The 125,536-nt window shown below is 44.1% G+C and overlaps 4 protein-coding genes, 2 long non-coding RNA genes and 1 pseudogene across 11 annotated transcripts; 5 read left to right on the top strand and 2 right to left on the bottom strand.

Moving 5' to 3' along the window:
- The first annotated feature begins 8,121 nt into the window (after positions 1-8,121).
- On the top strand, positions 8,122-9,200 carry LOC144715708 (uncharacterized). Its single transcript, XR_013584719.1, has 3 exons — positions 8,122-8,345; positions 8,457-8,583; positions 8,708-9,200. It is a non-coding gene; the product is annotated as an uncharacterized LOC144715708 (long non-coding RNA).
- An 11,551-nt stretch (positions 9,201-20,751) lies between these two features.
- LOC144700264 (protein LIGHT-DEPENDENT SHORT HYPOCOTYLS 4 pseudogene) lies at positions 20,752-22,304 on the top strand (annotated as a pseudogene).
- Positions 22,305-25,235: 2,931 nt separating this feature from the next.
- Positions 25,236-32,460, top strand: LOC144700263 (uncharacterized). Of its 3 annotated transcripts, none has more exons than XR_013580695.1 (3): positions 25,236-29,295; positions 29,475-29,962; positions 32,104-32,460. XR_013580695.1 is itself a non-coding variant. In XM_078571735.1 (2 exons), exons 1-2 carry the CDS (start codon positions 28,420-28,422, stop codon positions 29,607-29,609), a joined length of 1,011 nt encoding a protein of 336 aa, XP_078427861.1. In that variant the 5' UTR covers positions 25,236-28,419; the 3' UTR covers positions 29,610-30,271. The 3 variants fall into 3 exon arrangements, 1 of the variants encoding a protein (XP_078427861.1); XR_013580696.1 differs by lacking the exon at positions 32,104-32,460 and adding an exon at positions 30,037-30,271; XM_078571735.1 differs by lacking the exon at positions 32,104-32,460 and having other exon boundaries at positions 29,475-30,271.
- Positions 32,461-40,159: 7,699 nt separating this feature from the next.
- On the bottom strand, positions 40,160-80,362 carry MOS14 (ARM repeat superfamily protein). Of its 2 annotated transcripts, XM_078571732.1 has the most exons (26): positions 80,039-80,362; positions 79,347-79,424; positions 79,194-79,256; positions 78,296-78,343; positions 78,068-78,214; positions 76,500-76,631; positions 74,688-74,728; positions 74,261-74,352; positions 65,411-65,535; positions 64,811-64,886; positions 64,611-64,731; positions 64,438-64,537; positions 64,199-64,280; positions 60,879-60,961; positions 57,473-57,589; positions 51,937-51,988; positions 51,670-51,816; positions 51,419-51,542; positions 42,533-42,614; positions 42,365-42,453; positions 42,209-42,283; positions 42,050-42,104; positions 41,310-41,429; positions 41,126-41,218; positions 40,698-41,021; positions 40,160-40,624 (listed from the first exon to the last, which is right to left on the bottom strand). In XM_078571732.1, exons 1-26 carry the CDS (start codon positions 80,159-80,161, stop codon positions 40,367-40,369), a joined length of 2,847 nt encoding a protein of 948 aa, XP_078427858.1. In that variant the 5' UTR covers positions 80,162-80,362; the 3' UTR covers positions 40,160-40,366. The 2 variants fall into 2 exon arrangements, with proteins under 2 accessions (XP_078427858.1, XP_078427860.1); XM_078571734.1 differs by lacking the exon at positions 80,039-80,362 and having other exon boundaries at positions 79,352-79,412.
- A 14,821-nt stretch (positions 80,363-95,183) lies between these two features.
- LOC144700261 (pre-mRNA-splicing factor SLU7-like) lies at positions 95,184-98,606 on the bottom strand. Its single transcript, XM_078571731.1, has 10 exons — positions 98,448-98,606; positions 98,023-98,186; positions 97,827-97,939; positions 97,135-97,560; positions 96,877-97,012; positions 96,481-96,780; positions 96,099-96,315; positions 95,631-95,734; positions 95,489-95,557; positions 95,184-95,422 (listed from the first exon to the last, which is right to left on the bottom strand). The coding sequence occupies exons 1-10, from the start codon at positions 98,461-98,463 to the stop codon at positions 95,345-95,347; spliced, it is 1,623 nt and encodes a 540-aa protein (XP_078427857.1). The 5' UTR covers positions 98,464-98,606; the 3' UTR covers positions 95,184-95,344.
- Positions 98,607-99,156: 550 nt separating this feature from the next.
- LOC144700259 (protein RMD5 homolog) lies at positions 99,157-102,880 on the top strand. 3 transcript variants are annotated; one of them, XM_078571728.1, is made up of 3 exons: positions 99,157-99,291; positions 101,255-101,374; positions 101,592-102,880. In XM_078571728.1, exon 3 carries the CDS (start codon positions 101,653-101,655, stop codon positions 102,814-102,816), a length of 1,164 nt encoding a protein of 387 aa, XP_078427854.1. In that variant the 5' UTR covers positions 99,157-99,291; positions 101,255-101,374; positions 101,592-101,652; the 3' UTR covers positions 102,817-102,880. The 3 variants fall into 3 exon arrangements, with proteins under 3 accessions (XP_078427854.1, XP_078427855.1, XP_078427856.1); XM_078571729.1 differs by having other exon boundaries at positions 99,186-99,291; positions 101,234-101,374; XM_078571730.1 differs by lacking the exon at positions 99,157-99,291 and adding an exon at positions 99,298-99,411.
- Positions 102,881-108,435: 5,555 nt separating this feature from the next.
- LOC144715703 (uncharacterized) lies at positions 108,436-110,709 on the top strand. The gene is made up of 2 exons (XR_013584712.1): positions 108,436-108,574; positions 110,431-110,709. It is a non-coding gene; the product is annotated as an uncharacterized LOC144715703 (long non-coding RNA).
- The last annotated feature ends 14,827 nt before the right edge of the window (positions 110,710-125,536 follow it).

The following is a 125,536-nucleotide window of genomic DNA, read 5'->3' as shown; positions in this document are numbered from 1 at the left end:
GTCTGTCTCTCTCTTTTCTCTCTATGTCTCCCTCTCCCTCTTTCCTCTATGTCCCTCTCTCTTTCTCTCTCTCTCCCTCTTTCCTCTCTATGTCTCTCTCCCTATTTTCCTCTGTGTGTGTCTCTCTCTCCCTCTTTTCGTTCTGTGTGTGTTTCTCTCTCCCTCTTTCCGCTCTATGTATCTCTCTCCCTCGTCTTCTCTTCATGTCTCTCTCTCCCTCTTTTTTCTCTTTATGTATCTCTCTCCCTCTTCTTCTATTCATGTCTCTCTCTCCCTCTTTTTCTATTTATGTCTCTCTCTCCCGATTTTTTCTCCTTATGTGTCTCTCTCCCTCTTCTTCTCTTCATGTCTCTCTCTCCCTCTTCTTCTTTTCATGTCTCTCTCTCCCTCTTCTTCTCTTTATGTATCTTTCTTCCTCTTTTTTATGTCTCTCCCTTTACCCCGCCCACTCTCTTGCTCTCTTTCTCCCTCTCTCTCCCTCTTTTCTGTCTCTTTCTCCATCTTTTCCTCTCTGTCCCTCTTCCTCTCCCAATCTCTGTCTCTCTCTCCCTCTGCCTCCGTCCTCCCTTTTTCTGTATCTATCTATCTATCTATCTCTCAAGGCAGCATCTCTGCAATCCCAGGCGAGACTGTTTGTCGCTATCCCGGAATCCCATCCCGCTTCGACAACCTCTCTCTCTCTCTCTCTCTCTCTCTCTCTCTCTCTCTCTCTCTCTCTCTCTCTCTCTCTCTCTCTCTCTCTCTCTCTCTCTCTCTCTCTCTCTCTATATATATATATATATATATATATATATATATATATACATATACATATATATATATATATATATATATATTCTTCCATCCGCCCGTTATATGATTATCTCTCTTACATCAACGTATCAGTGTCATCGTATCTCTATACCTTATAATAACTATGTCTCTGCGCACGCAGACGGAGTGTTAAGCATTGGACCAGTTAGGCTCCCCCGAGTCCGCATCATCGTTAATTTTCGCAGTTTATGAGAAAAATCATAACACTATAATCATACATGCGGATTAGAGCACGATAACTTATTAAGAGAGTATTAATCATAAATTTTCACATCTCTCCGGCGGCTTGCGAGAATTCTCGTCTTCCGACAAATGTCACCCTGATTTCCGTCGGATTTTTGAACGTTGGAGTTTTTACTGAGCCCACAAAAAGGAAATCAAATGCCCGCAACAATGTTTCCCGTTGATCATTAATTGCTCAGGATGTGAGGATGATACACGAGAAAGGGTAAATAGTTTGAGTTTTTCCTAAGTAATATTAGACATCTTACTTAGTGGTAGATTTGACATCTTTTCTCTCCTAAGTAAGATTATTTTAACTGAAATATTTTTTTATACTTGCTAGCATTATTGCTAACCTTGTTGCAGGTATAGGAAATACTTAAATTTCAGGTGAATTTTATTTTCTAATTTCTAATTTTCATATATTTTTGTGTTCTTTACATTTCTATTTTCAATGATTTTATATTATACCCTTTGAAAGAGATATCATATATAATCTCTATGTACCTACCCTCTCATGATTAATCATGGAGGGAAACTTTGGTTGGAACCATGCTCATTCAGAGTATGAATACCAATCGTCCCTTGGGGTAGGTATGATTTAGCAAATGATTATCGGATATTGTACTCACCCTACACATAATCCGATATTGGACAACATGACTCCTCAATATCCAACAACACTATGGCCCGGAATTATCAAATCCAGGGCAGAGTAGGCCCTGAAGAACATCCTAGGTCAACACCTCTTAAGCATGACACTAGGAATCATGCATCCTTTGATAGAGGCACAATCTTTAGGGTGGAGCCTTATATGATTAATCTCCTACCAGTTTATCATGGATATCCAATGGAAAAACCTTATGAGTATCTTGCAGATTTCCTCTATGCATGCGATAGTGACCACTTTTGTCACATTCCACTCGAGACGGTAAGAATGAGATTATTTCCCTTCTCCATGACGGGTCAAGCTAAAGATTGGTTTAGGGAGATATCTATGGATTTGTATACATGGGATGAGGCGGAGTATGAATTTATGAGGAAATATGGAGGTAATCAAAGAGCAGGATTTCATAGCTCATACCCTGAGGACGACTGTAAGAGGAGTTCTCTCATGATAGACAGGGTACAGAAATGCAAGATCAAGGGCAGTGCAATCACCTCCATCCACTAGAGCAAAGTCAACATGACACTTGTGGGTACCATGAGCCACAACGTGGATATAAATTTTCTTCCTTTGAACAAGAGAGAAGTCATGAACAATATCACTCTCTCCCTAGGGATGATGACTCATATGCCATGGATGAGCCCCATTCATCCCCCATTGAGCAATCTATGAAGGATATGATGATGAAGATGATGGAGAAACTAGAACTAATAAGCAATAGAAATGAAGATTTGATGAAAATATTAGATAAATTAGAATCTCATCATATTGGTGAATCTCATCATATTTTTGGGAATGAACCAGAACACATCCCTAATCATAGTTTGGAAGATCTCCTAGGGGACAATGTAAGTGTAGATAGGGTGATGGAGCATCCACTCTTTGAGGATAATGATGTTGACCCCACAATCATCATAGATGAAAGTAAAGGTACATATGAATTAAATGATCCTACATATAGAGGAGATAACACATTTTCAGATTCCTCTAGTGTTTCATTAGGAAAAGTACTCAGTGATAATGTGGGAGTTGACGTAGTGATTGAGCCTCTATTTTATGAGGTTGTGGACAAAGCCCCCACGATAACTATAAATGAAAGGGAAGGTACATTTGAGGATCATAAATGTACCCTCACGATAATTTCAATAAACACATGTTTAGACTCTCCGTATTTTGAGGGTGATGAGAAGCCAAATTTAGAGGAACCACTTGAGGATCACAATTCTAAATATTGGCTTGAATTTTTAAAGTACATTGAAAATAATTTTAAAAGGGAGGCTTCTGAGTTTATTGAAAATCATTCAAAGGACAAAAGGCACCTTGACTTCCCGCCGACATTGAAATCACACTTGTTAGAAATCAAGGGATTTTTAAATACAAGTATATTCACATGGGGATAGAATTTCTTTTATGAAATTCTATAAAGTCTGACTAAAGACTATAAAATCAGTGTTTTCTGGGAGACAAATGAGTCCACTATCCTAGTTTCAATGTTTATATTTATATTTGATTTTATAGTTAGAATTTTACTTTCTTCTAATAAAATGGCCGAGGAGTTGAACCCTTAGGATACATCACGTCTTGTCAACCAAGCCGACCATGAAGAGGCCAAACTGCTGGAAGCCAAGGAGCAGATTTATTTGGTTTTTTTATACCCCTTCTACTTGTGTTTTTCATGCACATCATTGATAAGCATAATTTATCAATGGGGGTTGCGAATTTTATTCTTACAACGTGCTGCATTACATGCTCCTTCAAGTGCATATACACATAACCCACTTAAACATCCAAGCTGGTGACTTCTTAGATGAAGAATGAACAAGGGATCTAGCATCTCTTGAATAGTGTGGTGAACCACCTGAGGAAAAGAGGTGAAACTAGGAATCTATCACCATGATCATGATCGACAGTCCTTGGCGTCTCTTCACTCAAGACTAGACAATGAGTCAATGTGCGATTCCCTGTACTATCCAGTGAATGAACATGACCAATCTGAACTTCTGAGCCTATTCTTTAGTCATTGATTCCCACCTTATAGCCTTGAGACGTGCTGTAAATCTCTTGTCTCAAGCCTAAGCTCCTAAATGTAAATCTTCATCCTGAAACTGATAAAAGCTCAAACACCTACAAAAGGGTGAAAGCTATGAGAAAGAAGAACAAGAAGCAGGATATGGAGCAAGGGCCAGAGAAATGTGTGATCTATATGTGATATCAGATGTCGTATGTGACGTCGTCTGATGGATAAATCCCTAAGGGATATGTAACTATGTGATGACGTAACCTAGGTGCTAGTACATGCAGGTCTCGACTTGTGGGGATTCGCCGATTTCCAAGCTCTAGATGGGTGACCAGTGATGGTGAAAGTGACCTTCTGAACGTAGTTGGAGCGACAACGGTGACCACAATGCTGATTGGAATAATTCTGTTGGTGCTCCCACGTAACGGACGGGCTCGACCCGTACCCTAAGAAATCACTCGAATCGTAGTTTTCTCAATTTATTCTCTCACCTAAACTATCCCCAGCACGGTGACCTGCAGCCAAAAATATACTGAAGAAAGTAATGTAACTGACAAGAGAGAGGAACGACATACCTCGTCCACTCTATCGATCATTGTCGGAGTCTTCGTCGGTGCAAGGGTCGGTGCGGGCAAGTGCGATGGGATCATACAAGAAGGGAAGCACGGAGTGACTCATCAAGCGACAATGGCATGGCACTAGAGCATGTAGCAGGAGATAGTCAAGGATGAGGAGTGTTAGACGAATGAGGGCAAGAGAAGGAGTGACACGAAGACGAGGCATAATGAGCGATTGACCGAGGCTCAACGGACGCGACAGTATCGGCGGATTGGCATGGCCGGAGAAGATTGGTCGACGTTCATCGTTGCCGGAATGATCGTCGTGCTAGACTAGATGTGGGCAGCAATCACAATGAAAGCGGCCGCAACACTAGAGCGGGCGGCCCTAAGTCCGGGTGCAATGTCGTGGCGCGCACGCATGAGTGACGTAGGACATGCTGGAGGGACTCTGCGGGCAGAGACCGTTCAACTTGGTGAAAAGGGCGGCGGATCGTGGCTCTTCCGGTATCTTTGAAGTGAGTTTCCACAGCAGTGGTGTCGTCGTCGTTACGTTGCAAGGTCGTGCTCGTGGCTCGTCATAGGACTAGGGTGCGGGTTGTAGAATGTCGGGCTCGTGTGCGCAATGTGCCTTTGACATCAGATGAGTTGTGGCATGGCCGACTGAGGAGTTGGGCATCTCAGGTAACCAAGGCGTGGCATTCCAGGTTGCAACAATGCACTCCATGCGGTCGCATTGACCACAGAAAATCCAGCCACGTCGAGAGATAGCACACTTCTTGCGCGCGGGATTTTGTTGTTGTCACATGCGGGTTCGTGGCAACAACAATCTTTCTAGGAGGCAACGTGGTGGCTCAATCAGAAGCTTTGAAAATCCTAACGTCGACGGTTCAGGTGATCGGGTCGACGGGGGAGCGAGCGATCGGGAGGACCATTCTAATGCGCGGAAATCAGCTACACATCGTACGGTGGAGCGACAGTGGCTTCCCACCCCAATATGTTGCAGGACGTCAAACGATAAGCATCATCTTGCGGCAGTGAGACGAGAATGATGAGAAAACTGATGATGCAGACTCCACGGGACAATCGAGGTGCAACCCTGATTCATGTTCACTCTTCCTCTTCTTCCTCTTCTCCTCTCCTCTTCTCTTCCCCTTCCTCCTCCTTTCTTCATCCTGGTGAGATCTGAAATGAATTTAACTTCCACAATAACACAAAACAAATCTAAAACTTTTTGGTGCCCATCATGGCCTTATATAGGGCCATGATGGGCCCTTACAAGAGGGTCCATTATGGGACCCTTATGATATGGGGTCCCATTTTACAAAAAAATAAATTAAGAAAACAATTGACACATGAAAACGAACAAAAACTAAGTCGAAAATGACACGATCACGAGCGTGAAATACGAACACAAACACAAATATGTATATGATAAAAATGGCTGTCGTACTGAACACGTGTGGACGTGTTCTACCCGGGGTATTTGAACCCGGGTTTCTTCACTTGCGCCTTGGCTTGCCAATCGGGTTGGACGCGAACCGGTGGAACTGTCGATGATGATGACGGTGTCTCTGGAGGCGTCACCAGTGGAGCGGGCTGGTGCGCTTGATGCAGGACAACGTCAGGGCCGAGATCCTGCCATCACCGAGGTGATGAGATTCAGTGTCGAGAATGACGAAGTTGGACGTCGTCCCGTGGGAAGTCGTCTGACCAAGGGGGGTCCCTACGTGGGCGACCTATGATGCAATGCTCGGCAAGGGTATCTAGTACGTGCGGCTGCCGACAAGCAAATGGGATGCTGACCGTTGAGACAACGATGGGGTCGCCGGAGACAGTGGTAGACCTCCTGATCCTCGTCCGGGCGGACGAGCAAGTTACGGCGCAGAACAGGAAAGATCCCGCCGAGGAGTGCTCGCATGGGGGGGCGAACCCGACTCGTACCAAACGGGGAAAGACGCTCGAGTAGCGATACGTTTTCACTCAACCTTTCACGCTCACCTATGTCTAACTCGAGCGTGGTGGAGGCAACCGAAAATGCACTGCAAGAAATAAGAGACAGGTCGCTTGATTCGGTTCGAACCGGTCGATTGGTTCGACCGGTCGATTGCGTCGGACCCAACTGATCGGGTCGGACCGGTCGTCCGGGTCGGACCGGTCGATCGGGTCGGGTCGGTCATTTGACCGGTCGACCTGGACACCGAAGAGTCTTCGGCGCTTTCGGTCGCGTGACAGGGGCCGATTCGCGGCGGTCGTTCCGCGGCGTACCGGAGTGCGAGCGCGGCGGGCAGCGGAAGTGGACGACGGCGAACAACCAATGACGGCGGTGCTCCGGCTTGAGGACGGAGGAGGACGCGATGGTTCTGAGACGGAGGCGGCGGCCGCCGCGCGTGGAAAACACGGACGGCGTCGACGACGGGCTGGAGGCGGCGGCGTGCGTGTGCGCTCGCGGTCTGTGCGGACGAGCGGTGGCAAGCCTGTGGCAGCGGTGGCGAGCGTGCGCGGGCAATCAGCGTGGCCGGACGACGGCGGCGGCGGGCGCGTACGCGCGCGATCTGCGCGGATGAGCGGCGGCAGGCCTAAGGCGGTGGCAGCGTGCGTGCGCGGACAGTCTACGCGGCGGCGGCGGCGGCAGGCCTAACTCTTCTTCTCCTTCTCTTCCTTTCCCTTCTCCTTTCTTCCTCTCCTTCTTTTCCTCTCCTTTCTCTACGATAGGCGACCCTTCTCTCTTTTCAAAATAACTTCTTCAAAGCAAAAGGGAGCTTCGTTTGGTCATCCACGATCCCTTCTTATAGGAGAACGTGGATGACCCCCCCCATGCACTTGAGTCCATAAACACAAAAAAAAAAGAAAATGAAAGGGGAAAGACACGACATAGAGGGGAGAATGGATCTTCCCTCTTTACACATGAGCGTAACTGAATGTAAAACAACAGATGGTGAACGACGAACCAAAACACGAATGAAAACGACGAACGGATATTGAAGATAAGGTGCCACTACCCGGAGTACTTGAATCCGGGCGTTCGTACCGTCGCCTTGGCTTGCCAGGTGGGCTGAATGCGTACCGGTGACGATGTCGATGGCGACGGTGACGTCTACGAAGGCGTCTTTGGGGGCTCGGGCGGTGCTGCGCCATCAGCGCTCCATCAATATGCCTCATATTTTCAATCCCGCAAGGCAACAGCCAAAGAAAAACTTCAAAGGGGAAATATCAATTGTATACAAAATAATGATAGGCATCAAGCTTATTTATCCATATATTCTCAAATAGAGTGGACGACAGTATGCGTGCTCAGCTAGATGGTGAGTTCAATGGATGTTGGATAGTACCAAAAGAAAGAGGGGGATTAAAATTTTACTAAGTGTACAGAGAAGCTCGTAAAGGACTCAACTCATAAGTAGCGTAAGTAATCGAGAGGTTGATATGTGATGAGAAACTTCCCTAGTATAATCCTCACCTTCAAAGGTAGCTAACCCACTTGAAAGAGAACTAGCCTCTAAAGTCAACCATCATCATAAGAAAATCTTTATGCTTGGTTATACATCATTGCTAAGGGACTAGCAATGTTTAAGTAGGGGGTTATATGATAAACCCATAGTGTGGCATGTAAGCATAAACATTTTAAAGTCATTTTGGGATCATTTCATGTGCATTGTCTTCAATTTTATAAGAATATTGCATTTCATGCACTAAATAGAGCAAGTGATAAAAAATTGCATTTTAGTGTCACTTTTATATATGTTTAACATATTCAAGAATGTCTTAGTAAAATATATTTAAGACATTGTGAATTTCTAATGTTCTATTTAGTATGTTTTCTATATTTCAGGTAAGAGAGAAAATAAAATAAAGAATATATGAAACAATTTGGATTTATGGGTCAGCTAGGGCCGAGCAGGCGCATCAACGCTCGAGCCAACCACAGGTAGGCGAGCGTAGGGCACCCAAGCCCGCAGGCCACCGGCAAGGAGCAACGCCTGGTAGGCAAGCCCAACTGGCGACACTAGGAACACACAAAGGCCCAATCAAGGCCAGGGAAGAACCCTGTCCACGGTACAAAGCACAGGTGTGGCGTTTTAATTCAATAGAGAAGACTTGTAAACATTTATATAGTATCACAATTTTTATACATATCCAATATGGTATTTAGATCCCACGATCTATTTCAAATTATCAGGGGGCTGGGCCACTGAGTAACCAAGCGATCGTGGCCCAACAGGGCACAATCTAAAGAAAATAAGAAGTCAATTGAGACTGGGCTTCGAGCCAACCCAGCCCGACATCTGTGTCTTTTCGGGCTTATTGTAAGAGGCGCATATGATCTCATACGTCTGATCTTTTTAAAGAATATTGGACGCTGAGATCTATCTCGTTTTATTTTAATATATTTTCTTTATTTGTCGGGGATCCTATTGGCTGGCGCGGTAGGCGTGGACTGGAGAACCCCTCGACGGACAAATCACAAGGCGGATAGGTGATGGGGCAGTTGACATGCCATGCTGAAGGGGCAAGAGAGGGGTACACCAAACTCATCCAGGTAAACATCTGTGATTTAATTGCAGCCATTGGATCCAGATGATGGGGATCAGATGGCCAGGGGCATTTCTGTCCACCTCGCCACGGGTTGTCGATGCTGCCGGCCGGTGGACCCCAAAGATCGTCCCCCTACATCGAATGAATAGGCAGGTTCGTTCCAAGCTGTTAAAGGGGGCCTAAAGGCCCCCCAAATTCCCTATCTTCTGACTGAGATCCAAGAGCGGGGGGAGACCTGTCCAGCGGCAGTGAGAGCAGCAAGAGGGTCGTGACAACCTCCTGCCTGCTCAAGAAGCTCTAGGCGACACTGGGAGAAGTCAGAGCGCCCTTGGATTCGCAACAGAATGTAGGAGAAGAACGAGGGAACTCCTAAACTGAAGCTTTGTGATGGAGATTGGTGCCACCAGTGTCAAGGCTTTTCAAGTATTCTTATGTGTCTCTACGGTTGAATTAGACACTCTTGATATATTAGTTTTAGTTAAATGTAGATAGAAATCAATTTTTTCCAAAATTTGGTACCGTGGATTCTATGTGGCATTTCATCGAACACCTCATGTGTTCGATGAACATATTTCAATTTTCATAAGCTTGATTTTATCAATATTATAAAATTTTAAAAACATATATTCATCCCCCTACTTCTATTGGTCATTCTGTAGAACACCTCATGGGCGTTCGACAGAAATACTCCCTTACCTTCAATTTTCTCTATAAAATCTATATAAAGTTACTATTAATTAAGTAACGCACATCTTCCTCACATTTCGACCCTCTTTCGGAATTTGGTTGAACATCTCTAAGGTGTTTGACTGAATCAACCCATTAATTCATTAAATCGACCATAAAAACATATAATATATATAAAATATAAAAACATATAAGGTATCTATTTTAATCCTACAATAAATATTTCACCTATATTAGTAGTATACTATAAGTACAGGTATTTTATTATTGTTACTCCTTCACTCCTTTTTATTATTGCTTATCTAACCACTTAGTTATATTATATTTAGATAATTACTTACTTCTCTACCTATATATCTCCTTAATATATATAAATACTTCTCTAGCTTACTTAATTACCCTGAATTAAATATATGTATACCTATATTTCTAGCTTATGTTCATTCTTCTTCTCTCTATTCTTATATAAGTAATTACTAATATTAAGTAGCCATTTACTTATTCTTCCCACCTATTAAGTACTCTATACTTTTTACTAATTATATTACTATCATCTTTAAATATCATAGCTAAAATCTTACTTCCTTATTATTCTTAATATCTATAAAATATATAAACATATAATATCTGATATTCTCTCTTCTCTACTTATCTTATCAAACTAATATTCCCTCTACGTACTAATTACTTATTTTCTTCTTTTACTTATTATGTTTAGTATTATTACTATATCTTATTAGTTAACAACTCAATTATTAAAAACATCTCTAAATACCAGTCCCTCTAGAGACGACTTTACTCACACTATAAATTTGTAAGTTTATACACTTCATCAAATTTATTTGATTGTAGGCAAATTAAAAATACAGCAAAAATTAAAATTAACATGCAATTTGCCTCCCATCATTAGCCCAAGAAGGAGATTCTTCTAGAGCTGACAGGATCTGTAGAAAATTCCCTAGAGCCTCTCAAAATCCTTTGATATATTTTCTCTGACAGGATCCTCGAACAGATTTTCTATGACACGATTCACTTACAGATTTTCTATGACATGATTCACTAACAGATTTGCTATGACATGATTCACTAAAAGATTTTATATGACATGATTCACTAACAGATTTATATCTTACAGAATCCTCTAACATGTCTTCTACCAGGATCTGTAGAGTATTTCTGCTCTAACTTGTTAGAGCTTCATATGTTATATTTTGTCCCATCAGGATCTTTTTTATTCACACAAATATCTCCTAACTGCTTCTACAGGCCCCAAAATCCTAAAAGTATCTCTCATGAGGCCTCTCATGCTGCTTATCCTCTGTTTTAGCTTGTTAGAATTATTTTTCTTAATGTATTGAGCTGTCCTTTCATGGGTACAATCATTATGGACGACTCTGCACTTGTTGTGGCTATGAAAGACCCCCATGTACTATTCAAGGAGGATCATCGAAGTTTATTGTTTTGTTAAAACTCTTGTTTCTCCCCTCTTAGTGTTCTGTTTGCTAGAGAGTTCTTCATTGCTTGTGGATTCAAGCACAACCCCATGTGGACTGAAGGGTTGGAGGCTATTTTTGTGGATTCAGGGCTCAGCTGCTTCAAGTTGAGCAAGGCTTGTGGATTCAAGTCATGTTTCTACACTCTTCATGTACTAAGGCTGCGTTAGAAACCCCTTATGGATGGGCGATCGTCGCCTATGTTATGGCTGCCTTTGTTTCTGGCATTGGCATCTAACACTGTGGTTGATGCTCACCATTGTGGGTGGGACTACAAAGTGCCTTAAAAAGCATTCAAAATTAAAATTTATTTTTTATTCTTTGGCCGCTGCTGGAGCTAGAAAGGGCCTTAAATGACATCCAAACTTCAAAATTAAAAGGAAACAATAGCTATTAACTTGATTCTTATATCATTTTTGGATTATGGGGCTATGGTTTCGAGCTTCAAGATACAATTTCCACACATCAGAAACTAAAGATCAATTGAAATTGATCTCAAAAACAAACTTATCTTTACATACCTTGTGGGGAATTTTTCCACCCTTGACTTTCTCTGTGGGAGAGTTTCTTGAAACTGTTCACTTGCTTGGTCTTCAAAAGTATCCAAGCAATTTGATGACTGTGGTATATCCTCCCTTTTTTCTCCAGCTCTACTTGAAATATGATTAAAAAATACATTTCTTCCAAAAATTAGTATCTATCATGAGATAGAATATTTTCTAAAACTTACGAACTTTTTAAAGATGTTCGTTATTTATTGCTAATGTTCTTTAAATGATATGGCGACATTAATAAATATAAAATATTAGAAATTAAAAATATAAAAATGGACATTTTATTTTCTAAACACCAACCAATGAGTAATGAAGATTCGGGACATGAGTACTTTGAAGAATATTTGTTTGAATTGATCTCCTCACCATCACGAAGTACTTGTGGAATGAGTAGAAAAATAAGAGAAAAAGATAGGGGCATCGAGATTTTGTTGGTGTGAGCTATGTATCAATCTAGTTAATAACTTTAAAGGATAAATAAGATTTATTAACAAACCTTGTTAAACTAACTCTATCAAAAAATAGATTAATTAATGAAGTATAGATTTAACCCTACTGATAAATTAAGTTTTTAGCTCGTGGGGTGTCAAGCTACATGTAGTGCTCTAGAGGAGATAGATTAGTGTCTTAACTCAATCATGAAATTTTTACCATCATTGATTACCACATACATCTAATCATTCATCTGCGCAAGACCCCCAAATGAATTGGAGTATAATTACTCGTCAAAAACTGATCATAATTTAGTTAGTACTGATGCAAACTGGGAATCATTGGAGAAATACCAGTCCCTACTACCTTGGCCATAGATTTGATTCAGTTTATTCCTGGAGTCAATCTCCACTTAAACAGAGGGTGGGCAATTATGTCTTGAATTCTCAATCTCCTTTGTGTATCTTTTACTATGCCTAAGCTAAGGCATGTTCAATTTACATGGTTAGGGACTTGTGTATCTCGGTCAAAACATGGTTCTTCTTGTAAAAGATGTCCTCAGTTTCTCAAGCAAAAAGAACACTTTCACAAGTATGACATGAATCAACCTTATTGATGCTCAGGAATAATAGCATCAAGGGATTCATACAGATCGCTTTAGTGAACTCTTGCTCAAAAAAACACCCACCATTTGTCCTTAATGTCTACACACTAATGGCCACAGGATCAACGATACTTGTCATATAAGTTGAACCAATAGTGTTATTCTATCTAGATATTTTGATGTATGTCACAACTATCCAATAAATAGGAAATTTTAAAATAGACACTTAAGGACTAATAATCAATGTATTATGATATAATTACAATTCACTAAATCATTGCATATATTCAGGGAAGTTTGTTATAAACACGACACTAGAATAAAAATGAATACTATTTTTCCTATGAAGACAGAAGTGTGATTGGCTCCAAATCTCATTGTTGTCCCCAATCTTGTCCCCAAATCTCCTAAAACAATGTATTTTCACGCTCATATCAATGAAAATTAAAGTTAAAAAAAAAAGAAGTGTGATTGGCTTGGCGGTGACATAATATCACTCATAAATGCATGCATATTTTATGAATTTAAACATCATAATATTAACTTTAGCTTGTTATTATTTACAATATTTGAAATACTTTATCTTGGCATTTTTTTAAACATTGTGCCTGACTTCTATGTAAAGAAGCTATATTACTAATCATTATTTTCAAGTCTTGTATATGTGGAAATTTACAATAATAAAATTGGATAATGTCGACCAGAGTCAGGCACTAAATATGATTTATAGAGCTATTTCCTTAAGCTATTGGGATAATTTGGGCTTTAAGGTAGTAATTAGAGGGGTGAGTGTCATCTTGGATCCCTCCACAATTCCATCTAGATATTCTTTTGTCAAACACACAAAATTCTAAATAAGGATATTAATAAATTCATATTCAACAAAAGAGAAAAGATGAAAGAATGGCAAGGAGAGAAAATAGGAAAAAAATCATGCCCCTATATTCATACTATCTTCCTTTCTCTCTCTCTACTTAATTTTATACTTTCACTATTGGGGCTATCCATCATGACAAGATTATCCAGGATCCTGGTTCTTCAACTTGGTTGAAGAAAGTTTTTTGATGTGTTCATCTTTTACTCATTATTTAGTTACAGAGAAAAATACTCTATCATTGCGAGACATAATGATAAAAGTCTAGGCACATGTATTGGGGGCTCTAGACATGAGCATGAACACATGAGGAACCTAGATCTAAAGTTTCTCCATCATCCCCATTCATTTACGGTATTTTTCATTCATTTTACAGCATTTTCTCTCCTTCTCTCACTAAATTCCTACTTTCTATCGCTTGATGTCTATAGAATACGTATTTTTCTCTCAATAAACTTCACATCCTATTTTTAGTTTTGACACCTAATTTCATCAAAATATTTATCCATCTATCCTTTGTAATTTACAAGCAATTTCTTCTACATTCAAATGATCTTCAAATCTTGTTAAAATTTGAAATATATGTTTGTGGCATCCCATTGATAACATGCATTTCTAGTACCTTATATGATCATAATTACATGTTTATCTGCATTAAATTACTCATATATGCATATTATCAAGCTTAAAATTATTTAATCTATTTTAAGAATGAATTTCTAAATTTTCTGCATTTTGGGATTTTTCTAACAATAAATTCCAAAAGAGTATAATTTTTGAGATAGAATGTGATTTTTCTGGAATTTTTTGACATTAATTTTGAAAGATATGATTTTCCTGAGTCAAAATATATATTTATATGTATTTTTTGGGATTTTAATTTATTTAATATGAATTTTTAGGTATTTTGGTTTTTTTTTGGCGCAGGGTAATGTGGCATGCTCATGTCCACTCATATCGAACAAAGAAAAGAGAAGAAAAAAGAGGGTGTCGTGGTGCGCTGATGCGTCACCACGTCACCCTTTAGAAAGAGGGGTTTTTTTATGTTTTATTTCTTTGTTTTTTTTATCTTTTTTTAGGTACAAGTGGCACGGAATACGAAGGACACCCACAAATAGTACGAAAAGAACATAGTACCAAGTGCTTTGACTTCTTAACGGGCATGGAAACTGAGGACATTGACGATGAGAGAGAAGGAAATCACAGGTTAGGATTGCTTCAACTTCAAAAGGCCACAACTTTTTATCTACAACTCCGATTGCGCTGAAATTTTCAGCGTTGCTTTGTCTTCTGCTCTTTGTATCCATACCCTCTGATCTATAAATAGAGGCCTGGATCATTGTAAAATTCATCTTGAACTTTCTTCCTACTTTTGTGGGCTGATTGAAAGATATTGAGTTTGAGATCCATCAAGAGTGTTCTTGGTGTTCTGAGTGTCTCAGGATAAGCTTAACGACACTAGTAAATCATTGTGATCCTGGCGAAATGTAAGGATCTAAGGTAAGTATCTTCGCCTTACATTGTCTTTGTCCCGCTACCATAGTTAACATAATTAGGGTTTATCATCATTCTTGCACTCTCATTTAACTCTCTTTTCTCATCTCTTCCTCCTCACCACCATAATATTCCAATCCCAATTACTATCGTCGTTCATACCATCGTCCATCATCATGTCCTGCACTGCACTTTTTAATTTAAGTTAAATTAAGCTATAACTTACGTATTTTTAATCGATATCACTAGCTCATGTCCTCGAATATTGTATTCGTTGATCCTCTCGTTCATCATCATCTAGTATAAGAAAGTCATTTCTTAATCATCGTTCCCTACGGAGAGGGTCCGTACTCATCATTAACTACATAAAAACATATATTTTAAGTACTGTTAAACATATATTTTTATTAAATAATCTCAATCACTAACGACGCATTTTAACCCTAAAATTAAGATTATCACCCATAAAGATTCATTATCCAAACATGGCCAAATTGTGTTTAAGTCCACTTAATTAATTATGCCTTTGACCTTGCGCCCACTCTTGAGGGCTTACAACCCTTGTTGGAGCCAATATCCAGCCTGAAACGCCTCATTTTAACTAAATAATAATTTATTTCTATTTGTTTCAGTCTTCAAATAAATTCTAGAAAAATATTTAAAACTATTACTTATCATTTTTAGTTATTTTATGTGAAAATTTAATTCTAGAAAATATTTCAAAATTTGAAAGATATACATCTCCTTTCTATTATTTTAAAAAAGTTAGGGTAAATTATATTCAATCATTTGCTTACCTTTCCAGTTGAACTTAAATTCTTTAAAGTTTTAAAATATCCTAAAATACTATTTTTACTTGTGAACATTTATTTTATTTTCTAAATCAGAAAATTACCAAAATTTATTGACTGCCTTCCAATCATTGGAGAAGATACTGAACCTATATTACTCATAGAGAATTTAGAAGAAAATGTATCAAAAATATTGGTGTTCCAGTCTAAATTAGAAAAAATGATAAAACTGTTAAATAGTGGCTTACCGTAGAGTTGTTGGGGTTTGGGAACAACATTCACTGTCTCACTTGCATATGCATCGAACCATACACAACAAAAAGGAAAAAGTGTTGTTTCTTTTCCAGTTAGGTGCATATAGGGACCTAGTATTCTAACCAACATATTAACTAACATAGTATACATAAGTCAACACTACTAACAAGAGGATGAATTCATTTACCTCCATTGGACATGTTGTGTAGTGTCATGCAGTCAAATCCCAAGCTATGTCAATCACTCGAATCTAGCGCATGGCGGCCTCTGTGCTTCGAGCAGAACACTAAGCAACCTTGATCTCTTCCAGCAGAAGTCTTTTGCAATAGCTTAAGTTTGCATAGAAGGGGTTGAGGAAAGGGAGGGGATACAGCCCCGTCGAGGACTAGGGTCATTGCATTGACATCATAAGAGATTACATCGTAGTCGTGATCATTACATGGAGGAAGAATAGGGATGATGCCAAAGTAACAAGACAAGGTGCCTTGTGAAAAGGTAGTGTCATCCCTGTGCCTCGAGGCCCACCGCTCTGCGCGCACGCCCTCCAGCCCTACAGCTACACATGTCCCCCGGGTGTGGCGATCACACACACCACCCCTGCCTTGACAGTTGCACACGCCACCAGCACTCACACTGACACCTATCGCGCGTAGACTGTGCGACACCGTCGCATTCGGCACCTCAAGCAGGGCGCAACGTGCCTGGCACTACTCGTAGGGGCGCCACACCCCCATGCCGCCTCAGCGCTCACTTCGCGCCACTGCCTTAGTCTCCTGGCAAGATGTCTCCCACCCCGCACCCCGCAATGGCAATGCCCCCAAGGTCTGCACGGCCATTGCCCGCTTCCCGTGCAACTCCGCGTGCTTCCCTACAGACTGTCGCACGGCTTGCACGTCAAAAAGTATTGTGCGTGGCACTTGGCACAAAGCATTGGCGCCCGCGCGTGGCACTTGGCGCTGGTGCGCAGCGCAAGACGCCCGCGCACTCGCACCTGTCAGCCCACATGCCCTGCACGCGCGGACTTCACCTGATCCGTCCCGCCTAAGCGCGAACGGGCACGCGCACCATCCGCAGTGTATCACCACTATGGGGGAGATGGCCTGAAAGATCAGATTAGGCGTCACCACCCTTAGTGCGTCGTAGCACTAAATAGGACTCAGTCATTACAGATCGTGAGTCTCCCGCTAACACGCCCTCCCAATAAGCACTCAGGCCTCTGGGTAGGGAATGTCGCCTAGTTAGGGGCCTAACAGGTAGGCATAGAGCCATCAGGCGAGAGAGAGCTAGAAGCTTGAGCTACATATTCGTTCGAACTCATATCTGATCCTTCAAAAGCTCAGATTCTAAGTCACAAATTTGGATCTTTGCTTAGAGGATGGAAAAAGGTGGAGGAAAGAACCCTATGAAGAAAATTAGATGCGCCAATTTTGATTTCGGGTTAAACTATTTATACAATGAGATATTGAGCTAAAATTTATGCAGAGCCCAAGGCATCTTTCTACCAGCCAGTCCTATGGCTAGTACATCAAGTTGTATGCCGTTGACCTAGCCCGTCACAAGTCGTCATCCATTAATTGAAATAAAATATTAGTTCGTGAGGGAGCACTCGTTCCTTAGAGATCAATATTCTTATGAACCGAAGAATAGAGTTCTACGAATCATACTGAATAAGCACAAAAGGGAGGAAGAAACAGCCCTACGCCTTTTCATTGAGATCCGAAGAAATACATCTTAGAAGTGATAACGGATACCACTTATAGAGCTAAACTATAGTTTTCCCCTGCACAAATGCAAATTAAACTGCCAAAATTTTGGAAAAATTGAGATGCTTGAAGCAGGCTCCATATCTGTCAAATAATAGCCATCCGAAACCCTGCTTTCTTTTAGCAATATCAAGAGATCATACAACTCAACACTCCAATATTGGATCAGCCCTTATCTTGAAATCTTCCCGTACTTTTGTTAGTATTGCTATAATGATGGCAACATTTAAGTTCGTATTTATTACATACGGATGAACACGAACGATCCTTCCACAAAACTCATAATTTCTTTAAATTTTCATCCACAGATTAATACTTAGTTCATCTGGATGAAATTTAAATCCCTTTTCATTATCCTACGTTCTTGATCCTGCTGAACACTCGCAGTTCATCCATTTTTTTTCAAACTCATCACAGATCAATCAGCGTAATATCAGCCGCACGGTTTCGTTGCACGACGTGAACCAGGGTTTCTCTCTGCTGTCCTGTCCAAATATGGATACATCAACGACCATAAAAATTTAAAAGAGAAGATAAACAGTTTGTAATACTGCCTTATGGCTGTAATGACTCCGCCCCCTTACGCCTGATCGAGAATAGAAGAGTATGATATTTTCTATGTCGGTTAGAAACTTATCCTGAAAAGAATAAGTAGCCACCGTTTTCTTGTATCATGTGGTCAATCTCGAAGACAGGTCATGAGATGCTTCCAAGCCCCAACACAAACACACTCGGAAATTAAAGCAGAATGATTGGAATCTGCACCTATGGCGTCAGTTATAGCAAGAATTCTCCGATATGACGTTGGTCTGCACGCCCTTCGTACATGGCCCTCTTGGAAATTAATGAGAGCTCAGGGCGATGATGAGATGTCAGCGGGGAGGGACTGTTCTCTACCTGGATTGTCCGATGCAGAGATCAGTTCTATAGACATTAAGCTTCCGTCTTTCGCCTACAATATTTTGAAATAAATACGAGAGTCAAAGTGGATGAGAACGATTTAGAGAGTAGGGAGAGATAGACGAAGGAACAAAGAAGAGATTTAGATAAGATGAGAAGAAGACAAGCTTCTGAATTTGAGTCTCTTGTATCCAAATAGGCTAGAAAAACGAAAAAGAGAGCATGAATGTGAGAGAGAGAGAGATAGAGAGAGAGACAGAGAGACAGAGAGAGAGACAGAGAGACAGAGAGAGAGAGAGAGAGAGAGAGAGAGAGAGAGAGAGAGAGAGAGAGAGAGAGAGAGAGAGAGAGAGAGAGACGAGGGGGAGGGGTACCCCGGGTTGTGAGGGAAGCCAGCTACAGGGCGACTTTTCCCCCATTCTGAGGGTCCGCCGGCCGCGTTTCTCGGTCGTGAGAATCGGCCCCACGGTTGGTACCCATCCCTAAGTGTGTGTGTGCCACAGCGAGAAAGACTGTATGTGTGCGAGAGAGAATGAGAGAATGAGAGAGAGAGAGAGAGAGAGAGAGAGAGAGAGGGATATGTGGGAGGACTCTATGAGTGACTGTATGGGTGTGCAGGAGCGAGAGAGAGAGAGGAGTATATGTGGGGGGGACTCTTATGTGTGACAATATACGTGTACAGGAGCGAGAGAGAGAGAGAGAGAGAGAGAGGAGTATATGTGTGTGCTGGTAAATGAGAGACTCTTGTGTATATGTGTATGTCTTTGAAAGAGACTGTGTATAATTGTGTATGACTGTATGGGTATGTGAGGGCAAGAGAGAGAGAGAGAGAGAGAGAGTATATATATGAGTGTGGGGACTCTGTATATGTGTGACAGTATGAGAGTGCAGGAGCGGGAGAGCGAGAGACTGAGAGACACAGAAACAGAGAGAGAGACTTTGTATATGTGTGTGCTGGTAAATGAGAGACTCTGTGTATGTCTTTGGGAGAGACTCTGAGTATAAATGTATGAGATAGAGACTCTGTGCATTTGTGTATGCGACGGCAAGAGAGAGAAAGAAAGAGAGGGAAAGAGAGAGAGATACTGTGTTTACGTGTATGTATGACTGTACGTGTGTGGGAGCGAGAGAGGTAGATAGAGAGATAGAGCGAAAGAGGGAGAGAGAGAGACTGTGTATGTGTGTGAGAGAGAACGAGATAAACTCAGGGTATGTGTATGTGTATGATTGTACGCGTGTGCCAGAGCGAGAGCAAGTGAGAGAGAGAGAGAGAGAGACTCGGAGCATATGCGTGTATAAGAGGGAGAGAGAAAGACTCGGAGCATATGCGTGTATACGAGGGAGAGAGAAAGAAAGAGAGAGGGAAACTTTGGATATGTGTGTGTGTATGTAAGTGCGCGAGGGGGAGAAAGTGAGAGAGAGAGAGAGACACTCTGTGTGTGCGAGCAAAAGCGAGAGATAGAGAGACAGAGAGGAGAGAGAGTGAGAGAGAGAGAGAAACTGTGTAAATGTGTGAGTTTGAGGGAGAGAGAGAGACTGTGTATGTGCGTGCGAGAGAGCGGGAGAGAGAGGACTGTGCGTAAGTGTGTGCGTGCAGGAGAGAGAGAGAAAGAGACACTTTGTATTTGTGTTTGAGCTAGAGAATTTGTATACTTGTGCGTATTTGTGTGCGAGAGAGAGGAGAGGGAGAGAGTCTGTGTACACACATATATTTGTGTATGTGCGTTTATACGAGATAGAGAGATCAAGACTGTTTTTGTGTGTGCTTGAGAGAGAGAGGGGGAGAGAGCTAGAGAGACCGTCTATCTGTGTGTTTGAGAGAGAGTGAGAGAGAGAGCGGGAGAGACTTAGAGAGACTGTGTTTAAGTGTGTTTGGGGGGGGGGGCGGGCAGTTAGACAGACTGTGTTTATGTGTGTTTAAGAGAGCGGGAGAGTTAGAGAGACTGCTTATGTGTGTCCATCCGAGACTGCGTGTATATCTGTTAGTGATGGAGAGAGAGAGAGAGACGATCAAATCAGTCTACTCTCGCGTTGAAATTTTCGCGACTCTGGATGAAAGACGTCCGATCATGATTTTTAAGTGGGTTCACTGTCGTAACTCGTAAGTTCTTGAGGAAGCGTACGAGATCGCCACTGAAGGGCTTGAAGTACAAGAGGACAAGGCTATGAGAAAGAGAGAGAAACAGAGAGAGGGGAAGGGCCGATAGGGCAACCTGGTGAGGGAAAGTTGGCTGCATTGATTGCCGAAGAAAGGCTTATTCTCGCGGGTTATGTCCCAACTCTTTCACCTGTCCATCGCCCTCAAAAGCCGTCAATTCCGCCCTCTACGCACTCAGACCAGCTTCTTCTTTTCGTGTAACCCTACTGATGCACCGTCTTCACTTCTCATCTCCTCCGATCTATCACTCGGCTTGATGGACTCAGCGGCAAGTCCAGCTTCGGATTCGAACCCTAACGCAACGGCGTGGGCGGGGACGCTTGCCTCGTCGTCGTCCTCGTCCTCGTCTTCTGCCATGTCGTCATCCGCGGCGCCGTCGCTGAGCCGCTACGAGTCGCAGAAGAGGCGAGACTGGAACACGTTCGGGCAGTATCTGAGGAATCACCGGCCGCCATTGTCTCTCCCGAGGTGCAGCGGCGCGCACGTTCTGGAATTCCTCCGCTATCTCGACCAGTTTGGGAAGACGAAGGTGCATACACAGATGTGCCCTTTCTATGGCCATCCAAGCCCTCCTGCGCCTTGCCCTTGTCCTCTGAAACAAGCTTGGGGCAGCCTTGATGCGCTTATCGGCCGTTTAAGGGCTGCTTATGAGGAGAATGGAGGGAAGCCAGAGGCCAATCCCTTTGGGGCGCGCGCCGTGAGGCTTTATCTTAGGGAAGTGAGGGAGATGCAGGCTAAGGCGAGGGGCATCAGCTACGAGAAGAAGAAGAGGAAGAAGCCCTCTCAGCCCTCTCAGTCCTCGGCCCAGCCGCAAAATCAGCCTCATCCGCCGCCGCCTCCGCCGCCCGCTGCCGTTGGCCCGCCGCCGCCCCGATCCATGCTATCGTGATCCTATCTCTCAATTGCTCGCTGTTTTTCTCTCTCTCAACTTCTGTTTCTCCCTCAAATTATCTCTCGATCTCCGTCTCATGATCGCTCACAACATCTCTATCTATCTTTCTATCGCTCATTTTATCTGAACCTCTCTCCATCTTTCTCTCATATTAAATCTCCTAATCTGTCTCTCCCTCACACTATCCCTAAGTCTCTGTCTCTTTCTCTCTCTTTATTTCTTCACTCTCCCTCTCTCTCTTTCAATCGCACTCGTGATCTCTACCTCTTCCTCAAACTAAATCTATCGCACTTTCTCCCTCAGTATCTCTAAATCTCTCACTATTTCTCCAATATCTGTCAATCCAGCAAACTATCTCTACATCTCCCTCTCTATTGCTCAATATTTCTTCAATCTCCCGCTCTCTCTAAATCTCTTTTAACATCTCTCTCTCACTCAAACAATCTCTCATTATCTCTCCCCCTCTCCCTCTTTCTCTCTCAGCTTCTCTCTCAATCTTTCTGTTTCTACATCTAAACCAACCTCTTTTAGCTTGTGTTCTTTGTCGTGTGCGGGCTGAATCTACGATAAGTATTTTCTTCTTTTTTTCTTCTCATGTTCCCATGGAATTCACCGCTGCGGATAATCTTCCTGCAGTCAAACTCGCAGGGGGGAGGTAGCTCCCGTGACGAATGCAAACAGTCCTATACCGCTAGCACGAATATAAAGTAGCCCCTATTCACCTACGGTAGACAGTCAGCTTTAGCTGATTGGAGATGATAATGGCGATAGTGTCGGAAGTCACTGCCAAGGTAAAAAAGGTAGCTTTTAGTTAAGTCAGATGCAATGAGACGCGTTAATCATCCCTCCCGGCCTTGCGGTATTGAAAATGATTGATTTTTATGTCTGAGATTTTTGCTAATGTGTAAGGTCTTCCAAATTCACCCTCACAAAAGGTGAGATGAATGCGATTATCATGCGTTACATCACTTATTCCTTAGCCATACATCGGAAAGGGGGAGATACGTATATATAACTCTTAATGACATGCAATGTAAGCAGTTAATCATCCCCTCTGCCGGCCCGTTATTCATCTATAATTGATTTTTGTATCTAAAATATTTGTTAATACGTTAGATCCTACTTAATCACCCTCACATACATCAGTCTCGTTTTATGTGTAATCACTCATCTCCTGGTTTATTTGCGCATTAAGGTTGATTACGTTATGAATATTTATTCGATTTCCTTTTATAGAGGATATCTATTCCTGTTGAATGGACATGAAAAACAATTAGGAAATCCCCAACACGGAAATCCAGGCTTCTAACTGTAATATTCTCTTGTCTGCGTGATAGCATGCGAGCCTCAAATACCCATCTTAAGCTAATAAAACGTTTGGAAACAGATGCCGGGGAATGAAGATTTTATTATGCGTTCTCTTTGTTCGAAGCCGTTGCTCAAAATTTATGCAAAAGAAGCTTGATTTAACATGCGCTTGAGCAGAAAACCTTCTTTCAACTGATGACAGATGAGTATCACCGATTAATAAGTTTGCATTAAAGATCAAGCCTGACTTGACTTACGAATATTTTTTGTGAATTCTGTAAATTGCAAGGGATCTATGCTGTCTTCTGCTATATTCATTAGTTTTGCAAAATATTCTTTCCAAGAAACATGTGGAATCTTACGGATAATTTCTCGTAAGTTGCCGAAGGCAAGGAAAAAGGTGGGAGAGAAAAAACCTTCTCTCTCGCGTTCCCTCCTCATTTCCTAACTATGTCTTATTTTATAATTTCAATATTATATTACTCAAAAAGCTGTCCAAAAACACGGCATCCTATGCACAAAGTGCCGCGAAAAAATTATCGTCTGAACGAGTCTCTTCTCCGTGCAGTCCAAAACTTCAAGTGCGAAATAGAATAATGGCAAAATTACCAGAGCTTCAACTATAAAAAATTGTTTATCAATGGATATACCCTCTCTACTACTCTTCTCTCGCGCAATATTTGCTCTCTATTTTCTACTGTTCGTGTCAACGCCATGTTTGTGTAGCAGGGAAATTTGGGCGTTGCTCTCTCTCTTCTAAACTTCTCCACCGAGCAGGGGTCAAACGACTTCATATCTCTCTGTGGCTTGGTCAGCCCTGTTTCTATCTGATATATTCCTCTGGCGCTCTGCCAGATATGGTTAAGAGAATGAATGCCTACCAGATAATTCCAGCCATACGTCCCTGACAAGGAGTTCCCCGAAACCTTCTGCAACCCACTGGAAACCTAATATCATTCCAAGAACCGCATGAAATGGGAAGGAGAGAGAGGGAGATGCTTGTCGTTTTGGGGGTAACGCGGAGAGATGGGTCATCGCCAGACAGCATTCAAATGGTAAATTCTCGTTTGAATCGCCAGCGCCCGTGCAGCCGTCGTTTATCGGAATTTAGGGTTGTTCGCTGCGATTGCAAATCTGCCAACGTGTGGTAATTCTGCGTTCTTCGCATCGTTCTTCTGCTCCAATGACGATGAAAAAGACGAGAACGTCTTTACAGTCTTGGCTTTTAAGAAGCTCCGACAGCAATTCCTGCCATCTACATGCTACAAATCCGGCTGTTTTCTCTCTGTTATCTGGAAAATAGACGGAGAAAAATCGGACCTAGAGAGAAAGAGAGAGAAAGAAAGAAAAGAGAGTGTGTGCGAGAAGAGAGAGAGTGAAAGAATGAGAAAGAGATGAGAGAGTGTGTGCAAGAGGAAAGAGAGAGGGAGTTCGATAGTGAGAAAGAGAGAGAAAGTGAAAGAAAAGAGAGAGAGTTCAGTAAAGAGAAGAGAGAAGGGGGGAATGAAGAGTGAGAAAGACAAGATAGCGGGAATGAAGAGTGAGAAACAGAAAGAGAGCGACAGAGGAGAATGAATGCGAGAGATTGAGATCAGCAGAGAAAGATAAGATAAGTTAGCAGAGATATATTAAAGAGAAAGGATAGAGAGAGGAGAGAGAAGACAGAGGTAAGAGAGAAAGGATGGAGGATGGAGAGAGAAGAGAGGGACAGAGAGGCGTGGGAATTGAGATAAGTTAACGAGAGAGAGAGAGAAAACACGAGTGTGAAAGAGAATGAGAGATAAATTGCGTCTGCATATGAGGGGAACAGGGGGGAATTATTATCCTGTTTTCTCTCTTATTTTTCAGTCCGCGTCGCGTAGCAAGAAGAACAGTGGGGAATTATTATCCTGTTTTCTCTCTCCTACGGTGCAGATGCCTTCTATTCTCTCTCTCCCCCCTCTCTTCACCTCTCTTTCGACTTTTCTCTTAATCTCACTCTCTTATCTCCCTTCTACTCTCTCTCTGTTATCTCTTTATCTCCATCTATCCTCTCTTAATCTCACTCTCTAATCTCCCGTCTACTCTCTCTCTGTTATCTCTTTAATCTCTATTTATCCTCTCCTTATCCTCTTTCTATCCTCTCTCTCCTCTCTCTGGTTTCTTTCAGTCCGTGTACTCCTCTCTCCAACGCGCAGTCACCAAACGTCAGTTCATATTCCCTACACAAACCCTAAGAACAAAGCAATCTCTCTCCCCGCGGTCTCTCTCTTATTCTTCTTATCCTCTCTTTCTCTCTCTAACCAAAGTCTCCCCTCTCACACAGACTACCCCTCAGTCTCTCTCTCCCCGCTTCCTCTCTCTTCTTCTTTTCCTTCCTCTCTCTAACCAGAGTCTCGCCTTTCACACAGATAGACTATCTCTCAGTCTGTGTCTCTTCCCGCTTTCTCTCTCTTGTTCTTCTTTTCCTCTCCCTCTCTCTAACCAAAGTCTCGCCTTTCACACAGATAGACTATCTCTCAGTCTGTGTCTCTTCCCGCTTTCTCTCTCTTGTTCTTCTTTTCCTCTCCCTCTCTCTAACCAAAGTCTCGCCTTTCACACAGATAGACTATCTCTAAGTCTGTCTCTCTCCCCGCTTCCTCTCTCTTCTTCTTCTTTTCCTCTCTACTTCTTGCCAGATTCTCGCCTTTCACTCACAGAGACTATCTCTCACTCTGTCTCTCTGCCCGCTTCCTCTGATCCTCTCTCTTGTTCTTCTTTTCCTCTCCCTCTCTCTAACCGAAGTCTCGCCTTTCACTCAGAGAGACTATCTCTCACTTTGTCTCTCTCCCCGCTTCCTCTCTCTTGCTCTTCTTTCCCTCTATCTCTATTTCTTGCCAGAGTCTCGCCTTTCACTCAGAGAGACTATTTCTCGCTCTGTCTCTCTGCCCGCTTTCTCTCTCTTCTTCTTCCTCTTATCCTCTCTCTCTCTCTCTACCCAAAGTCTCGCCTTTCAATCAGAGAAACTACCTCTCAGTCCGTCTCTCTCCCCGCTTTATCGCTATTGTTCCCCTTTCTTTTCCCATCTCTCCCTCTCTCTCTGGATCTGATCTCCTGCGAAAGCGCAAAGGGATAGACTGTGAACAGAGGAAAGCAGGGTAAGAACGCCGCCCGTGCAATCCCACGTGGAGCCCTGTCCCTCGTGTCGGTGATTGACGTCAGCGGCTGTCCACGTGGCGGCGCGAGGAGACGTGTCGGCGGGCCGCATACAATCGCGAGACAACCCGCGAGGGCCGCTCTCTCTCCATCTTTCTCTCTCTACTCTAGCTTTATCTCTCTACTTCTGATCAGGAGGCCAAGCCTGTTCGTGGCCGTGGGGCGTCTGGAACAAGCGTTTGACTCGTCCGTACGGTCTTCTCTTGGGCCCTGGGCTCTGTCTAGAGAAGGCCCACCAGCCATAGTCCTCTCTCTCTCTCTATCTCTCTATCTCTCTCTCTATCTCTATCTCTCTCTCTATCTCTATCTCTTTATCTCTCTATCTCTCTATCTCTCTCTATCTCTATCTCTATCTCTCTATCTCTCTCTATCTCTCTATCTCTATATCTATCTATCTATCTATCTATCTCTATATCTATCTATCTCTCTCTCTCTCTCTCTAACTTAGTCTGTTTTTTCCTCTCTTCTTCTGTCCATCACAATTCGTAAAGGTGGAGGACGCACAGTCGGCAGACCCTTTCTTTCCGCCGCCCAAACTTGGGGAGGATCTCCTAATTTCTTTCCTCCCTTCAGTGCATAGTGCAGCAGGATATCTCTCTTTCTCTCTCTCTCAATCTGCATCTTTCTTAACCTCTGTCTCTCTCAATCTCCATCTTTTTTAACCTATCTCTCTCCCTCAATCTTCATCTTTCTTAACCTCTGTCTCTCTAATCTCCATCTTTTTTAACCTATCTCTCTCTCTCAATCTGCATCTTTCTTAACCTCTGTCTCTCTCAATCTCCATCTTTTTTAACCTATCTCTCTCCCTCAATCTGCATCTTTCTTAACCTCTGTCTCTCTCAATCTCCATCTTTTTTAACCTACCTCTCTCTCTCAATCTGCATCTTTCTTAACCTCTGTCTCTCTAATCTCCATCTTTTTTAACCTACCTCTCTCTCAATCTGCATCTTTCCTAACCTATCTCTCTCTCTCAATCAGCATCTTTCTTAACCTATCTCTCTCTCAATATGCATCTTTCTTAACCTATCTCTCTCTCAATATGCATATTTCTTAACCTATCTCTCTCTCTCGATCTGCATCTTTCTTAACCTATCTCTCTCTCAATATGCATCTTTCTTAATCTATCTCTCTCTCTAAATCTGAATCTTTCTTAACCTATCTCTCTCTCAATCTGCATATTTCTTAATCTCTCTCTCTCTCTCTCTCTCTCTCTCTCTCTCTCTCTCTCTCTCTCTCTCTCTCTCTCTCTCTCTCTCTCTCTCTCTCTCTCTCTCTCTCTCTCTCTCTCTCTCTCTCTCTTCTCTCTCTCTTTCACAATCTGCATCTTTCTTATCCTCCCTCTTCTCTCAATCTGCATCTTTCTTAACCTCTCTCAGTCTGCATCTTTCTTAACCTTAACCTCTCTCCCTCTCAAAATCTTCATATTTTTTAACCTCTCTCTCAATCTGTATCTTTCTCAACCTCTCTCTCCCTCTCTCAAAACCTGCATCTTGTTAAAGCAGTAAATGCACTATCGTTCTGTCATCATTTCAAAGAAGGTTCATGCCCATCCATAGTAGTGTGCCACCCTGAACGACAGTGTGACAGCGTACGAGTGCCTCTCAAAGTTTCTTCTTCAGTCTGTCACAGTCCTCAAGAACGATGGGCTACGTCGCCTCCTCTCGACATTCGGAGCGCCGTCGTTTTGCCTCACCGTACGTACGCCGCCATCCTTGTGTCCTCAGCACTGCGAGCCTGCAGAGCTGAATGCACCACGCTGCCCCATAGGCACCATCACCGTTGGTCATGATGGCGCTCAGGCGCTGGCGTGTTCTATTAATTACAGAGATCCGCTTAGATCTCCGGAGCCTTTGGGATTATCTCCTCCTATCCCTATCTCTTCTTCCTCTGCTTTTCTCCTCTCTGCACAGACTATGTCTTCTATCATGCTATCGGAGCTTCAAGAGGCCGCCAGCGCTTCCACTGAAGGAATGCCCGCTGAAGTCCAAATCAGTCGTGCTCAGTTGCCTCCTTGAGCATCCACTGTGTCTACAACGCCGACGATGTCAATCAAGCTAAGCAAAACCAACTACCATATGTGGAAGATCCAGATAGTTCCCATTATAAAAGTTCAAGGCCTTGGGAGACACCTCGTGCACCCTCCACCGCATGAGGAAGAGGATATGGATGATGAGACCACCCCTTGAGAACGAAATGACCAATAGGTATTATCTATTCTCATTTCGTCCATGACAGTTGAGCTTCTCCCTCTCGTCTCAAGCTGCCTTACATCACGAGAAGCTTGGGAGAAGCTTGCTACTGAGTTGTCCTCTACATCTGAATCTCGTATTATAGAGTTCACCTCCCGTTTTCACTCCCTCAAGAAAGGGGCTGAATCCCTAGATGACTATATTTCTGAATTCCGTGAATTTTTAGCTGAACTCACCAACGCAGATGAACAAGTTGCTGAACGCATAGTTAACTTCATGTTTTTTCGAGGTTTTGGGTCCAAGTTTTGCTCTTTCCGTACAGGTGTCACAACCTGGAATGAGAATCTTTTGTTTGATGATCTGTTAGCTGCTCTTCGGTACGAGGTTTCTTTAGATAACTTTGGAAGTGATGATCAAGTCATGGATGCACATGTTGCGCCGATGGCGAATCGAGTCCAAGCTTGCTATCGAACCAGGCCTCGTATAATGCCCAACAACACAACTCTCATCGAGAACGTGGTGGCCCCTATGGCAATAGTGGTGGGGAGAGCCAAGGACGTGGGGGGGCGCAACGGTCGTTTCCGTCCACATTGCCAACTTTGCTTAAAACAAGGGCACCGAGCTCCAAAATGTCGGTCTGCATCCTACCAACATATGCACTCTCTTAACCCTCTCTCAACACCTATGAACCGACCACCGATGCCATCATTTGGAGGACCTTCCCATGCCTATGCATCAACCTTTGCTGGATCGGTAGATCCATCTTTCTTCCCATTGTCAGCTCCATGCGTTCATCCTTCACACCATCAAGCGTGGTATCCAGATAGTGGTGCCACGTTACCTCTGATGCTCAAAGCATGTATGGAGCCATACCCTTCGAAGGATTGGAGCAACTTTATATTGGTGATGGCACAGGTTTGTCCATTCAATCTTTTGGATCATCCCAGATACCATCTTAAAATTTTAATTGTCCTCTCAGTTTACAAAATGTCTTACATGTTCCCCAAATCTCGAAAAATATTCTTTATATTAATAAGTTAACATCTGATAACAATGTCTTTGTTGAATTTTACCCAAATGCTTGTTATGTAAAGGACTGCATGACGAGGGAGCTGCTCCTCACAGGAAATTCATTTTTACTACATCAAACCTTCGCAAGCAAATTCATTTTTGGGGGAACGACAGTCGTCAGACGTTTGGCTCCTTCGACTCAAACATCCAGATTTTAATGTTTTAAAACAAATTAGCTCCTGTTTTGGACTTCCCATATCTCAAGCTTTATCTCCTTCTGTTTGTTCTGCATGTTGCCTTGCTAAATCTCGAAAACTGCCTTTTAACTGTTCTCCTCGTGCCTCATTGGTACCTATCCAAGTGATTCACTCAGACCTGTGGGGACCAGCACTGCTGCAATCCTACTTAAGCTACTCTTACCACGTAACATTTATTGATGAATTCAGCAGGTACACTAGGCTCTATCCGCTGAAGGCCAAAAGTGATGTGCTCTCGACATTCATTCGCTTTCAACAGCAAGTGGAAAACCAATTTGCCACCAAGATCAAGACGTTTCAATCTGATTGGGGAGGTGAGTTCCAAGCACTTCATAAATATCTTCTGACTTCTGGCATCAAACATCGGGTTTCATTCCCCACACACCAGAATAGAATGGAATAGCTGAATGAAAGCATCGACACATCATCGAGACTGCACTCAGCATGCTCCATCAAGAGTCTCTTCCAACCAAGTTCTGGGATGAAGCTGTGGCAATGGCAGCATACTTAATCAATAGGATAATCTCTCCAATACTAGTTAACAAATCTCCATTTGAATTATTGCACGCTAAAATACCTGACTATAAATTTTATAAAGTCTTTGGTTGCCTAATCTTTCTCCATATAATATAAATAAACTCTCACCAAAATCCAAGCAATGTGTCTTTCTTGGTTACAGTTCTTTAGATAAAGGATATCGCTGCCTCTCATTGACCACCTCTCGTCTCTATATTTCTCGTGATGTTATTTTTAATGAAAACATATTTCCTTACTCACCTTGTTTTCAGCAGCATCGAAAGTCGGACAGTTTGCTCGTATCTGCCCTTGCTGGTAGCTCTAATATAAATATTATTTCTACTATCGAAGATACTTCTTTACCATCGACGAACATTGTCCCTAATGTTTCTTCTTCTCTGACTCCAAATTTGACTATGTCTCCCCTAGGTTCACTTGTACCGCCAACTGATAAAAAACAGCTTCTTTCACTCCACCTCTCCGCACGCATCATATATACAATTCACTTGACCTACCAAATTCATCTCAAGAACATGCTCGTTAGTTATTCTCCTCTAAAGCTCTCCACACTGAGGTATGCTCACACCCCTGTCCTTCTACTTTTGAACCCATTAGCGTCTCACAAGCCTTAAGTGAACCAATATGGAGAAATGCTATTGAGGTGGAACTCTGGCCCTTAGTCAGAACAAAACCTGGGTGCTAGTAAAACCTCCTTATGGTGCTAATATAGTTGGATCCAAGTATATTTTCAAACGAAAACTAAACCATGATGGAACGTTAGATCACAGCAAGGCTCGACTTGTTGCACAAGGGTTCAGTCAGGCCCCTGGAACTGACTATCAGGATACGTTTAATCCTGTCATAAATATGACAACAACAGGAATTTTATTATCGGTTGCACTCTGTAATAATTGGGAAATTAAACAACTTGATATCTCCAAGCATTTTTACTCAAAGATCTTCATGAAACCATATATATGAAGCAAAATCCTGGCTTTACGACTTGATCTTACCCACATCATGTTTCCTTACTTAAGAAGTCTCTTATGGTCTTGAACAAGCTCCCCACATGTGGCATAAGAAACTATCTGATTTTCTGTATCAACTCGGATTCCACAGCTCTAAAACTGACACTTCTCTTTTCTTCAAAACAAATTAAATTCTAAGTTATGTTGATGATATCTTAGTTATCAGCTCTAACACTAAAGATGTTGCAAGAACTATTTCTTCGCTTCAAAATGCATTTCCTTTTCATAACCTAGGTACTGCAAAATATTTCCTTGGGGATTAAATTAATTCCTACAAAGCAAAGTATTGCTCTCTCTCAATCAAACTATTTGGCGCAGATTCTTTAGACTGCTAAAATGGGTGACTGTAAACCGACTAATACCCCATGCAGTCTCTTTCATCTGCACCCTCTAAACTTCTTGATCAACCTGATCCAACTCTCTACCAAAAAATAGTCGGTAGCTTAACATATCTTACACTTACTCAGCCAGATATAGCCTATGTTGCTAATCGGGCATGCCAGACTATGCATGATCCCAAAAATATATATTGGGCTGCTGTAAAACATTTACTACAATACCTAAAGGGGACCGCTGACTACTCTCTATCATTTTCTCAATCTTCCCCGATGACTCTTAACGTTTTCAGTGACTCCGACACGGCGGGGGACTTCACTTATCGCGGATCTACACAAGGATATCTTGTGTTCCTTGGGCAGAAATTAATAAGTTGGCCATCCTAAAATCAGTCCACTGTATCACTCTCCAGCACCGAAGCCGAGTATAAATCAATCGCCCACGCAATGATAGAAATTATCTGAATTGAACCTCTGCTCCATGAACTAAACCTTCATCCAACTATGCCTCCTACCCTATGGTGTGATAATCTAGGCGTCACACATTTAATTAAGAATCCTGCTTTTCATTCTCAGACAAAACACATTGAAATTGGTGGCAACGACGTCAATGCACCACCTTCGGATGCGCCGCCACCATCTTTCGAGACATCCAGCATCATGACTCATCGCCAACATCAAATGCAAAACCACTCTGATAACGACCAAGTCAACGCAGCAGCATCAGCCGTGTCTCCACCTACACACGACATGTCACGCATCATGACACGTCGTCAACGCCAGATCCATAACTGCCCTTTGACGTGACACGATAACACTTCATCTATTTTATCTTATTTCTCGTATTTTCTCTTTCCTCCCAGGCCTATATGTAGGCCAATGTTGCACGATACACTTGGTGAATCTATTTTCAAGAATTGAAGTTTTATTCTTCTTGGAAGATTTGTCCTAACTCTCCCCCCCTCTCGGGTCGCTGCTGGCGCCGCTCGTCGTTGCCACTATCGCCCCTCTTCACGCAGACCGTCACCCGCGCAGACCACCGCCCGCGCAGACCACCTGTCCACGCAGGCAAGCTGCCCGCACGGATCGCCACCCATGCAGGCCGGCAGTGCGCGCAGACAAGCCGCCCACGCAGGATGCTAGTCCGCGCATGCAAGCCGCTCGCGCGAACTGCCGCCCACGTAGGCAGCCACCCACGCAGGCCTGCCCGTGCGCCAACCGCTGCACACGCGGGCATCCGCCCGCGCAGACCCGCCCACGCGCAGGCCACCGCCCACGCTAGATGGGCGACAGCGCATAGGCCACCGCCCGTGCGCCGACCACTGCCAAGGCCGGCCGGCCGCCCTGCACCCGGCCGTCGGCGCTAGCTGCATGTACCGCGCGCTAGGCTGCCCGCGCCACGCACCCAGCCGCCTGCGCTAGCCGCGGCCCAGCCGTCTATGCCCGTCACGTCCCCAGCCGCCCGCGCGCGCCCGCCATGCCCCCGGCCGCCCTCGCAGCCACTTGCCGCCGCGCATATCATTTAGGTTTCGGGGCGCTTCCCCGAACCCCGCAAGGGGATGACTCCCCCTTGACCCCCCGTCAACTGACAGCGCAGTTGGATCCGCGATACCCTGTCGAAGCCCACGTCAATCGCCAGCGCCAACAATGCGTCAAGAATCTCTCGCAACATCGTCGCGCACTAGTCTAGCGCTAAGTTACTTCTACACTCTTTGGTGTCCCGCGTTCTTCATCTAGTGTTCCTCGAGAGTTCATCCACCGCCGTCAGGTTTGCTTTGGATTTTGAATTTTCAAGTGACTAGTTGAATAGATTTTTTAATCTTAAAGCGGACGATCGTTCAAATTCATTGATTTTGGTGCTTGGCATCACCACAGTGGTTGAAGACAGTACTCCCGCCTTAAACGAGGAAAGGGGCTGCACCATCACTATGTCATCTTTTTGAATTCTTCGGAATCGATCGTGTGATTTGTGGTCTGGTTTTATCCTACCCATTCCTTAGTCGGCCAATATCCTACACCCGTTGTCATCCCGTCCCGTCTCCTCTAGTCATCCTGCATCAGAAATTGCCTTCCATTTTGTACCCGAGCGAGTTTCCACTGGTCTCCTTCATGTTTCCTTCCTATCTACTAACGATCAACTTGCAGATTTACTCACTAAACCGTTACCAAAACAACGGTTTCATTGGCTACGGTCAAAAATCAATGTGATGCCCCACCTTGGTTTTGTGGGGGCATGTTAAAGCAGTAAATGCACTGTCATTCTGTCATCATTCCAAACAAGGTTCACTCCCATCGATAGTAGTGTGTCACCCCCTGAACGATGGCATGACAATGTACAAATGCATCTTGAAGCTTCTTCTTCAGTCAGTCACAGTCCTCAAGAACGACGGGTTGCACTGCCTCCTCACGATGTTCAAACCGCCTCCTCTAAACTTCAGCGTCATTTCGGCCCAAGCTGTGATGGGCCGTCCTTGTCGCTCGGCGGCGTCACGCTCGTTCTCCCAAAAGATCTTGGCCTGTCCGCCAAGTTTCGTCTCCGCATATTCGACGCACAAGTCATCATCCATGCGGTATCACCGGAAGTAGGAGTTCATGCTCGACTCCCAGTCAATGAACTCCTTGGGTTTTCTCGACCCCTCGAAGACGCTAATGTCGGAACACATGCTCTTCTAAATCCAAGAGCGGTGCTCCTCTCATCGACGTTCATCGTTGTCTAGGCACCGTGCGCGCACCGGGTGATCCTCGTGATGCGGGTTGACGCATCGTCCAGGTGAGGTTGGGTCGCAGTTGTGGTCATCCCAGTGTTGGGGATGACTGTCGTGTGGGGCGCGGATGTCGGGCATCAGGTTCGTCGTACCGGCGGAGATGGGGCCGAACGTAGTCGTCACGGCGGGCCGGTGGATCAGCATTGTGTCTATGATCGTGGGGCCGGACGTGGTCGTCATGGCAGGCCGATAGGTTGGCGTCGTACTCACGATCATAGCGCGGGACGTATTTGTCCCGGAGGGCCGGTCGGTCGGCCTCGTATCTGATGGATATATATGTGGCCGGCAAGCCAATCACACGTTCCACATCTCGTTCCATATTCATTAATAGAACATATTCATTATAACGCATGTGTGATGCATATAATGAAGTCCATGAATACATGATCGGATTTAGTGAATTACGATGAGATCGTAATACGGAGATCACTAGTCTCTAAGCATGTATTCTAAACATTCCTATTCAAAGGATACGCGAGAAGGACATCAAAGTATCCGGATAGAATAGCACTATCTAGCCTCACTCATATGATGAGTATGGCCGGTCCCGTAGCCATTAGTGTGGCGACACTAAGGATAGATAGTGGGTGCTCTTTAGTGGAAAGAGTTCACTGAATTGATCCGTACGAATTCCTGAATGGTATTATATCAAACTGTCAATCAGGTTGATTCACGTCACGGTTGTGTAAGTGGTCCTTAGACTTGAGACACCAAAGACATCTTGTGGACGGGCGGTTGCACTTTCGCTATGGCCAACGAGTCTCTAATCATGGGATTCTAAACGGTCTTAGTTAGAGTGCATCAAGAAGTACACGAAGGCAATTGAGTGGTCAAGATGGGATCGTCCACCTTCGGTATAAGAGGCGACAACTCAAGGAATACGATGCAATGAAGTCCTTGGCCAAGGCAGTGAAATATCAGAGAAGAGTTCTCCGATGATTTCCAAATGCATCAGTACTAACTCGGATGACCGATTAGGGTTTAACAGTTGACCATACCCTAAGTCGTCCAAAGGAGCGTCTAGTGGATGAGGGATTATACATACACGGTAACCGATGACGAACAGGTTCCATGAGTGAGTCGATACACACTCCTTTATATCTTATAGGACACGAGGTGTAGCTTGGCACCCCACGTGTCGGAGTCTCGACCTATCGATTGGGTTAAATCATTCCGACATTAATTAATCTATATGATGATATAGTTAATTAATTTGGAAGGCTAATAAAGGTTATTGGGCCGCTGGAGTCGTTAACTAGACTGATACATGGGCCTAGAGGGTCACACGCAAATAGTCTTTGGACGTTGGAAGATATACTTAAGTTTTGGGGGGTTTTATGAAAAATACCCACTTAGTATAAATAGGGGAAGGCCCTGAACGAAATTCACCCAGGCCAGAATTGTTCAGGGGCCTTTCCCCTTCTTCTCCACTCTCCCCACCCCCTCTCCATCCCTGATGTGATCGGGACGACGTAACAACGCCGACGGAGAAAGAACGGGGCTCGTCAACGAGAAGGAGAAGATCCGACACGTCGAGGACCGCGTAGATACGTCTAGAGGCTGCACACTTGAGCAGCTAGACTCGTCTCGCTCCAGGATCGAAGAAATCACGAATGAGATTCATGCAAGGTACATCATTTTAATGGTTTTTGTTGATGCCATTCGATTCGCAAAAGTCTTTCGCCGCGCATCGTTTTTGATTTGTTCATCCATCTCAAGGCCTCTAGAACCCAACAGTATCCTCGGCCGTGGCGCCGGACGTGTTCATCTTGGCGAGCTGGTGGGTCGGCCGCGTAACCATGGTCAATGTGCCAGACGTAGTCGTCTTGGCGGGCTGGTAGGTCGGCCTCGTGTTCACAATCATGGGGCCGTACGAGTTTGTCACGGCGGGCCGGTAGGTCGACTGGGTAACCACGATTGTCGCGCCAGATGTAGTCGTCTCGGCGGGTCGGTATGTCGGCCTCGTACACTCAATCATGGTGCCGGACATGTTCGCCTCGGCGGGCCGGTCGGTCGGCGACGTAACCATGATCGTCGTGACATACGTAGTTGTCTCGGCGGGTCGGTAGGTCAGCCTCGGGTCTTCAGTCAAATGGTCGGACGTATTCGTCTCGACGGACCGGTAAGTCGAACTTGTGCCCACAGTCGGAGTCGTCATGTGGGTATTGTCTATCCTGAGCACGGACGTCTGATGGGTCGCGTGCAGGGTGTCGGGAGGGGCGCCGATCTCGAAGCTCCTCGTCTGGCCTCCGGTCGTGCTCCTCGTACTCGTCGTCGTCGTAAGGACTCCTCGGACAATCCGGGTGTCACGCGACCCGAGGTGGGTCGCGGGCTCACTCTAGAGCCATGAGCGCTGGTACGGCGTCGGGTACTAGAGGTAGTGGGCATGCGAGCAACTGCTCGACGTGCTCGGTGAAGGCGGCCATGGTGCGGAGATACACCCCTTGCTCCTCGAACGGGTCCTCCCGGGGTTAGTGCTGTCGGCGCGGTCTTCCTCGTTCGCGTCTAGTCCTCGACTGCGTGCAGCAGCGGCCTAGGGTGAAGCCTCGTCAATGGGAGCTTTCCCAAGTGGGCAACGACTCGTCGTCGCCCTATCCTCGTTGTCACTTGATGACGAGACACCTAGTGACCTCGGGGAACTACGTGGGGACCGTCGGTGTCCACGGCAAGCACAAGTGCGCTCACGAGGACCGGACGGTCTGGGGGCACTCGCCTCGGCGAGTGCGATCCGTGCGGGCTATGTAGGTGGTTGTGATGGACCGCCTATGGGCGTCGTAGGACGGTGTTTCGAGAGGGCCATATGATGGCCTCTCTCGTCGGGCGATGATATGATGCGTCGCGGGAAGGTCGAACCTCCGGGTTGCACCTTCCTGCTCGATCGCGTCTCGATGGCCATGTCCCTAGGGTACCTAGATGGTGATCAAAAAGTCGATGCGATGCAGAAATTACGGCTAAGCAGAGTCGGAGATGTGCTGTGAGCGTCCACAGCCGGGCTCTGATACCAAAATGATGTTGGACGTTGTCTAGGATGTCGTCCGGTCGACACCGAGTATGATGACTCGGTGTTAATAAGTGATGATGGTATCGAACGTCGTCGGTGTCGTCGTCCGACGGATGCAACCCTAATGGGTTATGTAACTACAACGTGATGAATGGGTGTCCTGCGTGTTGTACGTGCAGGCTCCGACTCGAGGGAGGCGCCGAGCTCCAAGCTAGGACGGGATCGTCGGTTGATGGCGACGGTGGCCTCTCAAACCTCATCGAAGCAATGAAGGTGTCTACGGCCGAATGGATTCAATCCGTAGGGCTTGCACGGAATGGGCGTACTCGTCTGTAGCAGTAAGACACTCACTGAGTTGTAGTTTTCTCTCAATATGCCTCTCTCACCTACCTAACCCGAGCGCGGTGGATTCGAGACGAACATATACTACAAATGGTAATTAAACGAGCGTCGAGAGAGGGTAGCATACCTCGTCGGCGTGGCTCGCAGTGGAGAAGTTTGTTGACATCGGTGGCGATTCGGAGCGGGCGGAACGGAGAGACGCCGGAGAGGGGACAGCGGCTCGACAAACGGCAATGATGATTCAGGAGCGATGGTAAAGGGCGGAGGAGAGGAGCGCTATGGCGAAGCCTAGGGCAGCACGGTTCAAGTGCCAACTACGCCCAGCAGCACATCCATTCCATGGCTCATATATTCGAGTGCGAGCAGCTGAGGCAGACTGGTGGCTTGCCAGCAGTATGGTGCCACACAAGCGATCAGAGTAGCCAAGCGCAGGGGAATCCCACCCAAACAGTGAGGAAGTGGGCAGAAGCCCAGTCGACCGTGCCGGGTAGGGGGAAGGGCATGCAGCGCCCAGGCAGCAGCGTGCGCGGGGATGGTAGTCCATCACCGGCGTCAGAACGCCTTCTGTCGGTGTCTTGCCGGGATTCAGCGTTTGGCGAAGTGCCGATTGCAAATGCCCGCTGTCTTGGGGGTTCGTTGTAGAATCCACGTCGTGGCTCGATGGAATACCGACAGACGGAAGGAACGATGTCTTTCCCCCCCTTGATTTGGCGAGTTGTGGGGTGAAGAAAACTTGGAGAGAGTCTAGCAATTCGACGCTGTAGTCGATTCCTGCGGCGGTCATCGAGGTTCCACCTTGCAGAATCGCCCCCAATTAATGGCACGGGAGAAGAAATCAGATATCTCCTGAGGCGTCTGGAGAATTCTCGTTCAACGCCCGCTTGCCTGGCGCAGTCAGAATTGATAAATGGGAGAGTTATGCGGCAGCGCTTTCACTTGTCACGGCGACCAGATCAATCAGCGGAAGAAATGGCACACGATCTCGACAGTGCACGAGGGGCCTCAACGGCATTCTCAACGGCGAGGAATCTCACGGGGAGTTCTAAATGACGAGGGGACCATTTGTCGCTTCTATAATTCTTCACGGTGCGCTGGAAATCTCAATGGCGATATCAACGGCGAGGTATTCCACCAGGGAGACCTCACGGCAAGGGAGAATTGCAGTTTATTCAGTTGCCACGATCTCAACGATGTGTGGAGAATTTTTAATGGCAAGTGGGAGTGGTCGCTGACGAGGACCGGTGGATTTCTGGAAGAAACCAGTCCATGTGCTCCTTGGCGATCTGCTTAGGCCCTTCTTCACCGTCTCATCTCCTTCCTCCTTCCCTTTGTTCTTCTTCTCAAGGTTGAGACCTGGACGAATAGTAACTGCCCAAAACAAAAAAAATCCAGATCTAAACAAGACGTGGGGCCATCATGGCCTTATATAGGGCCATGATGGGCCCCTTACAATGGGTCCAACAAGGATAGAATAGGGTCCATTAAGGGCCCCTTATATAATGGGCCCCATTACACATGAAGGGAAATTTAAAAGAGAAAGGGGATAGGACTAGAAACCCCCTTCCCACGACGATGAAAACCTCGAATATGGGACGTGTCGCAGTGCGACAAAAACCGGACGACGAATGCGGAAAACACAAAACACGACAAAACAAACGACGAAAATGAAGATTTGATACTCGAGCATCTTCACCCGGCTTTCTCAACTTCTCTCTCTGTCTGCATCTTTCTCAACCTCTCTCTCTGTCTGCATCTTTCTCAACCTCTCTCTCTCAATCTGCATCTTGCTTAACCTCTCTCTCTCTCTCAATCTGCACTTTTCTTAATCTCTCTATCTCTCCCTCTCTTTCTCATAACCCTGCATCTCTCTTAATCTATATGTATATATATATATATATATATATATATATATATATATATATATATATATATTCTGTCCCTCTAGAGACAGAGAGGTCAATCTGCATCTCTCTTAATATATATATATATATATTCCCACTCTCTGTCTTTTTTTCTTATCCTCTCTATTTCGCTCTCTATCCTTCCCTCCCTCTCTATCTATCTATCTATCTCTCCTTTCTCTCAATCTGTTCTTCTCTTAACTTCTCTATCTCTCTCTCCCTCTCTCTCTTAATCTGCATCTCGCTTCATCTCTTTATATGTATATCTCGGTATCTCAGTCCCTCTCTCTCTCTCCGTCTCTCTATCAATCTATTTTTTTATTAACCTCTCTCTATCTCTCTCACCCTACCTTTCTCTCTCTGAATCTGTATATTTCTTAGTCTCTCCCTCTTGCCTCTTTATATACATCTCAGTCCCTCTCTATTTATCTGTCTCTCTCCCCGTTCACTCTCAATATGTATTCCTCTATCTCATTCCTCTCTCTCTATATATATATATACATCCCTCTCCTTTTTCACACCATACGCGGAACAAATGAAATTTGAGAGAGAAGCTAAGGGAGAATGAGAAAGAGAGTTTGGCATAGGAATGTCAAATTTAGGAGCATTTACCGAACAAAATATGCCAAAAGAAAAAACAGAGATATTCTATGGAATTCTGGGCCGCTGCCTGAAATGGGCCATGTAATGTTCGTGAATAAGCATCTGTGGTGAACAATAATTTATAATGGAATTGGGAAATATTTGCAAAAAGGGTAAACAAAACTGAAAAATACAAATGAATGCAGGCCTTCAAGAAGAAACGTGGACTGAGAGGGAGTTGACACTTGTCAGGAAATGGTGAGGTCATGGGGCCTCAGGGCCCCTTGGATCATCTCCATCACCATCCTATTGCGCCGGCAGACCTCAGAAATCTCATCCAGACTCTCCGTTGTGTTGACCTTGTTGCCGCCCGTCAAAGCCTCCAACAACCTCTGTCGCTCCGCCTCAGTCAATGCGGCTGCCGGAATCAACGACACAGCCTCAGCAGACCACACCTGCACCTCTGCTCCGTACGCCCTGGTCAACGCCACCAGCACGTAGCTCACCTGGGCCACATCATCAAGCCTTAGTCAACGACGTTGAGTTCCTTCAAGAGATGGGGTTGACTTTGGAGAATACCTCATCTAGACGGGATGCAGGAAGTGCCCCCGCCAAGCAAGCAACTAGAATCCTGGTCAACATGGCGCCACGGCTGCGCACCACATTGTCAATCACCGCACGGTGCGTCCTACCCGAGGATGAGTTGGCGAGGTCAAACACATCCGATAAGAAGGTCAGGATTGACTTGCATGCGTCCCTGTGCTGTACTGTGGCCCCCACCATTGCGCAGTCAATTAACGACGCAAAGATGGCGGAGGGCACAAAAAGGTCCGGGCAGTAACGAATGCATCTTGATGCCAATAGGTAGCAGTCGTCGGCCAAGTCCGGTCTCCCCGTAAATTCCTGCACCGTGGAGGGGGGGAAAAAAGTTAAATCAATACATAAATAGGCAAATTTTAAGGACCCTTCAAATTTTCAGGTACAATATCACTTTTAAAATTATATACCTGGATTGATGAGAGGATCTTGGTGGTATGGCCAAAGAGCGCCTCTATCAAGCTCCGGAGATAGGTTGTGCAAGAAGGGTCTGACCCAAATATCTGCCCTCAAGTGGATGGTAGACTTTGCTGAGAGCCTAATAAATTTGCATTTGTAAAATTTTAAAAAATGAAGAAAAGATAGAGAATGAACCTTGATGACTTCGCTGGAGAGATAAAGAAAGCAAGGCTGGTTATGCTGGGGATATAGAAACTGAACTTTCTCGAGCATGGCCCCGATGGTGACCCCCATGAACCTTCCGGAGGTTCTCACCTACAAGAAACAAAAGCAAAATCGTCAAGATCTCGAGAACTGTCAGCTGCATCAAATCTAATTGGTCCGACGCATCAACAATTGTGGAGTCATTTGTGGTGACAAATCATGGAGTAAGAGCAGATGGATCTCCTTTCCAGTCTATACAATTTATTATTACAATCCAAAATTAGGTCAATATGCAACTTACGATTGACGCTCGGAACAAATCGAATCTGATCAAAAGATTCAATCGACTACAAGGGTTGATCCATTGATCCAGATGGCTACCGGATCCAAGATTTGATCCAGATGACAACAAGGGCTGGATCCTGATCCCTCAATGTGGCCCACTGATTAACTATCTGACATGATTGCTCCTCGATCTACAATGTCTATCAATCCATTGGGCCCAATCGACAAAGACAATCTATCGACTGGGTTTGCTTATGGATACGGTCCAAACTGGATCAGACTGATCAAGGAACAGATCATCGATCTGCTTGATCATTTGAACATTTTTTTTGGAGGAAGAATCATTTAAACATTTTGATTGAACCTCTGATACCTAATAAGTATGCTACATCAGAAGCACGTCAGAAGATAGTTTTGTGGAACTGAAACATATTGTGACTACTTACAGCATATTTGCAAGCACGGCATAGAGATTCCATTGTCCTCATGTCCCAAGCGCGGCTGAAGTTTTAAACAACATTGTAAAGTAAGAGAGATAGATAGAGCTAAAGACACCAAAAATAGAAGAGCTGTCACAAGTGAAAGTCATGAGATAAGGATATTACCGATCAAATATAATCTGGAAAATGGGCCAAATACGGTGAACAGCTTCCGCAACGACTTCCGGGTAGTTGACGTTCCTGATGAATGGATTTTTATTGATTGTGAGATGCCACGTGCATTCTTCAGGGAATATTCTGATTTAATTATCAATTGTCCACCTAAAAATACACCCGAGCCTGTCAATGTGAACAGTGAGATGCCGAGCCAGCATTTGTTCAAATGATGGCCCTGGTTCTTGGGTTATTTTCTGCTTGAGCAAGAACAAAAGGTGTGATCAGAAGACTAAGTTACTCTCTGCAAAAGAAGTTAGGGTTCTCAGACTAAACCTCCAAAGTGGCAAACGCAGGAAGACACAATAATTCCACAGCTTTTTTTGCGTGCTCGACGGGGAGCACTGAGATGACCGCACTAGAAAAACAAGAGTAAGAAAATTATTTAGGATGAAACAAGTTCTAAAATATGAATGAGAATATAGTTATTCTAGCATGATGAGAAAAATGTTTAATCTAGGAAAAGGCTTCATCAAAACCTAAGCTCCACGTTCTTTTTCTCTGATAAGAACCTTATTCAATCATGTAGTGCCTTTTACATACTCGGTTCAGGGCCCACTTCCTCTCTCTTTTCTCTTCCCCTCTGATATGTTCTTTTCAAGAAAATATAAAAGGAGGCGAGCTAATAAAAGAACCAGGTCCACGTCAGCTCAAGAGGAATGAGGGGGCTAAAGACCTGTAAATATAGACAGGGAAAGACTGACAGGTATCGATTTCAAGAAGTTGTTGGGTGTTACGAACCTAGTTGGTTCGTATCGGGAGAAGACGGGAAGAGAGGAAGAAGGCGCCGGGATGGTCGTCGGCGTGCCGGGATGGACTACGGCAAGTAGGGGCAGGCGGAGTGGGCGTCACCTACATGAGGGGTCCAGCGGAATGGACGTCGCCGGAGGGAGCCAGACTCATTCTTGATGATACTTCTTGGCTGCCCTCCTCAAGGGAGGGCTGTTCTATTTAAAGAGATTACAAAAGGTCCAAATGACCTAAATGCCCCTACTGGGCTAAAGGATGAAAAGAGCCTAGATACGTCGGGGTCGTATCAATACTCCCCCCTCAAAACACAGCTTGTCCTCAAGCTGGTGCTGAACTTGCGGTGTGTCCACCAGCGGCTTGTGGTGGGTCCATGGTGACTCACAGGTTGGCACGCGGCAGGTCTAGGTTGGTGGTGTGTTCGTGGGATTCGCACGGCGGCGGCTTGCGGCAGGTCCACGGGGCGCCTGGTTGGATTGGGCCCAAGGGAATCCAGGGTGGCCTTTAGTGGGGTACATCCTCTCTATTGGGCCCGTTTTCAGGGTCGCCCACCCAACGGGGCCTGCCTGATAGGGTGCGGCCGTCCGGGTTGGAAAACTCAAGTCTAGCCCATTTCCCCGTTGAGCAAGACCGCTAGCTTTCAGCTGGTGGGCCTTCTCGCAACGGAACGGTCCGTGAATGCCCTCCTCCACGGCTCGCTTCGCCATAGGGCGGATGCCCTGGTTGAGGGATCCCCTGGCCGAGCCTTCAACGGCGGCCGTCGAGTCGGCGGCGGTGCCGCGGCATCCTCCACGGCGACGGCGCTCACTGCTTCCCCCCGGTCGAAGGATACTCTGAGCAACCCAAGGCGATGACCCTCAGGGCGGCGGCCCTCAGGCTCGCGTCCGTCGGGCACACAGCCGTCGGAACGGCGGCTTGTGGGGCGGCGGCTGTCGAGGTGGCCGTCGGGGCCGGCGGTGGCCGGCTGTAGGGACGCGTTGGACCTGTGGCGGAAGCACGGTCTGGTCGCAGTCAACCCATGGCAGAAGTGCTGTCTGGCCGCGGTTGACCCACGGCGGAAGCGCAGCCGGACCGCAGGCCACCCGTGGTGGCTGTGCGGTTGGGCCGCGGTCGGGCCACGGTTGATAGCCTTCGGGCAGCAATAGACCCACCATGGAGGGCATTCGGGCCGCGATCGATCCACAATGGGTGGCAGCTTCGGGGCGGAAGTCTGTGCTGCCCTGCTTGGGTTGGGTGGTCGCCGGCGCCAGAAACGCTTCGCCAGTTCATGCGGTGCTGCGCCCTTGATCGTGCTGGGAAGACTGGGCCTGATCAGGCCCAGAGGGAACCATTCCTGTGCTTCTTTAGGACTGAAGTTGGAGTGTAGGAGAGCCCAGGGCGGGCCCGCTTTGGGGAGAATCCCGGTATTGGGCCGTTTTCTGAGTCGCCCACCCCTACTGGCTCGTTTGAAGGAGGGTTGGGCTGGCCGGTGAAGGGAAACCCGTGTCCTGCCCATTTTTCCCTGGATCAGGCCCGCTAGCTCACGCTGGCGGGCCTTCTTGAGGTGGGCCGGGCCCGACTGGCCCACCCTCGGGGCCCGACTCGCCCTAGGGCAAACGCCCTGGTCGAGGGGCACCCAGGGCGAGCCTGGGGTGGCGGCCACGGCGGCGGCGGCTCCGCCCGCATTGGCCGCAGAGGTGGCGCCTCTGCCCTCGCCGGCCACAATGGCGGTGCCTCCGCTCGCGTCGGCCACGGCGGCAGCAGCTCCGCCCCCATCGGCCGCTGTGGCAGCCGTTCCGCCCTCGACGCCTGTGGTGGCCGCTGTTGCCGCCCCCCCCCTCGGTCAAAGGGTCCTGTTAGTGAGATAGTCAGCCTTATGGGCTAATGGGCCCTATTCTATAAGCCCATTAGCCCTCTTATCATTCTCTCCCTCCTAGGGTATATGTATACCCAGCCATGTACTCTATTGAGTTATGTCATTATCTTCTTCCTTCCTCTCTTGACATGGTATCAGAGCTCCAGAGCTCTTCCATCTAGGGTTTGACATCACCCTCTCGCTGTCTAGCGAACCCGGAGCGTGACTGACAGATTAGCCACAGCGCGAGCTGTAGCCAGCCCGCGGAGCTTCCGGAGAACCAGCCGCAGCCGCAGCCCTAGCCGGAACCGCAGCCGCAGCCGAGTGCCAGCCACAGCCGCGCGCCAGCCACAGCCGCGCACAGCCGCAGCCGCAACCGCGCACAGCCGCAGCCGCGCACAGCCGCAGCCGCAGCCGCGCTCAGCCGCAGCCGCTCGCCAGCTGCAGCCGCGCAGAGCCGCAGCCGCAGCCGCGCGCCAGCCACAGCCGCGCACAGCCGCAGCCAGCTGCCTCAGCCGCCGTCGAAGCAGCAGCAGAAGCCGCAGCAGCCGCCGAAGCAGCCGCCGCCGCCGCAGCCGCAGCACCGGCCGCAACCTAAGTCACAACAGCCGTCTCCGTAGAGACCACGGCTCTGATGTCGGAGGAACTTTACTCCACGGGCCAGACGCGTCAACCGGCCGTCCCAGATGATGGCTTCACCGATGCAGACTTTCAACGAGAACCCTTGTCACACAAGGTTACTCATTCTCTGCCGGTGGTTCCCGACACGACGTGTCTCCAGGGCCCGAATTTGTTACAGTGGCGTCACTTTGTCGAGACTACTCTCAAGGCTCGCCAACTGTTCAAGCATTGCACATAAGCCCCGCTTCCATCGACCCATCCACACTATGCGGCGTGGGAAGCCGAGGAACACTTCGTCCTTGGATGGCTCTACACGACCTCCCTGGCACCCTCGTTCCGTGAAAGGTTCCCTCGCTGCGCCACCGTGAAGGGTTTTTGGGACCAGGCCAACAAATTTTGCGGCCGCAAAGGGGACAACTGGCGCCTCTTTATGCTCGTTGCTAAAGCCAGCAACTTTCGCCAAGGCGCACTGTCCATCTCGGACTATGCGCTGGAACACAAGAAGCTGTGGGACGAGGTGGACTACTACTTGCCGACGGATGATCCGACGTGCAAGTCATTCCAGAGCACTCTTCGCCTACGCCTCTTGGGGTTTCTTTATGGCCTAAACAAGGAGTATGACGACACTCGGCGCCGTGCCCTCCATCGCAAGGAAGGCCTTCCTTCCATTGATGACTTGGTGAAGGAACTCCAGGAAGAGGAGAGTCATTTTCATGTCATTGGCACTCTCTCCTCGGAGGCAGCTCGTGACTCGACTGCCCTCCTCGCCCAGCCTCCCTCGCCCGCTCCTGCTCCCCCCGCGGAGGCGGCCCCCTCCGGGCTGATTTGCTCCTACTGCAACAAGCCTGGACATCTCCGCAAGTGGTGCAAGAAGCGTCAGTACGACAACCGGAAAAAGGAGGCTACCGAAGGGAAAGCTATGGATGCCTCCTCCTCTACCTCTTCTACCAGCCCGGCGACTATTGAGCAGCTCCAAACCGACTTGGCCCGTCTCCGTGACCAAGTGGCTACTATGCAGACTCAGACTCAGTCGGCGGCACATTTTGGTGGATTTGGTGCGTTCTCTCTCCCTCAGTCTGAACAGTGGTATTGTGGTACGGCTTCTTACTCGCCTCTCGTATTGGATACGAGCTGGGTTCTTGATTCGGGGGCAACCGAACACATGACCCCGTTCAATGACCGGTTTGTATCCTACGAAAGGCATAGTGGGGACCGTACAGTTCTTACAGCCGGTGGTGGACGGTTGCGTGTTGCTGGAATTGGGGCAGTGTTTGTAGACGGCCTCGGAGTGGTCAGCAATGTTCTTCATGTCCCCGCCCTGCGAGCTATACTTATGTCTCCTCAGCGTTTGGTTGACAGTTTGTCCTGTTCTTTTCACCTCCAGCCTGACGGGATGTTTCTATCTGACAAGGTGGGTCGGACTACACCGATTAGGCGGGAGAACGGGTTGCTGTTGTTGGACGATGGGGGGCGCTCTCGGTGCTTCCTGCTTAACCGCCAACTCCGACCGGCTGATGTGCAGCGTATGGGACGTCTCCAGTTGGCTCACCAACGGCTGGGTCACCCGCCATTTTCAGTTTTACAGCGTCTCTTTCCTTCGATGTGTACTGGATTGGACCTTCAGACTATCGTGTGTGATGCCTGTCAACTGGCGAAGCACCGTCGTTCATCTTTCTCTCCGTCCACCTCGCACTCCTCCACTCCATTATTTCGCATCCATAGTGATGTTTGGGGACCCGCCCCGCAGGCTAGCCTAAAGGGCCACCGATACTTTCAGATCTTTGTTGACGAGGCCACCCGCTACACATGGGTCTACTTGTTGACCGCCAAATCTGAGGTTGCTCCGACGGTCCGTCACTTCTGCACCATGGTTCGTACTCAGTTTGGCCGAGGTATTCAGCGCTTCCACTCCGATAACGCCCGGGACTTCGTCAACACCGAGCTGGCCACGTACTTTGCTGACCATGGGATTCTCCACGAGTCCTCTTGTGTGGCCACCCAGGAACAGAACGGTATGGCAGAACGCCGGATCGGGTATGTCACGTCGACCGCCCGTACCCTTCTACTGAACTATTCTGTTCCGTGGGCGTATTGGGGCGAGGCGGTCTTAACGAGTACCCATCTCGTAAACCGTCTCCCCTCCCAGCCCCTCGGGTTTGTCAGCCCACTGGATCGTCTCTCCACGGCGTTCCCCCATCTCTCACTGCGGACTGGACTCCTCCCTCGCATCTTCGGGTGCACGGCGTACGTCCACGATACGGCTCCCACTCGCACGAAGCTCGATGCTCGAGCTCTCCGGTGCGTCTTCGTCGGGTACGCTTCTCTCCAGAAAGGTTACCGTTGCTACCACCCTCCGTCTCGGAGATTTTTCATCTCGGCAAACGTCACCTTTGCCGAGCATGAGTCTTACTTCGGTGATTCTACCTCGCCACGCCTTCCGCTGGTTGAGGCGTCTTCGACTCCTTCCTTGGAACCCTTTCCATTTGTGGGACCCATTCCTCCACCGTCGCCGTCCCCAGCCACCTTCTCTCCCTTGCCTCCTACCGTCTCACCTCCCGGTGCACCGTATCCTCCCCCTAGTGCACCTCCTAACCCCGGGAAGTCCATCTCTCACCCCGGGGAGCTACCTCCTACTCTTGGTGCACCGTATCCTTCTCCTAGTGCACCACCTTCCCCCGGGGAGCCTCCCCCTACCCCCGGGGAGCTATCTTCTTCTCCCTCCTTTGCTTCCGCTCCTCCGTCGGACGATGCGTCACCCTCGTCTACTGATGATGATGCTCAGTTGGGATGGCCTATCGCCCTTCGGAAAGGGGTTCGTCAGTGCGCTCGCACACCTCTCTACCCCTTATCTCACTATCTCTCTTTTGATCGGCTAAGCCCTTCCTACCGGTCCTTTCTTTCTCACATCGAGTCGCATCCCCTCCCTCGTCGCCTATCCGATGCTCTTGCTTCTCCTCATTGGAAAGCAGCGATGGATGAGGAGATGCAGTCCTTGCTCAAGAACCACACTTGGGAAGTCGTCCCACATCCTCCTGGCAAGAGGGCGGTGGATTGCAAGTGGATTCATGCCAAGAAGCATCATGCTGATGGTACTCTCGAGCGCCTCAAGTCTCGACTTGTGGCTCGGGGGTTTACTCAGTCGTATGGCGTGGACTACTTCGAGACCTTCTCTCCTGTGGCGAAGATGGAAACAGTCCGTCTCCTCTTGGCGCTTGCGGCTCATTCCGACTGGCCGATACGACAGTTCGATGTGAAGAATGCTTTTCTCCACGGTGACTTGACGGAGGAGGTGTACATGCAGCCACCTCCCGGGTATACCCTTGGCGCCCCGGGCACCGTTTGCCGGCTGCGGAAGTCTCTCTATGGACTGAAACAGTCCCCGCGGATGTGGTTCGGTCGGTTCTCTTCGGTCATGAAGACCGAGGGCTATTCTTCCGTCACAGTTCCACGGATGTCTCCATCTTGGCCGTGTACGTCGATGACATCCTCATCACGGGGTCCGATTCTGCAGAGGCCGGCCGCCTCAGCTCTGTGTTGGCCAAGGAGTTAGAAATCAAGGTCCTCGGGCTTCTTCGCTACTTCCTCTGCCTTGAGGTGGCCTACTCCCCCCGGGGGATCTTTGTGTCACAGCAGAAGTATGCCGTTGACCTACTGGCCTTGACCGGAATGACTGAGTGTGCACCGGTTACTACTCCCATCGACCCTAACGTCAAGTTGGGTAAGGGGGAGGACTCAGCACCGGTGAACGCATATCAGTACCAGCAGGTGGTGGGGAAACTCCTGTACTTGACCCACACCCGCCCCGACATCAGTTTCGCCGTCAACCTCCTCAGAAAGTTCATGCACTCTCCGCGGGAGATCCATCGTCAGGCGGCCAACCGGGTACTTGCGTACCTAAAGGGCTGCCCCGGGAAGGGCTTGTTCTTTCCTCGGAGTATGGAGCGGACCGTGAAGGTGTACACTGATGCGGACTTTGCCGGCTCAGTTGTGGACTGTCGTTCCACCACAGGGTACTGCACTTTTGTCTTCGACAGTCTTGTCAGTTGGAAGAGCAGCAAGCATGACAAAGTGTCCCGCTCAAGTGCTGAAGCCGAATACCGGGCACTTGCCGATGGGGCCTCTGAAGGCCAGTGGATATACGGAATTCTCCATGACCTTCGTGTGGAGTATTCCAGCCCGATCCACTTCTACTGCGACAACAAGTCGGCCATCGCCTTGGCAAAGAACCCTGGCCAACAGGGACGGATCAAGCATATGGAACTCCACCGCTACTTCTTCAAGGAGCGCGTGGACGAGGGCATCTTTGACTTGGAATTTGTTCCATCCGCTGATCAAGCTGCTGATGTCCTTACCAAAGGACTATCTCGACCTCTCCTACAACGTGCAGTGTCCAAGCTCGGCATGGATGACATCCATACTTCGCTTGTGGGGGGGGGGGGGTTAGTGAGATAGTAAGCCTTATGGGCTAATGGGCCCTATTCTATAAGCCCATTAGCCCTCTTATCATTCTCTCCCTCCTAGGGTATATGTATACCCAGCCATGTACTCTATTGAGTTATGTCATTATCTTCTTCCTTCCTCTCTTGACAGGTCCCAAAGGCGGGAGTTGGTCGGTGAGCCTTGGGCGGCGGTGGTCAGGGCGGCACTCATCGGGGCTGCGGCTGTCAGGGTCGCAGCCATCGAGGCAGCCGTCGGGCGGCCTCCTTTGGGGCCGCAGCAGTTAGGGCAGCGGCCGTCGGGGTCGCAGCCCTCGGGGTCTCAGCCGTCGTGGCGGCCGTCGGGGCTGCGGCCTTCAGAACGGCCTCCTTTGGGACTGCAGCAGTTGGGGCGGCGGCCTGTGGGGCAGCGGCATTCAGGGTCGCAGCCGTCCAGGTTGCGGCCTTTGGTGCGGCTGCCGTCGTCACAGGCGGTGGCTGGTCAGACGGTGGAGGAGGCACCGCTGGAGGTGGCTCCAGCGGGAGCGGCGGTGGCGGATCGGAAGGTGGTGGAGGTGGTACAGGCGGCGGCTCGCGTGGCGAGGGGGCTGCTTGCTCCTGCACCTGGGTTGGGAGTGGAGATCCTGATTTGGACGACTTCGGCTCCTGCCTTGGTGTACGTTGGTCCAGTCGCTGCTCGAGCACAAGGAGCAGTTGATTGAACCGTTCTTCCAAGCGCTGGATGCGAGCCTCCATCATCTCCAGGGAACGGCTCTGATACCAATGTTACGAACCTGCTAGTTCGTATCGGTGAGAAGACGGGAAGAGAGGAAGAAGGCGCCGGGATGGTCGTCGGCGTGCCGGGATGGACTACGGCAAGTAGGGGCAGGCGGAGTGGGCGTCACCTACATGAGGGGTCCAGCGGAATGGACGTCGCCGGAGGGAGCCAGACTCATTCTTGATGATACTTCTTGGCTGCCCTCCTCAAGGGAGAGCTGTTCTATTTAAAGAGATTACAAAAGGTCCAAATGACCTAAATGCCCCTACTGGGCTAAAGGATGAAAAGAGCCTAGATACGTCGGGGTCGTATCATTGGGGTCCCATCTAGGAGCACGGGGAGAGGCTGGAGAGCAGGAGAAGCCTGCATTAAGAAGAAAGGATCGATTGATCCTGATTCCCGGTATCTTGCATTCAGTTCCGTAAGCCTACATTGTACAAACCTCGTATATCTCTCTCGTTTTGCTCACGCATTCTATTGAATTGATAAGAGCTTTTCTTTCAAGAAGACACAAGAAAATCACATTTTCATTTCTATTTTCTTGTTGTTATCACCCTCCTCGCTTTTTATTGCATTCCACGGCATGAATCAGATTCGACTTTTAAATATGAAATATTTTTATTAGTAGGAGAAACGATTTTTTTCTAGGAATTCATTGATATCTAAATTACCTTTATGATAAAAAAATAAAAAATGTAAACATGCGGTTGTCTTTGACACTACAAATGTTTTATGAATTTAAAAGAGAATAATTTTGGAATAAATACCTCAAGGCCATCACCAACTGCATGGCATCATCACTGGCTAAGGTGAAACCCCCATCACCACTGATCGCAATATGGTAAATGCGGAAGAGACCGTCCAGTGATCCGCTAAGCTGACCACGACAGTCTTCATCAAATAGAAAAAGTTTATCAATTCAGTTGAACCATCTAAAGCGTATATGTCGTTATGGATTTATAAGCAATTAAAAAAGGATAAAGAACAAAGGAACAAAACGGCAGATAAAGGGTATCACCTTCACATATGTACTTGAAGGCTACTGACGCCGCAGCTGCAGACTCAGGAGATGAACTCATGCCTCTTGTGAGGATATCCACGAGAGAAGGCAGGACAGATGGCAGGACATTGAGGGACTTCGAGTATGCTCCAATAGTTGAGCAAACTGAAGAAAAAAAGCAAAGAACGTAAAAAGGAATCCTAGATCACAGAAGAGTTATAAATTTATAAATTATAGAGCAGAATGAGTAATGCAGGATGAGCTGAACGACGAGAAAGAAGTTACCTGTATGAAGTAGCTCAGGTTGATGGGGAAGCTCCGGTAAAATTGAAAATACCTATACAGACATGCCAGAGATAATTGTTAGTGAGAGGACTCTCCTATTGGGTCATGTTCTATAAACCCACTAGGCTCCCTCACTTATCACTAACTCATATTCTCTCCTCTCTCTCTCCTAGGGTATATATACCCCTCCTCATGTACATTCTAGTTAAGGATTTCATTTCCTCTCCTTCCTCCAAGCCCTAGCATGGAGTTCAACATGGTATCAGAGCCAAGCTCTTGATCCCCATCTCTAGCCCTAAGCCTGTGTGCGGGCTTCCTCTTCTTCTTCTTCTTCTTCTTCTTCACCATCACCCTCTCAATCTTCTCATTGCTCGCACGCAAGAAGCGCCGCCGCCCGCAAGCAGCCGCCCGCAAGCAGCCGCCCGCGAGCACAGCCGCCCGCAAGCCGCCGCCCGCGAGCAGCGCCCGCACGGAGCGCCCGCCCGCAAGCCGCCGCCCGCAAGCAGCCGCCCGCGAGCAGCCGCCCGCAAGCAGCCGCCCGCGAGCAGCGCCCGCGAGCAGCGCCCGCACGGACCGCTCGCCCGCGAGCAGCGCCCGCGAGCAGCGCCCGCACGGAGCGCCCGCCCGCAAGCCGCCGTCTTCGGACCGTGTTCGGTTCTTCGTTCGCTGCCGCTGCTGCTGTTTGCCGTCATGTCGACTACCTCCAGCATGGGCAGTGATCCGTCTGCATCCACCGCCCCGACGTCAACCCAAGCAGATTTCACCGCGGCTGACTTTGCCCGGGAACTCCCGTCGCCGAAAATCGGTGCTCCTCTCCCTCCGGCTCCGGATAACTGCCGTCTCAGTGCTCCGAACTTGATGTCGTGGCTGAAGTTCGTCGAGTACACTCTGCGCGGCCGTCTGCTCCAGAAACATCTCACCTGCCAGCCCCTCCCCGTCACGGACCCGCATTTCCCGGCCTGGAGTGCCGAGCAGTACTTCGTCCACTCCTGGCTCTTGACTCACACTCTCTCTCGGGAGGTCTATGACAAGTTCCTCCACCTGACGACTCCGCGGGAGATCTGGGAGCACGCTCGTCGCTACTGCGGGCATGATGCTGATGACTGGAAGATCTTTACTTTGGCCGAGCGGGCGAGTGTACTCCGACATGGCACCATGTCCATTATGGACTATAGCCTTGCCCACCAAGCCCTGTGGCGCGAGGTGGACTATTACATGCCGGTGGGGGATCCGAATTGCGTCGACCGCCGCCATGCTCTCAAGCTCCGCTACATGTCATTTCTCGACAAGCTGAATCCGGAATATGCGGATGTCAGGCGTCGGGCTCTTCACTCCCAGACTCCTCTTCCGGACTTCGATGGTCTGGTTAAGGAGTTGACGGAGGTTGAAAGCAGCCTTCGTCGTCAACGTCCGCTGCTGGACCTGCCTGCCGAGTCCCCCGGCGAGAGTGCTGCCCTCCTGTCCCGTCCTACGGAGCAACCTCCCTTGCTGCCCAAGCCTTCTTCGGGCTCTCGGGCACCGGTGGTTTGCTCCTACTGCGGCAAGCCGAATCATCTTGAGGCCCGGTGCATCAAGAAATTTTTGGACAGTACCCGGGATCCGGAGGTCGCCTCGTCGTCATCAGCTCCTGCCTCGTCGTCTCGCCGGTCCCGCAAAGCCAGAGCCCATCTTGCCCAGGCACCGGCCCCGTCGCCCTCTAGCTCCAGCCATCCAGCCATGACTAATGACCAGCTGACTGCCGAACTTGTCCGTCTCAGCTCCCAGCTGGCTGCCCTGCAGACCGGGTCTTCTTCGCAGCCTACCGTGGCTCACTTCAGTGATTTCGGTGCGTTCTTCCTTCCCAAGTCAGATCAGTGGTATTGTGGACACTCGGCCCTCCAAGCTCCCTTCGTTTCGGATACCACCTGGGTGCTTGATACTGGGGCCATAGAGCATATGACCCCGTTCAACCACCGGTTTCTGTCCTACGAGCGGCACCTTGGTGGTCGAGCTGTCCACACGGCGGGTGGGGGACGACTTCGCGTGACTGGTATCGGGTCGATCCATGTGGATGGCCTTGGTATCATTCACAACGCGTCCTTAATGTTCCGTCCCTTCAGACCTTACTTATGTCACCGCAGCGACTCGTCGATGCGGTCCATTGCTCGTTCCACATTCAGTCTGATGGGATCTTTTTGACTGACAAGGTGGGGAAGACTTTGCGAATTAGGCGCTCGGATGGCCTACTGCTGTTGGACGAGAGGGGGCGGTCGGGGAACCCGGTGCAGCGGTGCTTGTTGACGGTCGAGGACCAGCGCCGGCAGCGGCTTCTACTCACTCACCAGCGGCTCGGGCATCCGTCTTTCCATGTTTTGAAAAGACTTTTTCCGACATTGTGTACTGGCTTGGACCTCTCTTCTGTTGTTTGTGATGCATGCAAACTGGCGAAGCATCGCCAGGCCTCCTTCCCTCCGTCGACTTCTCACAGTGATGTTCCCTTATATCGCATTCATAGCGATGTATGGGGTCCGTCGCGACAGGCCAGCCTGAAGGGACACCGGTGGTTCTTGATCTTTGTTGATGAGGCCACCCGTTACACGTGGACCTACTTGTTGCCGTCCAAGAGCGCCGTCTCCTCGACTGTTCAAGCCTTCTGCACCATGCTTCAGATTCAGTTTGGCCGGACTATTCAGCGGTTCCGGTCCGACAATGCGCGGGACTACGTCAACCAGGAATTGACCTCGTATTTCACCGCCCATGGGATTCTCCACGAGACGTCTTGCGTGGCGACGCCCGAGCAGAATGGCCTTGCCGAGCGGCGTATTGGGTATGTCACGTCGACTGCCCGCACTCTCCTGCTGGACTACCACGTCCCGTGGACTTATTGGGGGGAAGCCGTTCTGACGAGTACTCATCTCATCAACCGGCTGCCCACCCTGACCCTCCAGTTCAGCCCTCCGCTTGACCGGTTGTCGGCTGCCTTTCCCGCCGCGCAGCTCCGCACTCACCTTCTTCCCCGCGTCTTTGGCTGCACGGCATATGTTCATGACACGACGCCCTCCTGTCGGCTGGATGCCCGGGCGCTCAAATGCGTCTTTGTTGGCTACTCTTCGCTTCAGAAAGGGTATAAATGCTTTCATCCCTCTTCTCGTCGGTTTTTCGTCTCCGCCAATGTCACCTTCTCTGAATTTCAACCCTTCTTCTCTCCCACATCTCCTCCGGCCCCTCCCTTGGAGCCGGATCTGGTTCTCGAGCCCGCTGCTCCCTTTCCTCCCACCGTCGTCTCTCCTCCCACAGTCGTTCCATCCTCCTCTTCTTCTCCTCCACCGGTCGGCCTTCCTTCCTCACCCATTGCGCCTACTCCATTATCTTCCTCCCGAATCCTCGCCTCCTGCTTCCGCTCCTCCCGCCTGCTGAGTCCTCGCCTTCCTCTCTTCCGCCAGCCATTTCCGAGTCGTCTTCTTCTCCTGCTGACGATGACTCCCCTGACTTGCCTATCGCTTTGCGTAAAGGGGTCCGCCAGTGCACCCGCACTCCCCTTTACCCCCTCTCTCACTATCGCTCCTTCGCCAGGTTGAGTACTCCTACCGCCTGTTTTTGACCCGCATCGACTCTGTCTTCGTTCCACGCCGCTTAACCGATGCTATCGCTTGTCCTCATTGGAAAGCGGCGATGGATGAGGAGATGCGCGCCTTGCTCAAAAACCACACGTGGGATGTGGTTCCTCTCCCACCCGGGAAGACGGCCGTCTCTTGCAAGTGGGTTCACACCCCCAAGCACAACGCCGATGGCTCCTGGAACGCCGCAAATCGCGGCTCGTGGCTCGTGGCTTCACTCAGTCCCACGGCGTCGACTACTGCGAGACGTTTTCTCCGGTCGCGAAGATGGACACCGTCCGCCTCCTCCTGGCGCTGGCCGCTCATCATGAGTGGTTGATTCGCCAGTTCGACGTTAAGAACGCCTTCCTTCATGGCGATCTTACGAGAGGTCTACATGCATCATCCTCCGGGCTACCCTCTCGGGCCTCCGGGGACCGTCTGCCGACTGCGGAAGTCCTTGTATGGACTGAAGCAGTCACCGCGGATGTGGTTCGGCCGCTTCAGCTCCGTCATGCGCGCCGAAGGGTACACCCAGAGCAATGGTGAAGCCACTCTCTTCTTCCGTCACGGCCCGGCCGGGGTCGCTATCCTGGTCGTTTATGTGGACGACATCCTGATCACCGGGTCGGACACTGCCGAAGCTTCACGCCTCAGCCGCTCCCTTGCCCGCGAGTTCGAGATCAAGGCCCTTGGTCAGCTCCGGTACTTCTTGGGGCTCGAGGTGGCCTACTCGGCTCGTGGTATCTTCATCAGCCAGCAGAAATATACGGTGGACCTGCTGACTTTGACGGGTATGACCGACTGTGCTCCTGTGAAGACCCCCATCGACCCCAACGTCAAGTTGGGCGCCGGGGGTGACTCTCCGCCGGTCAGCACCCATCAATATCAGCAGTTGGTGGGGAAACTTCTCTATCTGACCCACACGCGTCCCGACATCAGCTATGCAGTTAGCCTTCTCAGTCAGTTCATGCATGCTCCGCATGAGATTCATCGTCAGGCCGCTCACCGGGTGCTCGCGTACCTGAAGGGCTGTCCCGGGAAGGGTTTACTCTTCCCCCGGAGCTCAGAGCCGACTGTAAAGGTATATACAGACGCTGACTATGCAGGCTCGACTGTGGACTACCGGTCTACCACCGGTCTTTGCATCTTTGCCTTCGGGGGCCTTGTGAGCTGGAAAAGCAGCAAGCAGGATCGTGTCTCCCGTTCGAGTGCAGAGGCGGAATACCGGGCACTTGCGGATGGGGCCTCTGAGGCTCAGTGGATTCACGGGGTGCTCCGCGAACTTCGCGTCGAGTACACCCGTCCGATCCACTTTTATTGTGACAACAAATCGGCTATTGCCTTGGCTCAAAATCCGGGCCAGACGGGTCGCATCAAGCACATGGAGATCAACCGCTACTTCTTCAAGGAGCGGATGGACGAGGGCTTGTTCGACTTGTCTTTCGTGCCGTCATCCGACCAGGCGGCCGATGTTCTCACGAAGGGATTATCAAATCCTCTCCTTGTTCGTGCTACCTCCAAGCTTGGCATGGATGACATCCATACCTCGCTTGCGGGGGGCTGTTAGTGAGAGGACTCTCCTATTGGGTCATGTTCTATAAACCCACTAGGCTCCCTCACTTATCACTAACTCATATTCTCTCCTCTCTCTCTCCTAGGGTATATATACCCCTCCTCATGTACATTCTAGTTAAGGATTTCATTTCCTCTCCTTCCTCCAAGCCCTAGCATGGAGTTCAACAATAATCATTGGAATACGCAAAAGCAAAGAATGTAATAAGAAAAAGCTGTAAGAACCAAAAAATAAGAACGAATGGAGTAAATCAGATATGTCCACCGGATGAAGCAGCCAACCCACTTAAAAGATGATAAGCAAAATTAATACATCAGTACACTTTTGACTCGGACATAAATAATTGAGTAAATTTTTAGGGTCATCCTGGAGACGACCATCGTACCTTTGGCATCATTTCACCTTCCTGGACTGGAACAGACTTGGCCACAGGCTGCATGCAGAAGAGTGCAGCTTCCACAGGTCGCCAGCCAGACCCATCTTTGCTACAACCCGGCACCGCCTGATGTGGCAAGTAAAGTTATGCAAACATCAAAATGCGTATGGTTCAGGAGGTGGAACCAGATAAATTACAAGATAGGACAGACATGAATGCATACTAGAGAATGGGTGAGCACCAAAATTTGTGGGGCTGACCGTAATCTTCAGTGTTATTAATAGATGCAGCATACTGTGGGTAGATGACAAAGGTCAAGTTCCTAGTCCATACAATTTTCTTATACTGCACATCACATCCTCTAATGTCAACATTTAGAGGATTCTTCGTACTTCGTTTCATTAGCAAGATGGTTTCATCCAATAACATGTAAATGATGAAAGTCTAAGATGCTACCAGAAGCCGGTGGGAGTCACTTGGGGCAAAAATTTAGCCAACACTCAAATTTCAGAGAATCCCAGTTGTCAATGGGGGATGACCTAGCATGTCCTCCGTCACGTGCACACAGTTTTAGGCAACTGACGGTGGTTAATAGCCATTGTCATATATATTGGGTCTTGAAGTGTATAAGCCCAATTAGTTTATACATATATCCCTAAAATCTAATGGAAGTGTTCCAGGCTTTTCTCTCTTACGGGATTCCTCTTCTCCTTCTCTTCGATACTTCTTCTACTTGACACAAGAATTTTCAAAAGAAATATTCCACAGCAGTAGATTTATTACAGAGTTCACACAGGAGGAAAGAGGGGCCGTCCATAGAAGGACAGATATAGAAGAAAGAGAACTAGAAAGTGGAGCTCAGTCAGATTGGCACCGCCCGCTGGCCTGGAGAATCTCCAATCAGCAACCACTCTGACCGAATTCATTAGATTTTAATTGACCTGTTGATCTTGTGAGTAGAGGGTCGTTTTATCTATTCCCACCATTGCCAATCCATGAGTCCTGTCATGCCGGCATACGCTTCAATCCTAGCTCACTTCTTGTGTCTAGGGAAGTTTGTATCACAGGACTCAAAAAGGGACTTTAAACTCCAATTGGAGCAGATGAGTCACAAAGTTTTGCACATAAAGATAGACATCCCAGTCAAGTACAGCTCATACATCAGCTTTGAGAATATGATTGTAACTTTTAATATACAGTGTACTCATACACTCCCAACTGTTTGAAAACTGGATTTGTTACCCAGATAGCCTATTACGGCCCATCAACAGGAGTTTTTAATGAAATGTGCTTGAGTTTGTCAGCCGGGATATTCCTCTTTCTTTACTTTTTCTATTTTTGTTATTTCCTATTTTTCTCTCTTTCCTTCTTTTCAGTTATTTCTACTTTCAGACTAATGGACCTAGTTATTGGCCCAATTCGTGTACCCATGACCTGGTATTGAAACCAGGATTGTTAATGAGAATGAGGGTGTCGCTATTGTTCAATACCAGTCTCACCTACCTTTCTTAGGGTTTCTGTCACAGTTGTCTGGGGAAATCTATCTCCGTTGGAAAACAGAGTTCATGGTTTTCTCCAGACAGTATGCCCGTACTTTATGCATCAAGGCAAAGACAGGCTGTGAGATGTGCCATTAGAAACCGCTACCACTGTGTTCTTGAATGAAGAAAATCATGAACTCATTCAGATAACTCTCTTAAGATGTGTTTATCAGCTCCCTTTTTGCCACTACGATAGTCCGCCAGCCAAACAAAATGAAGAATTCTGCAGTGGATCACGAGATTGCTGTCTCTGAATACTAATTTCAATCAAGAGTCCTTACTCACTGCCCGCCTTGGAGCCCTTTATTTGGGCGCAGGATGGAGGATGTGGCGTTTCGCATCAGAAATGTCATAAGCAGACGGGATTTTCAAAATTTTATGTACTGTTGTGGAATTAAGTAAAAAATGCAGCTTAGTCCAAACTTACACAAAAAGTGCATTAGTGTATTATGTCAACATTTAAGAGATTGCAGGGAGATAGGAAAGAAGATAGGCCAGCAACAGGGAGACACCAGTTGCCCTAGAACACAATTGTGCGCTTTAAATCCCATACATTTCATTTCATTCTATCCGCCGGAAGTAGTTGTATTCACATAGTTGATTGGGCTCATTAAAGTCCATTCTCAGGGTATATATGTGAACCCTTCAGTTGAAGATGAAACTTTTGGCATTTTGATACGATCTAGGGCCCTATTTACGAGCGCCGGTGGCACCACAAAACCGAAGCAGCCCACTAGCCCACTTGAAGCCAAGCAATCCCTATGTGATTAAATCTTTTTCCTTCCCTAGCGACTTTCCTCCTCTCCTCTTGGCCGGTTCTCACAACTCTCATCGTGCAGACATTCTTCCTGCAGAGGTGGCGGCTTCTCACACCACTGGAGCGATGACCTTCCCGATTCTCTTTTAATCCTCTTTCTTCTCTTCCCTCCCTTCCTAGACTGAGATTCTATTGACTTCTTTCCCTGAATATCAGACGTTTGTCTCATCTCAAAGGCATCAACAAAGCCCTAGAGACGAGGACCTTCGTCTAGTTATTTGATAATAGTAGCGGGTTCTTATCACATTTGGAAGTACCAACTCATAGATATCACTTCACACATTGCTCCTTGGTCTCTTCTTCTCTCCTGTCACTTCCCCCCTATCTCGTTTCCCTTTATCCCTGGTAGGGCTTCTTCCTTCCCCTTCTCTGTTGCTCTGTCTCCTTATTTCGGCTTCCCCACACGACCTTACTCCTTTCTTATAACCTGATTCGAACCACGTTTGTATCTGATTTTCACAAAAAGTCAGGAACTTAGAATTGATCAGTAAAACTTTTTAAAATTAACAGTCTCATGGTCACTAAGCATGCGTAAGATTATAGTTGGATAAGTAATTTTTTAACTTTTTAAAAATTACCAGTCTCATGAAGCAGGAAAAAGAGAACATGGACAATTGATCGACCAAAGGCATGTCCAATCGTGAAAACTGAGAAATCTAACAAGTACGCAGAACACACACTTCTGCCAAGTCGGTATTTAAGTTATGTGTCGTAATCTGCATTAGTGTCTTTTTCCAAACAAAATAAACAAGGGAAACAATATTCAGCAACCATACGGATGTAAATTTTAAATATTTACAACCACGTTTTAATCGAAGGATTGAAAAGCTCATTTCAAAGACAAAAGAAAATTGATGCATATAAAAGATGAACACCCAATCATGGTATTTTGTCTCAAATATGGAGTCCTGCGCATCATTTTTAAGCTATTTCTGCTATTAAACAGCGGTCAGTAAAACGGCTGAAGTGAATGAATATAAACCTCAAACAGAAGCACATACCACAATGCGTAGGAGTGAGACAAAAAAATTTCATCAGCAGTATAGGTTACAATCACCTGAATGAATTTTAAAAAGACAATCTTCAACAACTCTTCAGCTCCTAAAACGGCTGATGCATCAATCAATACATCACTTGCAACTGGCATTCCCGCAACACATCCGCAACAAAAATTCAGGTGTCAGAGATCAGTAAGGCAAAACTATATGAATACAAAGAAGCTAAGTTTCATCGACTTAACTAATGAAAGTTATTTGCGAAGATAACCTAGAAGCTATGAAAATTACACGTATGTACTTTTGCCCACTTTTGTGACCCGTAAATGTGTCTCACTAAGGGCTAGTGGGCCCAACTACACTGCATAAACTTTAAGCCCTTTAGGAGCTTATCCTAAAGGGCTTAAAGTTAAGTGCTTATCCTCCTCTTGGGCCCTATTCTATAAGCCCTTTAGGAGCTCTTATTTCCTCTCTCTCATAGGGTATAAATACCCTAATGTAAGCCACTTACTTTCTCATGTCAATCTATTCTCTCATTTCTCAACCTCCATCGACCCTTCTTCTCCTCCAAACTCTCTAGGGTTTGTCATGTATCAATCAATACATCACTTGCAACTGGCATTCCCGCAACACATCCGCAACAAAAATTCAGGTGTCAGAGATCAGTAAGGCAAAACTATATGAATACAAAGAAGCTAAGTTTCATCGACTTAACTAATGAAAGTTATTTGCGAAGATAACCTAGAAGCTATGAAAATTACACGTATGTACTTTTGCCCACTTTTGTGACCCGTAAATGTGTCTCACTAAGGGCTAGTGGGCCCAACTACACTGCATAAACTTTGGGGATTTTGCCCATGGAACAAATATATTGTTCTTAAAAAAAATACATATTGCTTTTCGCCCTGCTCTACCATGTGATTGTCTCGAAGTATCTCATGAGGTCTAATCTCTTGCCAGTCCAATTGCAACGTCAAGGTTTGCCCTGTGTCTATGATCATCTATTCTAGCTGAAGTTACACATTCCTTCAAAAGTGTTGTGTAGTCATAAAAGTGGAGAATATAAATAAATGTATAACGAAATATGCATAAAAAGAATCCTCCATTAAACCCATGTATTTCCTCTGTTCTGTTCTTTCTTACTCCTTTGATATCCTAATGTTTCAATTCTTCTCATTTTTAAAAACTTGTTTTCGTTGTTCCCACTTAGTCTTGAGGCACTGCCCATGAGCTCCACCAGTCATCATTAGCCTTCAGTGATCTGACCGAGTTTTGGCCAGATCAAGGATAGATCTACAGCGGCAATGAAAAAAAAATGGTATTGATTGATGATTGGATCAGTTGAGTTGATAGCTTGACTCGGCTGGATCAAGGTCGGACAGCCAATCTGATCAACTGGATCGTCCAATTTGATCAGATCAGCCTGTTAAATGCCGTAAAATAAGCTCATTAATAATTCTGTGCAATTCTGATTAGTTCTGATCGACAATGGATCAGATTCTGATAGATTAATGGAGAACTGAAGGAAGAAGAGAAACCAGTCCGCAACAAAAGGGGACCAGAGATGAGGAGACGGATGAGTCAGTTTTGCCAAGTAGCCTTCAGTGGTTCAGGTAATGACTGCAGAGGTATCAGAGGTAGCCAGAGACACATTTAATCTTCTCAACCCTCAGCTTCTACGTCGACGACAAAGAATATGAAGGCAAAGACACTGATACCTGCGCTCAGGATCACCTAATCAACAATAAAAGATCACTCAGCTCTCTGTGCCTAAAATTCCTGGGGGAAGTAATCATTATCTCTAGTATGGACATTTCCTGCTGTTTCTCAAACAGCCAGGACAGCTACAGAAACTTGATGAATCCTGATTGTCAGCACTTGAGTGCCGCGACTGTACACAAACACAGAGAGAGAGGTGAGGGAAGATTTTTCTCTCCATTTTTATATTTGATACAACTTTTTTTAAAATTTTATTGTTATCAGTTAAACATTTGATCCATCAGATGATAGGGCTCCAATACAGGATGAATGATAGAACGTATTCCCACGGGAGAAATGCTAGATCAAGCAAGTCTCTGATCACAAAATCAATGTACTTACTGATAGAATTCTGAGGTCTCTTCTTCAGAGAAACAAGAGGTAGAATCGATAGAAGAAATGTAGAGAAGAACTGTTGGAAAACAGAAAGAAAGATAAGAGGAAAACTGGCCGCATCGGTTGTGGCTCCTTCCCCTTTTTTCGAGCTGGACGATCTCCACTCTCGTCACAGCAACAATGTTTGGAATCTTCTTCGTATCCCCCACGGATTGGCTACCGCTTTATTTAAAGAAACCCTACAGAAGAGTTAGTGTGGCGTCACACGTGCAGCTTCCACGGCATGTGTGGCGTTACTAAGTAAACGGTTTCTCTTCATCCTTTGATAGGGTCTGCGTAGGGACCCTATCATCAGATCGTTCATCATTCATTAAGATCATGATTGATCCTACATTGATTTAAAAAAATTATTGGCTGCTTTGGTTCAATCGACAGTCCATTGATCATTTCAACCAATCGGAAATTAATCAATTGAGATCGGATTAGTTCATTTATCTGATTGAGTCATTCTTTCTATCACAATCAAATTGATCCCTAATCAGCACTTTTCTCCGGGAATCATCCTCAACCACTAGCTATTCCCTATTATGCCATCAATATATGAGCTTCAATGTTTCAGCACATCTCACACTTAGGCCCAAACATGGCCGCTGTTGTTTACTCTTCTTCTCCAGATCGCAATACCTTCACACACCGTAACAGCCGTCCCAACAATTTCCCTGCCATCATGACATAATTGGCTCCACAGTCGGCCTCCCTGCACCAAGATCAAAATTCTCATGTGTGGCTTATGTCCCTCCTGGCTTGACAAGGTTCAGACCTAGTGAGTAAGAACAGGTCTCACCCGGATCCTGCTGAGTCTATCCATTCTGGCCCACCCAGAATCACTCAGCCTGTTCAACCCAGCCAAACTGGATTATCCCCACTGGCCAACCCAGGCTAAAAGATTTATTATTGGTTTTCCACGACTGTTTACAAATTTATCACGCTTTATTATTTTAGCAATTAGGAAACAAGACCAAAGTTGTGAACCATAGCTGGAACCGAGAAAAAGTGATTTTAAGCATTCATAACGCCAAGGGAATAGATGAATGAAAGCCTAAAGAAAAACGTCCCTACAAACTTGTTTAGGGATATCCATGAAATTAAATACGGAACCTCAGACAATGAAAGCCTTGAATATATTTTAACCTGACTTCCACCTCGACCAATGATTACAAACCTTATGTAAGGAAATTATGAGATACAACAAGAGAAAGACGGTATTTTCGTAATAAAACAAGATTACCAAATCTGTTGTGCTTAAAATCTTTAAGATCCTCTTCTGAAAGCTCCAGATGATTCTCTGGATACTCAACTCGAGTAATGATCTGCATCAAACACAACCATAAATTCCCACGTCTACTGAAAGTAAAAAAATAAAAATCGACAGTCCAGAGGTTTGAGTGTTTCCAAAGGTAACCGTTGTGAATATGCAAAAAATATGAGAGATGATAAAAACACAAGCCTTGAAATTCTAGAGCTCACCAGTGAGACAAGGTGTGCGAATACTGGACGAAAAACCTGGATTCTTCTATTTTTTTCTGCTTCTGCCAGTGCCTCAGATCCAAGAGATGAATATGAATCACTATGCCAGTTTAACGTATCTGTTATTCTGTATGCCTTGGGAAGGGAATGCACATCATTTTAGAAATGATTACCTTCGGGTCAAGTGAACCTGTAGGTGATGCCAGAAGTTGTATGTCATGGAAGAAATATCATATTCAGGATGTGATGCCACCTCAAGAAGTGCACGTGTTATGATCAACGATTCATTAGTACCTGAAAGATATTAGTTATAATCAATGAATATAGATTACAAGACCGTCCACATTAACGATTTCTTCCTGAATAAGATTACCGCTTGCTATAAGCTCTACGTAGCAATCCCCCATGTCTGCAAATAGACGAGCAATGGCCTTTATATCTTCATCATCCTGATAATAGAGAACAATAAAAGAAAAAAAATAATGATATAAGTGCAAGGATATGAAATAAGGCAATATGTTTAATGCATCACAGCGAATGGAGAACACCTATGCAGTAATGTAATATACTGAGTAAAACGATATATAGCACCCGAGTAAGTTGCCGGGACCAATGTATATTGGTTAGTAAGCCGACTTCAACAGCTTTAAAAATTCATCGGTGTTCAACCCACTTATTTAATGCCCACATCAGAGACGCATCCTTCACCATTTAACATAACTCTCAACACAATTGAAAGAGGATACTCGATGGAAATATGAAAAAAAAAATCATACGATTTATGATGCAGTCATATGGGGTTACCAGTGGCCCTACAGACTCGGATAAAATAAAAAAAAAACAGAACTGTCATGAATTCTATGGAAGCATTATGCTAGAAGTTTTGAGGTACTTGGATAGATGATACTGCAAACTAGATGTAGGATGATAAAGAATTGTATTATGAAAGAGACAAAGCTCCTGTTCCCACTACCTTAGAAGAATCTTGCAGCTGCTCCATCATATCCATGACATGGGGCACGAGTACATGAATCAAGGGGATATGGGCAGATAACCCACCACTTTGGGACGCCGTAAAGTGTATGAGTTCAGATACAACTGAAATAAGAGAAAAGATCAGCAATGAGGGATGTTTTTAAAATAGATACCAAGATAATTGTTCCTCAGAATTAAATAAAATAAAACAACAAGAAAGGATTATGAAGGTATGAAACATAATGTCCATCTATTCAAACCTCTATTCTTCTCAAGATTGAACAACATTGTATGGATTACGATATATCAATTTCTGGGAAATTACAACCGGAGTCATATCAATGATCAACCTGATTCTTTTAATATAGGCGAATTCAATACACAAGATGGCCCCAAAATGGGCCTCCCTTCATCCCCTTCTAAACCCACATGGCACAGGGGACTCCACATCATGAAGAACGTTGTCAATTGTGGTGCAATCATATTGTCCATAGCACTGCAAGAAGCCTTCCCCATTCCATCTCTCCTAGATCTGCCTTCTTGGATAGAGCCCCAAAATGGCATCATGAGAAAACACACCCACCCCTGGGATATCTTGGGATGCCCATATGACCTGGGCAAATTAACATGCAAAAAAGAAATAAGAACAGTCTTCCTCACCCCTTGTGCACATTACGCATTTTGCTGAGGCATCCGAGAACTTCCATGTTTGGTGAGCGCATGTCACAAGTCACCCCCTCATCAACAACCAACTATAACTCTGAACCTTTATGGGAACTTTCTGATTGCACAACAAGCCATTTGAGGCACTGGCTGTCGGATCCTCTGATACTCCTCATCTGATCTTCATATAGGCATACCTAACAGAAAAGGAGGTGCCAACCCACTCCCGGCCATCTTGTGCCTTGTTCAAAGGTCTAAGCTGTATGAGCCCCTGATACATGAACAACAATTCTTCAACCCTCCGATTCGACAAAGCCCCTTGCCAGATTGGGATCAGAGCACCATCCCAACATTCGCTGACCATGGTTTGAGGATTTCATGCAAGGGTGAAAAGTCTTGGAAACTTCACCAGTAAGTTACCACAAGTAGACCAATTGTCCATCCAGCACCAAGCGACAGTTGTCCTTCAGGACATTCAAACCAAGATCCAAATTCATGGACTGTAGATGGAAAACCCCCAATCCCTTCCCCTTGATCCAGGGGTCGGCACACTACATCTTAGGAGACCAAGGAAAACCCCCTGTTATTTCCAGATCAGGATCCTCTCCAGAAAACCTCCTAAAAAAGCATTATAGATACTTCCAAGCCCTGTAAGCATCTTAAAAACTGGGATTGCTAAAAGAATCAATAGCTGCAGCACCAAGTTGCCCCCCTTTAATAATATTATGTTCTGCCATCCCTACGGTATCCTTTCCACCTTCTCTATCACCGGCTGTCGATTTGTGTTCGAGAGCCATCCCTCCATCAATGGTAGGCCTAAATACCACACAGGAACTAATCCGATGGGTGTCACTAGGGCTCTAGAGCACTGTGCCCCCTCCAGGTGATAGCCAGACCCCACAAATGCAGATTTGTTTTGATTGATCTGTAGGCCCAAAAAGCCCACAAAGAGGTTTAACAATATGGACAGAATCCTAGCTTTCTCCATGGAGCCTTCCAAAAAAATGTAGTGTCATGTGCATTTTGTAGTGGAATGCCATTTGGATAACTCGTCGTCTAGAAAACCCACAACAGGCCATGTGCACAAGCCATAAGAGTACACGTTGCCAAAGCATCCACTGCTAGGACAAACAATAATGGTGCAAACGGACATCCTGCATAACCCTCTGTTCTGTTTCATCCATTCCCATTCCAAACACCTGTTCAGTAAGATCAAAAATGAATGAAATGTAACACATCGCACACCCATGCCACCCATTCAGCAGGAAAGCCTCTATCTCATAGAGAACCATATAAAATTCCCAACGAGGGAATCACAGGCCTTTGCAAAGTCTACTTTCCACATGAAGCCCTTTGTCACATTTCTCTTCCATGCCACTAGTATTTCAGCAGCCAATATTCCATTCACCAGCTGCCTGCTGGGAATGAAGACCAACTGGAAAGCCCGACTAAACATTCGATCACCTCTCTCAACCTGTTGGCCAAGAACTTTGTGATGATGAGATAAATTTAATTTGACAATGATACAGGCCGAAAATCACCAAGGTGGGTAGCCCCTTGTTGCCTTTGCAGAAGAGATGTGAGAGGTTGATACACTCTAGACCATAGTTGCCACTCCATAACTATTCTAACATATCCATAACCTGCCCCCACCAACTCCTAGAACTCTCTAAAGAAAAATACCAGAAATCCGTCCAGACCTAGCAACCCTTCTCCATTAAACCATTGGACTGCCTCCCTCATATTGTCCATAGAGAAAGGTCTCACTAGAGCGGGTCTGCTGCACCTGTGTGATTCTGGATGCCACTCTGCCACTCCATGCCCACCAGCTTTGGTCCCCCCATCTATAGATGGCCCTGAAGTGGTCTGCTAGGGAGCCGCCCACTGCCTGTGCCCGAGCATATTCTTGATTCTCCACCTGATGCTTCAGCATTTGATTTGATCTTGTCCATCCATTCACAATCAAATGAAAAAATGTGTTAGCATGCCCTCTTTCAGCCACAATTACAACAGTCTCCGACTCCAATCTAGCTCCAGCTTCTTATCTTCCTCCACCGCCACCTAAAAGGCTGCCGATCCATCATTTCTTCTTCCACTAAGCTTCTTGTATCCTACAGATCATCCACCTGTCAGGCTCTTGACAGGGTGTCATTTTGCCGGTGATTACTCCCTGCTGGCAGAGTGTCATGTTGACCCCAATCAGATGTTGTCATAGCCCTGCAAGTTTAATGGCCAATCTCACTGTAGGCACACCCTGCCCAGGTTGAAATGACAGTCACACGCCGAATTTTCATTGAAACCATGCTCCTGCAGTTACGATCTGTCCATCTTGCACTATTTGGACCTGCTCTGGCTTCACGACCCAACCATACTATTGGGTGATGGTCCTACAGCAGTCTAGGGAGTATTCTGCATGTTGGCCTGCCAGAACCTTTCCAACATTTCTACTGAGCTAAGGAATCTGGTTAACCGAATGTATACACACAGTCTGTAGGTCCCATTTCCTGTAACCCTGCTCCTAATATGAATGACCATTCTGTTGAACCCAAATCCCGCACTCCAGTAACATGGGGTCTATCCCTCATCTCCTTCGTCACATTGAAATCCCCTCAAAGGGCAATGGGATTCCATGAAAGGAAGAGGCCACTCCATTCAGCTCCTTCCTTGGAATGTCTCGCGGACCTGCACTAACTGAACCACAGACTGATGCCAGAACACACTCAAAGCCATTCCTCTGCCATTTCAGCCTCACTACTACCACATATTGTCCCAGTCGTGAACCTTCTTTAGAAAATGCCGTCTCATTTGAAGCCACTGTGAAATTCTAGGATCCACCAATCATATTCCGTCAGGAAACCCTTCAGGAAGCCTCGCCCCACCAGGTTCAAATCCTTTGCCTCACAACTTCCCAGCAATTTCTCTTGCAGACAGGCCACCATATCACCCGACTCACTCTACACCACCATTCATACCAAAGTTCATGCATGTTCCATGATATGCACTACATATCCAACCAGATGTCTCCCCTCCTTGTGTCTGCATTCTTACAACTCAACTGCCTTGGCCATCACACATTTTCACCAGTTCATGAGAAGGTCATTGCATGCCTCTTCATCTCAGGCACAATAGAGCTTCTCCTTAGCATCCACCTGTATTGTAGCTTTTCCTTTTGGATACTGTCTCCGGTTAGCAGTTTTCCTGGCTGGCCACGCGTCTATTACCTGCCATCTACCGTTTTCCCAGCCACCAACCACAAATTTCTCCCTACATTATCCCTCAATGCTATTTTACCCGTTGGGTATACCACAACCCTTGAACAGTATAATATCCCCCTTTGTGATTTGTCTAGTCTTCTAGAGGGCCCATACCCTCCCATTTCTGGTGCCCCCTTCAGCTTTTTTTGTTTCCTCTCATATAGATATCATAGTCCCAGACCCAACCTAGTCATCCAACTTCCATTTTAGCCGACTCTTGTTTTCTGGCCCATCGAATAAGAATGGACTCGTCTCCTACCAGGTGACAGGGCCCTGAGACAGTCATTACCTCCTCTATTCTAGAATTAGTATTGTCTCCCTCCAACTGCTCTCCTATTAAAGGTGCCTTGACCTCCGCTGTCACAGTCTTTCCCCCTTCATTGGTATTTGTGTTTCCCTCCTCCGTTCACGAGGCCCTGCACACTGCCCTGTTGTGGCTCCATGTAGGTCTGCGATACGTTCCTTACAAGATCAATTACCCAACCAGAACACACGTGTGAGTCCTCGCATGTGTGAACCAGTTTAAAATAAGAGGTAACTTGTGCGGGAGGGGGAATCGGGCATTTCATGAATCTGGAGGCTGACGGTTAGGCCCGCCAGAAAGGCTGGAGCAGCAGGAGCAGGCCTGCTGATCCGGAGGGAGGAAGCGCCGTCGCGGAGGGAGAAGCCACCCTGCAAGCTACCTTTTATATTTTCTTCTCATCTCATCTTTTCTCTATTCAACTTGGAATGTGCCTTGGCGAATTTGTGATGATTTTCGTGAGTTCTAAGTCGAGAATATTCATTGATACTGCAAGTCGTATCAGTCTGCCGGCAAGCCGTCCGCCCGCCTTGGCTGCCATCTTCCACCACTAAACCTTGCTTGTAGCCCCTGAATACGTCACCAATTTTTGAACTCTATGACCTCCATTATATCAGTGTCGCCGTCAGCCGTCCATTGCTACCTCCATCAACCCTCTGTCTAAACCCGACCCCGGGAAAGAAGGGGGTGATCGGGAGGATGGCCTTTAGGGGGAAAGATCGTTTGGGAGGATGGCTGGGAGGGGGCCCAAAATCTCTTTCATAATTCAAACTTTCTGTAATAATATCTCTTCCATGCTTTTATCTACCGTTAGGCCTTTATTCTATGCAGTTATGGGTAATATATGACCAACAGGCTATTAATGAGCCCTGCAGTTAACTTTTATAATGAGCCCTGCAGCCAACATAGGAATTTTATTTTTACAAGTTAAGTTCAGATCTCCCAAAGCTCTCAAAACATTGAGGCTTTGGGACTGTTTCTTTTGTTTTTTTGAAGAAAAATGTTTTGGCTCCATTGGGACTGTTTCACATGATAGGAAATGTCAAATTCTCAATATTTTTAATGTTATTTTATTTTTAGTCTCTAGGATCTATGCACTGTAAATTTATAGCACCGTCATTATGTCCGTATCAGATTTCGTTAGTAATGTCAGATAAATTGTTTCATTTTTCCTGAAACATCACTTAGAACAGCAGTAGTGAAGACCAAGGTAAGATAGGGGTACAAACCTTGATCATAGTTGACTCTGAGCTCCGCACCCTGGAATCACAGAGTTTGGGAAGTTTCGAGAACAAAAACTGGAGGTATGTGAGGAGAAAGTAGGAATAGAACGATCTTATTTCCTTATTGGGAAAAGAGTCTGAACGGGGAAACAGGGAAAAGAGAGAAGATTACCAGTTAGGCGAAGCATGTTTTTCTCAGGCTCCCATCATTTTGTTTTATGGGTCTACCACTGATGGTTTCTTGTCCAGTCAAACATAAGTAAACCCACTGTGAGACAGGGAGTCTTCCCATCATAAAAAGTAAGAGGCTTTGAAGCTCTGCCGTGGTAGACTGATACATAGTATCAAAAGATTGAATCAATATAGTTGCATTCTCCACCGAAGTGGATAGTCTAACAATGCTGAAAACGGAAAGTAACAATCTCGGAGTTGATCCAGACGACTCCTCCTCCTTGGGAGCTCCTTCTCGATCAGGCGGCCCTCCCTCCACGAGGTGGACTCCTCCCCTCCAAGCCAGACAGCAGAGCCACGACCGCAGCTCCACGTTTCCCCTCTGAGGAAATGGATTCAAGATCAAGAAAAACGGTATCTGTACCTGGTAGACTCCTCCTTTATTTATAGGACTCTGCGGGAAGTTCCCGCCCAATTCACTTAGTCTGGTCAAACGTCCGTTGACCAGATCTGGTCCTCCTTCGGTAAGTCTTGGAGTAGCGTCTATCATAGACTAACTGCTTCCCATGTCAACTCATAATCTGGAAGGTTGTTGCACATTATTTGCTTTTATTGAGTATGAATCAAGAGCAACCACTTTTTTGAAATTAAATATTTTTTTTCAGTTATTGTATCCCTCTTTATGTATACCTGATAATTGATACAACCTCGATGGCTATCTGTCAAGATTGTATGGTTTGTCAAACAAGTTAAACAGATTCACTTCAATTCAAATGGTTGTTCATAATATAGAGAGTTTGATGGACAAGAGAGAATAATGGAAATGAGTGAGGATAAGGAGGATTGCCAATGGAAGGGTTGCTGCTCTCCAGAGGACGACATCGAGTTTGTAGGGCAAGAGTGAGAGAGGTCAGGGCCATTAGGGAAAGAGAAGGACAAGGACTAGAGTTATTTACATCTCAACTCCGGCCAATCCCGGCATCAGGAGGGGCTTAAGTTGCTTCGTTACTGGGCCACACCTCCAGATTTGGCTGGCTTGTATTCCAGGCTTTTTTTGGCTCAAAGATCCGACTTCAAATCATACCAATAACATGAGCCCGTTTAAGTAGAAAATTTGAGGGAACTTCCTTGAGTCTGATGCAGTACCGCTGAAAAGTCCTATTTTGGAACTTATCAGCATTATATTCCAAACCATCCATAAGGGTGACTTCCTCGTGTTGTCAAAGGTGTGGTGAATTCTCAAGAAGATTTAAGTTCATATGCTACGGCCCCACTATGCAAGATTACATTTTAGGGGTCAAGGTACTGAGGGTCAACTTTTTTATGAATACCATATTCCATGGTACGAGCTGGGCATCCCAACGATGTTCCGCTTATTCTCCAGAAAACAAGGCTGCACGCAAACCAAGTGGTACACCAATCGATACAACCGTGAAGGGAGAAGCTTGCCAGGAGAACAGTACCATGAAGAGTGGATAGAATCAAAAAATCAACAGAGAGACTTCTCATGCCAAACCATGCCATACCAGATATCGCACTTTTAGTGGGACTTATAAGTCACAATGCACAACACGGGTAGCATTCCCCTTAAGCTGCAGGTAGAGAGTTAGCTTATTTGGAAATTACCGGTGTCATTAATTTGTAGTAATCTGCATTGATCCATGTTGCGCTGGCTCTGTGATTTATTGAAGATGAACCTCTGGGTATTTTTTATTGCTCATGGATCAACCAGCTTCCTCGAAGAAGCAAGAAGCAGCAACTGTTTCAAGATCTGCCGGTGAGTTCAGAGACCAATGGCATTGGGACTTTCTGACGCCTTATGGATAAAGTTCTCGTAGAAGATTCGTAAATTTCGTGTCACCTTCTAAGCCAGTCATCGAAACTGGAAACAACTAAACTTGCAGATCATCAGTTTGAGAATTTAAAAGACAAAGGTCTCTGTTTTTACTTCAGATGCTGCTGATGCGGCAGCATTTAAATCTTTGTAGAGTGGCCATAGTCATCCAATGTATGAAGCTTCGTGGACTTGAGCATCAATTTTTATACGTATCGGTGGAAATCAAAGGAAAACGAGATCACGATAAAAGTAGGTTCAAAATGCCTCCAGAATGAGATCCCTCAGAATCCCCGAAGAAGAGAGGTAGAAGGGATCTCAGAAAATTATTGAAAAAGTAAAATCACTAGTCTAAGCGTCACTGACCTCAACCTCCTGTATACAAGACTCTCTGCACTCAAGCCGTCTTCCTCAGCAAATTCTGTTAACGTCATATCCTGGTCGGCAGGCTTAAGTGATCCTTTATTTAAGAGGCAAGAACTCTCGCCAATTTGTCACTCTCATGCGAAACACGCAAAAGCACATGTCTCATGCCTAGCACGCATTGCATGCTTCCTCATATGTCTTTAGGAGATTCGCCTCACAAACTTCCAACAGCAGTTCCCAAATTCTTACCAAAAAGACAAGGTGAAAGTCTTAATGGGATTATTGGTAGTAAATGTGATACAAATCGTTCAAGTTCCTCAAATAAGTAGAAGAAATTCAGATAGAAAAGCATCCAAGAAACCAGTAATTTTGCTAAATATTCTCTCTACACCATTGATGCCAACCTGGACCTGGCATATTTCATTCTGCTCCTTTTTCAGCGCCCATCCGGCCCACAAAGGCCAGCAAAGATCTGCCAATTTAATTTATCAATTGATTGCGCTTTACAAACCGCACAAGCTTTTCTGTCTAGTAAGTTTCCAGGAACATGATAAAATTCTCCCTCAAACTTAACAAGAGAAGAGAAGATGGTACCACACAATACATGTGAGCTTGAATGCATTCATTGGCAGGAAACAAGCCTGGGGGAGAAGGCCAAGAGATCAGTTGAACATTTCAGAAGAGCAGCAGCGGCTTCTTGTCTGGCAGAGAGAGAGTTTCCCGATCCCAGATGGGGAAAGCATTGATGCGACTAAATTCTCCCTTCTATTTTATTTCTCTCTTCACTACTCCTTCACTCCTAGTCGCTATTATTCAGGCAGTACAGAGATGGTTATTGCGTGTTTTGAAAAGTTCTTTAAGAGATTCTCACTGGATATCTAGTTCGACCTTGGTTCTCAAGCAGGATCGTAACATGTTATTTCACAATTTCAAAACTCAAATATTAATATTGAATATAAAGAAAAAGCCACTAATTTAAGAATGACAGTCGTAAGAATTTTCAAATGACTTTAGGAAAAATGAACCAGCTTGTTACCATTTACTGCTGGCTCAAGGAGCTGCTCAGTCTTAAGAGCACGAAGGGCTTCAATAACTAGTGGGTGGGACGCAAGTACAGATGCTGGAATCCTGAAAACTCATGAAAAAAGCCATGTTGATTTTCTCATAAAAAAACACACTGAAAAGCATTAAGCTTCCCATTTTCAATGACAAACGATGTCGCCCAGTCATTCTGTCATCCATAGGCACCAGAGACAGAGAAAATACGTCACGTATGATCTATTCAAGGATAATGAAGATATTTACTGTTGCATATCCGAGTTTCACATCATATTATGGCTTCTTTGAGCTTCAGGCACAAAGACGGGGACGGTAAATAGCATTCCTAATGAATCTTACAAATAAGATCCTCTGAGAAAAAATGCCCCAGAGTAAATATTAAATCTAGGAGAAGAGAAACTAACCCCTTGCTCAGCCGAAGCCATGATGCAAATGCTTCAAGTACCTGCCAGCACATGGTATACACCTATTTTTAGTATTCAATTTACAGTTACTCCCATGAACATGTAAAGGGAAATGATAAGCTTCACTCTTTATAGTTTAAATGAAGTGACACAGGGATGTAAGAAAAGAGGATCTGATAAATTTTACCTTCAGAATTCCATTTAACTTAGGTACCAACGTAGTTCCAAGAGCCTATTATTCAACTAATCTTTTTGATTTTATTCATGCCGTGTTAAACCGAGGCATCCTTCCCTGTATTTTTTTATTTCATACCAGATAACTTAATTTATAGTGTTTTATTATTCTGGGCCCATTAGTGACTTACTCCAAATGGTTCATTCACCTGTAACTGGTTTTTAGTCAGCGGTCACTGAGTTACGAATTTGAGATTCTTATTTTCAAACCCTAGCCTTCCACTGGTGCATCCAGAAGCGCACTAATTGAATATTTTATTATCTACTAATTGAATAGGGCATCATCAAAAGAATTCAATTTGAATTTCATTTCTTTAAAATAAAGGGATTCAGAGGCATTACTTCAAACCTCAGGGTCAAAGTTGGAATAACACAATACACGCTATAAAGACCTGTCGAGAGAAAAAAGTAGCCATAAATTGCATCCATATTCTGGGCCGAGGACGCAAGCATAGTTTGCTGGGGACCATAGCAAGAGCTACAATTTTGAAATTGTTTGTACTTGAAGAAAACAAACGTAGTAAAGGGGTCATCTTCACAAAACTCGTTCCAAATGGAGCAACTGGCAAATTTTTAGTCTTGTTTTCAAGGCAATCAATGATGCAAGGATATGTTGATGGACTTAAAGCCATATGTAGGCAGATTGATACTGTCAGTCCGCCGGGATGGCCCATTGCCTAGAAGATGTGAGTAGGAGCTGCACCAGAGGATATTTGTATCAACTATGTGGCATACAACCGTCACACCCAACAAAAAATGATACTTTGCAGGGAGACCTTGAAGAAGCAATATACAAGCACTTTTCTCCAAGATATGGTTTACCATAAACCATCAGATCAGCATGCAAGCTGATAAAGTTTTTATATGGCCTTTTCTTTGAAGAAGATAAGGAAGATTGCCCAAAATCGGTGACCCATCCCATGTGATAAATAGATATGACCATTTAGTACACATAAAGCCTAAAGGACCACAGTGCCCTCTGGGTGCGGCCCTTTAAACCATGCAGAGGTGAGACTCACCCCTGCTTTGTTGATCAGAGATCCACTATGAGCAATTGTGCTGGACAAACTGGTTGGAGAGCTTGGTACGGATGATATTTATGCATCCGCTTGAGGGGAAGTGCTAAAAATCCCCTATTTCTGTTTTTTGCATAGCTACCCCTGGTGAGCTTTGTTAGTCTGGATGGCTCATACTGGGCCTCTGTCACGAAGCCCAGAAGCGCCTTCTGTATAATTGTGTTTTTAGACATCTGATGAAGAATCATTTCAGCAGTAACATCACAGTCTTGGGTTCTTGGAGAACATAGCAGCAAACGTCTCTTTTGCAACAATCATTAATAAATCTGTGTGCCACGCAAATTTCTGAATCATCAGAATATGACACGTGCATACACTACACCTTTTCACAGGTTTCACAGAAGCTCTCTCTTTAAATAACGGAAAAGGAGCATAGTTTATCGATACCAAGAATATGAGTTTCTCTTAAATTTAAGTGATTACAAAGGATTGATTTTTTAAAAACATCAAGGGAGAAAAAAGCAAAGCAGAAATAGATAATAATTCTGAGTTCAAAACTGACCTGTTCCCTAAGTTCTTCAAACCTTACACAGGCAGCCAAAAGATTGAGAGCGATTTCCACAGAGGAAACGAGTTCTTTCTCAAATAGACGACGTTTCTCAGGACGAACAGCAATCTTATGGCTGAAGGCTTCCTGGTTTTGGGAAACGCTTCTTTCAGTTACTCAGATAAAAGATGTTGTGATGAAAAGCATGAAATAGGCATAAAATAACTTTTCTTGAGGATCCAACAAAGGATGGAACGGGGAAATGAAGGCCATGATCGATTAGTACTTTTTGTACTGATATACACAGCCTATATCTTTGAGATTTCTATTATTCTGTTGGTTTTCTTATTACAGGTGATCTAAACGATACAAGCGCCCATAGTAGTGGAACTCATCGAAAACAAAAGATATTAATGTTCAAAGGCATGGCAAGAAAATCAAATGCTCCCAATGAAGAAGAAACAAAATGAGACGAAGATTTCTGTAATGTTTCCAGAGGAAACGGACAGATTTGGTTCAAATACAAATACAAGTTGCAGAATAAATTTTTGAAGCGTAAATTTGAACACTTGCAGGTTTTCATCGCAGATACAAACATGGCGTGCCTAACACATAAAATGGATTAAAAAAGTGACAAATTAATAAAGTGACAAAAAGTGACAAATATAGTAAAGAAAATTAATAAAATGTTTAAGTTGGAAAGGCTTTGACTACCACACTGATTTCTTAACCCAGGTACTTTTTCAAACCCTAAAAAAAAGAAAGGGAAAAGGAAGATTTATAGTGCACCGGCAGCTGGGCACCATGTATGAGACACATTCATACCATAAAAATAGTAAATGTTGGGAATGTTCTGATCTCTACAGTGGCATTCTGCCGGTTGAATTTATTCAAGCTCACAGCAAAATCGCAATAGGAATATAAACTGAACTAATCCTGTAGTATATTTGTGCTCATTGTCTTTCAAATGATATAATATATCTAATGAAGACAGCACATTGAACCTGCAGCTATGTTTGCCCACGGCTTCGATATGTAACCACATCCGCCTCTGAAAATACCAATGGATTGAACTCTACTGATCAAACAATCTAGTTTTCACTAATGGGCATTCAGCCGACAATTCATCCCACCCGTATTGAAAACTGAGTAAAAAAAACTTGAGGGGTTGTAATGGAATTTAGAAAAGTGAGTAAAGACATAGTCTCATTAAGTAGATGTCTTGTGATACTTCTGATGGAATATCCCCAAAACATTTAAGACGCTAGTATTTTTCCAGTGTAAGGCTTAATTAGGATGGTAACAAAATCAAGGTGAGAATAAGTCAGAAGCCCCCCCTCACAGTATATCAACCCTTATCAGCTTGTCAGAATGAGTCTTCATCAGCATGGCAACGAAACCCAAGATCAGAGAGTATCTCAGAAGCGCCGACATGCCATGACAGTACCCTAACTTTTGGGACCTCATATCTACATGGTGAAAACTAATAATGGCATCTGTCAGCAGTGCATGATCGGAGGGGAATAGAATGGAGAAAAAATGAAACATAAAAAAGTCGGAAGGTGAGTATTACTCAGCATTACCTGCGGCAAGACAGTGAGTAATTCCAAGAAACTGGCGATATGCTCCGGAAACAGGTTCATTTCTTCTTTTATCCAATTGATGATCCCATCTTTTCCCCAGTCTTCCTTTGAAACATGTACAGCAAGAGCGGAAATGGCAATGCTTATCTGGAATAAGCATTTTACTAGCATTTATTATGAGAAAATATTCAAAACAATATTTCTATGAGCGAAAAAATGCTGATTAACCTGTGTTCGAACTTTAGGAGGTCCCTTAGAGAACTTTTTCAGCAGTTTCTGCAGCCACCAAATTATTTTATCCAGTTAATTGACACAACAAACACATTCACACAATAGAGATGGCAAAATGAGAGAAGACGAGTAAAAGTCATCAGTAAGTTTTCCTTTAACTGTATAACAAAGCTACAGGATCGTAATAAGAACCATCAGTAAGTTTCCCTTCATCGACCCTTTTTGAAACTATGCCCAGAAATTTTTGAATTTCTCATTTTTCCTTCTTATTTTCATCTCATTTTCAAGACGTATTTTGCTTAGTAAAAATTCCAATATTTGTTTAGAGTTGTTACTCGCTGAGTTAATGCATACCTTATTCCAAATATCTCAAACTTTAGGGGTTTTTCATGGCCTCTACGCCAAAACGATAATGCAAAGTTTAAACTGAAGCAATGTTAAATTTTCTATTGTGCTAATAATACCACTTTGTGTAAGTCAACCCCCAATACATAGCACAGAACAAAACATCCCGGAGCAAAATCTTAGATTTTACTTGAAAAACTGTGGCACGAAAAAGCTCACAGAAAAGCGCACCATACTAAGATAAATTGTTTCTTTCATCATTTCGACGAAAATTTAAAATTTTGATATAACATGTTAAAAATGAGCAGCAAAAGACAGGTGCGAACCATGGGAAAGAACAAAATAGTTGAAGACAACTGAAGGAATACAGACATCAAAAAATGTTTACGGGTTGAGATGATTGAACGCAAATAATTTCATCAAAGGATTCAATTAAAGAACCAGATGAAACCGGTGAAACACGCTGATGAAACTAACTAATACGGGATTAGAGCAATCAATTCTAGGCCGAAACTAATTAATCCAGCTAAGTCTTCTTGGAATCACTTACATACAACGACACCTGCAACGGTTTGAAAGCTTCGGATGGTAGCTCTTCAAAATCTCGTTGAACCTGAAACTCGCAACAACAACAAAAAAAAGAAGATAGCCAAAAATGAAACTTGATTAAAAGCATAACATTCATCAGAAAGCAAAATATCACCTTACTCCTTAAGGTCTGGGAACAAAAAATGAGAGACTCCATATTACTGCTTGAGTCATGGAGTATACTATCGGCAACCTGTGCAAATAAATAGAACTCACTCCACCATTTCTAGAGAAAAATGTACCAACTTTTCTGATTTTAATAGCCGGGCAGTTGTGCCACTGAAACGTCTCATTGAAAATTAGAACAGTAATTTCATTCAGAAAAAATAGCAAATATCAGATAAGCCATAAAAAACTTCATTCTTCCCTTTCGTCGATGCTAAGAAAATTCTGAGAAGACAATGAACGGGTCCTCATTATATACAATCGACTGTCGGAATTGCCCCAAATCGGAAGAATGTTGAGTTCCCCTGGACTTTAACATCACTCCCGACGTAGAAACTGAACATATGAATACTCACCCCACACGCCGTTGCGAATTATCATACACTAAACCAGATACGAATTAGACTATTACATCAATAGTTGACGATCCCCTGATCAGGGATAGTCAACTAAAAGAGCTGACGCGGGCACGGCCATTCTAAACTACTCCGGGTGCCTCACATCTATAATCGTATAAGCAACGGCAAAACGACAAATTTTCATCCAAGAATCCATTTTTCTTCCAAATTCGGGTGAAATCAAACGATTATGTACCCATTAAGACGGCGAGTGATCAGATGGAGGAGCCAATAAGAGGGTTACCTGCCAGGCATCGAGAGTGCGCTGGAAATCCTGAAGCCAGCGATCAGCCCTGATTCGGACGGAGTCCTCCGGGTGATGATAAAGAGCGTTCAACGCTTCCTTCACCGTGTTCTGCAACTCCATGGATTCGCCAGCACGCCCGTTGCACCGGGATTTGCCTTTCCCTTGTGGGTCGATCAAGCTCAAGTGAACGGCGCTATGCCGATGGAATGGAGCTGGATACAGTAGTGGCAACTGGGAAGCGTTGTCTCTTTCTCTCTCTACTATCTCCTATCTCTCTCTCTATGTATCTCTCTCTCTTCCCGCCCGCGGCTGGATTTGGAATCTTGCTGGTTCGATCTCTCTCTCTCTCGGGAATATTGAAGGGGAGACTAGAAGCGACCGTCCTCGACGGAGAGCCGTTAGATGCGAGATGGCGACTAGTTTCGAGTTTGGACGGCCAGATTAGACTGGCAAGCAGGGATCGGATCGGGTCGGCTCGGCTCGGGTCGGCCCATCTATCTCCCTCTATCTCTCTACCTCTCTCTCTATCTCTCCTCTTCCACCTCTCTCTCCCTCCACCTCTCTCTCTTTGCCTCTCTCTCTACCTCTCCTTCTACCTCTCTCTCCCTCTATCTCTCTATCCATCTCTACCACTCTCTCCCTCTCTCACTATCTCTCTATCCGCCTCTACCTCTCTCCCTCTCTCACTCTCTCTATATCCACCTCTACCTCTCTCTCCCTCTCTCACTCTCTACCTATCCACCTCTACCTCTCTCTCCCTCTCTCACTATCTCTCTATCCACCTCTCCCTCTCTCTCCCTCTCTCACTCTCTCTCTCTCCCCCTCTCCCTCTCTCTCCCTCTCTCACTATCTCTCTATCCATCTCTACCTCTCTCTCCCTCTCTCACTATCTCTCTATCCACCTCTACCTCTCTCTCCCTCTCTCACTATCTCTCTATCCACCTCTACCTCTCTCTCCCTCTCTCGCTATCTCTCTATTCACCTCTACCTCTCTCTCCCTCTCTCGCTATCTTCTATTCACCTCTACCTCTCTCTCCCTCTCTCACTATCTCTCTATCCACCTCTACCTCTCTCTCCCTCTATCTCCCTACCTCTCTCTATCTCTCCATTTCTACCTCTCTCCCTCTATCTCTCTCTCTATCTCTCCAAATCTGCCTCTCCCTCTACCTCTCTCTCTATCTCTCCATCTCTCCCTCTCTCTCCCTCTATCTCCCTACCTCTCTCAATCTCTCTCTATCTCTCCATTTCTACCTCTCTCCCTCTATCTCTCTCATTCTACCTCTCTCTCTATCTCTCCAAATCTGCCTCTCCCTCTACCTCTCTCTCTATCTCTCCACCTCTACCTCTCTCTCCTCTACTTCTCTCTCCATCTCTCCTCCTCTACCTCTCTCTCTCTCTATCGCTCCACCTCTACCTCTCTCTCCTCTACTTCTCTCTCTATCTCTCCTCCTCTACCTCTCTCTCTATCGCTCCACCTCTATCTCTCTATCGCTCCACCTCTACTTCTCTCTCTATCCACATCTACCTCTCTCTCTATCTCTCTCTATCTCTCTGCCTCAACCTCTCTCTCCCCCTACCTCTCTCTCTCTCTATCTCTCCTCCTCTACCTCTCTCTCTATCTCTCCACCTCTATCTCTCTCTATCTCTCCACCTCTACCTCTCTCTCCATCCACCTCTACCTCGCTCTCTATCTCTCCACCTCTATCTCTCTCTACATCTCTCTCCCTCTACCTCTCTCTCCCTCTACCTCTCTCTCCCTCTACCTCTCTCTCCCTCTATCTCTCCACCTCTACCTCTCTCTCCCTCTACATGGGCTACTTTTTCAATATCTGGGAAAGTTTTTTTTTGTATATATTGTGAGACCCACAATCATAGCATTATCATTATTAGAGGAAAAAGATCCCAAACTTGGAGTGAATATTTTTTTACTGCTTTCCTTATTCTTACCTTGTAGTAAAGAAGACATTTTAATCGAGACAAAATAATGAGCAGGTGCTAAATCTCGAATGCCAAATTTCTCTTGCAAGTGAATTACTAAGTTTTCAGTTTCATAGAAATTGGTAAAAATAATTAAGTTGTCGTCAACATAAGTCAGAATAAAATTGGGATGAGTATGGCAAGGTTTGAACCAATGAAGCCAAGAATTGAGATTTAAGCTGGCAGTTTATTATAGCAAGCTACCATAGCTTTTTCAAAAACATATATTGATTTCTTCTAGTGAGATGCATGATCGGGATAGTAATAATGTTTTTTAAGAAATAAAAACCTCCATGTCGGTTTTATAATCATAATAACTAAATTCCATGTATCATTTTCAATCAGAACCTGAAAATCTGTTTCCATGGCTTGCATTTAGTTATCATTTCTCGATGTCTATGCTTTAGTGATGTGCAGTCATCATAGACCATAATAGTCATTTATAACGTTTTTCTCATTTCTCAGATATTTGATTGTATGATCTTCCTGAAAATTTTAAGATCTACACCTTCTAGTAGGTAAACATCCTTAAGATGTTTTGTTTTCAGTTCAACTTCTAGTTCAAACGGGTTGATATAGACTGCAAGAGATGGTTTTGTTTCATTCTTCCTTTTGGAAGATAATAATTAATCACCAGATAATGATTGTTCGTAAGGTAAGTATGAGGCATTATAATTTTGATCGAAGTAGACCCTTTGTTTCTTATTCTCAGAAGATTCAAAACTAGATTCTTGTGTATTTCTGATGCATATCGAGAGTTGCGTATTGTAAATTAATTTTCATGGGTTTATAATTGTTTTAATTGGATTATATCCAAGTAAACCTAGTTTTGTATTAGTTTTTGAAACATGTAAAAAAAGAAAAGTATTTTCATATTAAATAACATGTCATAAAATTAAGAACTCAACTGTTTGTAAACAAAGATATCTGTACCATTATGTACACATCTATATCTTATAAGTACACATTTTTCTAATCAGGCATCTCGTTTATGTTTCATAGTACATCTAAAATATGGATAACGTAAGCTTCCAAAATTTAGCAATTTTTAATCAAGTGATGTTTTTAAAATCATTTTATGTGGAGATTTATTTTGAACATTCGTATCATTTTGTTAATGAGACATGCAGTAGTTCGTACATCTTCATCCCTTAAAAGTTTTAGGCATAGTAGCTTGATGAAGCAATGTGTAATGTTGTTTGCACACGATGTCTATGCTTTATTCTTTGCAGTAGGTCATAAATATGGATAACAAAGGCATCCAATTTTTTTAACCAGTATTAAGAAACTAATTGTTTAAAATCATTTTATTATGGGGTGTGTGGATAAGACATTTCATAGATGACGCCTTATGTTTTAAAGAATGAGTGAAGAGATTGAGACTCTTCCCTCCAATCTAACTGAAAATACTAAATTTTGGTGGATAATTTATTTGCCACTGATTTCTGGCAAGCAATAAATAGTAATAGTAAATCATTTTCTTCTTAAGAGGATAAATCTAGGTAAATTTATAAAAATCATAAACAAAATACATAATATGAGAAATTAGAATGTGATATAATAGTTGATGGTCTTCATAATTCTGAATAAATCATTTCAAGTGGTTTTCGTGAACTATGGCACATAGGAGATAATATAATTAAATAAGATTTAGAACTAGTATATGACTAAAACATATAGTGTTTATTAAACTATCCATATTAAAAGATATAAAAATCAAAAGTGGGGAGGCCAAAGACGTGTGCCAAGTTTCAAAAGAACTCTTTCTCTGAGGCACGATGTGGGATTGCATGGATGAGGCTCCAGGAAATAAATTGTTGTGTTCTATGCCTTGGTTTGTCCATGGAAAACATGTTTATATGGATGTGGAAGCGTGTCGATCCATTCACAATCAATCTGTAAAACGAAACATTGAATGTACCTTTTGGGGAACTCGTTCCACCCTTGACTTTGCCGCTCCGAGATCGTTCTCAAGCCGTTTATGCGTCCGGCCTCTAGAAGTATCCACACGATCACTCGACGCTTGGATCTCCACGTCTTCCTCTTCAATTTTTCTTGAAAATCTAGAAGATCTCCTCACCATGAAGACACTCTCCCTTGGATGAGTGGAGAAGAGAATGGAGAAAAGGGAAGGGCTTTCAAATCAGCCTTGCATGGGTGCTTAAAATGAGACCCCTTTCCCTCTTTATATTTCACTTAAGATTTTTCTCAAAAACCCAACAAAGTAAAATATATTCACCAATGCCCCTATGATCTTATGTGTGTGACCCTTTAGGCCCATGTATCATTCTAGTTAATAACTTTAATGGCCCAATAAACATTATTGGCCAACCTTATTTATTTACTATATCAACATATAGATTGATTAACTAAGGATCAATTTAACCAAATAGATAGGTTAAGTTTCTAGCCCGTGGGATGCCAAGTTACACCTCGTGCTCTAGAAGATACCGAGTAGTTTTTGAACTCTCTCATGGAATATTTACCATCATCGGTTACCGTATATGTATAATCCATCATCCGCGCGAGACTCTCGAATGACTTAGGGTATGGCTTATCGTCAAAACCTAATCTGTCATTCGATTAGTACCAATGCGTAACGGGGACATTGGATAATGCCTTCTCCAATATCCTCACTACCCTGGCCAAGTATTTGCTGCATCGTCTTCCTTGAGTCAGTCTCCTCTTATGGTGAGGGCGGATGATCCCGTCTTGACCACTCAATCACGTCTATGTGTTTCTTACTACATCCGAGCTATGACTTGTTTGAATCCCATGATTATAGGCTCGTAAGTCGAAGTCAAAATGTAGATGTCCATCTGCGAGCTGTCCTTGGTGTCTTAGGTCAATGGATTACTTATGCAACCATGACGTGAATCAACCTGATTGATGTTTAGGTGTAATACTGTACAAGAATTCCTACAGATGAATTCAGTGAATTCTTTCTCCAAAGAGCACCCACTATTTGTCCTTAGTGTCACCACACTAATTGCCACATTATCACCTATACTTATCATATCTTCCTGTTTGATAATAATCTTTAGCATCAATTCATATTCCATATAGTTTTTATTTTATTTTTCAAAATTTTGATGATTTATGCATGAGTAAGACAAAGAAGATAATGAAAATATTTTAATTTTCTTACCCTTCGTTCGTAAAATAGTTTTTTAAAAAGAAGAAAATAATGCTAGAAAAAGGGGTTTGAAGCAGCCTCAACCGCTAGGGACTAAGGCACTCATTGCTGGAGTCACACAATCACAAGTGCTAAGTTGAAGCTGGCAGCATCCATGCATCTGCAAGTGCTAAGCTAGAGTAGGCCCCAACCATGCATCTGCACAACCTTGTACATCTAATCTGATCTTTGATGTCATGGTCCTATTTTATCCCATTTTTATTTCTCATGAGGAGCTACTTTTTATTGATGGCGCTAGTAAAGACTCATGTCTCTTACCTTTTAAATGATGTGGAGAGTTATAAATGGTTACATAGATTTTTATTACATAATTGAACAGCAATTTTTACCATGATTCTAGAGCTCAAGTTTGATTGGGGTGCGAAGTTTCAAGCTCTCTCCCTGCATTTGGAGCTCCATGGCTTCTCTCATCACATATCATATTCTGACGCAGATTAATTACATGTATCTATATCTCAGATGATATTACAATGAAGATGTGACCACACTCATTTCTTACGTGGATACCCACTCATTTATTACTGCATTAATCTCGTGATAAATTTTTTAGTGATATACTCTATCACTATTTTCTTAAATTTTTTTGGTGTTTATGCTATCCAACCTCTGACCTTGGAGTACTAATGAACTCACCTATAGATCTAACAAATGTGTGTTCCTGGGTTATTGTGCTTTACATTTCTACTATCATTACTTATTGCTCAACTTTCACCATCATCTTCTCTCAACTCCACCCCAAAACCTGCATCAGCTCAACCTGAACCATCTTTAATCCTTCTTCTTCATCCACCTCTTCGTCTACGACTTCAAGATTCACCGTGTCTAATGAATATATTGCCTTGTTTATTAATCTTGAAAACTTTGCCAATTAAAATATATTTTATATTTTGTAGGCCTGATCGCCCTGACCATCTTCATGAATCAAACTCCTAGTTTTACACAATCTGCATACCCTTCTCGCGTTTCCAAGCTAAAAATATCCATTTGTGATCTGAAACAAGCTCTTTGAGCATGATTTAAATGCTTTACATCTTATCATTCTCATTTTTTAATTCTCCAGATTATATTTCTCATTATTTTTTATTCTCATCCACCTGAAAAAAAAATTATTTGCATTTATATTGATCAAATTCTCATCATGTGTGCAGCCTCAAAGCATAGTTAAACATTTTTTAACTCCCTGCCGTCAACTTTTTCAATACAAGGCCTCACACCTGCCCTTTTCTTCCTAGGCATTGAATTCATTCCCCATTGTTCTGGCGACATTATATACCGATCCCTATACATTATTTTCTTCTCAAAAGCACAAATACCACCAACTCAAGCAGTCACTACATCTTGCACCATGACTTCTTTTACCTTTTTCATTCCAGTTATGTGTATTCTTCTTCTATAGTGTAGTGGGTTCATCAAAATGTGATAAGTCCACTTTTAAGGGTTTATGTTGATGTTTTAATTTAGACTTAAAAAAATATTTTATAGAAAACTCCACTTAAATACTCTATAATAATATACGGCAAGCAAGGGGTTGATCAATGGGAAGGCGTTGAGTATAAAAATAAATCGCTTCAAATAATTTTTGTAGGAAAATAACTTCTTTGGGATTTATTTTGGATTTTACGAAATTTTATATAATTTATTTAAGATATTTTTCAGGATAAATGCAAATAGATTCACTAAAAAATTTTAGATTAATTTTCCTGAATTTATTTTGAATTAAAAGGGGTTGAATATGTTTTTTTAGATTTATATAGATTTTTCTGAATTAGCTCCTCAGAAAATGACAATTAAGTGATTTTCTAGAATTTTATTAAAGATTATAAAGAACATATTTGAATAATAACATCTTTAGGATTTTTATGATTTATTAGGATTTTTTTAATCAATAAAACACATCTCTTGAGCCATCAATTCTTCTTCTCATGTTTGGATCCTTATATTTTTCAAGGATCAGGGCTTTTTCCTGTGCAAACAAGGGAAGATATTCAATAAAAACTTCAAAAAATTACATTAAGCAGGTTCAAACAATTACCCTAGAGAATGCCTTATCCTGCTGGCTAGCCACTTGCTAGAGCATGCCCATAGTGAGGGTAAATGAGAGGGAAAGTGATCATTCATATATCTGGGACAATTACTAAAATACCCTCCATGGTTTTTCATTCTCTTTCCTTGCCATTTTGGCGTCATTTTCCATACTGGTTTTGTGCTTTTCCTTCTAATTTCATCTGCCATCTTTTAATCGGTGATTTCAGGTTAAATTTTTGTATGAGAATATGGACCAGACTCAATTGGTTTTCCTTCGAAAGCCCAAAACAATGTTTGACCTCTTTAGGCTTGTTTGCCCAATAAATTGCCTATAATGCATAAAAAATGAAATTTATAAGTGATGTATGAATAATCAGTCAAAAAAGGTAATACCATGATAAAGTCAATATGAATGATTATAAAATCATATAATATGTATAAAACTAAGATTTCACTTATCATGTTATCAAGATGCCAAACTATTTTCCATAAATAGTGCATGAGGTCAATCACACTTGTCAAGGCATGCATTATCCAAAAAAAGATATTAGATAAGTCAAAACCCTTATTTGATATGTCAAGGGAATGATTTCCTAATGTCTCTAGTGTGGTTCCCATTCTTAGGTGTTACAAAATGGGAGCAAGCTGTATTCCTACCAACCCAAATCTTCAAGTAAGAATGATGCATCTTGAAATTTTACTCCACTTTATTCAGTAGAAAATGACATCCAAAGAATTGGAAATTGGGTTCATCACTATACAGTAAGAACTTGCAGATGTTCTCGCCAAGATATTGACCATGACTTTATTTCTTCTTATTTAGGACAAGATCGACCTTGTTCATTGAATAGGATACCAAACCATTCAGCATTTTTTATCTATTTGGGTTAGTGGAAACAAAATGGTCTACCAAGATGACAATAGATTACATATGGACAACGGTTGGAAACCCTTGACTCGCACAAAACTCAAGAAATATACAAAACAAGGGATGTGTATTCAAGAAAGTTACAAAACAAGGGATATGCATTCAAGAAAGTTACAAAACAAGGGATATGTATTCAAAAAAGTTACAAAACTCAACAAAGTTACTAAGCAAGATAAATAATTCAGGAGTATTATGTGCAGAACAAGGGATGTAAAAAATTTCTAAAACATCTAGTGGCTCCTCATTCAACAGACCATAAAAGTAGGAATATAGTAAATCATGGTTTATCATATTTAAAATTTACCCCTTCTTGTAAATTCATGTTGATGTCAGCTTGTCTTAAGCTCCTAGTTGGATTTGATCGTTAAATCACAATCTTATTTCTGTCATGTTGAGGAGGATAGCTAACTTCTTGATGGACCATTTCTTCACTTTTTACTTCTATTGTATTTTAGTTCTTTGATCAATAAGAATTAAAATCTTGAACCTTCTGTTTACCAGAAAAGTTTCGAATACCATGTTATAAAAATAATGTAAGAGGGAATATTACCTTTAATGATATCTTCAGACTGTTTCTGCACTAAAAAATATGATATCAAGGAATTTAATTCACTAAATCAATGATACTTGCTCATGTCAATGGTGCCAGATCATAGAATAGAATTTGTCTTTAAGTAATGTTGTTTTAGGCTTCTGATTTATACAACCATATTTATAATTCTTTATAAGCATAGAACAAGGGATGAATCCACGGGGAGAAATCATTGAATAAGTGAACCTAAATTTTGATTTCTATTTTTAGGATTTTACCATCATAATCAAAACGCGGCAGTTGACAATCACCATAACCAATGTAGAGCCAATGATGTCGGATGTCGTCGAGGACGTCGTCTGGTCGGTACCGTGACGATGCTCGGATACCAAGATGATGTAGGACATTGTCAGTGACGTCATCCAATGGATAATTCCCTAAAAGGATGTAACTATGTGATATGATGAATCCTAGGCGGACGTACTCACAGGGCCCGACTCGTGGGGGTTCGCCGAGCTCTGAGTTCTGGGGTGGGTAATCTCTCACCTTTTCTAACTCGAGTGTGGCAGAGTGCATCCAAAAATATACTGAAAGACGTAATGTACCCGATGAGAAAGGGTATCGACGTACCTCGTTGGTAGTGTCATTTGTGCTGAAGAGTGATCGGCCAAGTCTGGCGGGACGACCTTAGGATGGGTCGACACGCGCGAACTAGGCCGCAAATGCGAACGGCGACCGGCGGCACGTAGGCGGGCTGCGGGATAGTGTGGTGACTCACGGTGGCAGAGCGCCGCGAAGACTCGGAGCGGCGAGCGCGGTGCGCCGTTCGGTCATGGCCGAACTGGTGGTGGGCGTACAACCGGATGCCGGTAAAACACAATCTGGGACAGCGGCGCGTATGCAGCAGCAGTTGCAGAGTCGTCCGGTGAAGTCTGTGCACAGCAGAGCGGCACGAACATGCAGCGGTCAACCCAGGTGGTTGATACAGTGGCCGATCGTGTTGGTGCACTGGAGGCGAGGGCGACCGACGTGAAGATAACAAGGGCAGTCGGCGTGGTGGCTAGGCCACACGGGAGCCCAGAGAGTGCAAACAGCTGACCAGGCAAGTGGCGTGGCTGTTGTGGCGGCTATTCGACGTAGGTGTGGGATCAGGGCAGACCGATGGCTTCACAACAGGGCGCGATAAACGTGCGGGTCGTCGCACGAGCTAGGCACTTCAACCAGGGAGGGCAGAGCGCACATTCTCTGATGGCGTCTGTCGGTCTGCCGCACGCCCAAGAAGTCGCACGGCGACTCACGGCCCGTGGGGAGTCCATCGAGTGGCGGTGCACGCTCGGCACGCGAGAAAATAGCTTCGCGTGTGGGAATCGCGTCAGCGAGGACCGTGCCAGAAATCCCATTGTGGTTTGACCGGGTGCGGCGTATCCCATTGTGGTCGTCAACAGCTCAGTGAGGACCATGGCTAGGCGGACGAACTGGTGTGGGAACCTTCCAGCGCGCGATAACCATCAGCACGCCGTACGTTATAAACCAACGAACGACCTGCACTATCGGGCGGTGCTGGCATGGAATTCATGGGTAGGCTGACTCGCTGACTGCGGAGATGCTCAAAGGGGGCACTCTGGCCCGTCGATATCCTCTTCTTTCTCTTCCCTCTTCTTACCGTCTTCCCCTTCCCTCTCTCCTTCCTCCTCCCTCTTCTTCCTTTGTGAGACCAATAAGATGAACAAAATCAATCCTTTGATAATTCCTGGTCTGATCAGCTAGGGCTCCATCGTGCCCATTATATAGGGCCACGATGGCCCTTACTAAGGGGAAGGGTGCCGTTAGGACCTCCCTAAGGGGGGAGGCCTTATACATAGGACCTCCCCCACTTTAACACAAAAATACAACTGATTTGATGCGTGTTTGACGACACGACTCGACACAACATGCGATGACACAAACACAAACACGTCACTACGGATACCGACACAACAAACATGAAAACACAAACACGGTAAAATGACGAATAAAATGAGCACGAGATGGCAAAAAGTTCAAAACAGTTGATTGCGGCAGTGGTTCTTTCACCCGAGTTGTTAAACCCGGGTGTCTTCACCGTCGCCTTGGCGTGCTGGTCGGACGGAACACGAACCAGCGGGCATCGATGACGATGATGGTGGTGCCGAAGGCGTCTTTGGCGGTATGGGCTGGCGCGCTCCATCAGCCAACCATCGCCAAGGTTTCAAAAGTCTTATCCATAATTAAGAAAACCAGCACAATCATAATTTCTCACCTCGTTACCATTAGGGATAAACATTAAGTAGTATGTAGTCATCAAGGTAGTGGAAGGTATGCCTACTGCGGTGGACACAAAGAGCTCAGGAAAAAACCTAACCTGATGTCAGCACAATTTCTTAAGAAAACAGAAATTGGGGTTCAATATTTCACTTAAGGTTTCTGATTCATATAAAATATTGATAGTTTTCCTTATGAGCACAAATAAAGTAAGGGTTGAAACCATAGATATTATAGAGCAAAAAAGTGAATTTTTAGTTTAATGAAATAAAATCGGGAAAAATAAAGTCAAAATAGTTCTAGAAAGTGATATAATATTTAAATATAAAAATTAATTTATCCTAATTTGTAGAATATTTTTGAGAAATTTATGGAATTTATACTTGGAAATACTGATTAATTTTAAATAAAATACCTAAAGTCTCACTTCGAAAGTGCCATTGGATGGTGGATCTTAGCTAGCATGCTTGTGTGCATGATATGAGTGGTTCGGAGTGATTTCAAACAGTGCTGAGTCCAAAAAAATTTCACCAATGAGCAACCACTGCTTATATGATGTCTCAATCAAATATTGTCTTGTGGATCTAGAACAAGGACCACAAGTGAAATGAAAATTTGGTGCATAAAATGTGTTTTTCTTCGTCAAATCACATTCTGCCACATGGCTAGTCTCATTTAAAAATGTTATGTGCATTTAGTGCGAAATTAATAGTTGAAATTTCTCCATTTGCTATGTGTTTGTGCATCATAACCTGTTTGTTGTGATTTTAATTAGATGTTTTTATTGGTTACACATTTTACTAATAATGATGTGGTAGTGATGTTGCCTTGAATGGGTCAAGTAGTCATTCACGTAGCCAATGATTGGCGGTGCCAGTTATTTGCCACATCCAATGATTGGCTGCAATTCAAATGAATCAGGTTGCGATCGATGGGGGAGAGGATTAAATGAAAATAAAATGCATTAAAATAAAATAAAATATTTAAATAGACCCTAAATTTTATTTTTTTAAAATAATAATTTATTTATGAATTTAATATTTTAAATATTATCTAAAATTAACACAAATTGGGAGAATTAGAATATGATTCACCAATATAAATCATTTGAAGCTCGAGTGACATGAGTTTATGACAATTTTAAAAGTAAATATATAAAATATGTCATATTAAAATGAGTATGTTATTTATGATTTAGTTTGGCTCACTCAAAGCTAAGCCACATATCTTAGTGTGGATGAATGTATCAAAAGTACAAAAAATAGGCTAGCTGCAAGCTCTTTATGAACTCAACCTGCATAGCAAGATGACCACTAGATCTAAGTAGACGTGGTCGTTCTGTTCTTTTTGTGCAAATTTGTGCGAATTGTTCGTTCTGTTCGGTTTTCCGAACAGAAAAAAAATGAATTTGAAAAGAACATCACACAGACCTGTGTGCAGTTCTTTTGTTCGCTTTGCGCGAATTTTGTTCTAGTTTTGTGCAGTTCTTTTGTGCGAAATTTTTGTTCGTTTCAAACGAACAGAGCAGAACAACCATGTCTAGATCTAAGTGGATCCATGGGATATACCTTAAACATCATTAGATGACCATAGAGTGAACTATAAGAATTCTACTTATCTTCAACCTATTTTCTCCAAGGGAAATAGGGATTCATAAAATTTGATAGTGCAAAGATGTTGGTCTTCTTTCGGAAAATAAGTTGCACATGAGTAACAATGGAAGGAGCAATCATCTTAAATGGAGCGTTCTTCAAAATTGCGATATTTAAGTTGTGGCGGCAGATCATTAGAACTAATCTCTTCAAGAAGTTGAGAGTCATGCAAGTATGCAGGAAATCATTCAAATTCTTCCAACCTGTAAATTTTTGAAGCAATGTGCATTCCATTTCAAATTTGGATCTACATATCGTACAAATCCCTGTGTGGTGTTTTGTGTGAAATAAATTATTACCTCTATTCTCAGTGGCATTTTCATAATTTTTATTTCATTTTTCTGGTCTCTCTCTCTTATTAATAAGGAATGGAGGCCTTATATATTCTATATGCTTCATGATTAATCATTTTCTGACCTCGTATATTCTGTTTGAATGCTCGCATATTCTGTCTCTCTTCATTATGGGCCTACTTTCTTTGAAAAAAGTATGGGACGAGGAACACAAAAGATGGGAATTTTTTTATTTGGGTATTTTGTGGTTGTCAAGTGTATGAATTGATCGGTTTAATCATTGGATAGCTAGACTATTGATATAATATATCGATAGAAAACTACAGGGCACAATAATATTAATGTGAGGATTTTTTTTGAACAATATTAATGTGAAGATGAAGCATGAAACTTTACCAAGATACTTTGAGAATCATTATATTTTTCCAACATTCTCTCAATATAACTACATTTCTGTAATAAAATCCAAAAATACTTAATTTGTAACTTTTCAAATACCAAATTCACCCATCCTCTTAATAGTCAAACAATAAAATTAATATATCTTGAATGTACCCAGTTAAAGAGGTTATTTAGAAATCATACTTCCAATAAATTGAGAGTCATCCAAGTATCCAGTACAAATTTTGATCAGCACATTGTACAAGTCCATGTTTGGTGTTATGTGTGATAATTTTTAAACAAATTATTGTCTCTCTTTTCGAGCCTCTCACTCTCTTTCTCGCTCTCTTCTCTCCCTCTCTCTCAATCATTTTCTATCTCTTGCTCGCTCCTTTCCCTCTAGCTCTCACTCGCTATTCGTCTCCTTTCCCTCTCCACATCTCCGCCGATCATACTTATCTCTCGCTTGCTCTCTCTCTCACTTGTTCTTTCACTGTCTCTTGCTCAGTCTTGTCGCCCTCAAGCTCTATCTCGCTCACTCACTCTCTCTCTCTCTCTTTCTATCCTTGCTTCCACACGGAGTCTAGGATTTTTTTCAAAGCACGATGAAAATTCAAATTTTTGTACAATTTCGCACCTTGCAGGGACACAGACAGGATGATTTTATCGTCATGGACGAAAACCGAGACAGATATCAGTCCCGAAACGAACAGACGGGACGGCTTTTGTCCATTCGGATGAAAAAGTCATCCCATCCGGAGGTCTTGGAAGCAAAACTGTCCCGTCTGCGTCCCTGGACTGATTCTGGACGTCGGACGAGACGATCGTCATCCCGTCCCATCCATCGTCCACATCCCAGATGATCCAGAATTATATTCGCACAGCACCTGGCATAGGGTGTTCAGACACATGGTACAAAAATTCGCACCACACCGCATGCCCTTCACTAGTATGCAGTGATCTGGTTAGTCCATCCTTAAGCCGACCGCTTGAAATGGTGCAGTTTGAGAACCCACATTTTAATTGGGCGAGTCAGGTCCAGCCAACAAAAGCTCAGGCAACACGACTTAGCAATTTTATTCCATTACTCTCTGAGCGGCTGAACAGACCAAGGATGGTTGTAAACCTAGAGTAAATCATCGACAGAGATGGAACAGAGCAGAAGCCACAAGGCTTTTTACACAATGTCCATTCCAAGGTCAAGACAGATGACTGATGACAAGAAAGGAATGAATGTCTGATTATAATCTGTACGCGAGCCTTACCTTGCCCAACCACAGGAACCTAAACTATAGTAAGGCTTTTCACTCCAACAAACACACCTAAATTCTTCTTCTCTTTCCCTCTCCCCTTACCCAGAAAAGACATCCGTTGGAAGAGACTTCACTACCAAAAACAATAATATGTAACAAACAAACTGATACGATACGGCATCGTATCTATGAACGCAGGCCCAAGCCCACGCAGGCCGCCCACTAGGGTTGCCTCTTTCACCTGGACGGCAAGGAGCAAGAAAGGGCTTTTTGACTCTGTAAGTGCTTCGTGCATCTTTCTCCATCGAAGGCCATCGCTGACCCTTCTCGTTGCAGACGACCACCCCTGCGCGTGACGGTCACCGGAACGAGTCCAAGCGTGCCCACTCCGCTTGCTCCAGCGTGTCTACCCCGCCACCTTCTTCCTCCTCTATCCCCCTATCTCCTTCTACCTTTTCTACGTCGGCCTGCTGGCCTATGGATCTTACGTGTTGAGAACTATTTGGACTAATTGGAATTACAAAATTTCGTTTGGAGTTACAAGAACGTAACACAAACATCTTTGCCCGAGGTTAGTGTCCATCTCACTTACAGCTAGACCATCTCTCATGAGCACAGTCGGGAGTGGAGCAGCAAAGACCGGAAAACGAATGGCCGAAAGACACGTAGGTGGCCATGTTCATCATATGTTTATCATACGTTTCTCATGACCACGTTCTATAACAAAGGCTAATATATATCTACAGGAGGGTTTACAGGCAAACCTTGGGTTCCCATTCTCCGAAGCTAATTGAGGAAGTCTTTCATAGGGTCGTCATGATGCACCCTTTTCATGCGGTACGCCTCCATATCCTCAGCAGTGACCTAAAAAGAAGAAAACGAGGTTCAGAATGATGATTTCACAAATGAGATAGAAAATTCTCTGCATACCTCGTCGTTCCACTTCACATTGTATTTCCGCTTCCGTTCATCTCTCTCCTCCCTCTTCCTCTCATCCTCCTTCAAGTAAATAAATTGCAAGGTCAGCATCTGAGACATGCTGGGGAATCAAGAACAGTAGGGGAGGACTCACCTTCTTCAGAGCTTCCTCAAGCAGCTTCTTATCGAGGACAAGATCAGCCGGCACCTCCCTCCCCCATGTAGCCAGCTGCTTCTGCTCCTGGGGGGATGGCTCATCTGCAACGGAAACAAACGCGTAAGAACTTATCAACCGCAGATGAACACACTGTTCCCATTTGCTTGTACTAGGGTTCAGCACTCATCAATGTCAATGTCATTATAATTGGCCCATCTTGCAGGATGGTACACAATCACAGTGAAGTTGACAATGACGAAGTGCCACGACAGTTGAAGAGGGTTGATTTAGTGAACTCTACCCAGAAAAATTGTCAACCCTGTTGGCGTCAATGCCTACCCACGATGACACTGACAGAATTTTCTTTAACAACGATAAGAAAAGATTAACACACTTCAACATCGAAAATTCCATCAGCTACTCGTCAACATTGTTGGTATGTGATGAACCCTAGTCTGTACTTACCATCGGCTGCTTCTTTCCGTGCCATGTTAGCTTTCATGAGATCCACTGCAGCCTCTGCCGCCTCAATACCGGCAGAACCAGTGCAGTAGCTGTTGCGGATTGTCTGCTTGCAGCACTTGTAACCCCACTGATGATCATTCCACCAGGAGCCCCACACAGTATTGTGGTTGTTTATGAACACATCTTCCTCGAACTTGCTCTTGGGCAATGCAGCCTCCTGAAAAAAAAATAGAAAAATAAAAACGTTCAGCTCTGGAAAGTATTAACGGGAACCTGTTAACGGGAACATTGAACGGTGACATTGATGTTAACCGGAATCACATCAAAATCAACCACCATAGATGAGGGATGAATGGAAATAACAGATAGTACGAAACTGTACCTGTCCCTTTATTATCCTGCCAGCTCGGTCATATTCAACTTCTCTCTCACTCTGGCCAAGAAGGAGCTCTCTCGGAAGCATCTCTTCAGAAGCGGCATTACCATACTTGTCCATGATACTCTCCTTCGTCTGGGACTTCAAATTCCCCTTCACCACTTTATAATTTCTGAAAAGAAGTTCCGCTTGGGACGGAGCAGCCTGCATGTGAATGTCTTGCCCTTTCTCAAATGCTTCCCAAGCGTGTATGTTAAGCTGTTTGAAGTCCATTGCTTGACCGCTAGTTCTATATTGGTTGTCACCCTGGATTAAAACAAACACAAACAGATAAGTAACTCATGGTTCACAAATACAATCATTCGTAATAAATATCATTCTTCCACCTAAGATTCAACTGACCATGTAAAATTTCTCATTCGGATCCGTGTCAGGCAGCGGATCTTCTCTCATAGATCGGGTTTTTGGGTCATAGTACGCAGAATTGACGTCCAAATTCAGTAAGTATTTAGCGGTGTCCTCTCGAATACGCAAATTCCTGTACAAAAATAAGAGCCGTTAAAAGAAGGTATATGAGCATGAATAATGAACAGGTTCAACATAGCAGAAATTGACTCTCCATGCAAGAGCATTAGAAGATAGATCAACTGAATTGAATACCTGACGGTTCCTGTACTCCCACCACCTGTAGTTCTAACACGCTTTTCAACTTTCGCAAAATCCATTTGCTTGCTCTCGTCCACCTTAGCCTCATCTATTTTGAGATCATCATCCTCTTCATCTTCATCATCATCCGCTTCATTTTCCTCTGTCTTATCATCTTTATTGGTGTTTTTCAATTCAAGCTTTTTCAACTGTTCCTCTTTAAGAAACTTCCTTCTTGCTTCATCTCTTGCTTCGTATCTCTCAATCACCTGTGCGTATCCAGATGGATCATAACCATTCCAGCGATCCCGTTTCCCATCATAGTCAAGCTCAAAAGATTCAATCTTTTCATCGGGAGCAATGTGCTTATTCGTCCATTTAGCACCAATTTTACGCGGCCTCTCCATGCATGCTTTGGTGGTATGTGTCATTGCTCCACAACTGTAATTAACATGAAATTAGACCAGTCAGACTCTAAAGCAGCGTGCCAAGAAGTTTAAACAAAATTGGACACCCAATAATAAATGTTTAAGAAGATTATGGAGAAGAACAGTGACAATCTACTTAAACCTAAGATAGGAAATAACACCAGAAGAGTGCTTTGACGAGGGCAGGTTAAGCGGTGTGGAGACGTTCAAGCAACAACCAAAAATGCTTCAAAGAAATGATTAAAGTTTTCAGACTGAAAATAACAGAAGATCACTCACTTTTCGCAAGCACCCTTCCTGTATCGATCCGCTTGAAAGATTTTGGCGCCTCTGTCATACCAGGATTTCGAGTAATTCGGATCCGATTTCCATTTTCTTTGATGTTTCAAACTCTACAGAGAACAGGAAGATAAATGAGCGTCAATCAAACAAAAAGAACGAATCGAACAAGAATTAGGAGAGGAGATTTACAGACCGGCCTCTCAGCATTAAGATACCAAGGGGCGGAAGACATATACTGAGGAATATGAGGGTTGATCTCTTTTCCATCTTCATCAACCTCAGCCGGAGCAAGTCCGGCCTTTCGAGCCTCCTCTAATTCCAACTGTTTCCGATGATCCTCCCGAGATTTGAACGCGACTGTAAAACAAAAGGAATTCAAATCCAGGGATAAAGACATGGAATCGACGACTATTTCCAAAGCAATAAAATCAGCGTGAGGCATGAAAATCGAAAATTCAATACCACAAAATCAGCACACGGCTGTTCCTACCGACATAGAGAATAACACGATAATTCCAACTAAAGAGACTCGAGTTTCGTTTGCAATTTCCTCCGCATCATCGTACCCCTCCAACAAAATGAAAAGAAAGGCGTAAATCGGGATGTGGAAATGCTCACCTGACGCTGTTGCCATGTTGAAGCACGATCAGATAATCTGAGGGAGAGAACGAAGAAACAAAGGCACGAACAGATCGCAGAGAAACCCTAATTCGACGCTCGACCGGAGATCAGGTTGACGATGAGCAGACGATCAAAGACAGGAAAACAGGGGGCGGTGATCCGTGGGCTTATATAGGGCCATCCCCAAGATCCGAACTGATTACGACACGGGTCGGATCCGATAGTGTTTTACTCGAAACCGTTACCGATATGAAAAGGCGATCCGACGATCAAGCAATCGATCTGATCGAGTTTCTATTGATCGTTTGAGTTGGAACTTGATTGTGCGGTCGATCGAAATTTGATCGAACCACGTAACGCAGAGGAGTCCCTCGAGATTCGCTCACGTTGGGCGAATTTCCGAGCGAGCCGCACGACCATTGCCGGATCCGGGTTTCGATCGATCAGGTCGATTCGCCGACACTAATTAACGACACGTGCCGGAAAAGTATGGATAAACTCAACCTTTATTTAATTCCGATATGGAACCTACTATGCTCATAAGTACAATAAATACATCTCAAGGTGTAAATAGAAATATGGTGTAAATATTTTGAAAATATTTAATTCGCTGGAAAACTCTTCCTTAATTTCAAAAGACGCCCGTTTAAAACTTCCAGCGTAAATTCTTAACCATATTATTGGAGACTAACTTTATAGATGGAAAAATTAAACTTATAAGGTTTAAAGGGAGTGATTTGGGAATGATTTATCACGGAAGAGGGATAGGGGTTCTCGGCGACGCCTCAAGCTCTGAAATTGAGAGAAGAAGCAGCAGAGATTCGCTTCTGCACGTGACGAGGTCTTCAAATTCTTTGGATTTAGTTTTGATTGATTCCTCATTTCGTTCGGCCATTTCCTGATCGATCTCCATCTGGAGCTCGCGTTTTTTGCATCACACCTTTATTTGTTTCGATAATCGGTATGTCTGATCGTTAATTTTTTATTTCTACGTTGTGTATCTGAACCTCTTTGGCTTATGGCGGCGGATTTTAGCTAGGGTCGTCTCCGAATCTCATTAATTGATCTGTGAAACATACCTTGCTCTGGGATTCCATGCACCCACCTTAGAAATTCGACGTTTTCAGAGTCGTTCCGATGGAACTGTTTCACGGAGGGCATGATCCGATCAGAAAAATCCGTACGTCGTTTATCCCATCGATCTGAGCTTGAAGAGGGGATATTTTTGAGGGCTCGTCTATCTCCATCTTCCTTGAATGTGGAACCCTGCTACCAATCTGATTATAGTGAAACGATCAATTGTTGGGTGGAATGTTTTCGCGATCTTTCTCGATTGTGATTTTATCCTATTTCATTTATGACAGGAATCTAAACGCTGTTAAAGTTATAGGCATCAACTAAGGTCCTCTAGTATGCAATTATAAAGAGATCTTCATGGGTTAAATCACAATATTTATGTTGGTCGTACTGAACTTTCAGTTCATAGGAAAGTTCAGTCTTGAGAGTGTTATTGCGCCTGAAATTCTTGTGGATGATTATTATATTCTCTTCCACTGTTTGTCTCCAAAATTCTTTCTTGGTCTTTTATGTGAGGGTGATCATGATGAGACAGCAGTAACTCGGAATTTACCTTGAAGTAGTTCCTCGGAATTAAGAACTCGGAATTTACTTAAAATGAAATCGTGCATTTCCTATGCGCTTTGGTGTTGCTGTTGATGTCGATCATTTTTAACTATTTCTAATCATTCTACAAGGAAATCGAGTATATCAGGTGTTTAATCTGTTTGTTCGATCATTTAAGTAAATATTAAAGTTTTGCTGAAGAACTTACGTTCTTAATTTTTTTTGTTCATGATATAGAACGCTCAGATTTAATTTTTAGAACTCAGAATTCATATTGTGTAGAATGCTCCCTTATCTTGGCTCTTACGATGTTGAATCCTCGTATTTTAGTTCATTTTGAATCAGGATATTAAATTTCAAAACGAAACTAAATAATGGTTCATAATATGTAATAGATCTATTTGAATGTATTAGAATTTGCTTCTAGGGCAGTGTTATAAATTAGATCTAGTTTGGATTGCTTAATCCGTGAAAGAGAATTGCAATGGCGCAACCATGTCGATTGTCAAGATGAGAAAAACATAGTTCCAATTGCCAATGAAGGAAAGAAATTAAAGGGGGACAATAGGATAAAGGAGAAATACAGGAACCCTGCTGACAGTATCATATCACTATGGTGGAACCAGGTCAATTGTTGAGACTTGACGTATATTTGAAAGACCTTGATGGATAGACGGGTTTGAAAAGCATTAAAATAGTGAGTGTTTTTTTATTTATTTGCTATATTAAATAGAATTCGATGTGTTAACAATCGACAAAACCTCCGGTAAATATAATTTAGAAGAGTTGTGCTCTCTTTTTTCCGCCAAGTCTTTGTTTTCCATGTCTGCCATGTCTGAAGTCCACTGGTCTGGAAATAGAAATAACTTGCTCTTGTTTAGAGATCTGATATCGTAACATCTTACCCCTGATGTCATTAAGACTTCTAAAGCGTTCAATGGAAGTTACAAGAATTGATATTGAAGATTTTGGATGTTGAAAACATCAAGCTATTCTATTTGCTTTCTTATTATCTTAAAATATTGGTTGTAACTTTTACGTACCTCATCGAGAAAATTCCTTCAGACAATGAATGTCTTTACTGAGCCCTTGTTAAATTTGATTTTATTTAGTAGCAGTCAGATTTCGGTCTTCTTAGTTCTTTATCATCTCCTCATCAGGTGTTTTGCGAATCATATCAGGTCAATGATACCGACTTTGGATGAAAGCACTAAAAGATACACGAGAAAAGCTAAAATTTGAAAGGATTCACGGATGGACAAAGAACAGTAATATTGGGAGAAGTTTTTCCGGAAGAGAAGGTTAGCTGTTGCATCTACTTACGACAATTTAGGTTTATGATGTATATTATGATTTTTTTTTCAAAAAAAAATTATGTTATGATTAGTTTCTCCCATCTTCTAGCTTGCAAAGTTAATTCCACTTGGCATGGTTCTTTCATCGTGCTGAAAGACAATTATATTTGTTGTTACAAATGAAGAAAGAAGAAATCGTGTGAACATTATGATGCAATTTCAGGGGGGCAGGATTTCTTCTGATTCAAAGCTTGCAGTCCTTTTGAGGAAAAGAAGAAAGAAAAATGGAGCTGGGTGCTCTGAATGATGCATTTGATCGAGTCACCAAAAAGCAGAAGCTGTCCTCATCAAAAGTCCAAGAGATGATCCACAGAGTTGGGGCTGAGATCGAGACGGCACTGCAGAAACTGCAGGCAGTGTCAGATGTTAGCGACTCGCCAGACCTAGATGTACAAGCCATTCTCAGGGAGCTCAATAGGGCGACAAGTGAGATCTCGTCACTGACCCAGATGGAAGTCTCACAAAAGGAGTTGGCCTCTGCCCTTAACAAGTACGCCAAGGCTATCGACAAGCACACCAACCCAGAAATCTCTAAGGCCTACCGGAGCAGCGCCAACTTTGACCATCGGATTGTGAACCAGATCATCGCAGGCCATCTCTACCGGAATGGCCTGTTCGATCTGGGTGACTCCTTCGCAGGAGAGGCCCAGGACTTGGCTGCCTCAGCCGCACTCAAGGCCCCATTTCTGGAGCTTTACACCATCCTGGAGGCGATGCGTGCTGGGAACCTCGGCCCTGCGCTTGACTGGGTGCAGACCCATGGTGGGCCCAGCGCAGCGGGGCTGGAGTTGAAGCTGCACAGCCTGCAGTTCATTGAGATGCTGAAGAAGGGGGACCGGCTGGGGGCCCTGGGCTATGCACGGGCGCATCTCCCGCCCTTTGCAGTTCAGCACCTGGCAGAGGTCCAGCGGTTGATGGCGTGCCTGTTGTGGGCAGACAGGCTCAGTGTGTCGCCATATGCAGAGCTGCTTTCCCCGGCGCTGTGGGACACTGCAGCAGACGAGTTGGCCCGGGAGTTCTGCCGGCAGCTGGGCCAGCCACGGGAGAGCCCGCTGGCTGTAGCCGTGGCAGCAGGGGCGCAGGCGCTGCCGACACTGCTGAAACTCGCTGGGGTGATGGCGACGGGAAGGCGACAGGAGTGGGAGGCAATGCGGCAGCTGCCGGTGGCGGTGGAGCTGGGCCGGGAGCTGCAGTTCCACTCGGTGTTTGTATGCCCAGTGGCCAGGGAACCAGCAGGGGAGGAGAACCCGCCGATGCTGATGCCTTGCGGGCACGCGCTTTGCCGCCAGTCCATGGTGAAACTGTCCAAGGGGAGCAGCCGCGCCTTCAAGTGCCCCTACTGCCCTGCTGAGGCCACTGCAGCGCAGTGCCGCCAGCTCCACCTCTGAGCAAACTGGATTGAATCATATGTATGTCTATATATGCAACTCAGCGCATTCTTTCTTTTTGGTATCTGTTCTTTGTACGGAAGGCCCGGGTGCTTGAAAGATGCCAAAGCTGGGTATGAGCCCCAAGGGAGGGAAACGTGGGTTTTTTGAGGGTAGCCAAGCCTGCATAATCCTTGTTTTATCTCTCTATTCAGGCATCAATGTTTATTTTGGGCTTCGCTACCTTGCCTAGAATAAGTTCCTTATGAGGGTATCGAAATGGAAATCAGTGCAAGTCTAAGTCAGGAAGTATGTCGTAAAGATTCAAGATGTGCACAGTAAAAGCATTATTGTTTGAATTTAAAATTTCTTCCAGATAGTATACTCTGTTTTAATGAAGAGAAGTTCAATTTGGCTTGCCGGTCAACGGGTCAAATAAATAAGCTTTGAGCTGGAAGTTTCAACCATCATCCCTAACATCATCGTGATTTTTTTCAGGAGTTTTGAGTTTAGCATAAATTATTAAATTGTAATTATGAATTCAATTATAAATCTTAGTTACTTGTTCTACCTTTCCCCCTTAACCTTGAAAGTCTCTGTGAAAATATCACACATTGGAAGAGAAAATAATTAGAAACATTATCTCAAACTTGCTCCTACTATGAATCACTAACGCCACATGGCACTGTGGTATTCATTGGGAAAAACCATGAAAAGTTCAAACGTTTGTGTTGGGTAAGTTCTCTCTTATGCATGAAAATATGAAGGAAAGTGGTGTCTTTGGTGTTCCATAACTCAAAGGGCTCTGGTTTTTTGTTTGACATCTGCCTCAAGGGTATTCTGCGACCTTGTTGAGTCCATATCCGCCAAGTTCACACATATTGGCTGAAATAGGATACTCTATACAATTTATCTTTGCTTCTGACTGTTTTTTCACTTATGTTGCTCAAAACTTTGATTGTTTTATTCCTATCATTGTTGTCTTTATTAGTCTAACCTGGAAGATTCTTGTGAGATAAGAATATAATTGGTGAAAAAGAAGACAAAAGGTTTACCATTCTATATGATAAAACAACAAATGTTTTCAAATTTCATAGAAGTATTAATCAACCATTGTATAATTTTAAGACACTTTCTAAGGGAATTTGATAGATAAATGGACAAAGCTAGCTACTCAGACATAAAACTAACTAGCCAGACTAGCCTCGCTGGCCCAGAAAAATGACCCTAATCCACCAACGTTTGATATGATTGATTTTTATTGCAAAAGGATTGAGGATATATCATAATAATTAATGTGAAATGCGGATATATACAGTTGTTAAACCTAATAAAGATACATATGAAGTAAATGATTATGAGTTACTCTTAAATTACAAGGTCATGATAGTCATGAAGTTTAAATGAATATCACTTATTCCTCCTTATGCATTCTTTTAACTAACCTTATTTTTTGATGTTTAGGAAGTTAAATGGCTTTACTACTCATGAATATTGTGTAGTTAAAGGTTTATATAAATTTACAGGAATTAAACCGGACTATTATTAATGGGTCTTAACATTCAATGGGAGATCTTAGTCAAATCATTGGGATAAAAGATCATTTTTTGGTTTCAGACTTCAAAGGAGCAGTTCAAGGGATGTAGGCGACATGTCATAGATCCCTCTAATTTCCCTCTTGAAGAGGAGTATGAATATCAAGTTATGGGACCCTCACCTAACCAGAGAATAAAAATTAATGTCATGGAGAGGAATAGAGAAATAATATGAGGGGATTTTAGTAATAATACCTATATATAATATAATATTCTTCCTCTCTCTGTACCACATTCTAGACATGCTCTAAGAGCCGCTAGCCAACAGGGTCTCCAAGATCCTGATTATTTTACCTTTTTGATGCTAGTTGTTTGAAGTGTCCCTCCTTTTTTAATCATCTTCTTTCAGGAAAAAATACATTATCATGTAAAAATATAGAGATCAATTATCCTGAAAAAATATAGAGATCCATTATCCTGGAAAAATATATGAGCCCTCATGACACAATCTTGAACAGAGAACTAAGATCCAACTTTCACCATCATCTCCAACTATTTTTATCATTTTCTTATAATTTTCTCCAATTTTTCTCTCCATCTTCCGCTTTCTACCACTTTCTCTGTAGAATATCCCATTTTCTCTGTTCACATCCCACAATTTTCTCAATGTTCGCTCTTTACAATTTCAAAAAACTCTTCAATTTGTCCCTAAAAATCTTATCTCTGCCCTTGAACATTGAGGACTACAAAATATTTCACATTTTATTCCAAGTCTTAGGTCTCCCTAACCCCATCACCCATGACTGCGTGCCACCAACCACTCCCATGCACTTGCTGCCACCTACAACCAACGTCAATCACTATTCGGTTAATATCTTTTTACTTTGATAAATTAAAATATTAAAAAAATACTAAAAATATTAGTATAAAATAACTATAACTTCATTAATATCAGGAAACTGAGTTGTTGAAAAGGCATAAAAAATATTCAAAAATAAAAATATATTTACCATTTTTAATATAATATTTGATGGTTGCTCGCATTTGCATATTCTAAAAACATAAAATAAATTATAATTATTATATTTTTACTTTTCTTTTCGAATATAAATACTATAAATTGATATAAGTATATAATCTATAAAAATAACAAAATATTCCACTTCTAAAATTTTGTAACATTTTTTGAGTGCAGGAAAAATATAGAATTTGAATACCTAATTCCATGTGAATGGGCCCCTTGTCCTCTATCTGATATGAAGTAAACGGAAAATCTTCTTTGATATTTTTTTCTAATTCTAAAGTAAACATCGTCATTGAACTCAGAATTTGGGTTTGTCTTGAAAAGTTTTATATTCTGTCATCTCATTGTCTTCCCTCTGTGTAAGTCAACAATTATATATGATATGGCACTGTTTGGCACTGAAATTGGTGCCATAAAGGTATGCTTGAATCATTCGACTAGGGAAGGGAAATTCTTTGTTGGGTGTCAAACGAAGGCTGTTTGACATCGAACGAACAGGTCAAAATCAGGGTTTGTGTTAATGTTTGTCTTATAAGAGTATGTGAACACCACCCATTTTGAAAAACACTAAAAAAAACCTGTGTTATCAGAGAAATAGAGGATAGAGAGAGATAGAGGAGGTAGAGAGAGCGCGAGGGGTCGGGGTATGGTTCCGGATCGTCCCGGACGTGGACGCTGGATGTCCGGATTCAGTGCAGGGATGAAGGACGGGATAAATTTTTCGTTCGATGGTACGAAAACCGTCCCGTCCAGTCTTCCCGGGACACTTTTTTGTCCCGTCTGAGGAAAAAACCACCCGTCTAGTCCTCCCAGGATGATTTTTTGTCTCATCGGAGGAAAAAACTGCCCCATCCCTCATCCCGGACACAAAAAATCAGTCGTATTTTTTAAATTTAATAAAAGGTATGTTGTCCGTTGAGTCGTTTAGGGCGCAACCTACCAATAGAACGAGAAACCTCTTCTGTCCTGTGGCTAACTGGCTATCTGTCCCTCCCCCTCCTCGTCGTTGGATTACGGTGCCACCTCTCCTGGCTCCAACTTTCTGGCCTCTCCGGTGCCTTCTCTCTTACCCAATGGATGCCATACTTCCTTCCCCTCCGGTGCCACCTCTCCCGTCCTCGTCATCGGCATACGCTTCCCCGACGTTCGCCGTGCCTGTCCTCATCGACAGAGATTGCGTGGCTAGCGAGGCCGCGTGGCTACATCTCAACCGTTGGAATCCAGCAGTTTTTTGTCCAGATTCGTCTGTCCATTGTCCGAGACCTCCGGACGGACGGTTTTTTCCTCCCACGGGACGAAAACCATCCCGTTCGGTTGCCCTCGGGACAAATTTTGTCCTGAACTTCGTACAAACCCTTGGACGGGATGTCTTTTTTGTCCCTGGATGAAAAAACCGTCCCGTCCGTGTCCCTGCATTATAGGTCGGGGAGAGGGGACAAGCGGGGGGCGTGGGAAAAGGGGAGAGAGAGATAGAGTGAGTGAGTGAGATAGATAGATAGAGAGATAGATAGATAGATAGATAGAGAGAGAGAGAGAGAGAGAGAGAGAGAGAGAGAGAGAGAGAGAGAGAGGGAGAGAGAGAGAGAGGGAGAGAGAGAGAGAGAGAGAGAGAGAGAGAGAGAGAGAGAGAGAGAGAGAGAGAGAGAGAGAGATAAGAGAGTGGTGGTTGGGGGGCATGGGAGAGAGAGGGATCTGTGATTGTAAAAGTATTACTATATTGAAAAAAATTCATCGAGAATGTCAACCATTTGTGAAAAAACGTTCAGATGAAAATTTTCCAGTTCGTGTTGCTACATTCAACTATTCTTTACTTCGAAATGTGGGGTTTCTTTTAAATCAGCTGCAAATGTCGCACATGGTGATTTGATGAGGAGCTTATATCATTTGGTAATTAATTATCTAATGGCTAATAGTTTCTATACCAACTTGCATAGGGAAACATGTACATGTGGATCCATGCCGATATGATTTTGTATGCCAATCATGGTGCTTCTTCTTTGTGAATCAAAGACAGAGAAACCTTAGTGAGGTGGCAGCTGCATGAAGAGAGAGAGAACAATACAATAGTCCAGATTACTCAATTTGGTGACAGAATATCTCAAGAGTGGACCATTGGATTGACATGCATTTTAAGGGTAGATTATTTTTTTCTTCACTTCCATCCATACAGATGTATTGATTAAAAGAGGCTGGAAAGAGAGAGAAAAAACATGATGGGAGCTTGCTGATAGCATGCCATCATGACATATATTATTGCCTAATTCCCACAAATTTGATGCAGATATCATCTATTTTGATCATTTCAACATTCATCTCATTTCATCACTTGTTGGCTCATTTTTTTGTGAAATTAGCGTTACTATGATGTAGTTTGCAGTTTTGACCTTTTTCAAGGTTAAATCATGGTTAATTAATCATTGGTTTTGAGTTTTATGATGTGGAGGGGCCAAGGTAAGAGAACTCATGACAAAACGATAGGCAACATTTCTGGACCAGGATGCCTACTTTGGCGCTGCTTTTGAATGCCAAAATTATATCTATTTGAAGTGACAGATGAGTGAATTTAAAGCCCTCAAAAGATAGAAGAATCGTGTGAAACTTTCACCCAATTCAGAGCAGTCCATAAGGAGATACACCCAACAAAGTTGGGCGAAAATCCAGTTCTTATTCCAGTTTCTTAGGACTTTTCTCCTTATTTTATTATTTCAAAAAATTTGAAAAAATGAAAAATAAAAAATATTGGTGCCACCTGGCAGGCGCCACTTGGGTGCTACTGCACATGTGGCAAGCATGCGCAGTGGTGACATGGCCCCCAGAGGTGGCCGAAGGGGTGTCTAGGTGGCACCTGGATGGCAACCACGTGGGCATGCATGGTGTGCCTGCGTGGCACACATGGTTGTGTGAGAGAGAGAGTTCAATGATTTTGAAAGAACTGGGCAACATGGGCCCATCCTGGTTGATCGTCCTACATAAGGGGCAATCAAATGCCCAGGAAGGACAGCGATCGCCTCAACTCCAAAACTGGATTTTAAAATAAATGAAATTATATTAAAAAAGAGGAGTGGTTTCCGGTGGTTTTTGCGCCATCCTAGGGTCGTATGATTTGCCACGGGGAGCAAGGTTTTCGACCAGGAAAGAAGAGAGTGAATCGGGAAGTCTGCAAAGAGGAAATAACTCATTGAAGCCCTCTTGAATTGCCTGAATCGTGCATCCAGATTAGGTATTCACATCTTGATTGAAACCTATCATAAGTAGGAATTAAATTTAGGATCTAAATTGAATTTAGATTTCAATTTTGGATTTTCACCCAATTCTTCATTCCAAGATTTTGATCTTTGATTTCTCCTCCAATCTGGATCTGATCCATGTAATTTAGGATCTATTGGAAACCTATCGATGGCTTCTTTGTCAATTCATCGTGAATTTGTGCTTCTCACATCAATTTATCATTCAATTCTATAAAATTGTCTCTTACCGCTTGAATTTTATCCAAAAACCCCTAATGCTTCCTAGTCTCTACGGTACTTTGTTTGATTCTTAATTTAATTGAGTTAAGTTATATTCTTATTGACACGTGAATTCATGTTTCAACGACCATGAATTCGTGCCCATTACTTGCCGTGATTTTATCTTTTCTGAAAGGACATTGTATCTTATGGAGTTGAAAATTCCCTTGCTTATTGCATTGAGCTTTTAAGTTTCTTCTTTATCTTTTAGTTCCTTCTTGAGCGTTTCTGAAACACAAAGGCGCGGGCAGAGTGTACATGCCCTTGGAAAATTTTTAATGTTGAAGAGCATTCAATTTCATTAAAGATGTACTTGGCAAATATAAAATTATTCTACTATGTTTCTAATCTCATTTATTGTATTAGATTATGAAATCCATTTCATACTCCATTGAAAAACTAATTTCCCCCAAATTGTCACTACTTTCTTTCTCTAGATCATTATCCATATTTTCTCTCTCCACATTGGGGATCAGGTTATTCTAAAATTAAATTCCCTATCTGTCATATCTCTTTCCAAAAAATCTTTAAAAAATCCATATATTTTCCACATCAATTTCACATTTTATTTTTTCTCTTATTTAAAATATTCTAAAAATTATAAAATAGTACCTGTTAATATTTAGTTATCGATATATTTTTTGTACCTTTCATTAAAAAAATTATTTTATGTTTTCATTAAAAGTTGTCTCCCTGTGGATTGACCCCTTTCTCATCTTAAAAATAACATTGAATAAGTTTAAACATCAAGGACACACATATTTAAATTTTAGGCTTATTGGGTGTCTTGGATGATTTAGATGAAGAAAAATAGAAGAGGATGGTCTCACATGAATTTTGAAATTGCCTTGGTTCTGGCTGAATATAAGGACCTCGGGTTTGTTCCTAGACTTACATTGTTTCATTTTTATCACCACTATCAATGTGAGACCCATTCATATCTTCACCCAAATCAAATCCCAACAGTATTCTGCACTTCTTAAATGTTTAACTATCATTACAGCATCCAAATTTTACACACATGTTTTATATTAATTTATACACCTATATATTTTACTTACTAATATCTGTCCATCTGCTTTAATCTCTAATCAGCATAAATTCATTCCATATTTCTTTTATATCTTTCTCAATTTCCTCTCTAAATCACTTTAGTCCATCCTCCATCATTTGTATAAATATTCAATGCATCTGTACATTATCCTCTTACCTCAAAATTTTCCATTTCTCTTTATATTGAATATTATATTTAACTTGTCTTACCTCTTTAATCAGTATCTTATGAGTATCTTTCCCGTAAAGACCAACCACTATCTGTCCTTAATGTTTCCACACTAGGATACAAGATCAACCATACTCATTATAGGAGGAGGAATAGTTAGTGCTATTTCATCCAGATATTTTGATCTCCTTTTTGTGTATCGTTTGAATAAGAATATTCAGAACACATGTCTATAGACGTGTGATCTACGTAATATGATCTCTCCGTGATTCACGGAATCATCTGAGGCATACTTGTACTTTATTATTAGAATCACAAATTCTTTCTAATTTTTTTATTATTCATTAGCAGGGGAAACCTTAGACAGATAATTCAGGGATCACTAAAGAGGACTTCTCATGGCTACGCCTAGACCTGATGGTCCCACTTTAACTCCTTCATGCCAACTCCTCAAAGTCAAGTTCCTTTGAGCCCAGAGAAAATGGTGGGCCAGAAGACCTTGTCCCACTTTGAGAGATGCCACCACCCCTAGAGAGGACAACCTGAGTTGTGACCCACCATCATGATCACATCTAGATATGATATCCAGACTTTATTTATTATTATGATTGATTGCTAATATTTTACTTACTTTCTCTCTCCTCCAAGGCCCTATAAATTGGCCTTTTTTAGTGGATCATTTTTTCACTTCTTAGATTTAAGCTATCTTCTCAATAATTTCCTTAGAGGGTCCTCTCTACCATTAGCATGGCCGCTAGTGGGGAGACATCTCATGTACCTTCTAGTAACATCCCATTACATGTCCACCACTTTGCACTGCCTGTCTGCACCATGCTCCCTCTTGTGTCACTTTGCCTCCACTACAATGTGTTGCATTCCCTTTAACACACTGTGCCATGCGACCCCAGCCACAATATGACATCCATTCCAAGTTACATCACCCTGGTTGTGCCAAGTCGGCCCTCCCATGCTGCTCCACCCTTCGCACTACATTGTCACCCTGCACTAATCATATATACCATTAAGCTTTGGGATGTTTCCCTAAACACTGCAACAGGGCAACATACAAGCTTAAAATTGAGTGTGTGATTAAGATGCATTAATCATGCTGTTGACATTATAACATAAAATAATATTGATATAATTCCGTCTTTAAAAATATAAAAGCATAAGATGAGAAAGGACTCAATCCACAGAAAGTAATCACCCCAAAAAAAATGAATTTATATTTTGATGCACGATGCTAAAGGAAATAGTGTTACAAAGAAGTTACTAATTGAATTTTTTATAAGTATATTATAGAATATCATATGAAAGTTATGGATTTTCTTTTTTGTTCATAGAACTTTTGAATTTCAATTTATGCCCAAGCTTCAGCAAAAACTGTAATTAAAATTTGGAACCGGACATGATTAATTGAATATTGACTAGTGTGGTATAAAATTCTAAGGAAAAAAGACTGAAACGTAAATTGAAGTTCAAGATGAATGAAATTTTTTGTGAAATTCTTGAGAGAGGATGGATATGCAATTGAATGCAAAAAAAATTAAATTCAAAATATTGAGAGGGAAAATAGGGAAATCATTATATAGAGATAGAAAAAAAAAGAAGACGCCACTTGGCGTCTTCTTATTGGTGCGTGCTATTTTTTGAACATGTCAGAAAGTTTATGCTGCCTGGCTGACAAATTTGAAAGTTCATGCTATTTCATAGTAATAACCCAAGTTCCACCGAAGCTTCCAAGAGTAAGGACTCAAACTGAGGCTACAGGTCGCCCAAACGAGCGAGCATCCGGGTCAATTGTCGTTGTTGTCCGCGAGGAGAGGAGTGACCGAGGTCAATCCTTCAACTGGGGGGGACAGATCGCGCCCGGAGGAATGGTCAAAACTTTGTTCGACGTGAGTATGGCCGGCGATTTGTCGATGAATTCTGAGGCTTGTAAATTCCCGCAAGTCAGATATCACGGTGAGGGGGATAGCCGGGGCTTGGGAATCACATTCGAGGGTGCATCACCGAGCAGACCCTGCAGGCGGGCGAGGACGAGCTCAAGCCTGGAGGGATCCCGCGCTCCACCGTAGCGGCCAGGAGGACGGGGATTATCCTGCACTGTCTCTTCTGAATTTTCTTCAGCTTGCTCTCCTTCCGTTCTCTGGATTCCCTTCTGTTCCATTCTTCGATCGATAGGTGAAACCAAGAACTCCAAAACGACAATAAAACGTAGAAAATCCTGGTCTGCCAAACTTAGGGAGCCCTCTCTTCCCTTATAACGGGGGAAGAGATGGGCCCTTACATGGGCCTTAAAGGGTCCTTTGGGGAGCCCTTATAAATGGGCTCCCCCCATTACAAAATAAAAGAAAACACCTAAAACAAAGGGGGAATTAAGGGGAGAAAAGGGGAAAAGGCAAGGGGAAAAGGTTAGAGTGAGGCCCATCCCCCTTGACGGCAAAACCACGGATGGACGAACGTCGCGAACGCGACGAAACATGACGAAAACGAGACGAACGATAACGGAAAAAAGACAAAAACACGCGCGAGAGAGAGCGATAAGAACAAAACGATGATCGAGCGTCTTTCACCCGGTCATCGACATCGAGGGCGGGCGGCGCGGATGACGTCGATGACAACCTTTGATGGCATGTGCCATTAACCCATGTCATAGGACTTGCTCCATCTCCTAATTTAGGACCATACATTGGTTATCGAATCTTTATGACTGTGTGAAGCACAACACATCACTAAGTTTGGTCTAATACTGGCTCTGATTATTTGATTGTATAGATTGGGGTATATCCCTTGTGGCAACATATCATAGGTACATCATTTCTCTACACAAGCCATGTGAATCTTATACAGTGCCTTTGATTCATTTTTTCCAATAAATGAGCCTTTTGGAAGCAAAACAAACTCCAATTCACAGTGATTTGTTCATTGAAGATGTTATTTTATTTATGCTTTATTTCACTTGTTTATCAGCACTATAAATGGGCCACGTACTTTAAGCGGGCCCATACCACTTCAGTTTCTAGATGGGCCAACATCACAAGTGGTCCACAATAATATGTTTTTCAGTAAGTGGGTCCATCTAACCTTACATAAAGATCTAACTCTGTTTGTCACTGGTATTTATTCCAGCATGGAGGAAAATAAAGTAAGTTTTTTTTGCCAAGTCAACCCTGAGAACCAATGTATCTTTGAATCAACCAGAGATGAAGCAGAGGAATACCAACTGAGAAAAGTAAAAGATCTTGTCATTTTTTACAATGATTCAGATCCTTAGGTTATAATGATGGAGGCCACCTGTTGGGTATGTAACAAATGCACTACTGCTCAAAATTTATGTAAGGTTTTTGTATCTTTTGATATCTATTTCTAGGGCATAACTTGTGTAACATCACAAATTACTATACAATTTCATCCAAAAAACTTTTAAATTGAAGTTATCAAGATATAAACTTTATTCAAACATGCATTAGTGTGATTTAAAGTTTTTTTAGTATTATAACATTTTTGATGACTAGTATCATTAAGAAATAAAGTTTACAATTATGAAAAAGTTTCTGAAATTCCTGACTGCATTGATAAATAATCCTTATTGTTTCCTTATATTTACACAATTTTATGATTGCTGATTCATTATGAAAATAATTTTTGAAATAAATAAATATATTTCTAACTTTAATAAATACATTATTGATATATTTCTGGGTTAAAATCTGCTCCCATATGTCTTGTATTTTTTCAATTTTGGGCCAATCTTAGCACATCAATCATTGAAAGAGGAATAATTATGTCATTGTGATTTTTATTGACATGGTCATCCCAATCATCAGCTTGTTTTAAATTTAAAGTAAGGCATTTTTATGTTGATCTTTATTTATAATTATTTGAAATTATCTGCTAATGCAGAGAAATTAAAAACATTAAGTTTTTTGTAATAAATTTAGTTTATTGAGTTGCTAGAATATTTTTAAATTTAACGACGAAGTGGTGTACTTTTATTGGCAAATTATTATGATGTCTTGTGGCTAAAATCAATGCCATTATGGTATTGCTTCTTATGTTTGAAACTTGTTTTTTCTGTTGTGTTGTACACAGTGCCTCATGGGGCTGAATTCAGTATGTGTCACAGTTTTTATATAATGTAACCATTGCAATTTTAAATTCCTAGGACACATGGAGATACATCATCACTCAGTGGAGAAAACAAGAAAATAAAGTGCTGACAAGTCAGAAGCTGGATTTCAATCCAGCTGGGCCTGCGTGGAGGGGAGAAAAGTTTCATCTAATGGTAGAGACTGAGCCGTCTGAAATGGTGATATCTGAGGATAGAACTGTCAAATTGGGACCAAATTTTGAGGGCTGTCACATATTTTTAACCTCTATATATCCTTGTAGTTGGATTATTTTAGAAATGGCATGAAGACAGAGAAAAAGCTGAAGGAAGCTTTCCCCAACCCTCGTAGGCCAGGACGGACACAAAAGTTGCTTCTGTCATAATGTTTCTTGCATCTTAGATTAAAGTTTTAATTTTATTCTTGATAACTCTTGATCTCCTTCTTGAATTTTTCTCTAATGTAAACACATTGGGAACATATAGGTACCTCTAGAGTATTTGAGTATTGAGAAAACATAATTGCATTCAACATCAATATTGAAAATCATCTAAATTAGTTTCTTTTGTTTTTAATCGTGTTTTAACCATCAGATTCATTGATCTACTTTAAATTAGCATGAAATTTTAATTTTTATATTATTTCTCTTTAGAGAGTGACTTCCCCATTTTTTCTTCCAAAATTAGAATTTTAATGTTCCACAAAATAAATTACGTCTGGCCTATCTCTCCCAAACATTTTATAAAAATTCACATTTTGGCTTCAATTTTAATTTATTTTTATCTTTTTAGATATTTTCAATGGATAATTTAAAGTTTTAATCTAATCTTCTTGTCTCCTGAAATTATATTTAGCTTTCTGTAGAAAATAGGCTAAATAGTTTTCAGATGGTGAGATCTGTTACTTGCTCATTGTATTACAATATTCAACAGCAAAGAGAAAGATATAAGTCATGTTAAAGTAGCCTTACATATGCTTATTATAAGGAAAAATAGACTCCTAAAATGAAAGGGAAATTATATAAGAAGTCAGATGCGTCTTAAACATGCATAATCACAACCTTTTCACTATGAAAGAAATAAAATATCAGAAGAATCATTCCAGTTCCTCCATCAAGTCAATTTTAAAAAGCATTTTTTTAAAATAAAAAAATCATATTCTCATAATGCTACTTATATTTAAGTTTATTCATATATAAAAATATATTTTAAAAATAGAAATTAATATATTAAATATAATATAACTTTCCAAGATAAGCAGATAATAACTTGTTGGCCATCAACATCACAGTTTACTTCTCCAAGGATGTCTCACCTACATAAACAGTTGACTAGTGATTTCTGTTATGATTATTGAACATTTAGAATAATCTTGAGTCCTAAGTTAATTATTTGACGAATTGACCAGTTCATGAATTCTGAAGGATATATGTTTATAAAGATGAATGTAACAAAAACATGTATGTGTTATATGTATTCTTTCCAATATGATTAACCATGTACAAAATGATGTAAGATTGAAGATGTTGGACTAGGCATAATATACATTGAACATTTATCAACACACACTTGGGCATTTTGACAAAAATGCACTAAGCCTTAATCTACCATATATATATATATATCTCAATTATGGTAATTTAATGGAATTTAAATTGTTTAAATAGTTTAAAATGGAAAATTACTTGATATAATATTAAATTTAAATAAATTTCCATATTTTAATATGATCCAGTCTAGGTTAAATCTTTCTGTCGGAAGTATCTAAGTTTTCTTCAAGAAGGATCAGCTTATTGATGCTATTTATAAAAGATGTTTATGATAATTAAACACTAGAATGGCTCAATGATAGAAGCTCTGTCTGTGCCTAATAAATTAGATTTATTTTGTGTTATGCAGCATTCAGTCACACTCGATTATGCATGAGTGGGAATTTTTTTGTAAAAAAGTTTGTTTTACGATGTCATTTTTGAGGAGAACAGAGCATAGATGTCATGTTTATCACATTGTAAACTTAACTTTGAGACTTCTATTGGCTTTTAAGCCGTGATTGATGTCCTGATTTGATTCAGGCACTGGAATAAAACAAATTTATATTAACCTATGAAAAAGGAAATGATGGCTAATCAGGTTGTGCTGAGACAAATCCTTAAATGATTAAATTACTTTAAAATTTATGATTAAGCTGCTCATTTTTGTGGCTCATAGTCCAAAGTACCTTAAAACTCCTGGTATTCTCAAAACAGAACTGCAAGATATTATTCCAGATCTTATCATAATTCTGATTATTCAAAGTTTTAGATTGTGCACATAAAGAAGAGGGGTGCCCTCAGGAAACATGCTTAGTTGTATTCTCACAAAGAGATTTTTTCATTTTACACTTAAATGATAATATTTATATAAACGGTAAAATTTTATATGAAAATTTAAATGTCCATCAAACCTTCCTCTTGTTGCCATGTATGCCCGTGTTAAATTCTGGTTAATATCTTCTTAATCTGAATACCTCTTTATTGGAAATCCTAATTAATTTTCTATATGGACCATGCACATTTTTTTACCAGGTTACGCCATCACCAAGTGGAAATCCTAATTAATTTACCAGGTTATGCCATACTGATTTAATCCAATCAATAGGTTATGCCATCACCATGTGACATGAAGGCTACACCGTGTGCTCTAGGAGGTACACATGATTTTAGTTACTCTCCCCTACATCATTCTTATTAACAGTTCCAAGTACTTATAATGATTCACCCATGTGATAATCGTAGGATGTTTTAGTGGATGGTCAACTATTAAACCCTAGTTTTCAACATAAGACTGATGCATAAGAAAAAAATCAGACATTTTTTTCTTCTAATTTGTGCTTCCTATGTGAAAGACTTCATATCATCTTTATTGGCGGAGCACCCCTTTTGCGGCTCGCCGCCGCACAAGCCTGCCCAAAGGCTTGGGGTTCAAAGTCGATCTCCCAAAAGGCTGAACAGAATGAGCTGAAAAATTCAGAATCGTGCAGATTTTTTACGTAGAATCCAATGCCAAAAAAATCGCCCAGAAAAAATGAGTTATTCTTGGAGATTGGCGGAGCACTTCTTTCGCCGCCGCTCGCCGCCGCATGAGCCCGCCCAAAGGCTTGGGGTTCAACGGCGATCTCCCAAACGTCTGAACAGAATGAGCTGAAATTTTGACAGCGTCTTCCTGCTACCGAGTGTAACCTCTCAACGAAATTTCAGCTCAAACCAAGGCCTACAGCTCCGAGAAAATCGTTTTTAAGGTTTTACTTTCAAAGGCACCCCCTTCGTCCAGCGTCGTTGGGCGCCACATTTTGTATGCACATCTGTGAGATCAAGCTAGAGCGTCATACAAAATTTCAGCTTAAACTGATGTGTACAGCTCCGGCAAATTTGTTATCCATGTTTTTTTCTCAAAGGACCCTCCCTCGTCCGGTGTCCGTTGGGCACCAAATTTTGTGTGCGGCTCTGTCATATGAAACTAGAGGGGCACACCAAATTTGAGCCTAGAACGATCCTACAGCTCTGAAAATTTGTTCTGCATGTTTCTTTCTCAAAGGACCCTCTCTCATCCGGCGTACGTTGGGCACCAAATTTTGTGTGCGGCTCTGTCATATGAAATTAGAGCGGCACACAAAATTTGGTCGGGTCGGGCCGAGTCGGGACATTCGGACCCTTCATACGGGTACCTCGTATCGCGTCATTTGGTCAGGCCCGGCCCATCCTACGGGTCGGCCACGATGCACCTGTTTCTCGTCATATGGGTCGGAGACTCAATGTGGATCGCTCGGATCGGTCAAACCTCTCACACCCGACCGCGACGTCCGTCGGGTCTGTTCAGCCCGGGACGTCGCACGGAGCAATCATATCGGTCCCTTGAACCCGTCTCGTGACACGACGGCTTCAGTGTGGTCGGGTTCGGGTCGGGTCGGGTCCAGAACCGTCGGTTCGGGGTCGGGCCGTGTCGGGTCGGGTCGGGTTGAGTCGGGTCGGGTCGGGTTCGGTCGGGTCCAGTCGGGTCGGGTTGGGTAGGGTCGGGTCCGGGGCCGGAACGGTCGGTTCGGGTCGGGTCGGGTCGCGTCGTGTCGGGTCCGGGGCCGGAACGGTTGGTTTGGGTCGGTCGGGCCGTGTCCGGGTGGGGTCGGGTCGGGTCGGGTCGGGTCCAGGCGAGTCCGGTCGGTTTCGGTCGGGTCCGGTCGGTTCCGGTCGGGTCCGGTCGGGTCCGGTTGGTTCCGGTCGGGTTGGGTCGGCCATGTCGGGTCAGGTCGGGTCGGGTTCGGGGCCGGAACGGTCGGTTCGGGGCGGGGCGGGCCGTGTCGAATCGGGTCGGGTCGGGTCAGGGCCGGTCGGGTGGGGGCGGGTCGGGTCGGGTCGGGTCGGGTCGGGTCGGGTCGGGTCGGGTCGGGTCCGGTCGGTTCTGGTCGGGTTGGGTCAGGCCGTGTCGGGTCGGGTCGGGTCGGGTCCGGTCGGGCTTGATCGGTTACGGTTGTTTTTGGTCGGTTCCTGTTGGCTCGGGTCGGGCCATGTCGGGTTGGGTCGAGTCCGGGGCCGGAATGGTCGGTTCGGGTTGTGTCGCGCTGTGTCGGGTCGGGTCGGGTCGGGCCATGTCGGGTTGGGTCAGGTCGGGTCGGGCCATGTTGGGTCAGGTTGGGTGGGGTTGGGTCTGGGGCCAGAACCCGGTCGGTTCGGTCGGGTCGGGCCGTGTCGGGTCGAGTCAGGTCGGGTCAGGTCGGGTCGGGTCTGGCCCGGTCCGGGCCGGTCAGGTCGGTCTGTTCAATCCGAGATGTCACACGGAGCGATCGTATCGGTCCCGTGTACCCGTCCCATGACACGACGGCTTCGGTCAAGTCGGGTCATTCGAGTCCGTCATACGGGCCTGTTCGGTCTCACGAGTCTTACGGAATAGTTCAGTTCGGCGCTGCCTGTCATACGGGTATGTCACGTAGAGCGCGTTTCTCGGCTCGGAGGCTCAATGCGGGCCGCTCGGGTAAGTCGAACCCATCACACCTGTCAGTCAGGTCCGTTCGGTCCGAGACGTCGCATGGAGCAATCGTATCGGTCCCTTGTACCCATTCCGTGACACGACAGCTTTAGTTGGGTCGGGGAGGGTCGGGTCGGTCGGGTCGGGACGGATCCGGAACGGTCGGGTCGGGTCAGGTCGGGTCCGATCGGGCCGGGCCGGGACCGGTTGGTTGGGTCGGGTTTGGTCGGACCGGGTCAGGCCAGGTCGGGTCCGATCCGATCTAGTCCGGTCTGGTCGGGTCGGGCCGGGTCGTACTGAACCCATCGTATGGGTACCTCACATCGCATCCCTTGTACCCCTCACATGGGCTGGAGACTCAATGCGGGTCGCTCGGGTTGGTTGAACCCGTCACACCCAACCGCGAGGTCCGTCGGGTGAGTTCGGTCTGAGAACTCTCATGGAGCGATCGTATCGGTCCCGTGTACGCCTCTTGTGACACGACGGCTTCGGTTGGGTCTGGTCGGGTCGGGTCCTGTCGGTTTCGGTCTGGTCGAGTCGTTCGGACCCGTTGTACCTTGCATCGCATCATTTGGTCGAGTTAGATCGTCCCATCGTGTGGGTCGGTCATATGGGTCCCTCGTATCGCATCCCTTGTGCCCCTTCAGATGGGTCGGATACTCAATGCAGGTTGCTCGGGTCTGTCAAACCCGTCACACCCGACTGCGACGTCCGTCGGGTCCGTTCGGTCCGAGATGTCACATGGAGCGATCGTATCGGTCCCGCGTACCCGTCCCATGATACGGCAGCTCCGATCGGGTGGGGTCGTTTGGGCCCGTCATACAGGCCGATTCGGTCTCACAAGTCTTACGGAAGGGTAGCGTGGGGCGGTTCAGTTCTGCCCCGCCTATCATAGGGGTCGGTCACGCCTTTCGCGCTTCTCGGCTCGGAGATTGCAGGCCTCTCGGGTCGGTCGAACACGTCAGAATCGTCCGCGACGTCCGTCGGGTCCGTTCGGTTTGAGACGTCACACGGAGCGATCGTATCGGTACCCATTCCGTGATACGGCGGCTCCGGTCAGGTCGGGTCATTCAGGCCCGTCATACGGGCTGATTCGGTCTCACAAGTCTTACGGAAGGGTCGCGCAGGGCGGTTCAGTTCGGCCCCGCCTGCCATACAGGTTGGTCACGCCTTGCGCGCTTCTTGGCTCAGAGATTGCGGACCTCTCAGGTTAGTCAAACCTGTTAGAACCGTCCGCGACGTCCGTCAGGTCCGTTCGGTCCGAGACGAACACAGAGCGATTGTATCGGTCCTGCGTACCCGTCCCGAGATACTGCTGCTCCGGTCGGGTCGGATCGTTTGGGCCATTCATACAAGGACCTTGCCTTGTATCGGTCTCACAAGTCTCACAGAAAGGTGATATCGGTTGGGTCTGTTCGGCTGTACCAGTCAGATGAGTCAGCCACGTTGCACACCTTTCTCGGGTCGGATACTCAATGCGAGTCGCTCGGGTCGGTCAAACCCGTCACACTCGACCGCGACGTCCGTTGGGTCTGTTCGGACCGAGATGCCGTTCGGAGCAATCCTATCTGTCCCTTGTACATGTCCTGTGACACGGCGGCTTCGGTCAGGTGGGGTCGTCGGGACCCGTCATAGGGGTACCTCGCATCGGTTCAGTTTGACTCGTCTTACAGAAGGGTTGCGTGGGGTTGGATCTGTTCGGCCTTGCCCCTCAAATGGGTCGGTCACGTCGCACGCCTTTCTCGGGTCGGATACTCAATGCGGGTCGCTCGGGTCGGTCAAACCCGTCACACTCGACCGTGACGTCTGTCGGGTCTGTTCGGTCCGAGACGGTGTACGGAGCAATCCTATTTGTCCCTCGTACACGTCCCATGAAATGGTGGCGTCGGTCGGGTCAGGTCGTCGGGACCCGTCATAGGGTTACCTCGCATCGGTTCGGTCTGACTAGTCTTACGAAAGGGTCGCGTGGGGTTGGGTCTGTTTGGCCCCACCCCTCAGATGGGTCGGTAACATCGCACACATTTCCCGTCATATGGGTCAGAGACTCGCCACCAGCCGGCCGGGTCCGTCGAACCCGCCACACCCGTCCGTGATGTCTTTCGGGTCCGTTCGGTCCGAGACACCCGGTACGGAGCAATATTATCGGTCCCGTGTACCCGTTCCGTGAGACGGCGGCTACGATCGGGTTGGGTTGTCGGGACCCGTCATACGTGTACCTCGCATCGGTTCAGCCTGACTCGTCTTAACGAAGGGTCGTGTGGGGTTGGGTCTATTCTGCCTGGCCCCTTAGATGGGTCGGTCACGTTGCAGGCCTTTCTCGGGTTGGATACTCAATGCCGGTTGCTCGGGTCGGTCAAACCCGTCACACTCGACCGCTGCGTACATCGGGTCTGTTCAGTCCGAGACGCCGTAAGGGGCCGATTCAATAGAACTGGTTCTGTGACATGGACGCTTTGATCGGGTCGGTCTTTCGGATAGGCCATATGGGTTTGGTCATGCGTCGTTCACGTCAGTCGGTCGGGCACCTTACATCCATTCGGTCTCACCCGTCTTACATGTGGGTCAGTTTATCCCATCCCGTCATGGGGGGGCCAAACGGGTTTCTCGGACCAGTGGCTTAACATGGATCGGTCGGGTTAGCCGGACCCGTCACACTTTGGTGGGCGGCCGCGCGTGCTAGTGCAGGCCCAGCCACCCGCACACGGCCACCCACGACCCCCCCTCGTGGCTCCTAAGGCCGAAACTCGGCTAAGTACTAGGGGGCCACACTGTGGTGGGCGGCTGCGTGCGGGCGCTGGCACCAGGGCACACGCGCGGCAGGCCCAGTTGCCCGCACAAGCTCGCACACGCCCGCCCGCCCACAGCCCCCCCCAAGGGGCCTCCCTAGCTGAAAAATCAGATAAGTACTGGGGGCAACCTCCAATGGGTATCCACACTGTGGTGGGCAGCCGCGTGTGGGCGCTGGCCCCCCAGGCGCGTGTGCGGCAGGCCTAGGGTCAGTTTATCCCATCCCGTCATGGGGGGGCCAAACGGGTTTCTCGAACCAGTGGCTTAACATGGATCGGTCGGGTTAGCCGGACCCGTCACACTGTGGTGGGCGCCCGCGTGTGGGCGCTGGAGCCTGGGCGTACGCGCGGCAGGCCCAGGCGCCCGCACATGACCGCGCCTGCCCGCCCACACACCCCAAGAGGCCTTCCTAGCCGAAAAATCGGCCAAGTACTGGGGGCAACCTCCCATGGGTATCCACACTGTGGTGCGCTGCCGCGTGCGGGGACTGGCGCACGGGCACGCCTGCGGCAGGCCCAGCCGCCCGCACATGACCGCACACACCCGCCCACAGCCCCCCCCCAAGAGGACTCCCTAGCCAAAAAATCGGCTAAGTACTGGGGGGCCTCACTTGATGCTATATCTTGCTGCTATGTCGAAAATAAATCACCTTTTGGAATTTGTGATTTAGGAGAAATAGGTTGATAGAAATAAATGCGACCAGCAAGCTCATGTATTCATTAGAGTGAACTTGTGATGCTTATAATGACGTCCATGAGTACATGATTTGACTACGTGAATAATGATGATATCATAATACTGAGATCACTTTAATTGTCTTTTAACCATTTTCAATTAATGAATACTGAAGAAGGATATCAATGTATCCGAAGAAGAATTCTAGAATGATTTTTGAATGCATTAGTGGTAACTCAGATGACTGATTACAGTTTGACTGTTGACACTACCTAAGTTATCCAAGAAGCATCAATCAAATGAGGGACTTTAAGTACATGCAACAGATGAAAGAAAGATTCCATGTGTGAGTAAATTCACTCCATTATATATTCTAAAGCATGATATACATCTTGGCACTTAGGCTGGAAGCTCCACCTATCAATTAGGTTAAATTGATCAGTGAATGATTAATCAATATGATGATATAGCTAGTTAATTTAGAATGCCGACAATAATTATTGGGCCATTAGAGTTATAACTAGACTACTGCATGGGCCTAGAGCATCAGACTCATATGGTCTTTTCGATGTTGGAAGATATTATTAAACTTCAGGGTTTCTATGAAAAAACCCTCATAATATAAATAGGGGAATACCCTCAATAAAAATCAGCCAGTGCAGAAGTTTTGAAGGCCTTTCCCTATTCATACTTAGTGGGAATTATTCATGAAATCCCCAAAACTTAAGTTTTTTTCCTATGTTAAAAATACCATTTGTGTTTGACCCTTTATCCCGTGATGCAGTATACTTTCCAGCTAGTTAAGAGCCAAACTACACCTCGTCTCTACGAGATATAAATGAATGTATTTCCAAACTATTATCCATGTCTGAATTGTTCTGGGCCCTGCCCTTCTTCTCCAGTATCCCCTTGGCTTCGTTCAACTTTTCATGATGCTTGGAATGATGTAATGATGATGGAGCAGCATGAACATGGCTCATCATAATGGAGGAAATTCAACATGTTGAGGTTCATATGGATACATCTACAGGTTGGACACACAAACAACACAGCCCGCCTCACTAAGAGAGCTAAAAAATCAGTAATAAAATGTGTGCATATGTGATTTGAACAATACTCATTGAATATTGTTATCATTCCATTACTCATATTGTGCTACACGAATAAATTAGTTTTATCACAATAGGTCATAGTCAAAATAAACTAAATATCCAGATGATTTCCTTGATGTCATGGGTATAAGGATGATATAAACTATTGTGACATGGATCAATCTGATAATAAATTTTATGAAAATTTTCTGTAAAGATCACCTAGTTTCTTTCGGTAGGATCTCCTAACAAATAGTTACAAGATCAACCATACTTTTCACATAACGGGGACCAAATAATGCTATTATATCTAAATATGTATGTCCTTCTCAAATATCCTTTGTATATGTTTATCTTAAATATATGTCTAGACATAATCATCAACATACAATGCAATCATAATTATTCTCTGATCACTAAATATATTATTGGAAATTCTTTTAAATATTTCATGCGTATAATAATGAACATGATTTGTCTCAATGATTTAGGACTGTGATTGGATTTTTGGCCTTAAAATGCTCTCTGAAACAACCCAATGGGAGACTTATTAATTGATATTTTAATCCAGGTTTTCCAGTGACGTGTGTGGAACTTGATATAGCTGTGATGATTAATTTAATTTAGTTACCAAGACCTATCGTGGATGAGCCAATATTCTATATCAGATACTAAGATATTCACATGATATCACTTTGTATCTCTTATCAATTCTATATGAATCAAGATTTTTTTCTAAAAGATTTTTGGAATGAAAATAAAATCAGTCTCATGATAATATGAATTCATTTAGTATCTTGTTTATTGATATTAATGACGTAAGTGAGTATTTTAGTGCACAGTTAGGACTTATTACTTGAAAGTGCATTACTGCGATAACTAATATTTACGCTATAACTAATATTTACAATTTATATAGTTGTGATGATTAATTTAATTTTGTTACTATGACATCGTGGATGAGCCATGATTCTATATGAGATTCTAACATATTCACATGATATCACTTTTTATTTCAGATCAATTCTATATGAATCATGATTTGTTTCTAACAGAATTTTGGAATGAAAATCAAATCAGTGTCATGATAATATGATTTCCTTCAATATCTTTTTTATTGATATTTAATGACATAAGTGAGTATTTTGTATCACACATCATATGATGTTCACTGTGTGGACTACCCATGAGTAAGGGTAATATTTCCCTTTTTATGATAAATTAGTGCACATTAGGCTTAAGGCGTTTAGATGCGTTTTGGTTCATCCCTTATAAAGATGAAACATCTTAGGGATACCAGCATCTTGTTTTTAAACTGCTGCTTGGTTGTCTATGTCCTTGAGTCAAAGGAGCCACTGGCTTGTTGGATCCATTTTTCCACCACCAGAGACAATCCAAGGTGTGAGGTGACAATATTCCAGTGTCATGGCACTTACATGTATGCTCTTAGATCCATCATTCTCCTTCATCATATCTGGTACTAGTTGCTTCAACCTACTAAACAAATACCTATATTTCTTACCAATTTATACTGATAACATTAATATTTGCACATATTGGTCTACAAGAGAGTGGTTTCCTAAAATTAGCAGTTAGCAATTAAAATTATCATCAGTGCACAAATATCATTATCACATTGTTAAACTATCATAATCTTATTAATGAACATCTCCTCCTATGCTCCATCTCAGATCAAAACTCTCTTGCCGAAAATAAACTCGTATAAGTATTTTAAAACCTTTGTATCTCGACAATGACCATTTCCCATGTTGAATCTGCACTTAGTCCATGTTGA

The sequence above is a fragment of the Wolffia australiana genome, chromosome 2 (assembly GCF_029677425.1).
Source record: "Wolffia australiana isolate 7733 chromosome 2, ASM2967742v1".
Lineage (NCBI taxonomy): Eukaryota > Viridiplantae > Streptophyta > Magnoliopsida > Alismatales > Araceae > Wolffia > Wolffia australiana.
The sequence above is the reverse complement of the archived record's forward strand: the minus strand, read 5'-3'. Positions and strand labels throughout refer to the sequence as shown.

What these genes read in the sequence shown, in the direction of transcription:
- LOC144700263 (XM_078571735.1), top strand. Translation starts at nt 28,420, where the DNA reads ATGACAGTTGAGCTTCTCCCTCTCGTCTCAAGCTGCCTTACATCACGA. An exon ending in TTATATTGGTGATGGCACAG is followed by an intron (nt 29,296 to 29,474) that starts GTTTGTCCATTC and finishes TGTTATGTAAAG; the next exon opens with GACTGCATGACGAGGGAGCT.
- MOS14 (XM_078571732.1), bottom strand. Translation starts at nt 80,161, where the DNA reads ATGGAGTTGCAGAACACGGTGAAGGAAGCGTTGAACGCTCTTTATCAT. An exon ending in TACTCACTGTCTTGCCGCAG is followed by an intron (nt 76,632 to 78,067) that starts GTAATGCTGAGT and finishes TCCCAAAACCAG; the next exon opens with GAAGCCTTCAGCCATAAGAT. An exon ending in TCTCCAGCGAAGTCATCAAG is followed by an intron (nt 41,219 to 41,309) that starts GTTCATTCTCTA and finishes ACTTGAGGGCAG; the next exon opens with ATATTTGGGTCAGACCCTTC.
- LOC144700261 (XM_078571731.1), bottom strand. An exon ending in AGGAAGGGTGCTTGCGAAAA is followed by an intron (nt 97,561 to 97,826) that starts GTGAGTGATCTT and finishes TGTTAATTACAG; the next exon opens with TTGTGGAGCAATGACACATA. An exon ending in ATGTGAAGTGGAACGACGAG is followed by an intron (nt 95,423 to 95,488) that starts GTATGCAGAGAA and finishes TCTTCTTTTTAG; the next exon opens with GTCACTGCTGAGGATATGGA.
- LOC144700259 (XM_078571728.1), top strand. Translation starts at nt 101,653, where the DNA reads ATGGAGCTGGGTGCTCTGAATGATGCATTTGATCGAGTCACCAAAAAG.